Source organism: Musca domestica, unplaced genomic scaffold, assembly GCF_030504385.1.
Source record: "Musca domestica strain aabys unplaced genomic scaffold, Musca_domestica.polishedcontigs.V.1.1 2, whole genome shotgun sequence".
Classification (NCBI taxonomy): Eukaryota; Metazoa; Arthropoda; class Insecta; order Diptera; family Muscidae; genus Musca; species Musca domestica.
The window spans coordinates 3,341,655-3,460,966 of NW_026712249.1; the positions used below are offsets into that span (position 1 = coordinate 3,341,655).

At 37.5% G+C, this 119,312-nt stretch overlaps 2 protein-coding genes across 15 annotated transcripts; both read left to right on the forward strand.

The window, feature by feature from the left end:
- The first annotated feature begins 8,215 nt into the window (after positions 1–8,215).
- Positions 8,216–90,400, forward strand: LOC101891667 (smoothelin-like protein 1). Of its 14 annotated transcripts, none has more exons than XM_059121651.1 (17): positions 8,216–8,281; positions 34,059–34,407; positions 34,471–36,948; positions 37,009–37,305; positions 38,134–49,281; positions 54,818–55,035; positions 55,116–55,353; positions 55,782–56,039; positions 56,099–56,289; positions 73,430–73,543; positions 73,724–73,799; positions 75,680–76,114; positions 84,908–84,997; positions 85,193–85,289; positions 87,041–87,206; positions 89,186–89,337; positions 89,408–90,400. In XM_059121651.1, the coding sequence occupies exons 1-17, from the start codon at positions 8,225–8,227 to the stop codon at positions 89,529–89,531; spliced, it is 16,488 nt and encodes a 5,495-aa protein (XP_058977634.1). In that variant the 5' UTR covers positions 8,216–8,224; the 3' UTR covers positions 89,532–90,400. The 14 variants fall into 14 exon arrangements, 12 of the variants coding, with proteins under 12 accessions (XP_058977634.1, XP_058977633.1, XP_058977642.1 ...); XM_059121650.1 differs by lacking the exon at positions 8,216–8,281 and adding an exon at positions 21,294–21,593; XM_059121659.1 differs by lacking the exon at positions 8,216–8,281 and adding an exon at positions 21,294–21,593 and having other exon boundaries at positions 47,656–49,281.
- A 4,669-nt stretch (positions 90,401–95,069) lies between these two features.
- Positions 95,070–102,401, forward strand: LOC101891194 (amyloid protein-binding protein 2). The gene is made up of 7 exons (XM_005188450.4): positions 95,070–95,507; positions 98,664–99,235; positions 99,300–99,527; positions 99,622–99,723; positions 99,831–100,507; positions 100,573–100,730; positions 100,796–102,401. The coding sequence occupies exons 1-7, from the start codon at positions 95,358–95,360 to the stop codon at positions 100,892–100,894; spliced, it is 1,986 nt and encodes a 661-aa protein (XP_005188507.1). The 5' UTR covers positions 95,070–95,357; the 3' UTR covers positions 100,895–102,401.
- The last annotated feature ends 16,911 nt before the right edge of the window (positions 102,402–119,312 follow it).

Consider the following 119,312-nt stretch of genomic DNA (forward strand, 5'->3'; position numbering starts at 1 on the left):
GAATAAGTTTAGATTTATTCGAATTGATTACCCTTGGCACGAATTATGGCCTTCAAACGGCAAATGAAACCGTCACACGCTGCCTGAATGTTGCTCTGCGGCATTTTGGCCCATTCCCGGCGAAGCGCTTGCTTGAGGTGATCGACACTTTGGTATTTTTTAGTGCCAACCTTGCTTTCCAAAATTCTCCAGACACAATAGTCCAACAAATCCTCCAGGCACAATAGTCCAACGGATTGGTATCCGGAGATTTTGATGACCATTTTGCGCTGGAAATGAAATGTGGAACCTCATTTTGTAACCGTTCTTGGGTGGCACGAGCTGAGTGCGATGGTGCCGAGTCCTGTTGGAATGTTCAAGGTCTGCGGCCAAAATGTTTGCGTGCCCAAGTCTTTAATACACCCTTCAGAATATTTTCGCGACAATATATTAGGCATTTATTCTGATAACACGGTCTATTAATACGAGTGGGGAGCGACCATCGGCTGTCATGGCGGCCCATACCATCACTATCAGCTGACCTCTTTGTTTGTTTACAAACTGCGGGTTTCGATCAAGTCGCTTCTTCACTTTCCGAAACCATTTCTGCTGTTATATAAGATTTATTCACATTTAAAAGCTGGAGTGCTTAAACGATAGCCACTTGTGGCTTTCCAGCCAAATATAAAGAAATCACACTATCACGCTTGAATTCCATCACAAATAACTTTTTTCTGGAAAATTCTCACCAAAATGCTTTTGTACTCTTGTAAATATTATAATGAGCTGTCACTGGAATAAATTTAACAGCTGTCGGACGAGTGGCTTAGAAATGACACCAGTTGGTTGCAGTTTTATGTATAATTTAAAAAAAGGAGGATATTTCGATTTTAGGTCGGCCCGTCTGCAAGCTAGAACTCTCAAAGCTTGTGTACGACTTGCTCTAAGATGTGCAAACTGTAAATTTTAAGCGAATTTCACGTTACTGGTGGGATCTCCCACAAAAACGCATCAATTTTCCACCATGAACGAAGCCTTGTTCTCCTTAGTTTTTTTGTTAACTTAACCTTTGCAAAGCGATGGAAATTTCCATCATATCAATTATTGTACAAAATGTATGTCCTGCTTTAAAAATCTATCTTGAAGTTGACAATCCGCTATTCCGCTATTGCAATCGCATGCAATAAATTTATAATTTCGTCTTTAATTTATTTATTTTATTTGTTTGAGCTTTTCTTGCTCAAAAAGTGAAAAAGGAGTGGAAAAAAGGTTTACAAAATGTATTTATGTTATTATTAAAGCTGATTTGAATAATATAGCATTTAGTGCTACAGGATAGATTTTTGCTCGTAATGTAAAAAAAAATATTATTTCTCCTTTAATTTAAAACATGATTTACATCGTCAAACTTAATTTCCCCAACAAAGAAAAGTCAAGAAATATATAAAAAAAAATAGGATTTCCATTTATGCGGCACAGAGCAAGGACATTTCTTAGGTATCAGTTTACATTAACAAAAAAATGTATTCAACTAACCATTGCAATGATGCTTCAATGACAATGACGTCAATGCAAGTGTCCATCCTTGAACCCGGTCAATATGTTAACCATGACAAAAACATACGCTATCAAGGCTTTCCTTGGAAATTTAATTTATTCGGAAATAACAAATGATTACGCAAGATTTCACCATTTTGAAATGTCGAATTTACGCAAAAAATACATTTTATTCGAAATGTATTCCTAGAAATTAAAATTCGTGACAGGTAAACTAACCTGGTTTTGACCAAATTTGAAAATTTTGGAAGATGGCCCTGCAAATACGAGCATGTAGCCGCGTGCCACCGCTATTGGTGGCATCATATCAAACAGCATCAGCCAAATACATCATGCGTAAACAATAAAACTGCAATGTTTATTGTTTGTCCCAAGACAGGCACATCGATCTGTACATTAAGTTGGGGGCGGCCTGTAATTCTGCTCAATTAACTTTAATAACTGGTTATAGCTGAAAAACTGATTTATAGTGATTTTTTTATAACCCCACCTTGGAAAGTTGGGAATGTTAACTTTGTCATTCCGTTTGTAACATCCCTAAATATTCGTCGTAGACCCCATATATATTTTATATATAAATATATTCGAAATCAGCATAAAATTCGAAGTCGATTTAATGATGTCCATCTGTCTTGCTGTTGAAATCACATTATTTGACGTAGAGCTTCGAAATTTGGCAGGACAATTTCTATTGTGTCTAGGATGGTTGGTATTAAATGAGAAACATCGGTCCACGTTTTGGTATAGTCCTCATATACCGGTACCTTCCGATATTCGGTATTTGGATGATTTTTGCCACATTTTTGCACGGATTTTGTCCATAAAACAGTGTGAGATGAAAAAACTGCGACCAACTTCAGACTGCCGTCATTTCTAAGCAACAGGTCCGACAGTTGTTAAAATTATTCCAGTGATAGCTCATTATATAGTTTACAAGCGTCCAAAAGCATTTTGGTGAGAATTTTCCAGAAAAAAAGTTATTCGTGATGGAGTTCAAGCGTGATAGTGTGATTTCTTTATAATTGGCTGGAAAACCACAAGTGGCTATCGTTAGAGCACTCCAGCATTTAAATGTGAATAAATCTTTTGTGTCTCGTACCATCGCTCGTTACCGTAATACTGGTAGCGTAGCCCGACGTCAAGGAAGTGGACGGAAAAAACAGCAACATCAGCAAAAATGGTTCGAAAAGTCGCAGTGGCCGAAAAATGGCTCGTGAGCTAAACATATCGCAATATTCCATTCGGCAAATATTGAAAAATGAGCCCGGGATAAAGCCATTGAAATTTAAAACAGCGCAAGAACTTACACCGCTACAGAAAGAAAATAGACTCAAAAGAGCTAAAGAATTGCTTCGCTTGGCCGAAAGTGGTGGACAGCCGAATTTGGTTTTCTCCGATAAGAAAACATTCGTTGTGCAGCAGTTTGATCGTGTTTACTTGGTGATGGGGTGAGCCGCCATAACAGTTGATGGTCGAATATTATCGCGAAAATATTCAGGAGGGTGTATTAAAGCCTTGGGCACGCAAACATTTTCGTCGAAGACCTTGGCCATTCCCACAGTACTCAGCACCATCGCACGCAACACGCGCTACCCAATGAGGTTTATCGCTTCATTTCCAGCACACAAATCTCCGGATACCAAACCGTTGTCTGGAATAATTTGGAAAGCAAGGTTTGCACTAAAAAATACCCAAGTGTCGATCACCTCAAGCAAGCACTTCGCCGGGAATGGGCCAAAATACTGCAGAGCCGTTGACCAATTCGAACAAATCTAAACTTGCTCTAAAATTTTATGCTATTTTCGACATTTTTTGCTTTCATTCAATAACATTTAAAAAAAATGTAAAAATTATGGCGTTTGACTTTGTTGCAGTTTTTTATCTTACCCTGTATTTATTATTTGTACACTTCTTTCCATTGAGAAAATTTTAATGGAAAACATATTGGAGACTTTATACAGATTAAAATAAATTGAAATTGTATCCTGCGCCTATAGAACAGGTGGCAAATTTTTCTGGGGCAGTAGTAGTTGACGTGTAATGGGTTTACAATGTCATATTTTTCCAAGTAGCCATGTGAACAACGACGAGATTATAAACCCACCTTAATACCTATTAGTATAAACGGTAAAACAAGTTTAGACAGTTTTCCGAATAAAATACTAAATTGAACAACAAAAAAAGTAAATAATTTGCAAAACAGCATACTGTGTGCCTGTGTAAACCATATTGTTTATGCGCATAACAACAACAGCAACAACATACAACGAATGATACATTTTGAAGGTTATATAATTGACAATAATAAAACATATAGTTTTTGCTGCAACCGATCCTAGGCGAACTGAAACATCGCCAGCTTGATGCTATCTACCCCGATTGCCAAAGCATTGATGAATTCGCAACGACTCCCAGAGACCGAGCCTAAATGCTTTTACAAGTGCAACTGTAACAACAGTTTATCGCGTTTTCTCGATAGTGCCGGTTGTGTCTTAAAGAAAATTAATAGCCTCCTCTCCAAAGTGGCGTTTCCACATTGTGTTCTGAGTGAAAAAAAATAAATAAATAAAAGTTAAAAACACACAAAAGTTGTAAAATTTTGTTCTTAACAAATAAATAATTTCAAGCATTCGCATCGTCCGCATGCTTTGGGCTGTGAAATAAGCAATTTTTTGACTTTGCAACAAATTCATCAGCGTGCTACTCCGATTACCACCACAAACCGCAGTTCATTCAAATTTTCACAGCCGTTTTTGTAGGGAAAATTACAAACAGTGAAAACAAATTGAAAAGACGTTGAACAGAATCGTCCACCAAAAACCACCGCCATTTCTGATTGACAATAAACACAGTTTATCGAACGCTTTCCCCCAACCGAACCGAATCACCCGAGAGCAAGCGACCAGCAAAGGTTTGATATTACAATTTAAGTTATTTCCTGCAATTTGGATCGGGTTAAGGAAATCATCGTAATTAATTAAAAAAAAAAAAATAAATAATAATAATAGGCAAAATATTTGATTGTTAATATATTGTTCGAAATTACGTGGAATGACTTAAATAGCAGTGTATATTTTATATAGCAAAAAAACTGCCAAGAATACAAAAAATATAAATAAGTAAATAAATAAATAAAATAAATAAATAAAAAATAAGAAAAAAAATTAAAAATATAACATTTTTTTAGTAAATACATGGTCTGTTCCTAAAACATTTTTTTTTTGCATTTTTAACACATTTTGCTTAAAAATTTTAAAAAGGGATTCTAATGTTTTGTACGGTGACACAGGATATAATACACTCCCTACACTTCCACATTGTATAGTGTATAGGTTGTGTAAACTGGCGAAGCATTGACACATTTAGAAACATTGAAACAGTCATTACTAAAATACTATACAGGGTGAGATAAAAAAACTGTAACAAAGTCAAACGCCATAATTTTTATTTTTTTTTAAATTTTATTGATTAAAAACAAAAAATTTCGGAAATAGCGTCAAAATTCAGAATAAGTTTAGAGTTGTTCGAATCGGTCACCTTTGGCACGAATTAACAGCCAATGAAATCGTTACATGCAGCCCGAATGTTACTCTGCGGTATTTCGGCCCATTTCCTGCGAAGCGCTTGCTTGAGGTGATCGACACTTTGGTATTTTTTAGTGCCAACCTTGCTTTCCTAAATACTCCAGACACAATAGTCCAACGGATTGGTATCCAGCTTTGGTGGCCATTGTGCGCTGGAAATGAAGGGAGGAACCTCATTTTGTAACCATTCTTGGGTGGCGCGTCCTGAGTGCGATGGTGCTGAGTCCTGTTGGAAAGTCCAACGTCTGCGGCCAAAATGTTTGCTTGCTCAAGGCTTTAATACACCCTCTAGAATATTTTCGCGATAATATTCGGCATTTATTCTGATGCCACGGTCGATTAAAACGAGTGGCGGCCCACACCATCACCATGTCCGGGTGCAGCTGACTGACTGACTCATTTTTCAATATTTGCCGATAGGAATATTGCGATATGTTCAGCTCACGAGCCACATCACAGTAGACTATATAGGGACTGCGGTCAGAAACGAATTGGACAGTATTGGCCAACTGCTTCGGAAACTCCCCCATAAAGGGTCAACAGTGCAAATAATCATAACTCAAGGCTGGAGGTGTACATCTGTTGGCACAACCGACTGATACTACTTTACTTGTTGCCACAATTTTCATACCAGCAGACTGTTTGTTACAAATTTGGCCCTTCTTCTTTGCACTTAGTACTATGGGTGACTTTTTAACTTCAAAAACATAGGACTTTTACCATACAACAACCACATATTCAAAATATGAATGTTAACAATCATATAACCACTCTTTTTGATACTTGCTGCACAGAAAGAGAAAGGATAATCCGATTTGCTCCAACTCTGCAAATCCTAATATTTGCATCAAAGCTAGATCAAGACGCTCAAAGAAAGCGAAATGAGCATCCAACTCTTTTCAAGTGTCACACTTACAAACATTTTTGCCAACACAAAATCTGTTGTGAGGACGATATACATCTGCGAACACCTTCTTCAACACTTCAACACTATTATCTGTCATAACTTACGAAACCAGTCAGCGAATCTTTACAAGTTGCTATATCTTAATATATCTCTCAATCAGAAACCTGGAGTGAAAATGAAATTTATGATTTCGCATAAAATCGGATATAAATGTTCGATTTTCTTGTGATTTTGCCCATACCATTATTTAGATCCATATTAGATGGAGTATGAAAATGGAATGCTTTGGTCGACTATTTCGACAATCAGCTAACGGTACTCGATAGTTCCTACCATGGTACAATTTTTTTCTAAGTGTGTTTTAAAAATAAAAACATAATATTTTGAAAATCAATGATTGGAAGAAACTTAAATTGCGGGGCACGCATTATTATCCAGATTTGCCATGGAATTGAAAAATTTAACACTTAGGATCATATTCTTGAGAGAACATCCAGGTATTTCATTCATTTTTCTCGCTATTTGACTCATTTTAAAAATGAACAAAAAATATCAAATAAATATCAAATAATAAAAATTGTTCCCCATAATTTTGAATAATTCTGACAGAAAGCGTGGCTATGCCCGCTGACAGGGGTGTATTTCTGTACTTTTACGAAGCTGTTCTACCTCCTTATTGTACCATGGTTCCTACTAAGAAAAGTTTCAACTAAAAATTTTTCAAACTCTCATTGACTTAACTGTCAAGATTACTCTTTTTACTCGGGACTCTTGGGTTATTGAACAACATTTTGTAATAGTTTGTAGAAATTAGTTAGTCAAAGATGTTAGATTTAAAGTTTGAAAATATGTATTGACATATGTAAGCTCTATGAAACGGCTTTCTTTTATCTGCAACAATGTTGTAATTGTTCACTCAAATGTAAATCCTCCTCGGAGACACTTCGAATATGAATGGCATGACTTTTGTGATAGCTGACCATTTGTCAGTTTCATTGTCATATTTCTGCGATGTGATTCGATAGATGTCAACACTCCCTGATTTCCCGATCACCTCGAACGGAACAAATAGTTCCGACAGAGAGAGAGAGAAAAAAAAAACAGTAACAAAATGACAAACTTGCCCTGAATCAAAGTAATGTCAGTCGGTCAGTCAGTCATGTCGTCAAGCAACAGCACCAGTCAATCAGTTGACACAATTTATGTAATTTTTGTTTTAGGTTGTGCTTTTCGTAGCAACTAATGAAGGACGAGTAATGTCAGCGGTGTGTGATGTGTGCGTCAGCGCCTCTGGCTGCATGTGGCTGTGTGAGTGTGCGTGTCAAAGCGTTTGTGAAGTTTGTAATTTATGGACACATTGGTGGCACAAACTCAAGATGATGAATGTTGATGATACGAAATGCGACAATTGAATTTCAATCTCCCTGTCTTCCCCCAATTCCTGCAATTCACTACAAATTATACACCAAGCAGCTTCTGGCTGGCTGGCTGACACTTAAGCTGCTGCGCATGCGCATAAAACACAGGTTATGATCGTTTTGGTCATGGGGGTTTGAAGAATATTTCCTTTTTTGGAAAACCAGTGAAAACATGTTACACACAAAAATTGTAAATCTTTTTATTGAGGCCTGTTTATTTTGTTTTATAATTTTATTTTTTTATTTCTTTTTTTGTATTTTTATTTGTCGCTGTTGTTGTTGTATTAGCTTCGTTCCCATTTACGCAGCGCCAATGAAAATGCACTGCAATCCAAGTTGAAAATAAAGCTGCACAATTACATCATCATGATTTCATCGCTCGAACGGCCACAATGTCAATTTTCAATTTGAATTGAAATTTAAATCTAGAGTTGTGTTGAAAATATTGAGTGAAATATTTAATGTTCGAAGTCGAAGTCCCTGTGTAATAAAGTAGTGATTGATAAGGCAAACGGTTTATTTGGAAAGAGATTACAAAAAGCCAGCCGTTAAGGATTTAGGAAATGGAAAAAAATGTTATTTTTTTAATAAACAATTTTCATTGCAAGTTAGTAGTGATAGTTTGAGGTTTTACAAGGAAACACCTCTCATTACCCCATCATTGTTAAGGGAAAATAAAAAAGAATTTTTAAAAATTGAGCCATTGTCTTTATTTGTTTAACTTCATTTGTGATATAAAATCTAAACTTAAATTTTTTATTTCCTTGCAGTTGGTAAATATGGAGTTGGACACGGATCTAAGTAAAATACAAAGTGAGGAATTGCTAAGAAAAATGGTGAGTAAATTAATCGCTACATTTTTGATTTTAATGAATTCCGTAAAATCTAAAAATTTCGATAAAAGGTAGCATATCTCTAAGTAACAAGTAACAGCTTTGGCCGTACTTTTTTACCCTGCACCATTGGGAAGGAACTCGAAAATTTTCAAAAAAAAAAAAAAATCCGTCGAGAAATACCCCTCAAATAAAAACCTTTAGGTTTGGCTATACGATGATGTAATGCTGGATAAGAAATTTTTTGTCAAATAAGTAATTCGAAACAATTCCAGTGAATATCATCAAAATACCTAATAAAGGGAGGTACCGTTGTATGCATAGACAATTTTCCGTCATAAGTTGTAGTACCCATTACGAACCTCAAATACGAAATTTGACGCAATTCCAGTGAATAATGTCGCGAAAATCCTGGAAATACCGGATATCTCGGGGTAGTGTTAGTGGGTGCTTTACTAAAACGTAGACATATATAGACAATTCTCTTCCAGGGGGTAAAGTACTCAGAGGGAACTTGTGTGGATTTTCAAACTATTCCATTAAAATTAAAAAAATTGGCTTAAATCATGAAAATACCGAGTATCGGGGGCACCATTATATGGTGGACTTATATAAAAATCGTTTTCAGGGGATAAAGTACTTGCAAAGAACTCTTGTGTAGAATTTCAGAGATTTCCACTAAAAATGTGGCTAAAATCATCAAAATACCGAATATCGGGGGTACCGTTATGTGGATGCTACATGATATCGTGGACCGATGAAGCCCATTATCGAACTTGAACTGCCTGCAGACAAAAGACTGATCGGTGCAAAATTTTAGCTTCCGATTTTTATTCGTTTTGACTGTAGCGTGATTACAATAGATATATAGATAGATAAATATATATATATATATATATATATATATATATATATATATATATATATATATATATATATATATATATATATATATATATATATATATATATATATATATATATATATATATATATAAATTATTTTGATGAGTTACTATGATGAGTTACTCCATACTATGCATGGTGGAGGGTATAAAAAGGGTTTTAAGTTCGGCCAGGCCAAACCTTTTTATATCATCTTCCATAATGTTTATTTAATTATAAACAAAATAATTAAAAGAGAAGAATGTGCTAATTTAGAATATCAATCAATCAATATTTATTGTAGCAGAAACCACATAAATACCGAAAATTGGGAGGATATACCTAAGTGTGTGGCCAATTTAAAATTCCAATCAGCCTACATATAGTACAAACCTTTGTGCCCAATTTTAAAGCTTTAGATTAAATAATGTGGACTCTATCGTGATTTCATGATGTTATTCTGATCAGAAATATATATGTTTTTTGGGGTCTCCGACGAATATTTATGTGATTTAACAATTAAGAAAAGTTATTACATTTTCAAAATTTTGAACTTTTGCTTGGCTTTATGTAATTTACTATTTTTCAAAATCTTATTCATTTGTGAGGGAAGTAACAGAACGAATGCTTCGATGGGGTGTTGTATAGCATTTTTTAGAATTATTTATGATATATTTATTGAAAGTATCAATAATACTTTGGATCTTTTGTGAGAGAGGTAACGAAATAAATTGGGCGATTTATGCAATGTGTTACATCGGCACCGAGTATGCTTGTCCGACTAAAAAGCAGATGGTCACAAGTTCAAGACTGCCTTGGCAAACGAAGAAAGCAAATAATAAAATACGATGAGTTGTTAACAGTTGTAAAACTTGTAAAAATCCTTTGTGGTCAATGTTGGAATGAAATTCGTTAAGAATTTGAAAAGGGTTTTCTTTTCGTACTCCCTTTCTCTGACCTATTGCAGTCAGAAGACCTTTTGAAATGTGGAATTTTGAACTTAACTTCCACTCGTTGAGGTCCATTAATTCATTGTCTGTAATTTAGTTTTGAAAAGAAATCGACGTTTATAATGTTACATTTAACATTCATTTTTCCATACCTACCCCAATACAAGTGGCGCCCAAGATATTAAACTAACCAGGATATTTTACTTGTTCTTGTCTATCCATATACGACATAAAGTTGAATTTTCAAATACTGAAAGAAAACAACAACATTAATTTTGGATTATTATGTAAATATTCACAATTTTTGGATTAACTTTGATTGTAACCCTCGTAAAATACACAAATCGATAAAAAAAATCAAGAAAATACAGTTATTAAATTATATTAATGACATTGTTGCAATGACAAATATGAAGTATATGCATACATACATGTATACGAACATATATTAAATATCCAAGAACAATGATAACAGCATCTTCCTGACGTAATATCAAAGTAGGAGAGTTGTTGTTTGAGTTGTCTGAAGGTGGGTAGGAAGCTGGGCTAGGTATCAATTGAAAACAATTGAAATCAATTACCTTCACGCACACGTCCAATTCAATTTCAATTTGAATGTCGCTTGAACTTGAATAATTTACGGTTGTTTAACAATTAGAGAATAGCCAGAGAATTCAAGCAAGAAAAGCGACAACAACAACCACTAGCAACTATTTACCCCCTATAAATCTCTATTGATTCATCTTTATACACATACATACCTACATCTCAGATGACATGCAAATGTATGTCACGCGTTCGCCATCAATTGAGATTTGAGATGAGGCATCAAGGGGTTGGCCACCATCACCAACAGCAGCAGCAGCATCATCTTTATCACCATCGTCGTCGTCAAGATCATTGCTGAGATTCCCAGCAATTTGCCAGACAGTTAAAGTGAAGCGACTCATTAGAGTGGCCCACGCTTTGGAATGAACAGCATTGCCAACAACAACTGCCACAACAAATCAAACTGCGTTTAGGGCGGCAGACAATCTGCCGTTAAATCGTTCCATGCCGCTCGCAAATGGTTATGAATTCTCCTGCATTTATGGAACAAATCGATGATCATTCATTGATCGCCATTAATCTCCATAAATGGAATCTGGCATAAACAAATGTGTAGCGTTTCTTGTTTTTTTATTGCGGCAGGCAGGCAGACAGACAGACTTTTCTTTTGAAAAGTTGATGACTATATTTCATTTGATTAAAATAAGGCAGTTTTTAATACCCTACGCCAGTGATGGAGGGTAAGAGTTATCAAGTGAAATAATATCGCTAAAAATGGGCAACAAGATTTTGGAGGGTGGAAAAGCTCAATGGGCGATGGTAGAATTTGGTAAAGCATTAAGACTTAAAAAGTGAAGTTTGCATATGTTAATAGGGCTCTGATTTTAGATTTCTTAGAGATTTCCAATTACAGGGTGAAATGAAAAAACTGCAAAAAAGTCAAACGCGATCTTTTTAATTTTTTTTTTTAAATTTTATTGAATGAAAGCAAAATATGTCGGATATAGCATCAATAATTAGAATAAGTTTAGATTTGTTCGAATTAGTCACCATTGGCACGGATTATGGCCTTCAAACGGCCAATGAAACCGTCACACGCTGCTCGAATGTTGTTCTGCGGTATTTTGGCCTATTTCCGGCGAAGCGCTTGCTTGAGGTGATCGACACTTTGGTATTTTGTGGTGCAAACCTTGCTTTCCAAAATAATCCAGATGCAATAGTCCAACGGATTGGTATCCGGAGATATTGGTAACCATTGTGCGCTGGAAATGAAGCGAGGAACCTAATTTTGTAACCATTCTTGGATATGCGGCCAAAATATTTGCGTGGCCAAGCCTGAATACACCCTCCAGAATATTTTCGCAATAATATTCGGCATTTATTCTGATGCCACGGTCGATTAATACGAGCAGAGAACGACCAATGGCTGTTATGGTGGCCCACACCATCACCATGGCCGGCGCTTGAGTTCTGGTGGCCAACTGAAGGTCCACATTTTCAGCTGACTTCTTTGACAAGTAAACACGATCATTTTGTTTGTTTACAAACTACTGGACAACGAGTGTTTTCTCATCAGAGAAAACCAAATTCGGCAGTTCACCACTTTCGGCCAAGCGAATCAACTCTTTAGCTCTTTTGAGTCTATTTTCTTTCTGTTGCGGGGTAAGTTTTAGCACTTTTTTGAATTTCCATAGCTTTGCCCCGAGCTCATTTTTCAATATTTGCCGAATGGAATATTGTTCAGCTCACGAGCCATTTTTTGGCCACTGCGATGCGGGTTTCGATCAAGTCGCTTCTTTACTTTTCGAATCATTTCTGCTGATGTTGCTGTTTTTTTCCGTCCGCTTCCTTGACGTCGGGCTACGTTACTGGTATCACAGTAACGAGCGATGGTACGAGACACAAAAGATTTATCCACATTTAAATGCTGGAGTGCTCTAACGATAGCCACTTGTGGTTTTCCAGCCAAATAAAAAGAAATCAAACAATCACGCTTGAATTCCATCACGAAATTTTTTTCTGGAAAATTCTCACCAAAATGCTTTTGTACGCTTGTTAACAATATAATGAGCTCTCACTGCAATAATTTTAACTGCTGTCGGACGAGTGGCAACCAACTTAGTGGCAGCAGTCTGAAGTTGGTTGCAGTTTTTTCACCTCACCCTGTAGATTATGTTGGCACAAATAAAATACCAATACACCTACTCGAGCGAATAAATATTGATTCCATCCAATGAGAATTTTGTAATGTAGGGGATTCAATGTTCGTATCGACTGATTCCAACTTTCTCTTGATATATAAAACATCTTTTTTATCAATTTTATTTGGAGTTCTTAAGAATTTCTTAACATGTTTAAATGTTTTTGTCCAAAAAAAAAAAAAAAAAAAACGATTTCATTTAAATTAGTTATTGGAACAACCAACCTCCGCTTGTGCTGCATACAAATATAGTCAATCTTGCATTTATCCATAATTCATTTAACAATAAGAAATCCAATTCAATTCAATTTTTAAATCTACCAATTGAAGTCATTGTGTGATGTTAATAAATTTTAAAAAAAAATCTGATGGGCTTCCTAATAAAACTGAGAGAACATCATCAGCATCACCAGCTGATTAAATAGCAAATCTCTCAAAAGTGCTTGGATCACAACTCAGAAAAACAACAATGACGTAATTATTCATGAGCCGCTAACAATTTTTATAATTTATGAGTCATGGCTTCAGGTTTATCGTCTATTCGGAATGGGTTGAAAACAAAAGGTTTCACTTTTAAGCTGTAGTTTGATTACAAGTCAATGAAGAGACGTAACAAGGAAATAAGTTTGGAATACGCGTATGAAAAAAGTTTTATCAATATTTTCCATTGAACATTTTTTTTTTTGAGTCAACAATTCAAACTTATGTTTTATAATTGAAATTCGGTACAACTATAGTTATGCATATCTCTATTAGAACCAACTGCAATCACGCAATATCGCTCATGTTCATTTTATTCTCAATAAATCCAATGTCACGTACGGTCTTATTACCGTGTACCATAACCAGGACAAACATAACTTTCCTTCACCTTGAGACCGCAGAACTGAATGCAGATTTAAAAATTAAATTTAAATGATAAATGTGTTCACGCCACAAAATAAATAAATGATTTTGTTTATTTTGTTAAGCATTTTTTGGTGTTTCAATTAATATTAATTAAATTAAGCGAATATGACATAATGTGAATTGAAATCGTATTACGTATCACGGTATGTCGGAGAGAAATCATTGCAGAAGTGTTTGTTATTTTTTTTGGCAGATGATTTAAGAACGTTTAATAGGAATTATTAAATTCATTAAAGTTTGTCTTCTTCATGGACTCTAAATTTAGCTATTCATTTGTTTAAATATATTTACCTTGTGAAGGTCATTCAGTGTGCAAATATTTAAGACATTTTTGAATAATTGAGTTTTTTTTTTCTAAGGATATGAAAGATTGAATATTGTTGGCATTGATTTGTTGGCACACCATAGTGATTTTGTTAAAACGAAGTTTATTAATTAGAGAGAGAGCGAGAAACAAAGCAATGTCTACCAAAAAGTAAGACAGGGATATTCATGGTTTCGGTGGCTCTTTTCCTGCCTTTATCTATTTTTTCTATCGTCTTGTTCCAATGACAATCCCTGGTGTAATTCAGGGGCATAAATAGAATTAGGCCAACAACTATCCAACTCCGTCCTCTAACAATATATCTATATTACTACAAATCTCCTGACAGAATAAATCCAGGATACCATCAACAACTATCTCGCTCTCTTGAAGTTTAATTTACTTTCATAAATCTGCAGCTATATCTCCCTAAGTCTGCAGTATTATTCTTGCAACGTGAACACCGGATGTCAAATTGGAGAAAACATTGGGCGCCAATTTTAACTATCTTTATCTCTTCGGTAAATACACTGGTTCTATTTGGGGCAATGAAAAGAGAACGTATATACGATGCCCTGTGATTTAGAATTTGACTTTTCTGAAAAAAGAAAATAAATTTTTAGACATTATTGATTTATCCAACTGACTCTTTGGATGTGGGTAAAGCAACATTCATTGGAATATACAGGGTGAGATGAAAAAAACTGCAATTAACTTCAGACTGCTGTCATTTCTAAGCCACTCGTCCAACAGCTGTTAATATTATTCCTGTGACAGCTCATTATATTGTTTACAAGCGTACAAAAGCATTTTGGTGAGAAGTTTCCGGAAAAAAAGTTATTCGTGATGGAATTAAGCGTGATAGTGTTATTTCTTTATATTTGGCTGAAAAATCCATGATTGACTATCGTTAGAGCACTCCAGCATTTAAATATGAATAAATCTTTTGTGTCTCTTATCATCGCTCCTTGCCGTGATACTGGTAGCTTAGCCCGTCGTCAAGGACGGAAGAAAACAGCAACATCAGCAGAAATGGTACGAAAAGTAAAGAAGCGACTTGATAGAAATCCGCGTCGCAGTGGCCCCGTTCAGAAAGGAAATATACTCAAAAGTGGTGAACTGCCGAATTTGGCTTTCTCCGATGACAAAACATTCGTTGTCCAGGAGTTTGTAAACAAACAAAATGATCGTGTTTACTTGCCAAAGAGGTCAGCTGAAAATGTGCACCTTCAGCTAGCCACCAGAACTCAAGCGCCGGCCATGGTGATGGTGTGGACCGCCATAACAGCCGATGGTCGCTCTCCGCTCGTATCGTATAAATGTCGAATATTATCATGCAAATATTCATTGGACACGTAAACATTTTGGCAAAAGACCTTGGACATTCGGTTACAAAATGAGGTTCCTAGCTTCATTTCCAGCGCACAATGGCCACCAAAATCGCCGGATACCAATCCGTTGGAATATTGTGTCTGAAGTATTTTGGAAAGCAAGATCGGCACTAAAAAACACCAAAGTGTGCAAGTGCTTCGCCGGGAATGGGCCAAAATACCGCAGATCAACATTTGGGCAGCGTGTAACGGTTTCATTGGCCGTTTGAAGGTCATAATTTGTGCCAAAGGTGACCAATCTAAACTTATTCTAAAATTTGTTGCTATTTGCGACACTTTTTGCTTTCAGTCAATAAAATTTAAAAAAATGTAATGACTTTGTTGCAGTTTTATTTTTCTCACCCTGTATATATATGAAACTTACTTCCCAACCTTGATTCTCATACCAAATTTCAAGTTTTTTGCTCCTTCTGTTCGCATAATTGAAGTTTAGTACAATTTTAGAATTTTTCTTAACCTTAAAGTTCGAATATCGATTTGGTACATCTATCCTGTATTCTATTATTGCCTCTCATTTTAAATGTCAGAATTCTAGAACATTCCATTTGTCCAATGCAAAGTATTCAATTTTTAGTGCTTTTCGTACCCCTTTAGTACGAATTTCCAAAAACTCAACCTTATTACACGCCCACGCACCAAAACTGAGCCACGTGCACAATTTCCAGAAGGAACTACAAATTAAAAAAAAATCAATACGAAGAGGTGGACATGATAAAGTAATTTTCTGCCATTGGCTGTAGTGCCGATTGCGAATTTCAAATACGACATTTAAAACAATTCCGGTGAATAATGTCGCTAATATCATCAAAATACCGAAAAAACGTACCGCTATATGTGGGGTATGCAAACACGTGGACCTACATAGACAATTTTCTGTCATAGGTTATAGTACTTATTATGAACGTCGGACAAACAGACGGACATCGATAAATCAAGAGTATTTTGAGGAGTTAAAAAACTTAATAACAAAGTAAATATACCCTCCATAAAATGGACGAGGGTATAAAAAGGCGAAATGTATGGCGGAATGTCCTTTAATACACAATTTCAAACCCAAACTCCTATACCAATATCCTGAAGCCCTAATACACTCAGAATTTACTATGGACCCTTTGATTATTGCATGAAATTTTATGATTTTTCAATTTTCAAATCTTTACACTTTACAATTTTGCTAACTTTTTGTTGGGAAGGTGGTGTGAGCCGATGCTTCTAAACTAATTGAATTAACAATTAACATTTCCGATCGAAATGATTTATGTCCAGTAATCCAATCAAAATGGTCATTATGGCAGGTATCTGAAAACATCCACACCTAAAGCGTCATTTTCAAAGTAGATGCAAAATAAGTCAGAGTTTATCTCATCAAAAAAAGTAATTTTCGGAATAAAAAATTAAAAGATTAATCTGCGTCAACTTTTTCACTGGATAATTTCTACACGAGCAGACAATAGATTTCTTAAACCTTCAAAGTATTTGAGAACAATCTATTCTGCAAAGAATGCTCGGAGAATGGGTATTTGATGACACGAAGACCCGCTAAAAATCGAAATAAATAATTTGAGTCATTATCGATTGACGAGACTACAGCTCGACTTGATTTACTACTCGACTGGCTGGATGGCTGGCGGTGGTTTGTTTGGTTGGTTGGCAGTGATGCTGTCATACCTAGTGGCCAAGTGACGTCATTCAATGCGAAGAATAACAGCAGCAGCAGCGGCACACAAGTGAAAACAACTGCAATTTATTTGTGATTACGGTTGGGGATTTGGACTGTCTGTCCGTCTGTCTGTTCGACTTCTTGTTTATGGACTGGACGAGACTGTCACATAAAAACAACAAAAACAGTGCCAACAAAGCTGGCTGTTGGTTTTTATGGCCGGTGTAGATCACACTTTTTGGCCATGATGTCCATTCAAGCCGTGATATGCGACATGTCATACAACACCGGCACATGTCATTGTGTGCGTGCGTGGGAATTGTTTATGTGTATGACGGCTGTTGGGGCTTTGGATGATTTGTAAGCTGGTGCTGCTGCCTTCACGACGAGCATTAGGTTTCTCAGAGAGTAGCTCTTTGTCGTGTGCCTTCTTGCAGCTCCAAAGAAATTGCCAAGTGAATGAGAATTACAAACAATTAACAATGAATGCTAATTCCTCTATTGTAGGAAATTTGACCTATACACATTAACACGAAAATATATCCCGCGGAGGAGGGGAAGAGGTGAAGCTTTTGCATTGATTGTCACAACTCTAAGCCGTAAATCGTATCAGCAGTCAGTCTTAGATTATGAATAATGGCCCGAAGTGCATTCGATGACATGGCGTAGACCAACCAAACAAACACCCGCTTTTTCCAGACGACTGGTTCGTGTTGTCTGTCGCTTTGTTTAAATCACTTGTCTTGTGGACAGGCGTTTGGGTGGCGTTTGGTTTGGTTGTTTGTTAATTGTTCCACTATTGGCGACCGATAGTTAGAATTCAATGGAAAAACATGTCACCGCGGCAGAAACACGGTGTTGATGAGTTAACTCACCCGAAACCCAGTGTAGGCGATTTTGCCAATACAAAACAGAATCTAAAGCAACAAATTAAGCAGACAAACACGCTTAGCATGTGTGAGCGTGTGTTTGTGCGTCCATGCATATATGGTATATCCCGATATCGGAACAATGACGTGGTGCACAAATTTACATGGAACATTCATCTGTGTTAGCCGGTGAGTCTGTGAATCACTTGGAGAGCATCATCTTTGTAAATGTTCTTAGTCGGATGATGATATTTCATTTTCTAAAACTATTCCTAATAATGGAAATTCAATACTTGGATGTGTTTTTTGTCTTTCAGAGAGTCTTAAGTTGTGTTTCTGTGAAAGCTAATGATGTGATAAACATCACAGTGGGCTGAAAATGAATATTATTTCAATAAACAAGTGGCATTTGTCAAAATTTTCTAAATTTGATAAAGGGTGTTAGAAATGATTGTGGCGATTGCATCATTATACAGTTTACATATTTTTTGCACAGGTCTCGATTTTTGTGCGTCGTTCATTTAGCTTTTAATACAGTCGTTCCTTTGAGCTTAATTGTTCTTAGAAGCTTTATCACTACTTAAAGATAAATCGTCCTTTTTCGTTCTTCCGATCCGTTTGTTCGAGTGACACAAATTCAAAACCAGAACCCAGATTTGTTCGATTTTACTCGAGATTGAAAAATACCTGATGGCGGGTGTACTCCTGCTTGTAAAATAAGAATAGCTGTCAAAATGTTCTGAGAACGAAATCGAGTAGAATGAATAAAAAAATATTTGTAGAATTTGGCGAAAACACTCTTCAACGATTCATGTGAGTTCAGCAAATACAAATACAATAGCGACATTACAAAATTTTAAAGATAATTGTACAAGAGACGAATTTATTTTGCAAGTTATGATAAAGGTATTTGAAATTGTGACTCTTTGTGGGTCAGAAGGGGTTGGCAGATATGTATCATCTTCACAACAAACCTTGTGTTAGCAAAAATGTTAGAATTTGTGAAATTTGAAGAGAGATGGATGCTTATTTCGCTTTCTTTAAGCGTTTTGTTTTTCGAAATCTTGAACCCTATGTGGGGGGAGGTACTAGAAGGTCAGATCTCTACAGTCTTTATAACAGATCTTGTGTTGATGGAAATATTGAGATGTGCCAAGTTTGAATGGAATCCCGTGTTAATTTCGCGTTTTATGAGTAATCAAAATTTAAAATATCCATGAAATTTTAAATTTTGATTACTAGGAGTTGACCGATATTTTCCATCTTCACTCCAGACCTTGGATTAATAAAAAATGTTGTAATGTGTGTAATTTGAAGACAATCGGATATACATCACATTTTATAAGAGTTATGGTTATTCAAAATGTTGACCCTTTGTGGGGGAGGTACTTGATGGAGTGATAATGTCCATTTTCGCACCTGACTTGGTACTGATGCAAATATTAGGATTTGCAATGTTTTCTCTTTCTCTGCAGTTTATTATTAAGCCATTTTTAATATTGTCCTGATTTTTTTATTTTCCACAATTTTTTGATGTTATTTTTTTAATGATGTAATTTTTAAAAATTACTATTCGTACGAAGTCCACACATTTTTTATTCTCTGGAAGGTTATGTTAAACTTTTCAATTTTAGTTATCCATGGGTAAAATTTTAACAATTTAACTATTTTGAAAGTTTCAAATCTACTTTCCCTGCTTAAAATTTCTACTTCAATCCATAATTTTTTCGGATTGGCCGTAATTTTCATTTTGAATTTGATAAGAATTTTTTGTAAAGATTGAATCCAATTCGAAGTCTTTAAATTTCCAGGATTAGTGATAAGGAAACTGACATATGACTTTCCCCATTCGTCCAAAGGCTATTAGTTTGTTAGGGGCGAATTTGCAGAAAATTTCAAATTTTCACACCAACGTTGACCTTTATACAAAATATTCGATTTACATATTTTGTTGAAACCACATTAATAGTTAATTTTGTGATAGACGATGTTCGGAATGGCAAAACAGTTGGAATTATTTCGTACGTTTTCATAGCTTTAGTAGTTCACCTCATGGTACAACAAAAAGGTGTTCTACCTTACCTGAGCTGCCCGACTCTTTGCCCAAATCAATGATTGGAGGAAACTTAAATTGCGGGACGCGCATTAATGATATTAACCAGATTTACCATGGAAATAAAAGATTGAAAACTTAGGATCATATTTTTCAGAGAACATCCAGGTATCTAATTCATCTTTCGCGCTATTTGACTCATTTTAAAAATAAACAAATAATATTAAATAAAAAAAAAACAACTTGTTGCATAGAATTTTGAGTAATTCTGACAGGAAGCGGGCATAGCCTCAGGGATGTATTTCTCTAGTATTACGAAGCTGTTCTACCTTCTTATTGTACCATGGTTGGTACTAATCAGTACATTTCGCACTCTTATGATATGAAATTGCAACAACATAACTTTTAGTCTCGAGGGGTTCATCCAGGACTATTGGTACAAAACTTTGTACAATTTAGCACATTACGAAACCTTATAGTAAGAAAACCAAAAGTAATTGTGGTTCTTTGGAGATAAGATCGAATTTTGAATATCAGTGAGTCAGAAAATAATATGCAAGCAACTCTTTCGTTATAGGGAAGATTTTGTTCGAAGGTCAGTTCCTTTTCTGTTTTTTTTTTCGAATATTCACTAAGAAATACAAACCAAATTGTGTGTGTGCCTTGGAGCATGCGGCAGAATACTGATCCATTATTCAATGACAATTAAATAATAACATACTATGCTCTGGTAATTTAACTCCATATTCGGAATTCGAAATCTTATCTGTGCAAAAACAAAAGAAACAAAACTAATTTCAAAATATTTGCTAACATTTCAAGAATGTTATCATTTATTGAGGGTGGGCTAATCGATTTCTTCTGGCACATTCCCCACTGTGCAATGCCGGGGCGATATTGTGAATTGATATTTGAAAACTGAGAGACTTTTAGGTGATTCCAAATACAAAGCCAAATGACACAGCTAAACAAACAAACATCGACGGAGGCAACGGCGACGACGACGACGACTTTTGCAAAATTGTATTCTATTATTTTCTTCGTTTTTGTTTTTTTTTTTTCGTTTTCATTCAATCTCTCAACTTTAATAAACTAATAAAAACAAGTGTTGTGGGCTAACTGAATGGCGAGAATGAAAATGGCAATAAAACTGAAATTAAATAAAGACAACAAATGAAAACAAAAAAACAATAACAATAAGCAACACACACTCACACGCCAAAAAAGCAGAACCCGAAACAAACTACCTTTTTTCGAAAACATGTTTGTATCGATCGATCGAATCGGATGTGTTGTTGTCGTTGTTGTTGCTGCTGTCGTACGTCTGTATGTCTGTCAGTGTTGTTGTCGCCGACATACGTATACGGTCACATCTCCTATCGAAGCGACAACAACAGCTCCATCAGCTCCAACACCAACCAGCCAGCCAACGTACTGCAATCGGCCAGCTAGCCCGTCAGCCAGCCAAAGCCACCAACCACCGACATTCAGTTCTGTTAATGCGGGGTTTTCTAATTTCAGTGTGATTTTGGTGCTCGATCGAAACGTACGTCTTTCTTAAGCTTCTTCTTGATTAACAACAACTAAACGCGAAACGCTCAAAGCCAAAAATTTAAAAAAAAAAAAGATTTAAAAACAAAAAGAAATAATTAAACGAAACAAACGAAACATTTTGAAGCTGTGATTTTAATTTTGGCAAAACCTAAAGAAGCTAGTCTTCTGCTAAACTGTGCAAAGCAAAATACAGGGGAGAGAAAGAATAAGAAACACAAAGTCTTAATTCGAATCGGTGTAAAAGGAATACTGAATTCGAAAAGAAAACTATTTTGGAGTGACCGTTACGAGTGATTGTTTGAATTTAGGTTAGTAAAGAGTGCAAATGGTTTGAGTGAACGAAAGTATTAATTTAAAGCGTTTTAAAGAACGGTTGGAAATTTTTTTTTAATTAATTTTATATTGAAAAAGCAACAGCAAGAAACATTATGTTAATTAGTGTAATTTAAGACCTGTATTCTAGGATTTTTTTTATTTCCATGTCGAATACAACTCTGAAAGAGAGGCAATTTTGAATCAAAGAAAAAAAATCCATAAAAAGTGTCTGATTTAAAGACATAAAATATTAAGGACTTTTTAATACAATTAAAAAAATAATTCAAAATAAATTACTCACGTTTTGTATTTTTGATTTATCAGAACATTTCCTTATCAGATATTTATTCAATTTATTGATAGATTAACAGTTTTTAGCCCTAAAAATAGTAACATTCGTTTTTAGAATTTGTTAACAAAATATAGTTTTTATTAACTGTTTGTGTCTTTCCGTTAAAACGTTTACATTGTTTATAAACGTAACAAGGACTTTTTCCATTAAAACTTTTTTTTATTTATAGATGGTCAAAAATGTACATAATAAACGATTTCACTGGTTTCCTTGTCTCTTTGAAACCAAATATACGGTTTGGACTAATCGTAAGCAAGGCAAGGATTTCTTAAAAAGGCTATGGGGTTTCAAAGTTGTAAAAGAAGATGTGCCATAACGGTCTTCTCCTTTTGCATCGCTACCTCAATTGGTTAAAATGACGATAAAAGATTTGACGATAAAAGATTCCTGACTAAAAATTTTTCCAAATAGTTTAAAATAAGTGCATAGCACGAACTAAAGCTAGGTTGTTAGAATTCCGTACTAGAAGGTAAAAAACATTTCTAAAAAATGTGTTTTGGAGCTAATGTTTTTCATTAAAATTAGCGTTAGCCAAGAGTTTTTTTTTTTAAATTGTTCATTAAAATATACTAACCACTTAAAACGACATTAAGTTCAGGGGATTCAAATCGTCCTGAGAATCCATAAGATTTGAAAGTTTGTTATATGGGGGATATATATATATATACTTTTAATATTTTGAGAGCCGCCTATTTTGTTTCAAAATACTGAAAACCAAGAGGTACGTTTATAGGGGGTCTATACCAAAAAGTGAACTTACATTGATTGTTTTATGCGAGGTCTAAATTTACACACCCAGAACCAGATATGTTAAAAAACTGTCAATTTGATAGAGTGCTGGGACAAAAACTTCTAAGATACCGAAAATTAGTGGCACTGTTATTAGGGGGCTATAGCAGAAAGAGAACATATATTTATTTAATCCAGGAGCCTGCAGTTCACCAATTTCGGCCAAACGAAGCAACTCTTTAGCTCCTTTGGGTCGATTTTCTTTCTGATGCGGTGAAAGTTCTTGCACTTTTTGGAATTTCAATGGCCTTACCCCGAGGTCATTTTTCAATATTTGCCAAATGTTCAGCTCACGAGCCATTTTTCGCCACTGCGATCAAGTTGCTTCTTTACTTTTCGAACCATTTCTGCTGATGTTGCTGTTTTCCTCCGTCCACTTCCTTGACGTCGGGCTACGCTACCAGTATCAGTATCACGATAACGAGCGATTCCTTGACGTCGGGCTACGCTACCAGTTTCAGTATCACGGTAACGAGCGATGGTACGAGACACAAAAGATTTATTCAATGCTGGAGTGCTCTAACGATAGCCAGAGATTTATTCAATGCTGGAGTGCTCTAACGATAGCCACTTGTGGTGTTCCAGCCAAATATAAAGAAATCACACTATCACGCTTGAATTCCATCACGAATAACTTTTTTTCTGGAAAATTCTCACCAAAATGCTTTTGTAGGCTTGCAAAAAATATAATAAGCTGTCACTGGAATAGTTTTAACAGCTGTCGGACGAGTAGCGTAGAAATGACAGCAGTCTGAAGTTGGTTGCAGTTTTTTCATCTCGTTCTGCATACATTCTGTGTGTATGTGCTGCCACAGTATGGACCTATAAAAGAAAAATTTTGTACTTAGTTGGTAGCTTTATTCTTCCTTCTGTTATTATGCCAAGGTATCCGCAAGACGTGGTACTAGTTGTTACTCCATCAAATTTGTTTAGTTAAAAGTTTTTAAGGATCATAGCCATTTCCGTCCCTCAAATTCATGTAGAAATGTTTTTTCTTGGTACGGAAACGACTTTTTTGTACAAATGCATGTACTCTATCCTTTTTTAAAAGTAAAATTTGTTACTTTTTGACGTATAGGACAGTGAAGTCCCTAAAAGACCGGCAAATGGTAAAATTGTTGATACAAATTTCAAAAGAGGCATAAATACGTGGGTGGGATTTTTTGTGAGTCAAACATAACTGATAATGCATTATCAATTCTACCCAGTCTTATGCCTAACGCAGTCAAAGTTGCTCTGTACTAGTTTTATTATTTCATCCCCAACTTTGATTGGTTTCTGCACAACCGTAAGAACGACCTGGACGTCATTTTTCCTGGAACTAAGAGTGTTTTAGAATTGAACTTCGGACATCGGCTTGGCTTTTTCTAGACATACATTGTATTCCCCGAGTTTCTTTCCTAGCCACCTCATGCTTCCCTTTAAAAGTTAAATTTTGCATACAATTTAACTGTGCCATTGATCTGTGACAATTTTCTCATGGGCGTTTTTGGCTCACATTTTATTCACTGAACTGTTGCGAAATACGTACCGACATATGGACATACTTTTTTATGCAGGTAAATTTATTAACAAACACCTTGTAAATTTGCATTTTACCGGCAGATTAATGTTTGCACGACACCCACAGCTACTGGAGGCATATTGTTGTTGTTGTTGGTTATTGTAATGTTGAGTTCTTAGACAAATACGAATTGGTCCAGCCAACTAAGTAGCTGGTGTCAGGTTTTTCATTGATGAAAAACGTAGTGTAAACGATACAAAATAGTTAAGTGTTTTAAAAAGCATGTCGCCTTTTTTATTACTCATCCAAATTTATTTAATTTGAATAAACCTCAATTATATTTTAGAACAAATTCTTAAAATAGTCTTTATTGCAGATTGAATAAAACACAATAGCTATAAAATAGTGTGGATACTATGCCACAATTGACTCTTAGAAAAAAAAGAGTTCTCGTGGTTTTACAATTAATAATATGTCTATTTGGATTTAAATTGCCCTTTAATTAATGAGCGATTTTGGTTTTTAGCACAACTATGTGTGGCTGAAATATTAAAAGATATTTTGTATTTTGAAAATTTTGACAATATTAAACATGAAAATAATTCAAAAATAAAATAAAAAAAGCCATGTATAACAGTTAATAAACACCAGACCTATTGCAACTTGAAAATTAATCGAAAGGGCAAAAAGATAATTTTAGTAAAATGTTCATTTATACTTTGAAATGTTGTTGTTTTTTTTTTTGTTATTTTTGCAATATTGCTTTTAATACTTTCACTTTGAAACGCAAATCAACAGCAATAATATTTCAGATTTATTAAAATAGTGGGTGTTGTGTACGCCGCCATCAAGCGGATTATAATTTATTTGTCTTGGCCAATACCTGAAGTTGAGATTTGCTTTTTTAAAACCAAGACAACGAATGTGAAAAAATTTAACTGCCATACAAACAACTTGATTATTCTATTTCCGCTGAGAGTAATCGAAAAAAATCGGATAGGTATTTGGGTGTTCCTACGTAATCAGACTTGAATTGAGTCGGGTCATTCAATCGCATTAAATCGCACATGATAATTTACCAAATTTGATTTCTCTTAGTTTCCACAAAACCTCAACAAATCAGCGTCAAAGACACTTTTAAATTCTTAATTTGAAAAAATTTGAATTGGGAACAAGGCAATATTGATGTTTCAAAACGGTTGATATAAAGTAATGAGACACTAAGAAAATTACAATCCTCTCTTCTATAGTCGTTTAGTTTTTTGCTCATCACTACAATACATTTGGGATGAGCAAATTTCTCTTAAGAAGCTCATTTCTCTCAAATATTTCAAAGAGAGTGTGATTTCTTTATTTTTGCAATAACTAGACAAAATAAAGCAATCAAAGCGTAAGTTAAGAACAAAACAAGTAAAAAAAAAACATTAAATTCGGCCAGGCTGAACTTTAAATACCCTCCACCTTTGGGTAAAGAAAACATTTTTATATAAAAGTATCTGATTTTAAAATGGTTCTACTTTAAAATAAAAATACCAATAAGACCATTTGAATAATGCTGGTAGACCGTTATGTGGGGGCCATACCAAAACGGGAATCTCTATAGAAAATTTAATACTTCAAGGATTGTCATCTACCAAATCTTCTTTAATACCAAATTTGAAACTATTTAGTGGGTAAATGTGACTAGGATTATCAAAATGCCGAATATCGATGGGTATGGTTTTATGTGCACTATGGGAAAATGTGGATCTAAGTATTTAATGTTCTGCCACTAGACCTAGAAACCGTTATGAACTACAAATACAAATTTTTAGACAAATCCGTGGAAATATCTTACAAAAATCATGATAATACCGAACATCAGGAAGTTCCCCTACATGGGGGCTACATAAAAACGTGGACCTATATATACAATGTTCCGCCACCGGAGCTAGAACCCATTATGACCAACAAATATCAATTTTTAGACAAATCCGTGAAAAAATGTGCCAAAAATTATCAAAATACTGAATACCGGAAGGTACCCTTATATGGGGCCATAAAAAACGTGGACCTATACATACAATGTTTCGTCATCAGAGCTAGAATAGATTATGAACTACAAATACCAACTTTTAGACAATTCCGTGAAAAAATGTGCCAAAAATCATCATAATACCGAATATCGTTAAGTATCGTGGTATGGGGGCTATACAAAAACGTAAACTTTTCCATACAATGTTTCGCCATCAGAGCTAGAATCCATTATGAAATACAAATACCAATTTTTACATAATTCTGTGCAAAAATGTGGCAAAAACCATCAAAATACCGAATATCGGGAGGTACTGTTATATGTCGGCTATATCAAAACGTGGACCGATATATCTCATTGTCAATACCAAACATTCTAGACACAATAAAATTGTTCTGCCAAATTTTGAAGCTCTACGTCAAATTATGTGGGTTGTAAACATCAACGTCTTTGGGAGCCACAGCAAATTGGCCAATAACATTTTATTCTTTGGCTAAAGCCAGCATTCAGGTTAACTCAATTGTAAATCACTTAAATATGTTCTCTACGTAAATTTCCATGACAGAACGATTTAAATCAATAACTAATTACTAAATTATTTATGGGCGAACAATATTGTTTGCATGTTCAAAATTAATTTTCATTTCACTTTGAATTGCCAATTATTGGAGTGTCAAAACGGATGGTGGTGGTCCTTTTATGGCATTGTGTTATCTCGATGAACAACAGCAAAACATCGCCCACGAATCAAATCAGGCGTTTAATGTACGCCATGATCATCATCATCATCAATTTCACTTAGCGGGCGGCGGGCGTACTTAGGTCACTTTGCCAAGAAAACAATATTGAGAGCAAGCTCAAACTGGCAATTAACAATCCATCTTGTGAATGAACTATTTTCTATTTTGAGTGCTAAACTAAAGCGTTTCACCGCTATCAAGTGATGACGTGATCTAAGCGTTTGTGATGTTGCTGTGCTGCTGCTGCTGCAGCATTTGTTTGCTGTTATTACGTGTTTCAGTTAATAATCGTCTGTTAGGAAAGTGAACTGTGGACTTGTTACTAATGAATGATGATACTAGCAAAATGTTAAATCGTGCCATTCAATTTTAGTGCACAAAGCTTCAGTTTCTCTCTCTCTCTCTCTCTCTTTTAAAAATTTAATAATAAATAATATTCAAATTTATTATTGACGTTTTTAGATGTTTGCAACTTTTTTAAGAGAATGGATGACAGTTTTGTATTCTATAAGGTCAATGTCGTTTTTGGTCCTCTTTTTGATGATATCTTCCGCATTTGTATACGTTTTAACCAGTGCAGGGCACGTAGTCTATTTATTTTTGTCTGAGTAGAGAAAATAGCTCAATTCCGACTTCGGACAAAATATTTTTCAAATCGATGTTCCATCCAATAATTTAAAAAGAGCTTCGAATATTACCATGGACGCTATAAATAATCCTAACATTTTGATGCAGGACGGTTTTCGGTATTTTCCATGTTACAGCCACAATTTTCAAATTGTCTTATAAGAAAATAAAAAATAAGCCGAATGTTAAGGTTTCGGATATATTTCCTATCGGAAACCAAGCCCCAATAGCTTTCACGCACACACACACAAATTTCAAAGTAGACTTCACTTCCTCAATGATCATCGTGTTTAAAATCTAAAAAAAAACATAACTTGCAACATCGTGTGTTTTGTTTTTCACTCTCCCTTTATTTTCTCACGAACAACTCGCTGGCAAACTCTGATATAAACTCTACCTGCAGGTCCACTTTTTGAAATTTCGTAGGTTTCGGCAACTTCAATTACGAAAAAATCCGGTGAATAATGTAGCAAAAATCATCAAAAATACCGAATATAGGGTGGTACCCTTATGTTGGGGCTATACGAAGACCTGGACCTACATAGACAATTTTCGGTCACAGGCTGTGTTACCTATTAGGAACTTCAAGCACTTCAATTGAATACTCTACCTTAAATCGTCAAAATACCGAATATAGGAAGGTCCTGATATATGGGGCATGGCATATACCTGGACCTGCATATACAATTTTCTGAAATAGACTGTAGTTCCTATTACGTAGCCTAAATGCGAAATTTGGAATAAATTCGGCGAACAATGTCGCTAAAATCATAAAAATACCGAATATTCGGAGCTTCTGTTATATGGATGCTATATAAGACGTGGGCCTGCATATGCAATTTTTTGTCATTGGCTGTAATGGCTCCGGTGAATAATGCCTCTGAAATCGTTAAAATATCGAAAATCGGGGGTACCGTTGTATGCGAGCTATACGACATGGTGGACCTATGTAGACATTTCACTTACAGGTGGTAAAGTGCTTAGAAAAAACTTCTAGTATGGATTTTTAGACAATTCCATTGAAAAATGTAGCTAAAATCATCAAAATACCGAATATAGAGAGAGGTACCGGATATACGATATCGTGATATGAGTATATAGTATCACAATAACGTATATATACTATATACACAATACTCTTCCAGGGGGTAAAGTATCAGAAGGAACTCCTTTTGTGGATTTTCAGACGATTCCGTTATATGGGGCCTATACGATATCGTGGACCGATATAGCCCATCTTTGAAGTAGATCTACTTGACAGACAATATCTTAATTCGTTTTGACTTTAGCGTGATTGCAACAGACGTCTGTCGGACAGAGGAATAATCGTCTTAAATTTTACGCTGATCAAGAATATATATACTTTGTTAGGTCAAAAATTATTATTTCGATGAGTTACAAAAGGAATCACGAACCTACTATGTATGGTGGAGTGTATAATAAATCAATTTAACTACATTGCTAATTGTAAATCCTAGTTGAGTTCCTGAGAAAAAGGGTATTCAAAATTTTCTTGTTCATTTCCAATAACATTAAATTTTTTTGGTTTCTAAAAACAATTAGTTCCATGCACCACCAGCCACTTTATAGTGATCTTCATTTGTGTGCATGTGTGTATAACAGGTGTTTGCTACACGTATGCATGTGTGTGTGTGCGTGAGAGTAAATAACACACACAACACATCCCCGCAACCTTTAATGAGTTTGCAACCTTTACGAGTTTTACTTTCCGCTTACCTAGCTAAGAGCAATCAAATTTAAGTGCAATTAAATATTTATTGTTGTTATTGTTGTGTGTGTGTTTTTTTGTTTTTTGTTAAAAAATCATAGAAATTATTAAAACAACAGCCAAAAATTAAAAACATGGAATGACCTCGAAATGTCACGAAACTAATAGCGGGTAATTTTTAGAATATCAAGGATATGGACTAATGACGTAGTCCGGCTAATGATTCTGGCTATACGCCGGACAGACAATGCAGCAATGGCAGAGGTAATATAATACAATTATCTAGTGTGAGAGATGGACAAGTTTTATGAAAACCACCCACCCGCCAGCCAGCTAGCATAAAATGTGTTAAGTGCTGTTTGGCGCGGGGGCAAGGTGATGTGAAAATTATTAAATTACCGAAAAAAGCCAAATAATAAAATCTAATTCACCGGATTCGTGCTTAAATCATCTGGTTTTGTTGTTCTCTAAAACGTAGCCACACTAAGCTCACAAACACACCGGCTTACTCGCTCCTCCTAAATTTAAGCATTGCGTCATTTGACAAATTGATTTTGTTTTGGCAAAGATTAACACACAAAAAAGCAGAAACAGAAACACAAAACCAAAAACATGTCTTTTCGATGGGGAGGAGAAGAAGAAGGAGGAGGAGGTGGATGGAAAGGTTTCACGACTTGATTTGGCAAAAATAAAAGAAATAAAAAATATTCTTTGCCATCGAAACAACCTTTATGGCTGGTTGTCTGATGAAAGAAAGTAAAAATTAGATGATGGGATGGTCGGTGCAGATGATGATGACAACATCTCATCCACAAAACCTGTTGCTCTACGTGCGAAATATTTGTTGTACCTACCTTTCGCAAAAAAATATAAAGTCACAATTCTTTTTTGAAACGCTTGCTTAAGTTTCCTGGATAATTATCAAACATCAACTATTTATTCATATGCAAATGTTAATCGCCGATTACTCAAATAAATAAAACAATAACATTCTAAAATTGATGGTCAAAGAAAATTAAGACTTGTTTTTTGAGTGATCGTCAACGACGACGACGCGTTCCAGCGGGACCTATGTCATGATTTCAATATTTTCATAATTAAATTTTAAAGAATATTTATTACGGTCTTAAAGAATGTGTGTAGTAAAAATATTATCAAGTCATAAAGAATAAACTCAAATGCACATCAAAGTAATATGGAATTCGGACAAGAACATCATTTGAGTTTCCTGCGATATTTTGGGTACGTAGTTCAGATGCGGATAAATTGGAATAAATGGAAGAAAAAAAGTTGGTAAATTAGATTTTGCTAGGAATCGTATTGTTTTTTTAATCATATAAATAGTGAAACCCTGTAGGGAATTTTGGGAAACGTTTTCACAGCATTTCTTCAAAACGCAGGAAAGAGTAAATTATTTAGTAGTTTGGTCATTATGCTGATATTGCAGACACGTATGGTCCCACCTTCTAAAAATATACCTTTTTTATGGAAAATTGAGAATACTTTATCTAAAAATACATACAGGGGATGTCACAATAAAACAATTATCTGAAACATTTACAGTTCATAGTAAAAAGTATTTTAAAGATAAAGATGAGCATCTAACAAGTTTTTGCGAATAATTAACCAAAATGTAAACCAGAAGGAATGAGCCGGTGTATACTGTATTCACATCAGATTTCAGGTTACCAAGCTTAAAAAAATTGCTGCCTTGTTGCGCAAATTGTAAGAGATATAAATATTGAAAATTGCGATCTTTGTGGAAGAGATAACAAAAGGGGTGGGCCGACAAATATCATCAGCACACCAGATCTTGTGTTAATACAAATATTGGGATGTGTGAAATGTGAAGGGATTCGGATGCTTACTACCATTTGTGGGGGAAGTCCCAGAATGAGTGGACCGATATATACCATGTTCAGGTCAGGTCTTATGTTAGAAGAAATATTATAATGTGTCCACAAAAATGGATGTTTTTTTCTTGTTTTATAAGGAAAATAATATTCTGTGAAAAATTTTACCTTTTGTGGGGAAGGTACCAGAAGAAGTGCACCGATATACCCATCTCCGAACTCGATCTAAGTTTGATAATAATATTACCATGTATCAAGTTTGGACCAAACCCGACGCTCCCTTCAAGAGTTATCGTGGGCACATGACAGACAGACGGACATCGATCCCAAATGTCCCGAAACGGAGACCTTGGTTCGTTATTTTGACTAGGCAAATTGTGACCGTATAAAATAATATATACCCCATATGGCTGACGGTATAAACATCACACTTCCTAATTCGAATAGAGAGTGATACTCGCTCGAATTTGAGCGGGAGCACTTTTGGGTATAAAAGAAATTTATTTTATTTTCGATGACAAATAATAGAATAAGAGAGTGAGTATTTTGTTCGTTTTCCAAATCGGTAACGAAAAAACCGACAGGGCTAAATTGTCTTAAAATTTTACGTTGATCAGAGTATATATAACTTTGTTAGGTATAAAATTATTATTTCGATGAATTACAAGCAGAATGACGAACTTAATATACTCTCCATACTATGTATGGTGGAGGGTATACAAATTAGGAATGACATCAAAAGTAGTCCTCTTGATAGAGCTGGTAAATTGATTTAGAACCTAACTAGATGTCCTTCTTAAGTTTTAAGCTGAATATGGATTATATTCGATATCAGTATTCAATTATTATTCCAATTATTAGAAAAAAAAGAAATTCAGCTATTTTATACAGTAGTTGCATTTCCTCTACCCAACATTTCAAAAGGTGATTTTAGAAACTTCTTCGGGTTCAAAAGGTCAGTCTTTAAAAAAGTAAATGCAAAAAAATTCATTATAAAGCTTAATCTTTTGGAATTTGCTATTTTTATTGAGCATTCCTCAATAATCGACAATAAACTAAACAAATTCAGCACTATGCTAATCTAGCATTATTGCGCTAAAATAAAACCGAGTATTGATTAAATCAACAACCATTCTCCCGCACTAAATCGTAGATTTTCCCACACAAATACTTCCATGAATCATGGGGTCGTTCATTGATAACATCGCGCAGAAATGCTCAGCCCAAGTCTCATTTACACATTTTGACACGTTTTTTATTGTTATTTTTGTCGATAAGACACCGAAAGTAAATAAATAAATGATATCAAAATTATTTTTACAAAGATGTGCAAATCATTGGTTATTTATAAAAATTTCGTTTTTGTCATGAAATGCCACACAACAATGTAAAAATAATAACAATAATGATTGATTTGACAAATCATTACACTTGGCGGAATTTAAATAGGTTTGAAGTTACGGCAGTTATAAAGGACAAAGGGGTTAAAAAGGGGTTTTGTGAATGTTAATATTTGCAAGTTTTTATAAGAAAGTTTGTTCAAAATAAATATAACATATATAATAAAATATAAATTTAAAAACAATAATATTTTGTCAATTTCATATTTGATTCGCTTGCTAAAAACAGCAAATATCGCACTGTTCATATCTACATTTCGCACAGTGTCGCGTAGTTGCTCGAATGTAAATAATCAGTTAAAGTCAAAAGATCTACATTTGTTTTTTACCACTTGAGTGTTAAAAGTTAATAAACAAAAACATTTATGACAACTGTTTTTGTTTTTTTTTTTTTTTTTTTGGAGAGTGAGAGTTGAAAAGTAATTTGAAATGATATCACCGTTTTAAAATATTGCATGTCAAAAGTCGTAAAGAGAGTGGGGACAGAAGAGAGAAAGAGAGAGTAAACAGAAATCTATTATCTTCATTACCGGCAAATACCGTAAATGTATGTACCTTGTTTTGAAAATGTCGTAGTAGAAATATTTGTGGGGGGAGGAGGGGAGTATAGTAATAAGAAAAAAATAAAAATTATTCCCAAAAATTTTCAAATTCTGTGTTATATTTTTAAAATAATTAGAAGTCAACAATAAAGAGCTAGCCGGCATGCATATGGATCACGGACAAGTCGAATACAAAAGCTCTGGTATGGATTCGGTCCAATATTACTCATGGTATAAACATGTTATTTTGATGAGCCATTAGCCTATGGCCTAGTATATTTGAAAGAAAATATAAATTAGAACCACGGTTTGACATGATCACCGTATAGTGAGTCCGCCCGATTTCAAAAACAGTTATAAAATTGTACTAGGAAAAACACATTCACATAAAAAAGTTAGGGTCCAGGTTTCGAAATTGCATTTTTCAAGATCCAAGACAGACCTTGTTTTTATTTGAAATGGCTGCTGCTTCAGTGATTTGTTTTTAAATATATTTTCAATAATCCACAGTTTTGAATAAAGTATTGATAATATTTTAATAAAAATTCAAATACTAAAATTTAATCTGTCATTTCCCCCTCTCCCATTGCAGTGGCAGCAATCCGAAGATATTAACCGTAAAAAGGAAATCCGTTCGCAGCTGTACAAGTTACGCGAGTCCCGACTACGAGATCTCTATCAGTTCGATATAATGGCGGATAATAATGTTGCTGGCTTCGGCAAGGACCCTCTGGCGCCCAGTCATGGCGAGTCCTTTGGCGATCAGAGTTTCCAGAGTTTGAAGTCAAAGGAAATTCGCGATTCGATGAGTCCATCTGAGCTGAAGTTTCAATCGATGGCATTGAATAATCCCAGCAGCACGGGATGGAATGTTCAATCATCGTCGGAGGTTACCCCCGATGGTAGAGGTTTTCGTGCCGAAACCATTGCCACGACTGATGGTGAGTATTGAAATTTTGCAATGAAGAAACAAAATTCTAACTCCAATTCCGATTTCTATGCAGGTGTGGAGCACATCAATGGCGGTACTGCTGAATTCAAAGGACGCAACGAACAACGTTCCATGGCCATGCAGGAGGGTGACGACAAGAATTTCGTAAAGAAAGCTTCGGAAAGTTCCAACACCCATTTGCAAGAGAAGGTTGTCATCGGCGATGAAAACTCCGGACGCACTGAAATCCGTACCAGTTCATCGACATCCACCTCTTCGTCCAAGGTCTTCCAATCGTCCTCGACCACGGAATATGAAAATGACCATCCCGTTGATTATCATCAACCCAAATACTTGATGGATTCCGCTCCCCAACGCATGCAAGAGCCTCAACAATATCAACAGCGCCCCAGCCAAGCCGAACCACGCTATGAACCACGTTATGAACCACAATACTACGACGACCACCAACAACAACAATACACCAATCAACAAACCGAACAATACCAACGCAATCGCCAGGAGACCAACACTTCGCAGAATGTCCAAACGAACGAGACGCGCGAGCAGAATAAACGCTATGTCGACATGGATAAGGCTTCGCCGGAATATCAACAGCATGTCCAATACTTGATGTCCCAACCGGGTGAGATTATCTCAAACACCGTGGAATATCCGAAGCCGAATGTGAAAATGATTACGACAGTGAAGCGCCTGCCCGACGGCACCATTGTGCGCAACAAGCGTTACGAGACCGAAGAGACAACACCAACTCCAGCACCATCCCAGACCAATACCACCACTCGTCAGACAGTGACCAACACGAACAACACCCAGAGACGTGACTCCCAACCTACCTATCAACAGCCAAAAAACTACCAGGGCCAACCACCTTCTGAACGTTTGAGGCGTCCCAGTGACGATGTTGTCGACAATGCCGAGACAGTACGTCGTCACACAACCACAAACGATGATACCGTGGAGACCAAGTACTCCACCACGAAAACATCCAATCGTAAATTCTCCACTGAAACCACTTCGGAGACCATTCACGAATACGATGATGGCTATCAGGTACCAAGTGGTGGTCCACGTCCCAAACCGGTAACAAATGATTTCAGCACCCATGGTTTCCCCTCGGTAAGGCCAAATAAACCAACCCAGGAATTTGCCAATCATAGACCACAGGCAATGCACCCCAGCCAGGCCAGTCCTTCACAGAAAATGACCTCTCCGCCGCCCAGGGAAGCTCTTATTCCAGTGCGCAGCGAATATGAACCCACTGTTACCGAGAGACGCATTCCCACCGAAGATGGCGAGGTTATAGTCGTCAGCTCCGAAAAGAAGCGTAGTGTGAAGCACCACACCAACTCGGAACGCATCATCGAAACTGATATTCGTACCACCGATGACAATCGTTATGAACAGATCTCGGACGTCAGCACCTCGAAGACGAATCAAGATTTTTCCACTCATGGATTTCCTTCGGTAAGGGAACCCCAGCAGGGGCAACCGCCTAGTAGAACCAGTCCTGACTACTCTACTCAAGGATTTCCATCGGTAAGGGGACCCCAATCTCAACCCAATGCTCATCCTGATTATAGGCCACAGCCATCGGGCCCCATGCAGCCCACTGGCAGCGTAACAAAAACCATTCAAACCCCTGATGGTGAGGTGATCGTCACTTCCCAAAAGTCCCACACCACAAAATACAACACCAATTCAGAACGCATTATTGAAACCGAAGTGTTGGGGGACGATGGTCGTCCAGTGCGCCGCATACCAGTCGATGTGGAATATGTCAGTGATAAATACACGGTAACTACTCCCGGAGATCAAGTGCCTCAGAAAGGATTCCCCTCGGTACGTTCACCAACCAAGCCCGTGGCCGATTATTCCACGCCTCATGGCTTCCCTTCGACAAGATATAGTCATCAGAAACCATCGACTCCTGATTACTCCACCCAAGGATTCCCTTCCACCAGGGACACCCACAAACCGTCCACACCAGATTATTCCACCCAGGGTTTCCCCTCCACCAGAGATGGCCCACAGCCCAGCAGTACTCCTGAAAGGCAATATGTGTCACCGGTAAAGACGCCAACCTCTTCTTCGAAGCCATCTCCCACCGTCGAAGCTACGGAGCGCATCATACGCAAGGAGAAAGAAGTTGATTCCGCCCATCGGGCATTCGCCGCCTCATTGCGCAGTTCATCGCCTGTGGATCAAACCAGGCGTGACAGCTACAGCACCGATGGACCACGTCACACGCCTCGCTCTAGTGTCTCGTCCACGAAACCGTTTAGACGCGATATGCGTGAGGGTTCCCATGACAGTGAGACCAGTCGCATTAGCACTACCACTGTTACGCGTCAGACCCCACCGAGATCGGTTGGTGGCAAGACTGTGGTGGTTACTGAACGCGTGACCTCCTCGTCCTCGCCTCGTGGTACCAAATCCCCATCGCCCGGGAAGAATGTCACCACCACCACCACTACAACAACCCGAACGGTGACCAACAAAGCGCCCGTCAAAGATGTGCCGAAATCAGGTACGCATTCCTAAGCCTAAGCATATGTGAAAGTAAATGGAAACATCATGTGTTCTCCAGATAACCACAACCACCACCAGCATACTACTACTACCTCCACCACCAACAACAAGAACAAAAACAACAATCAGAAAAATACCACCTTCTCTTCCCCCTCTGCAAATGAAACTCTATCCTATCCCATTAACCCCGATTCTTCACTAACCATTACCAAAAAGACCGTAGGCGACAGTCAGGCGACCAAAAGCCACCAGCTGCCACTACTGAGCGAGGTTATAGAGGAGCCATGCATTAAGAAATCCTATTCTCTGCTTGGTCCATGTAACCGTCCCCCCAAGACCGCCGCCAGTGAACAGGGTAAGAAGAGATGAATGTGGATGGGGAATTTTTGAAAGCAAAAACAACAACAAATTAAAAATCACTTGGCCTCTGGGAAGCAAAAAAGAAACTTCTGGCAGACCCATCCAAATTACCACCCACCCTGTCTCTGTCCACCCATTTTTCACTTTAATGTTCCTTTTCTTCCCCTGAACCCCCCACTCTAATCGTTGTCCCTATCTTTGATTTGCAAGGTGGCGTAGAGACATAACCGCATGGTCTTGGCACCTAACCTCAAATTCACTTCACACGTGGTTGCGATAAGTTGGACGAAAACAACACATGGCATGGGAACCCCTCAAAATTTAATGGAATTTGACTCATGAATCTCACAACAGATTTGGACAATCGCATGAACACACCACAGCCTAATTCGACTAGTTTAAGGTCCAACTAACTTCACATACCCTCTATGCCTGCTAACTTATTTATATGTGTATCCAGCCAATAACAATAACAACCACAACTACAACAACAATCTAATCACATAATCACAATGTAGAATTTGAGAGAAAATGTAGTGACTAATTGTTGAAATGAAAAAATAAAATCAAATAAATATCCAATTTATTAACCATAGCATCTAAGCGTAGCCGTAGTAGTAGTACTTGTTGTAATAATAAACTATCTATGAATGTTTATGATTCTGAATGTATGTATGTATTTGTATGTAGAATGTAATTAAACAAAAATTATACTAAAAATGGAATACTTAAATAAACTTTACAATAAAACACTGAAAAAAAAAAAAAACAAACCAAAACCAAACAAAAGGTGACGATTATAATTGAGTAATTTCCGAAACAGAACCATCACCCCGATCATCACCAGCACCAAGTAGTAGAAGTAGTCCATATCCATCCAGTAAAAGTAAAACTCCCCTGGGTGAAGACGATCAGAAACCGCCAAAGTCACACACCTCACGGCCATTCATGCCAACATCATCTCCATCATCTAGATCACCCCAGACAGATCACGACCGATCACCAATTGGCTACCAAGATGTACGAAATTCAAGAGATCAGCAGCACCCACACCCAGACAGGCCCAGGCCTCATGACAATGATGAGCCCAAAGCTGTCACTAGGGAAGACACCTTCGAACAAGTCGACATTGATAGGGATACCAGCACAGTGGTGGCGGTGTCACAACGTAAACCATCGCGTGATACTCCCACTCGCCACCAGCCGGACGACGAAGTCTTCATTAGCGAAGAAGATCACGTCTACGAAGACATTGATTCGGCAGTAACACGCAATGTCAAGACCACAACCAAACAACTGATTACCCATGAAAAACAACCGGGTCGTACACCCCAAAGTGGAGTACGTCCGGTGGGTGAAACAAAACGTCCAGCACGACGCAATGAACCTGAAAAGACCACACCGCTAGCACCCAAGTCCCAACAGAGCCCTAGGACCACACCATCGACGCCCACACAAAGCCCTCGTAAATCTCTGAGCACAAGCCAACCAAGCAAGACGCCATCGCCCACCAAGCCCTCAGACAAGGCACCCAAACAGCCCGGAAGCTCAAAGCAACCTTCGGGCGATACTCGCAAACCAAGTAAACCGGAAATTTTGAAACAAACCGAAGTGATTAAATCGAAAACTACGAAATATACCGAAGACTATAGGCAACAGTCTCCCGAACCTAAAAAGAAACCAGAACCACGACCAAGTGGTAAGAGTCCCCAAGAGATCAAGAAACATGATGAACCCAAACCGAATAGCAAGAGCCCTGGACGGGTATATCCTTTGGAAGATGCAAATGAGCCAAAATATACATCGCCTGATTACGAATATCCCTCGGAGGATGAGGAGCAACAGAGGAAGCCAAGCTCGAAGAGTCCTGCTCGGGAATATCCACAATCAAGACCGGTTGGCAAAAGTCCCCAACGGGAAGATAAGCCAAGAAACGAATATCCTGGCGGCAGATATCCCCCAGGAGATCAGACAAACCCCAAGCAACAAGAACAACCGGGAAAACCAATTAGTAAGAGTCCTGAACGTAGATATCCCGCTGAGAAACCACAATCTAGACCAGATGATAAGAGTTCCAAACCAGGTTACCAACAACCATTGCAAAAACCTGGTAAACCTGAACATCCTTACGACACAGAGGAAGAGGTAGAGCGGGTTACAAGTGAATTTACCATTAAAACTACGAACAAAAATTTAAAGACTCGTCAGGATATTGAATTTGTGATTGAGGATAAACCACAATCAAGACCTGTAGGCAAAAGTCCCCAAAGGGAATATCCTGATGAGAAATCTCCATCAGGTGATGCAACAAAACCCCAGCAACAGAAACCGGGAAAACCAATTAGTAAGAGTCCTGAGCGTAGATATGCTGATGATAAACCGAAATCGAGACCAGATGACAAGAATTCCAAACCAGGTCACAAACAACCATCCCAAGAGTCTGGTAAACCCGGGCATCCTTACGACACCGACGAGGAGCGTGTCACCAGTGAGTTTACCATTATAACTACCAACAAAAATGTGAGGACTCATCAGGATATAGAATTTGTGGATGAAGACAAACCACAATCAAGACCTACTAGCAAAAGTCCTCAAAGGAAATATCCTCACGAAGATAAGCCAAGAAATGAATATCCTGATGAGAGATATCCCTCAGAGGATAAGACAAAACCCTTGCAAAAGCAACCGGGAAAACCATCTCATGCCGATGATAAAACAAAATCGAGACCAGATGACAAGAGTTCCAAACCAGGTCACAAACAACCATCCCAAGAGCATGGTAAACCCGGACATCCTTACGACACTGACGAAGAGCGTGTCACAAGTGAGTTTACCATTATAACTACCAACAAAAATGTGAAGACTCGTCAGGATATAGAATTTACAAATGAAGATAAACCACAGTCAAGACCAAGTAGCAAAAGTCCTCACAGAGAATATTCTGTATCTCCTGATCGTCAATATCCCTCAGGGGACAGAACAAAGCCCAAACAGCAACCAGGCAAACCTTCTGATAGGAGTCCTCAGCGCACATATCCCAATGAGAAACCAGATGATAAAAGTCCCACGCCAGACTATCCTGGCGATGGAAGCTTTAAACAACCATCCCAAAAACCTGGTAAACCGCAACATCCATATGACACCGAAGAAGAAGTGGAGCGTGTCACAAGTGAGTTCACCGTAAAAACAACGAATCAAAATGTCAAGACGCTTGAGGATATAGAGTTTGTGGTTGAAAGTAAACCGCACTCAAGACCAAGTAGTAAGAGTCCTCAAAGGGAATCTCCTGATCGTCCGTATCCTTCGGATGATAAAACAAAACCCATGACATCTGGCAAACCTTCCGATAAGAGTCCTCAGCGTACATATCCTTACGATAAACCTCAATCTACTCCAAGTGGCAAGAGTCCCAAATCTGGTAAACCTCGTCCATGGGAAGATGCACCCTTGGAACCAGAGCATCCTTACGATGTGGATGAAGAAGAACGCATCACAATGGAGATGACTATTAAAACAACCAACAAAAATGTCAAGACCCGTCAAGATTTTGATATTCACGATGAAAATGAAGAACAATTGATTTTAACTGGCAAACGTCCTCAAAAGAGATACCCATATGGAGATAGCGATAAACCCCGAGAAGAATCTCCGAATCGAGAATATCCATTGAGGGACAAAGTGAAACCTGGTGAACCAAGCAGGAAGAGTCCTAAACGTACACATCCTCACGATGAACTACAATTCGAACAAAGTGACAAGAGTCTCAAACCAGACTATCCAAAGAAAACACAACCGGGAGACAAATCACCCTTGGAACCCGAATATCCTTCAGATACAGAAGAAGAGGAGCGTCACACAAGTGAGGTTACCGTAACAAAAACAAGCAAAACTCGTAAAGATATTGACATTCTCGTTGAGGATGAGACTACTTTAAGGACTCGAAAGCAGACCAAGGAACCCAAAGGACAACAGCCGGATACTGAAGAAGAGGATGACGAAGAACCCAAATTCAATGACAAAAAACCAACTTCAAGAACTCCACAATCTGCCAAAACTAAATATCCGGAACAACCTGATGAGCCTACATCCAAGACTCCCAAATCTACCCGACCAAGTCTATACGAAACCACGGCTGAAAAATATATTCGTAACGATGATATCACCACCGTTACCCAAAAGAACGTTACGACAACTATCCATGACAAATTCATGGATGCGGAACGAAAATATCCCACAGAGGAACCGCAAAAACCAGAGGATACCAAGGAACCAAAAGCTCCAAGATCAGAAACTGAAAGCACCGAACCTAAGAAACCGCTGTTGAATAAAGATGACAAAGATTTCCCCTCCAAGTCTCCAGAATATCCAGCTGAGAAAAAACCCACTCCCAAGAGTACCAGGCCTAGCCTATATGAAACTACAGCCGAAAAATATATACGAAACGATGATAACCGAAATGTTACACAAAAAACGACCACAACCACTATTCATGAGCAGTTCATTGAGGCGGAACAGAGTCCACGGAAACCCAAAGATTTTGAGCCAAAGGCTTCTGAACCCTTCTCCAAAGCACCACAGCAGCCAAAAGATAACGACAAAGAACCTAAAGCAAAGGATAGTCCACAGGGTAAACCAGAACCAGAAGACCAAAAACCTAAGGTGTTTGAGGCCAAATTGGCCGATTATCCCGATAGGCCACAAGAAAGCTATCCTAAGGATAAGGAACCTTCATCTCATTATCCAGAACAGCCGGATGATTCTAAGACCGTAGGTTACCCAGGAGACAAAAAACCATTCTCCAAGCTTCCAAAAGAAGCCGAACCTAAGGACAATGAACCTATCAGAAAACCAACTACCAAGACCACTCAGACTACCACCCATGAAAAGTTCATTGAACCTCAAACTACTCCAGCTGAGCGACCAGATGGTGCCTTCATTTCCAAGGCTCCCGAAGAACCGGCCCAGTACCCCAGCTACATTAAGAAAGGCACAACTCGCCGAGATACATTTGAGGATCGTTGCCGCCAAATTTTAGGTATGGAAAGTTATGGTGACACACCTGGAGCCTACAAAAAACGTCCCTCCAAGGATGTGGAATTAGAGGAAGAGGAAGATGACAAAGTAACGCAAAAAGAAACTGTTCAGAAAACCACTTTTGAAGTAAAAATTGAGGATTGTGATGATGAGGACGACGAACCTCTGTCCATAAATAGTGTCAAGAAGACATTGGTTACAAAGAAGGTTCCTGAAACTAAGCCGCAAACCAAGCCCAGGGACATGAAACCCTATGAAGATGATAAACCAGAGACCACAAGTGAATCGGAGCCCGAAGTGACATATCCTGACGATGAAGAGACACTTGAGGTGACAACAACCGAGACGGAGTTCATTGATGTCACAAAGAAATCCCCCACTGAAACCAAGAAACATCCCAAGGGGCCTAAGGAATACACAACCACAACAGAAGAAATCTATGTGACGGAAGTAAAGAAACACCAGCCAGACACTACAAGTGATTCGGAGCCTGAAACCAGGGAAACATTTAAAGAAACCATTGATGTAACCAAGAAACGCTCCGAAAAGACACAGGTTGATGTTGGCAAGGAACCCACATCAAGATCACCAACCAGACCCAAATCACCCACATATGATACCAGGAAGCCTTCTTCTAGATCTCCCCAAAGATATCCTGAAGATATAACATACCAAACGGAGGAGTTGACCAAAGAATCTCATATCGACATTAAAAAGAAAGTCACTTCCCAGTCACCAACAAGACCAAAATCTCCAACCCATGAGACAAAGAAGCCTTCTGGCAGATCACCTCAGAGAACGCCCAAGGACAATAGCTACGAGCAAGTTGTGGTGACTACCGAAACCACCACAAGAAAACCAACTTCTAGATCTCCCATGAGAACGGTTTCACCAACAGACGAACAGAAGAAGCCGAGATCACCATCCACATCGCCACAAAGAAGACCGAAAGGTCCCACCTACGAGACAACAGAGGTGATCAATGAACGCACAGAAACTTCACGGAAACCCGGCTCCAAATCACCTACGAGACCTACCTATGGGGAAAAGAAACCTTCCTCTACGTCACCGCAAAGAACTCCCTCCTCGACGTCCCCTCAAAGAACTCCCAAGATCTACACTTCTGAGACAGAGGAGGTGATTATCGAAACCACAACTAGGAAATCTGGATCGCCTGTGAGACCAGTTTCGCCATTCAGCAAGAAACCAACTTCCAGATCGCCCACAACTTCTCCACAACGTACTACCAAGGGTTCGACATATGAGACAGTGGAGGTGGATAAGGAGATCACAAAGAAACCTAGCTCCAGACCAAAGTCCCCCACCTACGACACTCACAAGAAGCCAACCTCAGAATCACCCTCAAGAGGTCCCAAATCAGCTGCTCTTAAACCTTCCAAATCGCCCGAAAGACCAATCCTAACCGAGGACTCCGAGTACGAAAGTGTGATTGTTACCAAACAAACTGACATTTCCAAGAAAACAACATCCCGATCACCCACGAGAGTGAGCGAGCTCACTCCTGAAACTCCCAAGAAACCTAGTTCCAGGCCAAAATCGCCAACATACGAGACACAGAAGAAACCAATTTCTCAATCACCGACGAGAGGACCCAAGGCGGCACCACATAAACCATCTAAATCTCCCGAGAGAGCAACTTTAACCGAGGACTCTCAGTACGAGACTGTGGTTGTCAGCAAACAAACTGATATTACCAAGAAAACAACGTCTAGATCACCTACCAGAATGGCAGAGCCAAAGCCATCAACCGTCGATTCTCGCAAAAAGCCAACTTCTCAATCACCTTCAAGAGGCCCCAAGACCACTCCATCCAAAACCTCCAAATCACCTGACCGAGCAACCCTAACTGAGGATTCCGAATACGAAACTGTGGTTGTCACTGAACAAACTGACGTTACCAAGAGAGTGACCTCCAAATCACCCACAAGATTTACAGAACCCAGACCTGAACGCCAACCGTCAAAACCCACAGATACCTTCACAAGGCCCACCGCAAAGAAGCCTCAAGTTAAGACCAATGTGAATGAGGAATTCATCACCAGCGAAAAAGTCTTGGTGACGAAGGTCAAAAAAGATTACCCCGAAACGACAAGTGAATCGGAACCAGAAAGACCTCAACCTCATGAGGTTTCCACCAAAACAATCGAAATCACCAAGAAGCGCAACGAATCCTCACCCACACGAAGACCGGAGGGGTCGTCTCCCGTCTACGGTTCGCCAAAGGATAGATCTTACGAAACCATTGAGGTGACCAACAAGAGAATTGAAACCACCAAAAAACCTAGCTCTAAATCACCCACAAGACCCATAACCGATAGGGAACCCTCTAGCAGAGTAACAAAGAAAACCAGCACTCCAACCAAGCCGATTGCAAAACCCACAATGGAATCACCCAAGCAAGGGCCAAAAACGAAGCCCCGTGGACCGACAAAATCGAACATAACTGAAGAATTTATAACAACTGAAAAGGTCTATGTCACGGGCATTGAAAAAGATTACCCTGAGACAACAAGCGATTCCGAAATGGAGCCCCAAGAAACGTACGTGGAAACCATCGAAGTTACCAACAAGAAGAAGGCCGATAAAAATATTGAAATCACCAAGAAATCCGTCAACAAAACACCTACCAAGCCGTCTTCGGAGGCTCCAAAGAAAACGCCGGTCAAGTCGACGCCATCCAAGGACACCAAGGTTGTGACGGAAACCATTAAGGACCGCTTGAGATCTTCGGTGCGAAAGGATAAACCTTCGCCCAAGAAACCCGATCAGGTTGATGCTGTTTCTTCGCCTGAAACCAGCCCCAACCGCCTAACAGAACGCCGCAGGTCCAGCAATATTTCGGTCAATACCGAAATCATCATCGAACATACCGAACACACTGCGGAAACGGCAACAACAAAGAAAACTAAAGACTCAGTCTACAAGGAAATCATCGATTCTACAACACTGCCGGAAAAGCTGACTAGGAAAATGCCTGTAACCGAACGCAAGGAATCGGCTCCGGTCCATAGGGTAACACGCAAGGACAAGGACACCAAAATGTCACGTTCCACAAGTGAGAATCTAATCAAGGTCCAAAAGAAACCTGAAGATGATAAGCCAAGGATTCTTACACCAACAGCGGACAAGAAACCAACACCCAAACCGACTGCCGATCATCGGCGCCCAAATAAATGCTTTGCCACTAAAACCATAAATCTCAGTGCCACCGATCGCCTGATGAGCAGCGAGGATATGGAGAATGTGATCATCGACATCCAACATGCCAAGAGTTCAAGGGAACCCTCCCCCGATAAAATTGTACCAACACCGGTACCAGCTCATTTGGACACCGGCAAGCCGCGATATCCCGATGTCGTCCAGGAACCAGAAGACGAACCCAAACGCAAACCGGTCATAAAGAATATTCCCATTTTCGAGGAGGAGAACAACAGCTATGTGGGTTGCCACATCAGCGAAGCTAGCCACAGAACCTTTGAGGATGATGACGACAGCTTGTGCACTCCCCTGGTGGAGGCCCCCTCCAGCCTGGACTATCCCTCGATTTCCGAAACATCATATCCCACAACAACTGTGGTCACTGACGATGAGTGCCTGCTGAGCGTGCACGATAAGGTCAGTCGCTTCCAAAACATTGCGGAAGAAGTCAAGAAACCCAAAACTTCCAGCCCCTTCCACAGGGAATTCGATGACAAGACACGTGTGCCCGACAACGATGAGTGCCTGCTGAGCGTCGACGAAAAGGTCGATAAGTTCATAAAGAGTGCCGAAAGTCTGACCACAAAACAGACAACAATTACCACGGCACGTGACTCGAAACCCAAAGAATTCCCCGGGTTCAACGACGACGAGGATGACCTAGAAGTCACCGAGTGCCCATTTACAACAGTTAAATTGGCTCCAAGTGAACCACAAAAGTCACCCGAGCTGGTCAGACACATATCCCGACACATTTCACGTCAGAGTGATTTGGGCGAGCCGGCCACGGAACAACAGCACACCCATCGCAATGAGACGACGATGCATGAGGAATTTTTAAGCAGCCAAACCACTGCTGAGGAATTTGTGACTCATCGTCGTGACCAGACGACATCAGCTGTAAAGCAACAACCGCGTCGTCCAGTTGATCGTCATGATGATGACCGTGATGATGAGGTTTATGATGAAGTGCATGTAAACGGCGATGATGATGATGAAGAGTTAATACCCCACACGGCAATGCACACCGTACGCTTGGAGGAACGACGTCAGAAAGACATTTTAGCCAGACCATCTGTCTTTGATAACAGCAAGCCTCGCGGAGGCAGCACAAAGCCAACGCCAACTCCAACCAAACCAACGACTGCCACAACTCCATCCACGGCCAGCAGAATCAACAAAACTCAGCCCAGGTATGTGTCACCGGCAACCAAAGATTCGGAGAAATCCAGGCAATCTACACCACAACAACAACGGCCACAGGTAAAACCAAAGCAATCGCCAAAGGTAACTGCTACGGCCACCACAACAATCACCAGTCACACCACCACGACGACGAGTGCGGCTAATAAACGCCAGCCGCATACACAATCGCCCCAGCAACGACGCACACATCCAGACTCTGATTCCGATTACCGGGTTGGCAGTCACAACAAAAACGAAACGCCAGTTAAAAGTAGCACAACAATCGGCAAACAAAAACCCAAACAACAGCCAGTCTACGGCAGCATTAACGGGCCCAAAAAATCTCCACATTCACCGCAGCCGGTCGTCGGCATCAGCGTCACCGTCAAAAAGTCCCCAATGCACACAGCCGAACAACAAAGACGAAGCACCACCACAACGACCAACACCAGCAAGAATGTGAAACGAAGCCACGTCGAAGTCGATGAATACGAACACGAACACGACGACGACAGCGACAACGTCGACTATGTTGAGGAATTTCAGGTAGTTGAAGAGGTTGTGCCCAACGACGACAGTGAGACAGAACTGATCATTAACTCTGACACAACAGTTCGGTCAACGAACAGCCACCAGACGAAAGAAGAAACAGTCAAGACAAAACGAGCCACCGCAAACAACGTCCGTCGAGAGCCATCAACTGCAAGTCCTACTTCGAAATCTCCCGCAACTCGACCGAAAATGAAAGAAACGACCCCAGGTTCACCACTGTCGACACCAAGTAGAAGCACCAAAGATCACCACTCCGTAGATCTAACCGAGAAAAGCACTTTACACAAACACAGCACCACAAATAAATCCCCCAGCACAACCACCACCACCACTGAACCAAATGAATCATTTTTAGAGAACCGTCCGCCCATCAAGAAAACACCAGGACAGACACCGTACAGGCCGAAGACCATGATAACGCCAACGGAATCGGTGGCCGCTCGCCGGAGTCTGTTCGAGAATCACAACAACCAGGCGACGAAACCATTGGCCAGAAGACCAACACCGACATCGACCAGCAGCAGTCCCAGCTCGGGCAGGAGACCATCGTATATGGATCACACCAAGAGTTCGTTGGAACACATACGACGTGATTCGTTGGAAATAAACAAAACGAATTACACTCGTCGTCCCTCGGCAAATGATGATGATGCTCCGGATCGCAATAGCCAGGTAAAGTTTGATGTGCCGCAGAAGCCCCGCTCCGATGTTCTGGACACAGACGATTCGGAATACAACATTGAGGAGATCTTTGATTTGGTGATATTGGAGAAATTACTGGAAACGGTGACATCCTATGAAGTGCGAAGACGTATTCGGGCCCAGATTCGTTTGGTCAAGAAGAATATGAGCAATGCGGAATACACCACAGTCACCACCACTTCAAAGAGGGACAATAAAACAAAGCCAACCAGCGCCCAGGTCATTAGCAAAAAAGAAGAGAAACAACAACAACACTATTATTACAAAGAGGAACATCAACGGAAAGAGAGACACTCATCCACTCACACTTCGCCCGAGCGTGTGCGTACCACCCAAGTAACCAAGGTCACCACGCGTCGCACTGAAAGTCCTGACTCGAAATACTCAAGTCCCAGTGAAGGACGCAGTGTTAGTCCCCAGAGTCGACTCTCCCAGACCAGGGTGTGCAGCCGGACACACGAACGCAGTCCCAGTCCCTCCAGTGTGGCAACCGAAATCAAGGTGAAGGAAGTGAAAAAGAAACAATACGAAAATGTCGAACATGTGGAAGAGATCTACAGGGAATCGTCACCGAAAATAAGAAAACCCAAAGCCTACTATCCCATCGATGATGACGAGGAGGAGGTAGACACTTTGTCCAGGCCGGTGAAGAAAACGGATGTCTCTGAGGAGTACGACAGTGCCGAGTTGCATGAGGAGCGTACCTTTAAAAAGGAAACCACACACAGACGTTCGTCACGGAAATCCATATCTCCACAATCCTCACCGGAAAGACAAAAGGCTTCGTCGCCTCGTGCTGGTTCGCCAGAGGGTAAGAAACCTCTAACATCTAGAGTTTCACCCAAAAGTCCGGAGCGCAAAACCATAATTACCGAGCAACAACAGCAGCAAACTTTGATGACCACCAAACAGCAACCGAAACGTACCCCTGTCTCTGCTCCTCTTAAATCTAAACCTGAACCAAAAGCTCCCGTCTGGGCTGATCGTAAGAACATCTTAAAATCTCCTTCAGCCACTCCAAAGAAGCCATCCGCCGTTGCACCCGACTCCAGAATATCTTCCAGTGTCAGTCGCACCATGAAATCCAGCACACAGCAACAAAAGGTGAGCAGCAGTACGAAATCGTCGTATGTCGAAGATGATTGCATCACCTCCAGCTACGGCATTGGTCCAACCGATGAAAATGGTCTGCCACTCTTTGGCATCAGGGCGCTGAAAATGAAGAAGCCACAACAACAACAACAGCCTGCAAGTGAGCCGATCTGTGAAACAACAGAAGGTAAGTTGATTTGTTAAATGCAACACCAACAACAACAAAAACAATGTAATTTTGAAAATAAAGTGAGTTGAAAAAAAAAAAAAACAAAATAAAACAAAACAAAAAAATAATGATAATCCAAACAGTGACTCAGGGAATGCAGGAGAAGCGACTGTTTGGCAATATCTCTTCATGTGGGGTTGAAGAAATCTTTGGGAATTTTGTGTTGCTTTAGTCATGAGTGTAAAGCGAGTTGACGAGCGATAATTTTAAGTTCAGATAAAAACATTTTTTGGAATAAGTTTAATCGCAGGGCATTAAAGAAACTGCATTTAAAACCGCTACTTCCTACTGGTGACAAATATTCGAACTCAACATCGAAATACAAAACTTTTTTTGGGGAACAACATTTAAACTAAAAAAATGCAATTCGATACTACAACATTTTTAAATGTAATTTGAGATATGTATTTGAAATTCGCAACATTGCAATTGCAATCCGAGAATTGCTTCTGTAGTTCGTAACATTTCAATTGTAACTCTTTCATTTGTAATTCGAATTACTCAATTTGAAATTCGAAAAAATTACAAAAAAAAAATATATATTTTAATTTTTTTTTTGTTGTTGAATGTTGCTTGTGGATCTGTCAAAACATTAATTGATGACTTTAGAAAAGTAGCCGAGAAGATCTTTAATCTGTGACAGAATCAGAAATAGTCCCTGACCTTCGTTATCTGTCAAAAATAATAAATAGGTGTGAATACTTTTCTTACAGGACAGGGGACTTCTCTCTGAGAGAGTATAAAAGTTTTATTCTCTTTTGAAAGGAAACTGTGAAAAGTATAAAGATAGAAAGCCTGTAAAAATTTGACAGCAATCAGCTGATTAGTCTAAACAAAATAAATTTGCCCGCCAGAAAAAGAAACAAAGCAGGCAAAACAAATTATTAAAAAAAAAAAAAAAATAGGGTTGCAAATTTAAAAAAAAAAAAATACAGTTAATTTCCGGCCGGACCGAAGTTTTTATACCCTCCACCAATTTGAAAATTCAAAAAAGGAAAATCCGTCGAAAAATACCGCTCAAATGAAAACCGTTATATGAAGACTATACGAAGATGTGGTCCTGCATAAGTAATTTTTGTCATAGGCTGCAGTAACGGTTCCGAACTTCAAATACGAAATTTGATGCAATTCCTGTGAATAATGTCGCAAAAATCATGAAAATATCGAATATCTGGGGGTTTCGTTATATCGGCGCTATTCTAAAACGTTAACCAATGTCGACAATTCTCTTCCAGGGAATAAAGTACTCACAAAGAAATCCTTGTGTGGATTTAAAAGACAATTCCATTGAAAAATTTGGCTGAAATCATTAAAATACTAAATATCGGGAGGTGCCGTTATATGGGGGATATTCGATATTGTGGACCTATATAGACAATTCTCTTCTAGGGAATAAAGTACTCAGAAAGAGCGGATTTTCAGACAATTCAATTGAATAATGTGGCTAAAATCATAAAAATACCGAATATCGGGGAGTACCGTTATATGGGTGCTAAACGATATCGTGGACCGATATAGCCCATCTTCGAACTTGACCTGCCTACAGACAAATGACAGATCTATGCAAAATTTTAGCTTCCTATCCTGTTTCGTTTTGACTCTAGCGTGGTTACAATAGACAGGCAGACGGACAGGGATAAATCGTCTTAGAATGTTACGCAGATCAAGAATATATATACATACGTTTAATGGGTCTAAAATTATTATTTCGCTGAATTACGAACGGAATGACAAACTTAATGTACCCTCCATACTATGTATGGTGGAGGATATAAAAAAAAGAAAATGGTTTACACAAAATCAAATTATCGGATACTCAAAAAGAGAGAAGAGTGGCAAGTAATTGCATAGCAAAATTTGTCCAGCGAGAGTTTTTCAAAACCTCACTATAAAAATTTTTCTCGCTCTCTTTAGTAGAATTTTTTGTTAACGACTTCAAAAATTGTTACGAACTTCAGGGTAAACAGAGAGACCTAATATGCTTATTTCCGAATGAAGCTAGATTTAATTTAAAAGATGTCGATATCATCAATTGTTTGAAACATCAAATTCTTGATCAGCGTAAAATCCTTATTCAAATTGGAAACAATACACCTTAAAATGTTGGAAGAGCCTCAAGTAGAGTTCAATTTTAAATATTTTGAAGTTCTGGCCACATTTTCATAAGAGTGTATAGAAAATTATTATTTCCTAGAAGACCACGCACCACTACCACGCAACCACATTTCCCTTATAAAGGGCATTTCCAAACGAAATGCCTCAGTTTGAGTTTCAGTAGAATACTATTTTTATACCCTCCACCATAGTATGGAGGGTATATTAAGTTTGTCATTCCGTTTGTAACACTTCGAAGTATACATTTTCGACCCCACAAAGTATATATATATATATACTTTATCAGCATAAAATTCTATGTCGATTTAACAATGGCCGTCCGTGTGTCCTTCTGTGGAAATCAATCTAGCTTCCGAACGAATTGAAGTAGGTTGATAAAATTGTATTCAAATGTATGTTGTGTCTGCAGGACTTTTGGTATTGAAAATGAGCTACATAGGTTCACGTTATAGGTATAGCCCCCATATGACTGTACCTCCATATATTCTATATTTGATTGATTTTGGCGACATTGATTACCGGAATTGTTTCAAAGTTCATTATGATAGTTCATAATAGGTACTACAGCCTGTGACAGAAAATTGGCTATGCAGGTCTACGTCTTCGTACAGAACCAAATTTTCGGTACCTCCCGATATTCGTATTTTGACGTTTTTAGCGATATTATTCACCGGAATTTTGTATTTGAAATTCGTAATGGATACTACAGCTAAGGACAGAAAATTATCTGTGTAGGTCCACGTTTAGTTATAGCACTATATTCTGTATTTTGATGATTTTAACGACCGGTATTGTTTCAAAATTGGTATTCGAAGTTCGTAATGGAAGTTCAAAATTATCTGTGTAGGTCCAATATAATTATACCTCCCTATATTCGGTATTTTGATAATTTTACTTACATTAATCACCTATTTTTTAAGTTTCGCATTTGAATATTGTAATGTCTTATGCCAAAAGTTGTCTATGCAGGTCCACGTCGTCGTATAGACCCTAATATAACGGCAACATTCGGTATTTTTAAGATTTTAAGAGAATTTTTTTATTTTTGGAAATTGACAATTCAAGGTTATTCAAAGTTCGGCCCGGCCGAGCTTACAGCTTTTCTACTTGTTTCCTCTTCATTTGCCGAGGTTAAGGTCGAACTTACAAAATTTGTACCTAGATGGGGATACCCTGTGCCGTCGTTGAATAACCCACTATTTTCAATCTACTGGTACTGGAAAAGGTTGACATTGTATTTTAATTGGTAATTCGGATCATGTAACATTATCCATTATCGTTTTGAAATCGATTGTAGTGATTTACCGATTTATCTTGATTTACTGAAAGAATAAAGAATCGATCACGACAGTTTCGGTACTCTATGAGGAAAGAATCTGCATAATTTGTACCTATAGAAGATACCTATGGTCCCATTTGTTCCCGTTTGCATTTCCCATACAAATACACCAAACCGTGCATCTCTTTAGGGTAGGGCAAACAAAAAACAATATGCACAGCCTACTAATGGCGTTGGGTAATAAATTCATTCATACCCAACACCATCCATCATTAACCCCTCACCCTCAAAGTATTTCGTATTGTCTTGGAGGAATTCATGTTGACGTCCGATGCATTTTGAAGTTTCAAAGAAAATTCCAAACGAAATTACAAGAGAAAAAAGATAAATTACGATAAGACGTTTTACTTTACACGGTTGACCGCTTATTCGTGCCCCCTCTCTGCCTTTGGAATATTTAAAAAAATGTTGTACATTCCCATGACGATTTCATTTCTTTTTTCTATTGTTGTGGTTGTCGTTTGAATTACTTAATTATTCTGTAATAATCTAAGTAAACGTTTTTTGTTTTCGATTTGATGACCTTTGAAGAAAAAGATAAAAGAATGATAAGATAAGAAAAGAAAAGCCAGGGAATTATTCAACAACCAAATGCAGTGGGGTAAAATGAATTATGAATAGGAGTTTATTCGCTGTGGCATTTAGCAGCTTCTAATGAACATTAAAAAGCTGATGTTTTTTGTTCGAGCTGTTCCGCAAAGAGCAAGAATGTTCCAGTTTTGCCATCATTTTACTAGAAAACTCTTTACGTAGCATAAGATCTAGTAAAAAGTTGCAGGGAGATTTAAGAATTGTAATTCAACCAAATTGATGGAGTACAACTATTATTTTGAAAAATTGCCATCAAGACTTGAAATTTTGAAGAGTTTTTCGTTCCGGCCAAAAATATTCTTTCACAAAGACCTTGGAAAAATCATAATAAGAAAGAAGAAAATTCTTAAAAGTCAATGATTTTTCCTATGAGTTTCTGAAAAGGATAAAATTTTTTTTGATGAAATTTTAAAAATAATCCTAAAAATTCAATGATTATTAATCCAGAAACACATTGGAAAAACTTCTCTCGATTTATGACCTTTTTACTTTCCACCATACATAGTATGGAGGGTATACCAGGGTGAGATAAAAAACTGCAACAAAGTTACACGCAATAATTTTTACATTTTTTTTCAATTTTATAGAATGAAAGCAAAAAATGTCGGAAATAACATAAAATTTTCGAATGAGTTTAGATTTGTTCGAATTGGTCACCTTTGGCACGAATTATGGCCTTCAAACGGCCAATGAAACCGTCACACGCTGCTCGAATGTTGCTCTGCGGTATTTTGGCCCATTCCCGGCAAAGAGTTTGCTTGAGGTGATCGACACTTTGGTATTTTTAAGTGCAATGGTGGACTGGTGCAATGGAATGTCCAAGGTCTGCGGCCAAAATTTTTGCGTGCCCAAGGCTTTAATACACCCTCCAGAATATTTTCGCAATAATATTCGGCATTTATTCTGATGCCACGGTCGATTAATACGAGCGAAGAGCAACCATCGGCTGTTATGACGACACACACCATCACCACGGCCGGCGATTGAGTTCTGGTGGCCAACCGAAGGGTTTTTCAGCTGACCTCTTTGACAAGTAAACACGATCATTTGGTTTGTTTACAAACTGTTGGACAACGAATGATTCCTCATCGGAGAAAACCAAATTCGGCAGTTGAGCACTTTCGGCCAAGCGAAGCAATTCCTTAGCCCTTTTGAGTCTCCTTTCTTCCCGTTGCGGTATAAGTTCTTGCACTTTTTGGAATTTCAATGGCTTTACCCCGAGCCCATTTTTCAATATTTGCCGAATGGAATATTGCAATATGTTCAGCTCACGAGGCATTTTTCGGCCTCTGCGACGCGGGTTTCGATGAAGTCGCTTCTTCCTCGTATGATCGATCCCTGATAACGTCCTACAACATATCTTGTAATTATAATACATTTATATTATTGCATTATTAACTTTTGTCTATTCTCACTTCAATTAATTTCATTTCATTTCGAATTCCATAGAAGTCACTGGATACGTTGTCGAAGAGAAGTACTATTCGGATAATAAATCCAAACCAATTGTGGAACGCAAAGAAATCATTTATTCCACCAATCCTGAAGAGCTGCAGGCCATCAAGGAAAAGGTCAGAGAGACAGCAACAACGACAACAACATTGAAATCCCTCAAGCATGACAAATTGGAGTCGGATGATGAATCACCGTTCAGAGATAATTCAACGGTGAGTATTATTCCAAAGTCTTTGATTCTTTTCTTTTGAATTCCATTGAAAATGTTCTCCCCTCCCACCCTCCTTTTTAGTATAAAACAAAAACCATAACGTCGGTGCGTTCAAGTCCAGAGGAATTTCTAGAGTCATCAACAACGAAATATGTCCGTCGTGGTTCGGTCAAGGAAATGAGTGAAAAATTCTTACAAAAAGAATCCGCATCAATGGTATCGGAAAAGACAAATAATTACCCAAAAGCCGGCCTGATACTGCGCACAAATTCACGCAAACAAAGCCGAGACAACGATGATATGGATGGTGAGAATAATGGTGAGTTTGTATTAGGTAAACCTATATAGTCGACTTTTTCGATCTTCTTAAAACAAATATTCGATTTTTAATTGCTATACATAAGACTCTCAAAGGGTGTAGATTTGGTCCAAACTTGGTACATCCTATGATTATAATCAAACTTAGATCAAGTTCGGAAATGTATTATTTCACTCCTTCTGTTACCTCCCCCACAAAAAGTTGAAATTTAAAAAAAAAAATACTTTACTGCACAAAAAGAGAAAATATAATACGATTTTGCTCCAACTTTGCAAATCCTAATATTTGCGTCAGTGCTAGGTCAGGTGCGAAAATAGACCATATCGGCCGAATCGAAGACCATTTGAAGCTCAGATTAGGCTTTCAGAAACAATTTTAGAATTAATTCCGATAACATTTGATTATTATTTCATGTTTTCTCATTTCAGAATATTACGAAAGCCGAACCTCATACAGGGACACCGATGAAGAGGACGAATGTCGAATGGTAGCAGGTGGTGAGAGAGAATACATTGTAGAGAGCGAAAGTGAAACGGAGTCGATAAAAAACACACAACGCGAATTTAAGAAAATCACTTCAACAAAATCATCATCGTCGTCGCGATCGTTTTTAAACACGAAGGGTGAAGAAAAAATCATCACCGGTGTCGATGATGTTTTAGATCGAATGAGAAATGCGGATAATGGTAAGACGAAAGGAAGACTTTTGGGGATCATATTTTTTTAATTTCTAATTATTGTTTAGTTGTTGAGGAAGGTGACACAGCCGAGGATCAGGAGGCCAGGGCTTTGTTGAACAAATTCTTGGGTGCTAGCATTATTATGAAAGGCGTCGAATCGACAATACCCACAATACCGACCGTTAATCGAGAAACGAAAATTATTACAACGACAACTACTGGTGTAGGCAGTGGAAGACAACCAGCCAAACACGAGGTAAGTTCAGCAGGGATAAGTTGGTGATTTTGAAGGATATTAGTCAGAAATAATATTCAAAAACTTTTTTAAAAAAATCATATCAAATATTCAGAATTTATACTTTAAGTGATCTGTAACATACAAAACCTTTACGCCAAGTATATAATTTAGTATTTAGTACTTTTGCGATTTTTTAATAGGAAAAAAATTGCAACCGAAATATTTTTGGCAAATAGTTGGAAATTGCAATTTTGGGCTACATCAGATTTACGGGTGGTATGATCTCTAGGGAAATTATTCAAGTTATTTTCTTTGGTAACATTTAAGCATACATACATTCCATAATAAGATGTGCCTGCACTTCGGGCCATCTTTGAGAAGACCTTCGGGCCTTCTATGAGAAGACCTTCGGGCCTTCTATGAGAAGACCTTCAAGCCTTCTATGAAAAGAACTTCGGGCCTTCCATAAGAAGACCATGAGGAGACCTTCTGGCCTTCTATGAGAAGACCTTCTGGCCTTCTATGAGAAGACCTTCTGGCCTTCTATGAGAAGACCTTCTGGCCTTCTATGAGAAGACCTTCTGGCCTTCTATGAGAAGACCTTCTGGCCTTCTATGAGAAGAACTTCTGGCCTTCTATGAGAAGACCTTCTGGCCTACTATGAGAAGAGCTTCTAGTCTTCTATTAGAATACCTTCTGGCCTTCTATGAGAAGACCTTCGGGCCTTCCATGAGAAGACCTTCTGGCCGTTTTTGAGAAGACCTGATAGCCTTCCATGAGAAGACCTTCCTGCCTTGCATGAGAAGACCTTATGGCCTTCTATTAGAAGTTCTTCCGGTCTTCTATTAGAAGATCCATTGCAACCCTTAAAAAACGAATAAATGTGTTTTTGATATCGAGTAGTTCAACCGGTTCAATCAGCTTGTTGACTATGTAAAAGCGTTATGAGAGCTATCTGGGTAAAAAGACAAAGCCAACAATCCGTTATAATACAAAACTGCAAAAAAGTCAAACGCCATAATTTTTATTATTTTTAAATTTTATTGAATGAAAGCTAAAAATGTCGGAATTAGCATCAAATTTTAGAATAAATTTAGATTTGTTCGAATTGGTCACCTTTGGCACGAATTATGGCCTTCAAACGGCCAATGAAACCGTCACACGCTGCCCGAATGTTGCTCTGCGGTTTTTTGCCCATTTTAGTGCCAACTTTGCTTTCCAAAATACTCCAGACACAATAGTCCAACGGATTGGTATCCGAAGATATTGGTGGCCATTGTGCGCTGGAAATGAAGCGAGGAACCTCATTTTGTAACCTATCTTGGGTGGCGCGTGATGAGTGCGATGGTGCTGAGTCCTGTTGGAATGTCCAAGGACTGCGTCCAAAATGTTTGCTTGCCCAAGTCTTTAATACACCCTCAAGAATATTTTCGCGATAATAATCCCCATTTATTCTGATACCACGGTCGATTAATACGAGCGGAGAGCGACCATCGACTGTTATAGCCACACCATCACCATGGCCGTCGCATGAGTTCTGATGGCCAACCGAAAGAGCACATTTACAGCTGACCTCTTCGGAGAAAACCAAATTCGGCAGTTTACCACTTTCGGACAAGCGAAGCAACTCTTTAGCTCTTTTGAGTCTATTTTCTTTCTGTTGCGGTGTAAGTTCTTGCATTTTTTGGAATTTCAATGGCTTTACCCCGAGCTCATTTTTATTGCCGAATAATATTGCGATATGTTCAGCTCACTAGCCATTTTTCGGCCACTGCGTCGCGGGTTTCGATCAAGTCGCTTCTTTACTTTTCTAACCATTTCTGCTGATGTTGCTGTTTTCTTCCGTCCACTTCCTTGACGTCGGGCTACGTTACCAGTATCACGGTAACGAGCGATGGTACGAGACACAAAAGATTTATTTACATTTAAATGCTGGAGTGCTCTAACGATAGTCACTTGCGGTTTCCAGCCAAATATAAAGAAATCACTCTATCACGCTTGAATTCCATCACGAATGACTTTTTTTCTGGAAAATTCTCACCAAAATGCTTCTGTACGCTTGTAAACAATATAATGAGCTGTCAGTGGTATAATTTTAACAGCTGTCAGACGAGTGGCTTGGAAATGACAGCAGCCTGAAGTTGGTTGCAGTTTTTTGATCTTACCCTATGATAAAAGATGTTAAGTCTAGCTAAGGTTAACCCTCTCCCTCTTCTCAAAAATGAGTACCCCTCACTATGTGCAAAATCATATTGTTCACAAAATTGATCCAGGAATGCATTTTCCCACACACTTTTACTCAGCTGAAGTATTTTTTCAGCGAAGATTTTTATGAATTTCGATGTCAACACTCTCTCTCTCTAAAAAATCTTCAATGAAAACTAAAAAAACCAAAACAAAACAAATATATAAGTACAATGAAATGTGTGTGTATGTATCTTCGACAATCGAACGACCAAGAATCATTCTGCACTATTGACTAATAATAGTACCAAGTTGTTTCGTACTCGAATGGTACTAATTAATGAATGCTGCTGTTGCTGCTCAAGGATCTTGAGAAGAACACCCAAGGTGATTGCCAAGAGATTGACCAACATATGTTTGATCTCCAACTACTCAGAGAACTGAATTGGAGATCTCTTTCTCTAGTTTCTGCTCTATGAGAGTATGTTGGCCAATTCATTTCTTCTCTTCCTCCTCCTCCTTCTCTTCCTTTGGCGGATATTTTCGAATGCTGTGGATGCGGTGAATGGTTTAGTCATCTTTCGCCCGAAAAAGTCGAAATGAAATTCAAATTCAGTACACACCTAGACGCTCAATAGATCACTTGTCTTTTCTTCCTCCCATTCACAGAGCAGAGCACTGCGGTGAACGACGACCACGATACGATTTTTCTCTAGAGCACGGACGAAAACGGTTCCACAAAAAAAATATAAACATTTTGAAGTAAAAAATAAAAAAAAAAAAAACAGAAATCAGAGCAAACGCACACACCAACTATACGACGGATTTACTTATAGATGGATGGATGAATATATACAAACATATACCCACTTGTGTGTATGCAGATATATGTATGTGCGCCTTGCTAGTCTCGATGATACGTGTGTGAAATAATTCCAAATAGAAAAATTCTGAAAAAATATTTAAAACAGAAAGTTTTTATATAATCAACCTTCCTAACTGCCGCACTAAAATAACGGTTGTTTGTCAAAAGAAAAAAAAAAAAAAACAAAAAAGTGAAGTGAAGGAATAAGAACCAAAGAGGAGAAAAAAGGAAGTGTAATTAACAACATTACAAAGTGTACTCAAAACTACAGCTGCATAACCATTATTTTTTTACATCCCAACCCAGTTACTTGTTGGTACTCCCCAGTTTTCATTTGAATATCAAGCTATTTGATAATTAAGTGTAAGTGAAAAAAAAACATTTTGATTTCATTGAAAATTTAAAAATATTCAAAATTGTATTCCAAGAACATGTGTACAATATTAAAAATTTCCAAAAGCAAAAAAAAAAAAAAAAAAAACCGATTATATACACAAAAAAAACGACAACACGAAATGTTCTTTCGGTTTCCTTGACTATATTTGGTAAAGTTTTCAAGAATTGTGAAAAATACTACGTAGCCCCTCAGCCAAAAGCAAAAACAAAAAGCACAGACATTTGTGGTCCATCCGCAACCTATAGATACAATCACTGTATACGTAAAATGTTCGTTCGCCATCATCATCACCATCATCGTGTGTTCAGCGGCAACAGCAGCTACCAGTGTTGCCCTGCCGACAAATGCAGACTCTTTTACGATATTGGTCGAAATTTTCCAATTTCTCCCAAATAGTCCATAAATATTTTCAGATTTTGAAATTTAGTTTTAATTGGCGAAAATCAGTAGGAAAAGTCAAAAGACGGGCGGGGCCGACTATTTGATACCCTACACCAATATCCATAATTCGTAGAGCTCCCGTGACAAAAGAATTTCTTTGAAGTAGTCCATACCACCAATCAACATTTGGCTTTGGAGCAGTTATAATTTTAATTCAGAGGGAACTAATATATATAGGAGGCATATCCAATTCTGAATCGATTCTCACTAAATTTGGGACGGAGACATTTTAATCTTTTATACCAAATAACATAGCTAGATAGTGCATGAGCAGAATTATATTAAAAAAATATATGTCGGAACCGAGTTCCACAAAATGGAAACGTACGTCCCGAAATTCATTTGGGCTCCATTTGGGCTGATATTAGAAATTATTTGCACAATAAATGTGGATTAAGGATATCTCGATCAAATTTAGCAAAGGCACTTCTGAGCTCTATAAGATATCTGGCACCAAATATCATTGTTGTAGAATGGATATGTGTCGAATGTGAGTGACTTAAACACCAAATCGGATGAAACATATTTGTGGGAGCTATAGCTATATCTGAACTGATTTTCTCCAAATTTGATGTACCTGCCTCTAGACTGAATTCGGTCGGATGTGCAAAAATTCAGGTCATTTGGACTTATATTGGCCATTTGGTGCACAATTAATCCGAAATCGGTTGAAGATACAGGGTGAGATAAAAAAACTGCAACAAAATCAAACGACATAATTTTTACATTTTTTTAAATTGTATTGAATGAAAGCAAAAAATTTCGAAAATAGCATAAAATTTTAGATTTGTTCGAATTGGTAACAGTTGGCACGAATTATGGCCTTCAAACGGCCAATGAAACCGCCACACGCTGCCCGAATGTTTCTCTGCGATATTTTGGCCCATTCCCGGCCAAGCGCTTGCTAGATGTGATCGACACCTTGGTATTTTTTACTGCCAACTTTGCTTTCCAAAATACTCCAGACCCAATAGACCAACGGATTGGTATCCGGAGATTTTGGTGGTCATTGTGCGCTGGAATTGAAGCTAGGAACCTCATTTTGTAACCATCGCACTGGTGCTGAGTCCTGTTGGAATGCCCAAGACTTTAATACACCCTCCAGAATATTTTCGCGATAATATTCGGCATTTATTCTGATGTCACGGTCGATTAATACGAGCGGAGAGCGACCATCGGCTCTTATGGCGGCCCAAACCCATTACAATGGCCGGCGCTTGAGTTCTGGTGGCCAACCGAAGGTGCACATTTTCAACTGACCTCTTTGGCAAGTAAACACGTTCATTTTGTTTGTTTACAAACTGCTGGACAACGAATGTTTTCTTATCGGAGAAAATCAAATTCGGCAGTTCACCACTTTCGGACAAGCAAAGCAAGTCTTAGCTCTTTTCTAAGTCTATTTTCTTTCTGGTGCGGTGTAAGTTCTTGCACTTTTTTAATTTCAATGGCTTTGCCCCGAGCTCATTTTCCAATATTTGTGAATGGAATATTGCGATTTGTTCAGCTTACAAGCCATTTTTCGGCCACTGCGACGCGGGTTTCGATCAAGTCGTTTCTTTACTTTTCGAACCATTTCTGCTGATGTTGCTGTTTTCTTCCGTCCACTTCCTTGACGTCGAGCTACGCTACCAGTATCACGGTAACGAGCGATGGTACGAGACACAAAAGATTTATTCACATGCAAAAATTGTAAGTCGTTGTAAAAAAATCAATTTTGACCTACGCATGGATAATAAAACTGACAGCAAATATGTAAAACACATTCCGTCTGTAAAGTCCTCGGATGCATTTTTTTACCGTGGTTTCTTGATTCTTTCGTTTCTTGATTCGATTCGTTTTTTGATTCTTTTAGATATTTACCTATGTTTAAGAAAATATTCGTCAGTATTTAAAAAAAATACAGGGATTTCTTTCTGTCGTTGAAATTGTTCAACAATTCTTTTGCTGCTCTAAATCCGTATTATCCACTTTTGGGACTTGTTTTTGGTACGAAAACAAATTATGAAAATATAAAAAATGGCAATCATGGTTCGACCACTCTTGTATTTGAACCAAATGTGCCATCCATCCGTCCATCCCACGATGACTATTCATCCATCTATTTGAGATTTATGTCGACTATTACACCTGACATTTTTCATTCTTGCGATTTGTTCCTCTTCCTTCTTCTGCATTTCGGTTTCATTGTTTCATTTAATTTACATCTTTGACGATAACAGCAGTAGAGATAACAAAATTTACGCCAAATCAAAATAAAACTAAAATCACACAAATTAAACAAATCGAATAAGAAAAATAAATAATAGAAAAAAATAATAAAATAAAACACGAAAAACAAACAGCAAAAACAAAAAACACACAAACGACTGGCCACGAAAATAGAACATTCGTTCACTATTTTTAACAAATCCGTTGGATAGCGAAGAACAACAAATTTAATGTTTTGTTTGAAATCGAAATTTCCGAAAAAAAGACGCACACACAATGTTAAAGAGAGAGGCAGAGGGAGGCAGTGCGGACGAAAAGGGGAAACCACTACACATACTTCCCAGAGCGGTAAATCGCTCTAAATTTATGTGCATGGTTTCACCACCTAAATGAAAAAAATATGTTCCGTTTTGCATAATGGGTCGAAGTTGCAGACACATTTGTCATTTGTCCAATAAGATATTGGTTCCAAATAAATTATCACCTGATTTTGGGTATGAATCGGTAAGCATGCAACATCTTTCAATTTGGAGTTCTATTAAACAAGTTAAAAAGTCTCAGTCGGTTTTGCCGACAGATGTATACCCCGAAATAGGTTCCATACTCATCACAGGTTTATGGTCAAGAGAAATTTCAACATATAGAATCGCTGATCTGTTTCGCAAGTTATGACAAATATAAGAATTGAAAATTGTCATACTTTGTGGTGAGGTATCGAAGGGGTTGGCAGATATATATCATCTTCACTTTAGATCTTGTGTAGCAAAAATCTTGGTATGTGTGCATCATGAAGAGAGTTGGATGCTTCTTTCACTTTCTTTGAGAGTTTTGTTTTTCAAAATCTTGAACCCTATGTGGGGTAGGTACCAGAATATAAGATCCGATCTCTATAATCTCTATAACAGGTCTTGAGTTGATGGAGATATTGAGATGTATGAAGTCTGACTGGATCCGGATATAAGCTTCGTGGGTATTCAAAATGTGGACCCTTTGTGGGGAGATACCAGATGGAGTGAACCGATATATCCCATCTACACAGCAGATCTTGTATTAAGAGAAATAATGGGATGTGTAAAATATGAAGGGAATCGGATGCTTATTTCGGATTTTACAATCGTTTGGTTATTAAAAACTTAGACATTTTGTGTGGGAAGTACCAGAAGAAATTTTGCGATCTATACCGTCATTATAACAGATTCTGTGTTGATACAAATATTCAGATGTGGCAAGTCTAAATGAAATGGATATTCAAAATTTCAAACTTTTGTGAGGGAGGTACTAAAAGAAGTGGAACGATATATTCCGTCTTACTACCAGATCTTGGGTTCATAAAAATAGCAGGATGTGTGAAATTTGAATACAATCGGACTTTTACGTCATATTTTATAAGAGTTGTAACTATTAAAAATGTTGATCTATTGTGGGGGAAGTACTTAATAGAGTGGACCGATATTGTCCATTTCCGCACCGGACCTAGTACTGACGCAAATATTAGGATTTGCAAAGTTGGAGCAAAATTGGATTATCGTTTCTCTTTCTGTGCAGAAATATATTCTTTGAAAATTTCGTCCTTTTGTGGGGGAGGTACCAGAAGGAGTGGACCGATATTGCGAACTCGTTCTAAGTTTGACAAAAATATTACGATGTATCAAGTTTGGACCAAATCGGATATTCCCTTCGAGATTTATCGTGCGCACCAAACAGACATACAGACGGACGGACATCGCTAGATCGACTCCAAATGTCCTGAAACGGATTTGGCCAAAGAGACCTAGGGTCTAAAACCGTGATTTCGACTTTGTACGTTTTGACCGTATCAAATGATATGGCTGAGGGTATAAAAAATGTAGGTAAAGAATGGACAACTTCAAGTCAATTCTGGTGCCTTAAAATTACTACCATTAGGAAAAGTTTGGAATAAATTCGGTACTTTATTCGCTTAGTATGACATTTTTACGGAGTGCCCAAAATAAGTTACCTTCGAGTGAGTGATATCAACATGAAATGAAGACAATTGAAGAAGTTAGTAAGTTGAAGTTGAAGTTAGCAAACTCTCAATAGAAATTTTCTCCCTAATGCAAGCCACACACGATACAATCGTTGTTACAACTTAGAGGGTAGCAAAGTTGTACGCTTCGGCCACAGACGATACAACTTTGTGTAAAACCTCTTTGCACAACTTCACTTTTCGTAGACTTTATTCGAATTAAGGTGGCACCGGAAAAAAATTCATGTGCTATAATTGGCTCAATAGCCTTTATTTCGTATTAATTTTTGAAATTCCATTTTACTATTATTTTTATTATTATTTTAATTATTTATAAATTAAAATTCCATTTTATAAATTGAAATTCCTTTTTATATATACATTAATATCACACATTTGATTGGATTTCGTGTTGTTTTGATGTGCGAAACAATGGTCTTGCCTCTTCAAAAATAATCACAAAATAATATTGTATGCGACATGCCCACTAACGTTACAATCGGTTGGTACAACATGTCAAAATTTTTTTTTTGATTTTTCGTACAACCGGGCCACAAACGATACAATCTTGAATACAACCTCTCCAAGTTGTACAACCAGTTGCTTCGTGTGTGGCTTGCATAAGAATTATTCTGTTTGATTGAATATCAGCTGTTTTGCAGTCTTTAAATTTTTTTTTCGAAAAAATTTAATTTTTTAATAATTTTCAGTTAATATGCATTTAACATTGGATTATATTAAATCCTCGAAATATTCATGTCAGACCCAAAAAAGTATATATATTCTTGATCAGCGAAAAATTCTAAGTCGATGTAGCGATGCCATTCCGTATTTTATAATCACGCTATCTTTTGAACGAATTGAGATGGAGGCTACAATTTTGCACACATGTCTATTTTGGCCATAGGCAGGTTAAGTTCGTAAACGCGTCGTGTCTGTCCACATGTTCGCATAACCCATATATAACGGTACTCCTCAATATTAGGTATTTTGATGATTTTAACGACACTACAAACCGGAATTATTTCAAACTCCGTATTTGAAGCTCTTAATGGGCACTACAGCCTCTGACAAACAATTGTGTATACAGATACAAGAAAAAAGTGTCATAAGATAAAACTAATAATTTTTTTAACTTGACATGCCCTCGTAACGTAATGGGTTAATATTTTGACCTATAAACAGTCACGAATGTCAGAAATTGCTTACTCATTACATGGTAATGGGAGATTTTGCTGCTTTCTGAGTCAATAGAAATTCATCTTCTAAACTTCCACAAAAATTATGTTCATGTCAAAGGCTTTTTGTGAGCAAATCAATGCTCAAATAAGGAACTCTAATAGAACAAAGAGGTAAATTTCATTTTGTTTTACTTTAGTGTAAAAATCTGGACTTCACATCATATAGGGTAAGTGTACCAGTAGTCGGCACTTCTAGGATTTTCGCGTTTTTCTGAGTGGAACTTTTCAATTATTACAAAGTTAATTTATTCAGATTCGAAATTTTGTATAGTTTTTGCAATAAATAAAGTTTTAATAACTTTTTATTAAATTTCATGAATTTGTAGTTTTATTAAAACAATGCTTTTTTCCCAGTAGTCGGCACCACTTGCCAATTGTCGGTATGTCATGTTCCAACAGTCGGCATACCAATTTTTTTGTAAGAATAATTAATAATAATAATGAATTAATTCATTAAAATATAATATTTTTGTTTAGTTAAACTGATTCGACGTCTTCATTGTACTTTTCTTAAGAATATGGATTGTTGAGGACCTTCACAGACAAAAATTTAATTTTTATTAGAATAAATCATCTTTTCTTAGCGAAATTGTACACAAAGATAGCGGACAATATATTTGAAGTAAACAAAATATATTTAGTTATGTTATGTTTTATATAAATAGACAAATAATAGTTAAAAACTAATAGAAAACAAATAAAATGATTATATCACGGAAACACACTTTTTCCATTATTCTATTGTTGAGGTTCCTCGATCTGTAAAAGATTGGACGCTGCTTAATGAGTGCTGCAATTACTTCAATCACAGTATAAGTTAAAATGGGACCTATTGATCTACTTTGTTGCATAAAGTTATTGGTAATAGATTTTTTTTAACAATTCTTCAGAATATACCAGAAAGGTCGGGTACATCTCGTTCGACATATACACACGCACAAGAAATCACCCATATGTGCCAAATTTTCAGCTTTCCATTGATTGGATTTATGCCAGTACTTAAGGTGAAAAAAAACATGAGTTTTTCCTACGACAACATCTTACCTACGAAAATCGTCCCATGCGTTCTTGCGTTTTCTTCTCTTCCTCTTCTCTATAATTTGAAATTATTAATTTTTGTAAATATTCCCATTTTTTCAATATCGTTTTTTTTTTGTTTCTTGTTCATTTCTTTCGGTACACCATCATCGCCCTAAAATAAAACCAAACTCTTCCATTAACAAAAATTTGGCCGAAAGCCAATAGCTTATCATGCGCCGTCTTCTGCTTCTTTGTTTATCTTTAATTATTAAATGAAAAATACTATATTTTATATATCATCGAATAAAATAAATTCCCTTGAATTGTTTTCTACGTCATTTCGGAGGATTTTTAACCACCAATTCGACATCAGACCATTGTGTCGAATGGCCAGCTAGATAATGCATCTTGGCCAAAATAGAAAATGAAACGGAACAAGAAGCTCACACAGAAATAACTTCAAAAAATATTTCTAATACTTTGATTGCTTGCCTCTAGAGCTTTGTGGCGAAAAAAATCTGTTCGTAAAAATACCAAAAACTCGCCGCCAAATAAAAAACGGAACAACTAAAAATGCATTTTTGGTGTTCGTTTTTTGACGTTTCGGAGAAGCCCTAAATAGTTTTCTAAATTTAAACTTGCAATGATTACAAATTTAATCTAAATTTTGTGAGTTTAGTTTCGAGTGAGTACACACTTGACTGCGTATGCACTTGCGCTGCACAGTGTACTCACCGCATGGGATGGATGGGGGGTATGGGCAGGCAGCAGCATGCATTCCTAGATGTTTTTGCGTGCACGCACTAAATGTACCTATTTTCAGATGGATGCTGCATGTATCCAATTTATGTGAGAATATTGTAGATATGCACATGCATATGTATGCATGTATGTATATTTCATATGCTCTGTATCTGTGCGTACTTAAATAAACATTAACACACGTGCAATCACAGATACAGGTAGTGGTGGTATTGAAGAAAATATTTCACAAATTCAACAGAACCAGCAGCAAAAAAATTCTCACCGAAAATATTCGTCTTCTAAAAATATCATTTGGAAAGAATTGTTGCTACTGGTAGACGATATAAATAAATACATACATATTTCTAAAAAAGAAAAAAAAAACGGATGAAAGTTGAAAATGTATATCATACATCGGAAAATATTATTAGTTAACGTTGATTGACATACGAATAAATAGTATCACTCTTATTAGGATTATAATTATGTCAATGTTTCAATAATACAGAGTGAGATAAGAAAAAACGCCATAATTTTTACATTTTTACGGTCAATGAAACCGTCACACGCACCCCGAATGTTGCTCTGCGGTATTTTGGCCCATTCCCGGCGAAGCGCTTGCTTGAGGTGATCGACACTTTGGTATTTTCTAGTGCCAACCTTGCTCTCCAAAATACTCCAGACAAAATAGTCCAACGAATTGGTATCCAGAGATTTTGGTGGTCATTGTGCGCTGGAAATGAAGCGAGGAACCTCATTTCGTAACCATTCTTGGGTGGCGCGTGCTGAGTCCTGTTGGAATGTACACGGTCTGCGGCCAAAATGTTTGCGTACTCAAGGCTTTAATGCACCCTCCATAATATTTTCGCGATAATATTCGCCATTTATTCTGATGCCACGGTCGATTAATACGAGCGGAGAGCGACCATCGGCTGTTATGGCGGCCCACACCATCACCATGGCCGGCGCTTAAGTTCTGGTGGCCAACCGTAGGAGCACATTTTTAGCTGACCTCTTTGGCAAGCAAGCACTATTATTTTGTTTGTTTACAAACTGCTGGACAATGAATGTTTCCTCATCGGAGAAAACCAAATTCGGTAGTTCACCATCTTCGCCCAAGCGAAGCAACTCTTTAGCTCTTTTGAGTCTATTTTCATTCTGTTGCGGTGTATGTTCTTGCATTTTTTTGAATTTCAATGCCTTTACCTCGAGCTCATTTTTTATTCAATATTTGCCGAATAGAATATTGCGATATGTTCTGTTCAGCTCACGAGCCATTTTTCGGCCACATCAACGCGGGTTTCGATCAAGTAGTTTCTTTACTTTTCGAATTCGAATTTCTGCAGATGTTGCCGTTTTCTTCCGTTCACTTCCTCGACGTCGGGCTACTCTACCAGTATCACGGTAACGAGCGATGGTACGAGACACAAGAGATTTATTCACATTTAAATGCTGGAGTGCTCTAACGATAGCCACTTATGGCTTTCCAGCCAAATATAAAGAGACACTATCACGCTTGAATTCCATCACGAAAAACTTTTTTCTGGAAAATTCTTACCAAAATGCTTTTGTACGCATGTAACCAAAATAATGAGCTGTCACTGGAATAATTTTAAAAGCTGTCGGATGAGTGGCTTAGAAATGACAGCAGTCAGAAGTTGGTTGCAGTTTTTTCATCTCACCTGTATACTGGGAAATATTTTCCCAAAATTCTTTTTTATTTGAAAGCCCAATCTTCCCGATTAATAATCGAAAATAATTTCATTCAAAATTCAAAAGCTGGCCAGGCAGAAGCCTGCACGATTAGTCCAATTTTTAAGCACACTATGGATTGTGTGCAGCTGTATTTTAGCAATGGCTTCACGAATATTGTTCTTTAAAGCGTCGATTTTATCTGGCTGGATAGCGCAACACTTATCTTTGATAGTACCCCATAAATAATAGTCCAACGCTGTCCGACATCAACACTACGGGTGATAATGCGATCTTCAAAAACAGGGCGCAAACCATCGAGTATAGCTTCGGCTGTGTGGCACGTAGCGCCATTCTGTAGAAACCAAACGTTGCCTCCTCAATTTTTATGAACAAAAATTCGTTCATAATGGACCGATAACATAAGAGCTACTCCCTGCCCATTTCGAAGAAAAATGTCCATACGGAGCTGACGGTATTTTCCTTCTTCCAAAATACGTACGTAATTTTCGCACACCTTCTGCACCATTGCCAATATTTTCAAAATAATGTCGCAATATTTCTCAGCGTTGTTCAAGCGCATACCCGACCATATTCGCTCAGTGGAAGCATAAGCTATTTATCTCTCAAATCAGACATTAGCTAAATATTATCATTCTCAAAATAAGCACTAGTTTAAAAAGAAAAAGGTGTATGGCGGACCCTTTATTTCTCCTGAAGGACATCGACTCACAGTCGATGAATTTTAAATACACATTACAAGTTTGACTTAAATATACTTGACACAAATTACTATAATTCTAAGCTTTCCTATTTAATACTCCAAGGGATGTTACAGTATCGCTACATCTGTTCATTCTGATGACAGTGCGGTTTGTATGTTAAGGTCGTCGTAAGTATTCTTTGCTGATAAGCCTTCTGCTACGATACACAAGCCGTGATAAGGACCCAATTGAGGGTGATGTCCAGTAGCAACAGCAATTTTTGGAAAGCCTCAGAGTACAAACGTTGCATCTCCTTAAACCAGGGGTTGAACAACGAGTGGTAGATCGAGTTCGTCTTCAATTCAAAATTGACATCATTTTTCAACTGGACCTTTAAGAAAATTTGCCACCCAGAGTTTCCAAAAATAAGAAAAATATAAGTCTTTCTATGAGTCAATATCTAAATACCCACTTTATCCACCAAAAAGCCAACTAATTATATATTTATCCCATTTGCTCCATCGTTTCCTCCAAATCATCATTCATTCCCTTTGCCCTTAATGTCACTTGGGTCATTTACCTGTTTATTGTGAAAATTAGCATTTTCTTCACACCAAGGTGGTTTCGATTTAATTTTTTTTTTGTCTATTTATTTTCAAATAAATTTTGAAAATATTTGCAATTTATTAATTTCACACCCACTCTAAACAACCCAACTCAGCCCCGCCATAAATCCCAATCCAATGAATGGATGGCCTATTACAAATGAAAACATTCAATTTTTCACAATTTTCAAAACTATTTCCCAATAAGGCCAGACGATTTAGACATTGTAGAAATACATGAGGATTCGTGTGTGTGTGTGTGTGTGTGCGTGTGTGTATTTCAGAATGGCATGTATTGGTGGGCGAGTTCTTAAAATAGCCTTTCGTCTTGAAAAGTGACGTCGTCGACATTCTCTGTGTAAAATAATAATAGTGGTTGTTGGGGAGAATAGGAAATGTTCAAATCATGCCAAATTTTTGAAAATTTTCAACTATCATTAGAAAAAAACCAAAACATTTTCACTCGACAATCGATCAAGAGACGACGACTACGACGACGGATGGCTGGCTGGCTGGCTGGCTGGTTGGCTGAGTGGCTGGCTTGCTTATTGACCACATAGCGTTTACAAATTGTGGCATGTTGTGTCGTTGGCGGTCTAGTGCCACCGTTGATGATCGTGGCCAACCAAGAGGTGTAAATTTAAAATTAAACGGATTTCAATGCGTCAAATTAGTTTTGTTTTCGTTTCATTTTTTGTTTTTCTGGTTTACCGTCATTGCATTTTCTTTTTCATTTTTTGTTTTTATTCTCAACAACAGCATGGGACGGTGGATGAGTGATTAATTGTTGGCCGATAGGCTAATGTGTTTTCTTTTTCTTCGTTTCGTTTGATTTCTTTCCGGTTCCTTAATTTTTGGTGATGGGGTATTTTAATTGTTTTGTGTTTTTGTTTTTATTGTTGTCTTTGTTTTCTTTCTTTCTTCTCAATGGACAATTAATTTCCATTAAATATTGGTCGTAGAATGCAGTTGCCATTACCTTTTTTGTGCCAGTCATGTTTTTTAACACCACCAACGTGGGCTGCCATATCCATGGCGTGGTATAACAACATCTGTACGTACATAGCTACACACAAACGTCGCAATTTCCCTTTTTTCGTTTTTTTTTTTTCTGTTTTTGCACTTGTGCAAATATTTTCAATCCATAAATACGTCGCAAATTGGACGAGGAACAAAAACAAATGCGATTTTAATGAAAATCTCGTTCGGCTATTCATCATTATTAATCCTCACAATGTTGAGATGTTCGGCAATGGAAAATGTTAAGAAATTTTAAGAATTTCATATATACTGTAGGCAAATGGGTAAATGTATTGAATATGGCCTTTTATGGTCATCAAAGATTTCGAACTAATAACTCGAAGCCAAAGGTGTTTGTTAATGTTCTACTCTTGAGAAAATCTTATCCTCTTCTGCTCGTTAGTTTTTTTGGTTGGTTTTTCATGGGGAACTAAAAAAATATAACGACTTTTATATAACCTGCAAAGCTTCGAAATAAGTTTGATGTTATTTGATTGACTTTAATTTAAAATAAAGTATACTGCAGTGGCGCCCAACAGTAATCACCACTCACAAAAAAAATTGTTTCTAAGGAAAAATAAACCAATTGTATAACATATGAGGATCGTTAGTGGAGCATGAAGCATCTTTTGCAGATTTCATGACAAATTTTCCTGTATTTTTCTTGAAACGAACCAGTAAAGAAAGGTCGAAAGTTGGCCGGCCGAATTTATGATACAAATAAAAGTTTATATATCGAATTTATGTAAAGTCAATCATACCAGCTGTGATCCTTTTTGAATGCGTATTATGGCTTTATAGCAGTTATCATTATAAACCGAGAAGAACTAATCAATTACACTTAATTTGACGGAGGCATTTGTATCTCTCGACTTTAAGATCAAAAGTATATCGAAGCTATAGCTATACCTGAACCGATTTTCACCAAAATGCAATCGAAACCCGCGTCTTAGTGGTCGAAAAATGGCTCGTGAGTTGAACATATCGCAATATTCCATTCGGCAAATATTGAAAAATGAGCTCGGGATAAAGCCATTGAAATTCCAAAAAGTGCAAGAATTTACACCGCAACAGAAAGTAAATAGAATCAAAAGAGCTAAAGGGTTGCTTTGCTTGGCCGAAGAAAGTGGTGAACTGCCGAATTTGGTTTTCTCCGATGAGACAACATTCGTTGTCCAGCAGTTTGTGAACAAACAAATTTATCGTGTTTACTTGCCAAAGAGGTCAGCTGAAAATTTGCACCTTCGGTTGGCCACCAGAACTCAAGCACCGATGGTCGATGGTCGCTCTCCGCTCGTATTAATCGAGCGTGGCATCAGAATAAATGCCAAATGTTATCGCGAAAATATCCTGGAAGCTGTATTAAACCCTTGGACACGCAAACATTTTGGTCACAGACCTTGGACATTCCAACAGGACTTGGCACCATCGCACTTAGCACGCGTTACTACATGAGGTTCCTCGCTTCATTTCCAGCGCACAATGGCCACCAAAATCTCTGGATACCAATCCGTTGGACTTTTGTGTCTGGAGTATTTTGGAAAGCAAGGTTGGCACTAAAAATTATCAAAGTGTCGGTCACCTCAAGCAAGCGCTTCACCGGAAATTGGCCAAAATACCGCAGAGCAACATTCGAGCAGCATGTGACGGTTTCATTGGCCGTTTGAAAGCCATTATTCGTGCTAAAGGTGACCAATTCGAACAAATCCAAACTTATTCTAATTCGTGATGCTGTTTCCGATATTTGTTGCTTTTATTCAATAACATTTAAAAAACAAAAATAAAAATTATGGCGTTTTCATTTGTTGCAGTTTTTTTTTTATCTCACCCTGTACTTCCTTTCAAAAAGAGCAAATTTCCCAATAAAAATGTTTAAACTCAGTCAAAATTTGCTATCGTTTACTGGATTTTTTTGTACAAATTGTGAAAACTTATTGAGTTATAAAAAACAATTATTACCAAATCCGATTATTGCTATTTATACACACAGCTTTTAAGTAATTTATAAAATGTTTCTTACCACTTTCTTTTTTTCTCTTCCAATTTTCAGGTAAAAACTACACGTGTAACGAAATCCATTAAGTCGGGAAGCTCTTCTTCACCAGTTATAGAGACAACTTGTGATATCGAGGAGATCTGGGACGAGGAAATCCTAAAACAATTGGTAAGTTGTGAAAGAAAAATATTCACACATTTCAAATCATGACTCATCAAGTATGTAATTATCTCTGAAGACTCTTAACTTCAATAACGAATGATTTACAGTTTTCCATTGTTTTTTTCTCTTTGATTAATTATTGTTCATTCTGTATTTCTTTTTTCTTTAACCCTTGACATTTTCCAGTTGGAACAAGCTAAAACATACGAAGAACGCCGTAAAATACGATCACGTTTGAGGGAACTTATGGCTGACCGTGCAGGTATTTTATTAATTTCCTTATATTTATACTCTATAATTAACAAATTAAGCAGGTGATGTTGCTCAAATGAAAAAAATATTCTTCTTTGGAATTCACGACCGGAAAGTGATATAAAAGAAAAAACTAAATTTTTGGAAAATAGGGGATATTTGAATTATTTCATTTCCTTTTTTGTCAAAATTTTCAATTTTTCTTTTATGCAAGTTTCTGGACCTGAGTCTCGGTTTGAATGTGGTAATCGAAATTTAGTTTAGATTTTGCAAAGTTTCTCTTTGACAAACTATATATGATTACCGGTGAAATATCGTCATATGAAATGAAAAACAATTTCCAACACTTGTTCCCGAACTCAATCAAATCTCTTGAGGTAATCCTCAATTTCAATTTCTCTATATTTATTACTTTTGTTTTGCTATTTTTCATTTCACACGACGACATTCCACTTCAAGTTTCAAAATCCTGCAACAACAAAATGTGCCTTTTATTTCAAGCAAAATTTTAGGTTGATATTGACAACAAAATGGTGATGGTATTAGAAATTGGTTGTTCCTTTTTCAGGCGAAATATTCTAATTTTTGATTATTTGGTATCCATTAAAAATTTGCTACCAAATCCCCTTTCTTAAAATGTGCGGTGTTGTATTTTTTACGATTCTTAAAGAAATGAAGGGCACATCTTCCTCGTCGATTCAAAAAATTAAAATTCTCGTTAAAACACCTGGAAAAAGTCGAATGATGTTTATCGATTATGTGTCCCACTTAACGCTACCCCGCATCCGTTCATCCGACGACAAAGTGAAATCAATTCTTTAACATGTGGATTTCTCTGTATATTTGCTCTATTCTAGATATTAATTGATTTTCGAAATCCAATTGATTTGGCATCGGCGAAATCAGTGAGAGAAAGAGAAGAGAGAGAGACAGAGAGAGAGAGAGAGCAGTACAGAGAAACCAGCATTGAGATAAACAAACAAAGAAAAAAAAAACAATTGTTAAATTTGGCCATAGGTTGTACCCCCCCAACACTCACTCACCCACAAAATATTTCCATTGTTCTGCACACAGGCATATTTCCCCACGACTATGCGTGTGTGTGTGCGAGGACACGCGTGAGCAAAGGTGTGCGTGCGTGTGTCGAAAAACAATAGCCAGAATAGCGAAAAGATGTAAGCATCATCATTCAAAATAATTTTTATTTTCCTGTTTCGTTGTCACTTTTTGGATATGTTTCGATCACTGTCCTCCTCTCTATTCCAGAGAAACTAGAAAACCAAAAACAAAAATCAATTCCAAAATCAATCAATCAAACAACCATGTGTGTGTGTGCCGTTTCTATCTATCATTCTATCGTTCGTTCGTAATAATTCGTTAGTCCATTGTTTCGATCACCAAACCACCCACCACAAGTGCCACCCACCACCACTACCAACAACAACAACACCACCACCGCCACAACTACTACCGACCAACACCATCATCGCCATCGTCGTCACCGACCAAAATGTGAATTTCACATTGAATTGAATTTTTGAAAATCATTTCAAAAACATTCATCGTTGCGTCCATCGTCCCCAGACGAAGAGAATGAGAGCAAGGAAGTGATCGAGAGCAAGAGTGAGAGAGCGAGAATCGAGACCAAGAACATCGCAGACAGGCCTCGCTGATGGCCTTTACAGTTCTCAAAGCAAATCAGATATCCCACCATTCGCTCACAATACCACCACCACCTCCAAAGCGATCTCCCCAAGATCTTTCTCATCATGCTCCTTCCTCTCTATTATTTTTTCTTTGTTGTTGTTGTTGTGTTATTGTTTTCGTTTGTTATTTTCGCCTTAACAAAATTTTATTTTAATCGTTGGCTCATAAATTTCCTATATTTAGAAAAGAACAGTTGCCAGCAGACAGGCAAAGAAGAAGGAGAATCTGCTGCTGTTGCTGTTGTAGCCGCTGGAAAACGCGTCGAAGAACTAAAATCGCCTGTTCAGAGGAGTGAAAGCAGTGCCAGCAGTGAATACGAAATAATTGAAGAGGAAGTCACCTGCACGGAATCCGAATCGGAAGAGGTTAAGGAAACCGCAGAGACTACTGCACCCCAAAAGGAGGAAGAATTGAAGCAATCCTCGCAAGAAGAGGAAAAAGAAGATACAACTTCTGCACCACCAGACGTGGTGCCCACCGAACCCCCAAGTACTGAAGAACAGTCCCAAAAACAAGAAGAACAACAAGAAAAAGAGGAGGAGAAAACAGTAGAAGAAACAAAGGAATCTGACACTACAGACTCCGCCAAAGAAACCACCGACAGCTGCGCTGAAAAGGGTGAGTCGCCTGCCATGCCCACGCAGCAAGGCTCCATGCATCAGCAACAAAACAAAATGATGCAAGTCCACCAGGCAAATAATCACAAGCTGGCCAGCCAACATAGCAGCAGTCCAGCAGCATCCTCTAAACTAAGTAGTGATCGTAGTCAAATGCACGCGCCCTCGAATAACAAACAAAGCTCCTCTGCGTATCTGGCCAACGGCCAATACGCCAAGAATCCAACAGTGACTGTGACAGCAGGCAACACAACAGTTAGGGATCTAGGCAGTAGTAGCTCGCTAGGAGCATTAGGTAGTAGTAACAACAACAATAGTGGCAGTAGTAGTAGTATTAGTAGCTCCCAAAGACAAGTAGATCGACTAGGTGTGCCTCAAAAGGAGGACTCGGGCACAGAGAGTGGTGAAGATTTGCGTTTCATTGCGGCCGGTCTGCGTGATCAGCTGCAGATGAAAAGTGATTCGAATATCATTGATGACGTCACCTGCGCCCTAAGCCGTTTGGAGGCGTCGCTCAAGGAAGGCAAAGACATCTCGGTGGATACGGAAAAACGTAAAGCCCTTTTGGCCTTGGTTGGGCGGTTGCAAGCGGGTCTTACATCGCCGGAAAAATTGGCTGAAATCGCTGCAGCCATGTCAGAACTGGATGGCAATGATCCTATCTACGGCGAAACATCGTCTCCGGAAGCAGATGCTCACCGTTCCAACAGACAAAGATTTGCCAAACGTCGCAATCGCATTGATCGCCACACTGTGGGCGTTAGCCGTGAGGAACTGGCCGATGCCAGACGCTATATGGAGGACATGTTGATAATGGAGAATATATGTCAAGCCACAACGCCCGAGGCAGCAAATAGTAATTCCCCTCCGCAGTGGTTCCCGCTGGAGAAGAATGCTTCTACCGGCTCTATACTAATGCACAACAACAGCGGCTCGTCGTTGGCCATGAGGCAAAATAATTTCCTCAATGAGAATTACGTGCAGAGTGCGGCGACGAATAACTCGCTGCTTCCCAACCCTCAATCGGCGGGAAAACGTAGACCAGTATCTGGCGATTTTTCCGTCAGTTTTGGTTTACCTTCCACCACATACCAGGACAACTCGAACACAGCTCAGATGCAGACGTCCTATGTGGAGGAACGCAATGCCGAAAATGCTTCGTCCGATTCAAACTCAAAATTTGCCCGGTTTACGAATAAAAAGCAGCTAATGAAGCGGGCCAACACCATAGACATTGCCAAAACGAAGCGTTTTAATTCCGACTTGGATACAGATTCGGATGCTGAAGATCGGTCACAAACAATTGGACTCAAGCGCACGGTACACCCCACCGTCAAGAAAAGAGTTTCGAATGTGGTGCCTCCGTTTGAGCCGAAGACCGAAAATGATCGCAAATTCCTTGCGTTCATCAACAAACAAAGTGATAAGCCGGGACTGGGTTGGACCAACTCACGTTCCGTTTCAAATTGGACAACCAAATTCGGGTCGTTGAAACATACCTTTGAGGCTGGAGGTAGTGGCACAGTTACAGCGGCCAAACCTCCACAAATTCCCTCACACATCCACCCCAGACCAGCAGTACAGCAGCAGCAGCACCACGTGCCAAAGCAGCCTCAAGCACCGGTGCAAAATTATATGAGCACAAATCAACAAATTGCTCAACGTTTGCAGCAGGAAGCGCAGCGTCAGGCCGAGGAACGGCGCATAAAATTGGAATACGAACGCATGGAGGCTGAGCGGCGAGAACGTGAGAAATTAGAGTTGCTTCGTCAACAACAGCAAAGGGAACGAATGGAAAGAGAACGCCTGGAGAGAGAATACTATGAACGAGAAATTAGGGAGCGCAACCAAAGAGCCGCTCAACAGAGTGCCAGTGTGAATGTTCCCAAGCCCATACCCATCAATGAGTTCAAACATGCACCTCAGTCTGTGTTCAGACCCATCGATAATGGCGATAGCCAGCAGAGGGGTATTTACAAACCAATACCACAGCTACCCGCCGGTCCACACAGTTGGCAAGCCCCCCTCTCTGCGGCGCCCAACAGCCGATCACACGAACCTTTGTCGCCCAGCAGTTATGCTCCACACACGAGACCCGACAATTCGTTCATAACCACCCCGCCACCATCCTCCAAGTCACCCATAGGCTTACCTTGGGCATCAAAGCCCACTGTGGATTCTAGTAGCTTTAAGAGTAAAGCCAATAAATTTGAAGAGCGTTCCAAATACGACAACTACAACAATGGGGCCATGCTCCAGCGGCATCACTCCCTGCGATCATCTAACATGAATGTGATGCCAAATGATGACTTTAAGAAACGACCATCGTTGCCAAACACCAGTGATCCCTTCGGTGTACAGCGCAACTTCCACAGTGATTATCCAGCCAATCCTCCCCTGTCGTATGCCACGACAAATCCTCCACTCTCATATGGAGGATCGGCTGTACCTGAACCCCCACCACCAACAAACATCTCCTTCGTTTATAATAATCACACTTCGAAGCCAACTTATTTGAGTTATCCTTGTTTGCCCACCGCTGTCATGGAATCCGGTAACTATGCCCGTTCCCGCGAGGACTCACTTACCAATCCCCAGGCTGTGCCATTAGTATTGACCAGTGCCAATCCATCGTACTGCCCACCACAACAACCCCAACCTGCTGCCAGGGAATATATGTCTTCATCCACCTTAGATGTGATGAGTCCACCGAACAGTACCCTGACAAGTCCCAGTATTCCTGCAATGCAGCAACAGCCGCTGACCGATTACACAGATGATGACTTGGAATCGGAAAATCTCACAGAGTATAGGGCCGTCAGCAAGGTCATGGCTAAACCGCAATCACAGACAGCTGTGACCGTGGGCAGACGCACCGGTCATGTTAGTGACGACGAGGTCTATGGCAAGAACTCGAAAGCGGCCAAGAGTCTACTTTCGACGATGAAGAGCATTGGCAGCAAAACCAATGGCGAGAGTAAACAACGTCCACCGGTTTTACAAACAACCAAACGTCCCGAGCCGGTAACCTCTCCCCAGACGTGCCTTTCACCCGATGGTCGTGCATACCAAGCACCCATGGTAGATCCCATCTTTCCAGATCTAACCAACTTCGAACCAAATCGTAAGCCGCTCTACGAGGGCAGCACAAAAAAACCTCAGGCAACACCAACTCCCTATGGTCAGCCCAGGAACCAACCAACAATGTACAAGAGTCTGGAAAACATAGCTAAGCGTGTTCCACCGCCACAGCAATCGCCTGTTGCAAATCAAAACCATGCCCCAACATATGTCCCCAGACAATGCCCATCCCCGACACCCTATGTCAGTGAGACGCAGACTTCATACGTCGTCACATATCCCATCGACGACACCACCGATGATGAAGATCAAAGCAGATACTCGTCGTACAGCCGCAGTAGTGATGCTGTTCCCATGCGCAGATCAAGGAACACCAGCGAAACATCTACCCTTAGTTCCACGACCACGGCTCCGATGGTCTATAGCAACCATGTGCCCTCGCCGAATACCAGTTGGACGACAAATCCCATTAATGAGCCCACCATAGTTGCCACATCGGGTCAAAGTTTCTATGAACCAGCTCAAGTACAAGGCTATGCAACGAGCCAATCAAACGCTCCAACCACCTTATCAAAGGCATCGCCATCCTATCAGACCCCTAAGATGTCAACACAATATCAGCCATCTTCACCGGCAGCCTATACCAATTCGATGCCAGCTCCCTACCCGGCAACGACGACGACAACGCAATATCAGTCCACTTCGCAGGTATCACAGCCTTCTCCTACGAAAACAAATTATACCAGTCCTCCGCAGTATCCAACCTCATACCCCAGCAGTCAACAAACCAACCATTATGAGGTCTCGCAACCGCAGATACAACAACAGCTTCCCGCTCAAGTACCCACTAACCAAACAAAAACTCCAGTCATGCAAACCAGTCAACCGGTTGTAGCGCCGCAAAAAACGTCATCGGCAACCCCAGCCAAGTCCAAGAAAACCGTGACTTCATCAGCCTCCAAACAAACGCAGGAGAAGGTCAGTATCAAAACCTCTTTGGCCAACATGAGAAAGTCGGTAAGTGAAGACTATCAGGACGTGAAAAGTGTGACAACAGCAACCAGAAAGTCGAGCATCAGCAAGGACACTGCCAGCAACAAAGTGGAGCAAAAGAAAATCGAAAGCCAAACAGCTACAACCGATGTTCGCCGCAAAAGTTTAGGCAGTACTGTGGAATATCAAAAAACCGAAGAACGCCATACCACTGCCATGGCTACAAAACAGACCGTGCAGCCAGAGCAACAAATTTACAAATCCTCCGCCCCGCCAGATACGCCTGACATTGTAAAATCATCTCTGCCCAAAGATGAAAATCAGCCGATTCTTAAAAAATTCGGTCCACCCCAGAGACATCATTACACTCCAAATTCGTACCAAAGTCCCCTAGGCAAAGGCGATACAACTACAGCGACCACGGCGTCCAAAACAGAGCACCACGCGAAAAGTGTCAAAGTAACGGCCACCAAATCAATTCTCAAGACATCGGCCACAACGAAAGCGCCCACCGTCATTGAAAAGCCCGCTTCCCCCGAACCCGAGGAGGAATACATACCCCGCAATATTGTCTACAATAACATTCACGCCTTCACAGCAATGTCGGCACGACGTCCCGACGAGAACCGATCTCACTTTGAGCCCGTCATCCGACCGAACAAACTCAGTAAGTCCGATTCTTGGAATCAAATTGTCAACCTGCAAAATCAAGCATCCGCACAGAAATTCGTACCATCACCCACAAATGAACTGAGACGTACCAAGTCTGGCCACACCCTGAGCATACCGAAAATGTATGAGGCCGGCTTGGATAAGACCGAAGTTACCGAAAAGCAAAGAACCGTTGCCGCCTATTTCTCGGGTCAGAAGTCACCCGTGCACCACGAACAGACGGTGGTCGAGCAAACCAAGAAGTCCACCATAAATCGCACCAAGACCAGCGAGAAAATATCGGCCAGTCGCAAGTCGATGGGCTCCCACCACACGGTCAGTCAGGGCGGTGGCTTGACACGCAGTGCCACCATGCCACACATAGCCAATTTGCGTTTGCTGGACGAAAGCAATGTTGAGGATGCTTTCGAACAGCTGATGATGGGTTCATAGTTCATTGTCATCGCCGTTTGTTGTTTCTGCCATTTCTGCCGGCTTTCTGGCATGCCCTCTCAACATCTCAAGCTTAATCTCTGAAGAAACTGAAAAGAAAGAAACCAGAACCATCACCACCACCAACCAGCCATCATTCCAAAGTGATTACGTTGAAATCACCTCCTGATGTTGCCCCATTGCCACCATCTCTAACAGGCCGGCAATCCCAACTCCCCCACCACCTACTCCCCAGGCATACATTGTATAGTTAGTTATAGTTTTGTTCCTCCCCCCACCAAGTTTTCTTTTTTCTTGAATTTCGTTATTGTTTAACGTTTTTTCTTCATCATAAATTTGCGACGATGACGACGACAACAACTACCCTGACAAAGACAGTGAGACACTGACTGGCAAGAAGTGATTTATTTTTCCACCACCAAAGAAAAGAAGTTGAGGGACTTCATGTTGTTTATTTTGTACAAAAAGAAAAAGAAACAAACAAACAAATGATTTCAAATGAGAAACGTCTTCCGCAAACCAAATAAAATCGAACAAACACCACAGCTGTTTAATTACCGTTAAATTTACTGTCACTCCCAACACTCCCAATTACCATCAACCACCAGCCACAACACTTCCTTTTGCACCAATCGAAACTCGTTGACATTTGATCGATAACTCGTTATCAATCGCTGGCACTGACTACAATCCTCGCCGCGTTGTTATGGATGAGCAGACAGACATCAACAACAGATCGCTCGAAAAAAAAAACAACGACGATAACCACATGTGTTGTTCGCCCCCTAAAAGTTTCCAACAAAAAAACAAAATACTTGTGAGTCTACCACCAATGAAAATTAAAAAAAAAAACACATCCACGCCCAAAAGTGCCTTAAATTGTGTAATTGTCCTTCGCGCGCTATTCTTCAAATTAATATTTTCGAGCATGAAAGAATCCTGTCGATTTCGACAACAGTGTTTCAATCGTTTGCTTGTTTCAAACCAGTCGAATGCCCGTAACAAACCAATTCGTTATCGCTTTAATTTCATTTTTTTTTTTTGGTTCCATGATTCTTCTTTAACATTTGTTAACTCTTCAACTGTTGTGTACTATGTGTGGACCCCATGGAAAGATAGATATGTCAAATTCGATTTGTATATACATATATAAAAAATTCTAACCTTTATCGAAAGAAAAAAAAACAGAAATTCGAAAAGTTCATGCCAAAAAACCAAAACACATTTTTGATCGAAAAGAAGAGTTCTGATGGCTTTAATTCGATTTGTTGTGTAATGTAAACGTAGATCCGATTTGGTGAATATCAGAGTAGCTTTTTATATAAAAATGTTTTGCAGTGTTTAATTTTGAGTTAAAAGTCCTTTGGAAAATGCATTTAGAAATACATCTTTAGCTATTCAGCTGTAGATAAGATGTTATTGCAAAAGCTTTTTCCTGTTTTAGTAGGCAGTTACAATTGAAAAACCCTAAAAAGATAAATAAAAAAAATATTTTTTTACGCAGCTACTGAAGATAATTGTCGATAACTTGTTATTGGAACGTTTTTTTTCCTCGGTGGGCAATGAAATTATTGCCGTTTTTACTTGTTTTCTATACATGCAAGGCATTACTCTCAGAGCGAATTGCAAATATTGCTCTCTCATTTTATTAACTATGTTCCGAAGTCTGCAATTTCCATAATTCTTCACTAGAAACCCTCTTTTTATCCAACCAGCAACAAGTTAAACTTGTAAAAAATGTTAGAGAAAATGGTCCAATTCATATTAACGGAAACAATAGGGTCTGTTTCAGAACCTGCAATAATATACTAGTTTTGCAATTTGATATTATTGACTCATATACTCGCCGATGTCGATATTTTACAGGGTGAGACAAAAAAATGCAACCCAGTCTAACGCCATAAATAGCATCAAATTTTAGAATAAGTTTAGAATTGGGCACCTTTGGCACGAATTATGGCTTTCAAACGGCCAATGAAACCGTCACACTCTGTCCGAATGTTACTTTGCAGTATTTTGGCCCATTCCCGCCGAAGCGCTTGCGCCAACCTTGCTTTAAAAAATACTCCAGATACAATAGTCCAACGGATTGATTTCCGGAGATTTTGGTGGCCATTTAGTAACCATTCTTGGGTGGAGCGTGCTGAGTCCTGTTTGCGTACCCAAGGCTTTAATTCACCCTCCAGATTATTTTCGCGATAATATTCGGCATTTATTCTGATGCCACGATCGATTAATACGAGCGGAGAGCGACCATCGGCCGGCGCTTGAGTTCTGGTGGCCAACCGCTATCACGCTTTAATTCCATCACGAACAACTTTTTTTCTGGAAAATTCTCACCAAAATGCTTTTGTACGCTTGTAAAAAATATAACGAGCCGTCACTGGAATAATTTTAACAGCTGTCGGACGTGTGGCTTACAAATGACAGCAGTCTAAAGTTGGTTGCAGTTTATTCATCTCACCCTGTATTTCAATAATCGACTATGGGACACCCCAATATATTGGAATTGATAAATATCTAGTCCTTGTGTATTTTAGGTGAACATTCCAAAGGACATTATCTAACAGGATTCCATTTACCAAAATCTGCATACATACACAACAATAAGAAAAGCCTTCGAACTACAAAAAAGTAATGCTTTTGCGTTTTAATAACTAGAATATATTAGAGAGCTTCAAACCAACCAAGAAAAAAAAAACAAATAATTAACCAAATAAAATAAACCACATGATGTCCCTCCTTCTGTTGTTGTAAAACCGTTTGTACATATGAAAAAAAAATGAATCCTTCAACAAAACCCACCATTAGCCAACAAAACTGCCAAGCTGCCGCCAGCGCAACCAATAAAACCATGATCCCGACGACAATTTGTAAATATTTTCCAAACAACCTGACCTGATTTGACATGAAATTTAACTTCGATCGGCTAAAACAAGCTTTCGCATGAGTTACAATTTATGATTGCCTTTGATTGGGGCTGTTTTCAGAACCCTGTGAGATGTTTTTATTTGTGTTTATTTTGATCTTCGTTTTTTTGTTTCGCATGATGAGTGAGTATACAGTCGTATCAGGTTATAAAGAATGCAATCATTTTAAAAATTAAAAAAATATATTTCTTTTTTGAAAATCGTCTAAAAAATCAATATTCCATTGAAAAAAAAAAAAAAACAAAAAAAATTGTTTGCTTTTGAATCGTTTTACAGAATTAACCGACACGTGTGGGTGTAAAAAAAGAGTTCTTTCTAAACCTGATCGACTGGGATACGTCCCCCGAAAGTGCTACGTTTCCGAAGTAGTGGCTTATATTTTTTTTCTAACCCCACTGTTTTTGCAAATATCTAGATACATAAAAAATGCCAACGATTTTTTTTCACAGTCTGTAAATATTTTTATTTGTAGATTTGATTCAGTGTTTTGAATGTGTTTTATTTATTTATTTATTTTTTTTTTTTTTGGAAATTCTCTACTATTTGTACATTATGCATGATATTATTTGTTTTATTATTTTTATATGTCATTATCGGGCCTACATTCCCGCCAACAACACTTTCTATTTCTTTCCTTTTTCTTCATTACTGAAACATGGCATATCTTCTCCATATCTTCTTAACAGATGCAAAACCACAACAGTCTTGCACATCGACAACCGAAAAAACCGAAACGAAGGGTAAAGATGGAGCTGTTGTAACCACAACTACTAAAGGTAAGTGAAATAATCATTGATCCTCTACTCCTGTCATTGACATCATTTGACAACTGTTTGACATTTGAGGAAGGCTAGTTGAATTAGAGAAGGACTTATGGGCTTTAAGATGGCGAATCTTAAGATTGAGCTGGCATGCGAATATTGTGTTGTTATCTAATTTTAAACTGGTTTTTCTTTCTCTTCTTTTTCCAGTTACAACTCGTACTGTGAGTGGAACAGGCCCTAAACCCGTTTCACCATTTGCCAAATTCAAGCAATTGGATAGACAAAATTCTCAACAATCAACAAAGTAAGTATAACGATTTTGTTTCCACTCTACGTAGTCTGAAATTCTCATTCACAAATATAGTAGATATCAATTTTGCTGTACAGTATGGACAAAGCGATTCGATTTATATGGGGGCCAGGTGTAGCGACCTTTATTTCGACTCAATCCCTAGATTCTCTGTGACAGATTTTGTGTAGAATCTTTGGATTAAATTTTACAGTTGGGGTCTAATTTTTTTTTTATCAGATTCCTACTAAAATTTAGGTTTCCAGCAGGAACTGAAAACTAAGAAAGATATCAAAATATCTCTTTAACATATGCACCTGTTAAAGCTTGTTTTTAAAGCGTATATATCTTTTAGTTACGATCCTAGTTTCATATTCAAAGAAAAGTTTATAATCTTCCCAAAATAAAATTTATTTTCTGTAACGATTTGTACTCCGTGAGAAGACCCAATGACGAATATTTTGCTTGGTTTTAGTGGTACAATCTAAGAAGTTTTCAATTCCCAGATCTAATGTCGATTTTCTACTTTTTGCATTTTTATTTATTTGATGTTTATTTATGAAAAGACACTAGCATAGTCATTTCACAGTTTGGCTCTATCCTCCCATCCTATTGAACATACAACCTGAATTAAATGATGTCATTCCCAATTACCTTTTTATACCCTCAGCCATATGGGTAGAGAGGGTATATAACATTTGATACGGCCAAAACGTGCCTAATCGAAATAACGGTCTCTTGGGACGAAATCAGTTTCAGGACATTTGGAGTCGATCTAGCGATGTCCGTCCGTCTGACTGGTGCGCACTATAACTCTCGAAGGAATTAACCGATTTCGTACAAACTTAGTACATCATAATATTATTATCAAATTTAGATCGAGCTCGGAGATGGGCAATATCGGTTCACTCTTTCTGGTACCTCCCCCACAAAAGGTCGAAGTTTTCAAAGAAAATATTTTACTGCTCAGAAAGAGAAAGGATAATCCGATTTTGCTTAAACTTTGCACATCCTAATATTTGTATCAGTGTCCATTCCATGATTAATACCGATTAATACCTTTTACCTTGTTACAAAAGCAAATTAATCTTTCAGACCTGAGTTTGATTTTCTAGACTAGATCTATGTCCATACTGTATTCAAAATTGATATAAAACCACATATAATAATAATAAAAAAAGATATATTTGTAGATTCATTGCATTATTCATTCCTATACAGGTGGTTGGTAATATTAATTTTAATTTATTTTCATTTAAAACAATAAACAAATGTAGAGTAGAAAACATCACATGTTGAAATATAAAAAAAGATATATCCAAACACATTTCACATCTACACCTGAAACACAAATAATACACCGAAATAAAACTATAATATATATACCCATACATATTTACACAAAAATTATTAAAACAACAATCAATGCAGTAGATAGATCTGCGGCCACTTTCTCTACTTTCCTCTTTTTTACTTCTGTTTTCTTTTACTTTACAAGACAACTTGTTTCTAATCTCAGAAAGCCAAAAATTCTGCAGTAGCAAATCTACACGATTTCAAATAAATAAAAAAAAAACATTTGTAGACGATTTGTTTAACCCCCTTCTCTTTGCTAAACAAACAAAAAAGAGTCAACAAACCAACAGAACCACCAATCAATAAGTTGAGTTAACAAAATTTTCGTTTTAGTTGTTGTAATTACAAAAAAAAAATTAAAAAAAAACTAAAAATTAATTTCGAATAAACCTAAATCATTTGTTGTTCAGATCTCCAACAACACCCACAACACCCGGTGGAGGCCCTGCAGCCTCACCCTCTGCTACCGGTAATGCACCGATATTCAGATTTACCGATCCTTCATTAAATGCCCGTGCCGCCACTGCTAAGGAGCAGCTTCTACAGTGGTGTCAATTGAAAACAAAGGAATACGAGGTATAATAAACAAAGAACAATTGTTTTAAAATCTTTTAAATTTGTTTTGATGAGTGAGAGTTGGAACAAAAGCAACTCACCACCCAATACAGCTCTCTCTCTCACTCTCTCTATTCATGCAAATGAGTGTTGTGTTCTCCCTTTTTAATTTCTTCTAATTTTTTTTATTTTCCTAAAATTTCAATTGACATTTAATTTAATTTTCGATATAATTGTGCAGTTTAATACTTAATACTTATCTATTCGCAAATCTATCTGCTCAGTAACAAAAAATGTCCACTGCCGCCAACGCTTACTTTCAACCTATTTACATTAAATTACAAGAATCTCAAAACAATGCTTCAAATAACAAAACAACAGCAGCAGCTTTTTGTAATAAATCTGTAAAATATTGGTACAAAGCTTACTGTTTCTTATGCTATATTTATTTATTTATTTACTATTTGCATGCCTAACAGCCGACGAGAATCTGGTGACCTAGTCAAATTTTTGGCCTTATTGAGTGTATTCAAATGGAAAAATACAAATTGTGAAGAATATTTTATATAAAAAAGTAATAATAGTTAAAGAAAAAATATTATAATGTAATATTATGTAATATTATAATGTAATAATTTGAATCAGCAACCACGACCTGTACTTTTTTACAAGACATGTCCAATTTTTAAATATACAGGGTGAGATGAAAAAACTGCAACTGCGTGATTGTGTGATTTCTTTATATTTGGCTGGAAAACCGCAACTGACTATCGTTAGAGCACTCCGTGAATGTGAATAAATCTTTTGTGTCTCGTACCATCGTTCCTTACCGTGGTACTGGTAGCGTAGCCCGACGTCAAGGAAGTGGACGGAAGAAAACAACAACATCAGCAGAAATGGTTCGAAAAGTAAAGAAGCGACTTGATCGAAACCCGTGTCGCAGTGGCCGAAAAATGGTTCGTGAGCTGAACAGAACATATCGCAATATTCCATTGAAATTCCAAAAAGTGCAAGAACTTACACCGCAACAGAAAGGAAATAGACTCAAAAGAGCTAAAGAGATGCTTCGCTTGGCCCAATGTGGTGAACTGCCGAATTTGGTTTTCTTCGATGAGAAAATATTCGTTGTCCAGCAGTTTGTAAACAAACAAAATGATCGTGTTTACTTGCCAAAGAGGTCAGCTGAAAATGTGCACCTTCGGTTGACCACCAGAACTCAAGCGCCGGCCATGGTGATTGTGTGGGCAGCCATAACAGCCGATGGTTGCTCTCTGCTCGTATTAATCGATCGTGGCATCAGAATAAATGCCGAATATTATCGCGAGAATATTCTGAAAGGGAATATTAAAGCCTTGGGCATGCAAACATTTTGGCCGCAGACCTTGGACATTCCAACAGGACTCAGCACAATCGCATTCAGCACGCGCCGCCCAAGAATTGTTACAATATTAGATTCCTCGCTTCATTTTCAGCGCACAATGCCCACCAAAATCTCCGGAATGAGCCAAAATACCGCAGAGCAACATTCGGGCAGCGTGTGATGGTTTTATTGGCCGTTTGAAGGCCATAATTCGAACAAATCTAAACTTATTCTAAAATTTGATGCTACTTCCGAAAGTTTTTATTTTCATTCAATAGAATTAAAAAAAATGTAAAAATTATGGCGTTAGACTTTGTTGCAGTTTTTTTAGCTCATCCTGTATGTTTTGCATTCGTCTTTAATTTGTAAACTGTACACTGTCCGTCTTCTTCGAAAAACCCTTATACTAGAGCGCACAACAGGCCTATACTGGCCTATGCTCTAAAAGGGCATGCGGCGAATTGTGTCGCCTCTCTTTTCAACCTAACCTAATATTTATTTGATTAAATGCATAGTCCACAAATAATATTTGAATACACTCAATAATATATATTTACAAGCCTCAGTTAATCATAACATCTCACTATAAATATTTATAATTTTTTGACTAATTTTTATTTTTCACAATTTGTTTTTATAGAATGTCCAAATAACCAACTTTAGTTCGTCCTGGGTCGATGGTTTAGCATTTTGTGCCCTGATACATCATTTCTTGCCAGATGCCTTCGATTATAGTAAACTAACTCCACAAAATAGAAGAGAAAATTTCGAATTAGCTTTCACAGTGGCAGAGTAAGTATCCGTTATTTCTCAATATATATTTTCCAGCAACAACAACAATAACATTGTGTTACTATTGCAGCGAGAAAGCCGGCATAGCCCCCCTATTAGATGTTGAAGATATGGTTGTGATGAAACGACCCGACTGGAAATGTGTCTTTGTCTATGTGCAAAGCATCTATCGCCGTTTTCGAAATTGCCAATAATTTTCAGCACACGTGCTCACTCACTCACTTACTCAATTGAAAAACAAAAACCTCAACAAAAAACTATTTCTTTTTTCATCTTTTACTAATAAATAATTTTTGTTTCACAAGCCTTTAACCCAGCCACGTACAGGGTTAAAGTCCACACTTTTTAATGTTTGTATCAGGTCAAGTGATGAATAGAGTAGTGTTCAGTACTTTGTATTTGTTTGTTAAAAAAAATATGTATGTCCTTCCCAATGTGTAATGCACTCGTATAATTTGCTGTTATTTGTATTTTATTTTTACCAATTATGAAAAAAAAAAACGAATATTCAACAGGCAATATTTCTATGGAAATGATCAACTTGTAGTGCCTCTGTTGGTATTCACAATCACCAATACATTTCAGGTGATATATTGTTTTTATTTTTATACATACATACATGAATATCGATTATTCATAAAGTTTTGTTTTCTTTTAGATACTCATAATATTGTAATTAATTCTATAAATATATAAAACAGAAATCAATATCTATGTATTTCTACTCACTTTTATTATTTTCTATTACTAACATTTGAAAACTGTGCGCCACATCAAGCCACATCAATTCAAATATTTTGTTATCAATCAACTTTGAAAATACATTTGATTCGATTTGATTTTATTTCTGCTTTTGTTGAACATGAATCTTCAAATGAACTCGTATTTTTAAGCATCCAATATGTAACGAATGTTTTCTTTTTGTTAAACTGAAATCAGGTCAGCCCATTTAGAAAGCAACAGCTCAATTTTCTTATTTTTATTATTATGTATTTTATAAACGATATATTGAACTAATGTTTTGAATTATAAGAATGAGAATGAATAAAATATTAACATTCAATGGAAACTGTGTTTTAATTTATGCTACTAGAAGTTGGTCCAGATGTAACGTATGAACTCAGTACATTTGCATGAGTTCGTTAGAAGTTTCAATAGATCCGAAGTGTTAAACATATTAAAAATGCATAAAATAGACTATACCAAACACAATTGGATCTTTAGCTAAGGTAAAACTAAAAACCAAATATGCCTTACAATTCAAATGATTGTGTTTCGTAGTTATTTGACACTTAAGGTTGAGATAAAACAAGTAAAAAAGCTGTAAGTTCGGCCGGCCCACCATTTGGAACGAATTTGACAATTCTCAAAATCAATAAAATCCGTTAAAAAATCTGTTAAAATCTTAAAAATGCCGAATGTAGCTGTTATATTAGGGTCCATGGACATGGACCTGTATAGGTAGCATTTGTCATAATTCAAATGCAAAACTTAAAAAAAACCGGTAACAATGTAGCTAAAATCATCAAAATACCGAATATCGGGAAGTACCGTTATATGGGGGCTATACGAAGACGAGGACCGACACAGCCAATTTTCTGTCTTAGGCTGTAGTATCTATTACGAACTTCAAATACCAAATTTTAAACAATTCCGGTTAATAACGTCACTAAAATAATCAAAATACCGAAAATAGGGAGGTACCGTTATATGGGGGCTATACCAAAACGTGGACCTTCATGGCCGATTTTCAATACCAAAAGTCCTGCAGACATAACATATTTGAGTAAAATTGTATCAATCTACTTCAATTCGTTCTGAAGCTAGAGTGATTGCCACAGGCGGATAGACGGATGGACATCGCTAAATGGACATAGAATTTTATGTTGCTCAAGAATATATATACTTTGTGGGGTCTAAAATGTATATTTCGAGATGTTACAAACTTAATATACCCTCCATACTATGGGGGTGGGTATAAAAACTGCAACAAAGTCAAACACCATATTTTTTACATTTTTTTAATTTATATATAGTATTGTCCAACGGATTGGTATCCGGAGATTTTGTAACCATACTTGTGTGGCGCGTACTGAGTCCTGTTGGAATGTCCAAGGTTTGTGGCCAAAATGTTTGCGTTCCAGAGAATGTTCGCGATAATATTCGGCATTTATTCTGGTACCACGGTCGATTAATACGAGCCGAGAAATACCACCGGCTGTTATGTCGGCCCACACCATCACCATGGCCAGCGCTTGAGTTCTGGTGGCCAACCGAAGGTGCACACTTTCAGCTGACCTCTTGGACAAGTAAACACAAAAATTCGGCAGTTCACCACTTTAGGGCAAGCGAAGCAACTATTTAGCTCTTTTGAGTCTATTTTCTTTTTCTTGCGGTGTAAGTTCTTGCACTTTTTAGAATTTCAATGGCTTTACCCCGAGCTCATTTTTCAATATTTGCCGAATGGAATATTGCGATATGTTCAGCCCAAGAGTCATTTTTCAACCACTGCGACGCGCGTTTCGATCAAGTCGTTTCTTTACTTTTCCGACCATTTCTGCTGGTGTTTTGTTTTCTTCCGTCCACTTCCTTGGCGTCGGGCTTAGCTACCAGTATCACGGTAACGAACAATGGTACGAGACACAAACGATTTATTCACATTTAGATGCTGGAGTGCTCTAACGATAGCCACTGTTTGGTTTACCAGCCAACAACTTTTTTCTGGAAAATTCTCACTAAAATGCTTTTCTATACTAGTAAACAATATAATGAGCTGTCACTGGAATAATTTTAACATGTGTCGGACAAGTGGCTTAGAAATGACAGCAGTCTGAAGTTGGATGCAGTTTTTTCATGTCATCCTGTACACCAAATTGACTATACAACACAAATTGAATCAAATTGATTGTGTAATACAGAAAACCAAATAGGCTTTCAAATTCAAATAATTGTGTTTTGTAGTTCTTTGGTACTACCATGAACAATTAAATGTTCGAAAAATGAAAGCATATCCAAACGCGTTCCCATAAGGGACTACATACTTTGACTAGATGATAATTTCTAATAGCCTTCAAATCAGAAATCACAGCTAGAGAAAATTCCAAAGTGGTTATTGAAATGAATACATAACATTTTTGGGAAAGATAAATGAATTGGGAAGCTTATTAAGCTACCACATGCGATATGACCAATACGACAACTTTAACCAGTATTAAATGTATTAAAGCAATTGGAGACGACAATAAAAGTAAATCCGCTATTTTGAGAAAAACTTTTTTTTCGTGTACCTATAATTCTTATATGCAAGCCATAAATTAGCTTTCAAGAAATGAAGAATTAAGTTATGTCAGTGGTACAACAGCATAGCAGAAAATGCGAACCGATAGTCGTTCTCTGAACAAGAACAAATAGTATCAGTCGGTTTTGCCGACAGATGTATACCCAGCCTTAAGGTTTGATTATTGTTGACTCTTTATGGAGGATTTCCGAAGCAGATGGCCAATATTATTCAATTCGATTAATTACATATTCATATCAGATTGCAGGCTAAGAGAAATATTTAGGTATAGCAAATTGGAAGTTTGAAATTTGAAAAGAGTTTGATGTTTTTCTCGAGTTTTATGAGCATTTTGTTCTTCAAAATTTTGAACCCTTTGTGGGGTAAGTACCAGAAGGAGCGCACCAATATATCCTATTTTCACAGTAGATCTTCTTTTGTTATTTCGGATTTTATAATAGTTCTTGCTATTCGAAACTTTGACCCTTTGTGGGGGAGGTACCATCAATCAATATCAATCTCTACCATATTTTTAATAACAGATCTTGTGTTGATAGATATATTGAAATGTGTCTGAATGGAATCGGATGTTAATTTCGCGTTTTATGAGTATCATAGATATTCAAAATTTTGCCCCTTCGTAGGGGAGGAACCATAAGAAATAATCCGATCTCTACCATCTTTATAAAAGATCTTGTGTTGTTGGAAATATTGGGTTTTGTCAAGTCTGAATGTAATCGGATGTTAATTTCCCGATAAATTTTCAAAATGTTGATCCTTTTGTAACAACTCTTGAGTTGATTGAAACACTTAGATGTACCAAGTGTGAATGGAACGCATGATAATTTCACATTTTATGGGCTTCATGGATATTCAAAATTTTGACCCCTTTGTGGGGGAGGTACCAGAAGGAGTGGACCAATATATTCCATCTTCACACCAGACCTTGGGTTAATAAAAATATTGGGGTGTGTGTAATTTGACAATTGGTCTCCTACATCACATTTTATAAAAAAATATAATTATTCAAAATGTTAACCCTTTGTGGGCGAGGTACTTGATGGAGTGGACTGATATTGTACTAGAACTGATGCAAATATTACGATTTGCCAAGTTGGAGCATAATCAGCATAATTATCCTTTCTCTTTCAAACATTGAACTTTTATGGGGGAGGGTCTGGGGTCTAAAACTGTTATTTTGATTAGGCACGTTTTGACCGTATATATACCCTCCCTATCCATATGGCTGAGCGTATAACAAGGTATAAGTTTGGTACTGGTAATTACTTTACTTGATGTCCTTAGGTAATGTTTATTAGGAGTATAAGTTTGAGGGCCAAAAATATGTCACAGCAATGAGCACCACAAGAAACACAAGCAAACTCGTGAGGATATTTCAAAATTATTACTTTTAGATTGTGCTAATCCAGATAGTATTTTTTATATCTTTTTTTCTTCCAAGTATTTATCATTTTATATGTAACAAACACACAAAAATCGACAAGTTTAAACAGCAATTTTTCGAAAAATATATATACGATAATGTGGATATATCGGATAGATCCTGCCTGCAGACAAAAGACTGATCTTATTAGCTTCCTATCTTTCCTATCTTATTTATATTTTGATTCTAGCGTGATTACCCCAGATAGACTTTGTGGTATAAAAACCGTTAAAGGGTAAATATATATATATAATAAATGTATATATTATATATAATAGACCTAATATACCATTCATGGAGTCAGACTCAGACCGATATATCCCCATCTTCACAGCAGATCTTGCATTACCATCAGGATCCGGGAGGGACCTGAAGGAATGGTCCGATCTCCACCATCTTACAAATGACGCCACTTTATATCCTTGCCACTTTACGCACTTTATATCCGTGGTTGTCCAAGGTGTATGCATAGCAAAGCAATTAGAATTATTTACTTACCTATTTTTTAAATAGTCCTGTCTAACAAATTTGTTCAATACAATTCCTTGGTTGTTTTATTGGTTTTATCCCTCCTTAATCTTATTGGTCTTATTGGTGTTCAGAGTTGGTTGATTGTCGTCTCTGCTTCAAGCGCGCGCTTTCGTTTGTTTGGTTGGTTGTTCGTTGCGAGCGTAGAAAACAAAAATGAAAAACGTCCCAACGAAACGAATATGAAGGCCACAAAGGAATACCCGTCTGTTGTTTACGAATGAGTGTAATGCATAACGCCCGAGTACTGTTGTTTACAAATGAGACGTGAGAAAAATTGAACATCTTCACTAAAGAGCGCGGGACTAGTTGCTACAATCAAATATTTGGAGTTACCATACTCGTATATTCAGCGCTGTTCATTAAGGTATTAAAAATAATAATCGACATCGATATTTCTTTAAAAGGCAAATTATCGATTTGTAGATCCCATCGATATTTCTTTGAAAAGACTATTTATCGATTTGTAGATCCCTAACAAGAAAAAAACGACAGTTCACAAACGAAACAAAGACGGCGGAGACGCTCTTTCTTTTCTATATTTTCAGTGAAAAGTTAAGGTTGAAAGTTTGTGGAATTCTCATTTGGAAAAAGAAGAATACAAGTTTTTTTGAATTAATTAAAATTACGTGTGGTGGCAGACAAAATCGGAAGAGAAAAGTGAAAGAATTGCAAATACCTGAGACAGTCTCTTTTTGTGTTTCGTTGGTCCATTGATTTGTGTTTTTCTTGTGTCGTGTTGTGCTTCCCCACCAAAATCCCAATCCAACCATGGAGAATGTTGGGGCGAAACGTGAAACTCTTTACGACCGCTGTCTTTGCTGTTTTGTCTCCAAGCTCAACTACAAATCCCAGTCGTTGGCCGCAGTCCTGCAGCTCCGTTACCTGCCTCCCAGTGTGCTAATCGACATTTATGTTTTGGTAAGACATTTTATCCATTAACAAACATACATCTCAAGGTTAAATTTACCAATTTGTCGATATGTTGCGACGTTGTCGTGTACATACAAACAATAACAAGAACAACAACAATTGAAGACCATTTTTGGCAAAAAAGTATTTCCCATTTACATATTGAAGGATGGATGAATTGCTGGTTATATGGTAAGGGTCATATGGGAGAGACCGAACGACTGGGTGCATGTGTGTGTGCTTTAGCAGTTCTGTACGTGACAATAGGTATTTATTGTTGCGAACGAACGGAACACACAGGTACACAGGTGATCCCAAAAATAAACAAAACAAGTTTGTTTAGATTTGCATTGTCTTAAAGATAATCTACCTTTTTTCTGTTTTCTTGCAGAATCATTCATTGCCCTTCGTATTGCATAATATCTTCTGAATCTCATAGCTAACGAACAATATTAACAATAAGAAAAACGCCCTTCAACTTTCTAACAAAACAGCAAGACAATTTGCAGTAATGATCAGAATCACATGACAAAAGAATCGGAATCGGTGCCCCATCTGTAGCATAGCATAAGTTCTTAATTGATATGTAATTAGGATGAAAAGATGCCATTGTGTATTGCGTGCCATTATTTATTGCCTTCTTCCATTTGTTGAAGAATCTTTTTATCAGTTGATTTAAATGCCATTGATCCGTCGTCCAGCACAGTTCAGTGGCATTCATCTTCATCATGTCTTTATAAACTTATTATTGTTATGACGACTGCATGTGCAAAAACTGTAAAGCAGAAGCAACAAATAGCTTTGCCAGTTATATCTATAGAAGAATGGCTGATGTTCTCTATCGAACAACAGGCTGGGCGCAACAGACAGTGGACTTATGGGTCGCCACAGAGCTTGTCCAAAAGTCAACGTCTTCTTCTTATGTCTTGTCTTTTAAACATTTATTAAATTAATTTGCTTTTAGTTCTTATTTTGTATTGCGATAGGTCAAGGTATGCATATGTATTGTTGCATTCATTCAGTCAGTTATCATTGGCCACAAAGCTTTATCAATTTGTTTATTTTCAAATTGTAGCGGTAAAAATGTAGATTGAGTAGCGACTAGTAAACAAATGGATGAAAGCCATAACATTTAAGTGCTTTAAAGAATGAAAGCAGGTGGTACAATTGTAGGCGTAACGCAATGGTGATCAATTAAATGTCTGATCACTCATGCCAATGTTATTTTTATAATTGTTAAAGTATTTCCATCCTCTCTTAAACGCTAGGAAAACAAAACAATTTTCTGCCCAATTAAACTGATCAACTCTTTATTTATTTGTACTAAAATAAATAATGACAAATATCGATCTAAAATATTTATTTTTGTACCTGAAATATATTAACCAGCTTGTTTGTCAAAACACATTGAGACTGGGAAATTTTGTCTTTTACTATCTACTATCTCTTCATATCCCAATGATAATGATAAAAAGATAACAAATATATGTTAGCAATTATTTACTCTGCTACATTCATATTAAAAGAACGTGTTTGCCTACAATGATTACAACAATGTATTAATCGACTATTGATTTAATGGATAATGTTAACGGTTTGCATGTACAGGATGAGATAATAAAACAGCAACAAAGTCAAACGCCAGAATTTTTAAGTTTTTTTTTTAGAAGTTTAGATTTGTTCCAATTGGTCACCTTTGGCAAGAATTTTGGCCTTCAAACGGCCAATGAAACCATCACACGCTGCCCGAATGTTGCTCTGCGGTACTTTGGCGCATTTCCTGCGAAGCGCTTGCTTAAGGTCATCGACACTTTGGTATTTTTGTAGTTCCAAACTTGCTTTCCAAAAACTTCAGACACAATAGTCCAACGGATTGATTTTGGTGATTTTGGTGGACATTGTGCATTGTGCCATTGTGCTGGAAATGAAGCGAGGGACCTCATTTTGTAACCAACCTTGGGTGGCGTGTGCTGAGTGCGATGGTGCTGAGTCCTGTTGGAAAATCCAAGGTCTGCGACCAAAATGTTTGCGTGGCCAAGGCTTTAATTCACCCTCCAGAATATTTTCGAGATAATATTCGGTATTTGTTCTGATACCACGGCTGTTATGGCGGCCCACACCATCACCATGGCCGGCGCTTGAGTTCTGGTGGCCAACCGAAGGTGCACATTTTCAGCTGACCTCGGCAGTTCACCACTTTCGGCCAAGCGAACAACTCTTTTGCTCTTGAGTCTATTTTCGTTCTGTTGCGGTGTAAGTTTTTGCACTTTTTGGAATTTCAATGGCTCATTTTTCAATATTTGCCGAATGAAATATTGCGATATATTCAGCTCACGAACCATTTCCGGCCACTGCGACGCGGGTTTCGATCAAGTCGCTTCTTTACTTTTCTAACCATTTCTGCTAATGTTGCTGTTTTCTTCCGTCCACTTCCTTGACCTCGGGCTTCGCTACCAGTATCACGGTAAAGAGCTATGGTACGAGACACAAAAGATTTATTCACATTTAAATACTGGAGGGATCTAAAAATAGCCACTTGTGGTTTTCCAGCCAAATATAAAGAGATCACACTATCACGCTTCCACCACGAATAACTTTTTTTCTGGAAAATTCTCACCAAAATGCTTTTGTACGCTTGTAAACAATATAATGACCTGTCACTGGAATAATTTTAACAGCTGTCGGTTAAGTGGCTTAGAAATGACAGCAGTCTGATGTTGGTTGCAGTTTTTTCATCTCACCCTTCTCTCTGTACTTGTACTTTACACCAATTGACATAAATATATAGATTGGACGAAATAGGTCAAGATTATTAAAATAAAATACCACAAATTTGCTACGACTCGAGCAAACTGAACAAAGAAATGTTGTTTGAAGAACAGCACAATGCAGGTATTTTTCCTTAAACAACTTTAAACTAACATCGGATTGTAATAGCTTTTTTGATGGATAATATAACATTGAAAGGAATGGCTCTGACATTGCAGTACTTGGAATATGATTGTCTTCGCATCAAAATATACATTCAATATTAGTTTTTCAATACTTTTAAATAGTTTCGATAAAGGTCATTTAAAGACTGTTTCAGCTTTTTGTTTGTCAAACTTTTTGCTTCATTAAATCAAATGATAGTGTAATCACCTATAAACCTTACAATTTTTGCAGATGTCCCAACGTGAAGATTTGAAGCACATGCTTTTCGAGCAGATGGCCGATTTGCAAATATTTGAACGTCTGCTGCGCTTCGATCCGGCACGTCAGAAATTATTTCTTTGTCTAGCCACATTAATAAGTAGAGGGAAACAGTTGGCCAAGGAATTGGAACAAACATTTATTCAACGATATGCGCCGCCCTCACCATCTCCAAGTTCAAGGTCTCATATGACGCAAACCACCAAGACTGCTTCCAAATTAGCCAAGTTGGCCAAAGCAAAACTAACTGTATCAACTTCCACACCGTCAACCTCAGCTCTATTGTCTCCGCCTCATACGGACGATGATTCCGTAGACGAGGAAGCCATCATACAAGCTGCTGACTCTTTGGCACTCTCATCCAATGAACATGAATACAATTTCGGACTGGATGTAATTGATTTTGGTTTACGTTTGGGCTCATTTCTCTCCGAAGCCGGCTGGCTGTCAGAAAGTATAGCCATTCTGCAGGTTGTTGCTAGCCGCCTAAGAAAAATGGAACCAACAAAGAAAATACAAATTATTTATTTGGACTGTTTACAAAGGTATTTCAACCCAAGAATACATATCAACTAATGTATATTTCTAATCTAATATATCTCTATACAGACTATTACATTCGGAATCCTGCTCAAGTAATTTCAAATCAGCTGAACGCACATTTGATATAATGATGGAATTACTTAAGGAAATCGATCAAGATGAAATACCCAAGCCGTTGTTGGCAAATACAAACACACAAATATCCGAAATGTATTTTGCACGCAATGAATACGATGACAGTCATATGTGGAGCGTTGTAGCCATGCGAAATTTGGAAGAAACGACGCCAGAGCGGTAAATAGCTAAACATACACACGCACACTAAAATTATCTTGTAAAGTCTCTCGAAAATTTCACTCTAATTGACATTTATTATTTGTTCATCTAGAATTGCCATTGATGTTCTGAGACAGGCGGCCAAAGCTTGTGTGGTGAAACGTGATTATCAACGGGCAAATATTTTAATTTGTCAAGCCAAAAGTAGGGCGAAGTAAGTCTGTAATACAAGATGCTCTTTGTGACATTTATCAATTCAAATGAATGGAAAACCCCTCGTCAGAATTATAATTGCTATTGTATTTTCATTTTGTTTTACAGAAAAACATTTGGTTCTAATCATCAAAAGTATGCCGACACATTACTGGACTATGGTTTCTTTTTGCTAAATGTCGACTCGCCCTATCAGAGTGTAAATGTTTACAAAGAAGCATTGGATATCAAACGCTGTGTCTTTGGCAATCGCAATTTCCATGTAGCAATGGCCCATGAAGATTTGTCCTATGCCTATTATGTCCACGAGTACAGCACTGGCAATTTCACCTGTGCCCGTGACCACATTGAGAAATCAGTAGATATTTTAAAACATTTGGTGCCACAGAATCACTTAAAGTTGGCCTCAGCAAAGAGAGTTAAAGCACTGTTGCTGGAAGAGATAGCGCTGGATAAGATGGCGGAGGGTGTTGACGATGAGGGATTGCTGAAACAGTCCGAAGAGTTGCACAAGTTCGCTTTGCAATTATCCCTTGAAGTATTCGGCGAAGAAAATGTGCAGACTGCAAAACTATATGGCAATTTGGGAAGGCTTTATCAAACCATGAATCGGTTTGAGGAGGCCGAGCGGATGCATCAAAAAGCCATTAAAATAAAAACTGATTTATTGGGACCTTATGATTATGAAGTTGGTCTTTCCATTGGACATCTGGCGTCGTTGTATAATTATCAAATGAAGAAATATAGAGAAGCAGAGGAACTGTATTTACGCAGCATTGAAATCAGTGAGTAGTACAAGGGAACCCCAGACGATTTGAAACTATGTTACAAATGTGTTGCAATTTTTTAGGTTTACGCTTATTTGGTCGTTCATATTCTGGCCTGGAATATGATTATTTGGGACTGTGTCATGTCTACGAGACATTGCGAGAGTACGAAAAGTATCTGCAATATGCACATATTTTGGAAAATTGGCAAATTTTACGTGGTCAAAATTTAACAATGAATGTGGGTATACAATACCTTTTGCAATTTCAAAATAACTCATTTCCACTTTTGTCCACTTTTTTTAGAAAACAATTTATCCTGCTATTAATGAAGACTGTTCCCTGGAGGAGATTAAGCAACAATTTTTTAATATGTGCAACCACAACTTAACACCCTGCAATTAAGAAAAGGAGTAGCTGTTATGTGTGCTGTTGTAACAACATTACTGTGTCTACTTAATATATTAGGGATTTTACATATACATACACATATAGTACATAAATATTATTATTATTATTATTATTACAATTGATAGAGACAAAAATGTAAATTAAGAATCTCATGCAATATGTATTTTTGTATTTTTTCGTTCTTTGTTTCCTTCGTTCCATTTGTTTGTTTTCGGTTTTGTTAACAACAAAATAGCCAACCAACACAAGTGAAGAATAAGCATAATAATTTAGTGATTACTAATTAACAATGATGATGCATATCGTGAATTTTAATACTTGATTTTAATGCAAACACACACACATACAACCATATATATGTATATCCAAGTCTGGTGTATGATTGGATTACAAATGCACTAGTTATTTACCATTGTCGCTTAATTATTCGTATTATAATTGTGTTATTGCCTATCCGACTGCGCCTATTTAGGAGCACAGCAATGTTCTCATTAATTCTCAAGTCGAAAAGGCACTCTTCATTGATTCCAAACTGTCGTATCGTGCAAAATGTAAAATATTTATATAAATACTTATTTCATGTACAAATAAGTAAATATTATGTCAACTACAACAACAACAAAAAAAGAAATTATGGAAATTGCCAGACAATGATTCAATAGTTTGCAATGTGGAATCTCAAAAATTCATTGGTGTATTGAAGTTTTCACAATAACTACCTTCCTTCCTTCCTTCCCCCGCAGCCAATAAGGTGTGTACCTACAATATTTACAACAATAGTGAGTATATTAACAGATTTAAGACTGCTCTGTATACAGTTTTTCTTTTTATTTTGTATTATGTTTTTTTTTTATATATATAACAAAGATCCCAGTTCATAGTTGAGGAGGTAGACAAGTATGAATCTCATTCATTGTGTACGTCAGTATTTCATTCAAAACAGTTTTAAAATGATGTGTCCGCCATACTATTATTATTATTAAACACTTGTTGCATAGCTGTAAATTGTGTTCTCTTAACATTGCCACAATACAACATTTTGTTTTGCATCGAATTGAATGAAGACTTAAGTATTTTGTAGAACAAAAGAATAACTAGAGTGCTGTTAAACTGCGTTTATATTCGAATTTTCGTTTGCATATTTTTTTAGTTTTTCTTTTTTTTTTAATCATACACAAAAACTAAACTTATGATGTAGTGTTTTATATGAAATTAACTATATGGGTTTGTAGGTAAATTACTATTTTAAAAAATTACACATATGTATATCGAATATTTGCAAAAAGACAACAAAAAAACGAAAAGGACATAACGTACTATAAGAAATGTATGTGTGTATATATATATATATATGTGACTATATAGTAAAGTAGATAAGCGTATTAATTGCTTTGGATTATTTACTTAGACGTTTTTTATTATATTGTGTTTTTTTCTTTCTTTTTTATTTTGATACATTGTTTTTAATTACATATATACATATGCATATTAATGTCACAAATGTTGTTTTATTTATTGTATCGCAAGATGGAGATTGGTTTTTTTATTTTGGTATGAAAAACTGTGTGAAACTGTCCTGTTTTTGAATTCACCCTGTTGATATATGATAGTGAAAGAGAGAAAATTCTGACAATTTAATAGTAACAATTGGTTTGAAATGACCCTAACAGATTCTGGCGAAATATTTTATAAACAATAGAAAAGAAATTGAGTGCCACTTTTTACGCAATTTGTTATTAAAATACAAATTAAATGTTCAACACACATAATAAAAATTATCTGATTTTATATATACGCAATGAAATTGACAGTGCTTTAGCAGCTTCAATTTTCAATTCATTGGTAGTTGTTTTTTATTCCTGTTAAACGTTATTAAAAGTTTAAGATATATGGTTATCTCATGCTTACATATGCAATAACATTTTTTGTCATAATATTTCATTGCCAACATCCAACTTCCATAATTAAAAATGAATTGTTTCTCCTTTGGAATGTACGCCCACCATGCGTTTGGTGGCAAAATTGGTAATATTGTTTATGGTTTAAAATTGGCGTCTCTCCACTTTGAGAACACTTAGATTAAAACATGTATACAGGGTGAGATGAAAAAACTGCAAACAAATTCAGACTACTGTCATTTCTAAGCCATTCGCCCGACAGCTATTAAAATTAATCTAGTGACAGCTCATTATATTGTTTACAAGCGCACAAAAGCATTTTGGTGAGAAATGTTATTCGTGATAGTGTGATTTCTTTGAACTTGGCTGGAAAACCACAAGTGGCTATCGTTAGATCACCCCAGCATTTAAATGTGAGTAATTTTTTTGTGTCTCGTACCATCGCTCTTTACCGTGATACCTACCAGTAGCGTAGCCCGACGTCAAGGAAGTGGACGGAAGAAAACGGCAACATCAGTAGAAATGGTTCGAAAAATAAAGAAGCGACTTGATCAAAACCCACGTCGCAGTGGCCGAGAAATGGCTCATGAGCTGAACATATCGCAGTATTCCATTCGGCAAATATTGACAAATCATCTCGGGGTAAAGCCATTGAAATTCCAAAAAGTGTAAGAACTTACACCGCAACAGAAATAAAATAGACTCAAAAGAGCTAAAGAGTTGCTTCGCTTGCCTTGGAAAGTGTTGAACGGCCGAATTTGGTTTTCTCCGATGAGAAAACATTCGTTATCCAGCAGTTTGTAAACAAACAAAATTATCGTGTTTACTTGCCAAAGAGGTCAGCTGAAATGATGCACCTTCGGTTGGCCACCAGAGCTCAAGCACCGGCCACGCTGATAGTGTGGGCCGCCATAACAACCGATGGTTGCTCTCCGCTCTCTCTCATATTAATCGACCGTGGTATCAGAATAAATGCCGAATATTATTGCGAAAATATTCTGGAGGGTGTATTAAAGATATGCTGTGTTTGATGGCACCAAATATCGTTTTTGTGGAGTGTATTTACAGGTGTGAGGCACCTGAAGAGATTAGAATGAAACATAGAAATTCGGATGATAGATTTCCTCCAAATTCGACACACTTTCTTCCAGACAAAATTCGGTCATATCAAAACCCATTCTATTAACTATCTGGGGCACAACAAACTTAAAACGGATAAAGATATATATGGAAGCTATATCCAATTCTTTGCTCGTATGTGCCAAATTCCATGATATTTGGACTTATATTACACATTTGGTGAACAATAAAAAAACGAATCGAATCAAAAGGAACTATGGGTCAATCTCGCTTCCTTCTCCATGTTTCAAACAAATGTACAAAGACGTAATACCATGACCACAGCGTGCAGTTGGATATAAAAAGGGTAGCCATTTCCGATTCGGGAAATAAGATTACCTCTCTATCTCTGTTATGTTAATGTAACAGTGTCTACATTTCGATTGCATTTTCCTTGCAAAAAATAATTGTATGGTAGAGTTTTGTGGGATCATGAGAATCCAGCAATGAGATGACTATCATTAAGTGATCTATTACAGCTAGATGTAGCTAATAAATTTCGATAAGGTCCTCAATCTTTATAGTGAACTTTAATATAAATTAGCTATACGGTCAAAATAAAAACGTCCATCTCTGGTTGTCCAAGCAAGCAAAGTCACGTCGTCATCGGCGTTCATAAAACATTAACGCCGACAGAGAAATGCAGACGCCACTGACAAATACGCATAATTAATCGGTAAAAGAATATAAGGAGATGCATTATCACTTCCGAAAGTTGATATGTGAAAAATATTTAAAAATGTCTTCAAATATATTTTAATATTCAAATATTTATAGTATGGTGTCACGTAAAGGCTGTTATGATATGTATTTTTAACCAATTCAACTAATTTAGATAATTTTTCATTTAAAATGTTGAATTCCTAAAATTTTTTGACAGTTTTTTTTACCACCAGCTTTGTTGATGCGGTTACCTGAATCATAGTATCATATATACTTCTCTTGGAATTGAGAAGTATATATTGGAATTGAATGTTCAAACTTGTGAACTATTATTTTTATACCCTCTACCATACTATGGAGGGTATATTAACTTTGTCATTCCGTTTGTAACCAACAAAGTATATATATTCTTGATCAGCGTAAAATTCTAAGTCGACTTAGGGATGTCCGTCTGTCCGTTGTAATCACGCTATCTTTCGAACGAATTGAGAAAGAAGGCAAAAATTTTGCACACATGGTTATTTTTCAGTAGGCAGGTTAAGTTCGTATCGCCCCCATAAAACAATACCTCCCGATATTCGGTATTTTGATGATTTTTGCGACATTTTTTACCGGAATTATTTCAAATTTCGTAATGAAAGATCTAAATGGGTATTACAACCTATGACAAAAAATTTCGTATATTGAATGTATCTACTTTGTAGGGTCTCTTATGAATATTCGAGGAGTTACAAACGGAAGGACAAAGCTAATATACCTTCCACAGAATGGTGGAGGGTATAAAAACACCTGCAGGATTTATGATATGTCACAAAATATACCACACAATACAAGTGAGAATACATGAAACGTTTTTCGGCTGGCTTCTTGGTAGAGGAAGAAAGGAGTTTTAGTTTGACTTCGTTCGATTTTGGACCTAGGCGCCTTTGTTCTTTTACGAAGAAGCCAGCCGATGACTTAATCCAGTCAAAAAAGCTCTTAAGGTGCAAGTACATAAAAAGCTTGAAGTCATGGCTGGGCATATTTATGTCAAATTATAATGAAAAACGACGGCAGGATTTAAGTGCGGCTTTGTAATCCCTTTAAGAAATGTCAAAGTATGCCTAGCCATGACTTCAAGCTTCTTATGTACTTACACCCTTAATGTATTCTCACCTTAAGAGCAATAACTGTGAAATGTTGCATATAAAACCTGGTCGTAAGGAAAGGTATCACAAGACGAAATTCATACTTTAAGTTTATGAAAAATATTAAAAGGTACCAAATGGAACATTATTTCGAGCATGGCGTCACAATTGGTGTAGTTTTAATAGCAGGAAAATTCTAAGCTTCAAATAATTCTGACAGAAAGCTTTTTAACCTTCTAATTGTACCATAGATGTAATTCCCATGCACAAAAAAGAAAACATGATCAAATCACACAATCGGTGCTAGAGAAAGTCAACAATGAAGTTAATTAAAGATATGATCAATGGCCATGATAGTCCAACTAAGGTGTGAATGGAATCTAGTACCGCGTGCAATCATTTCTGATTGTAATCTTTATTTCAAGTACTTCAACGGGGTAGGGCTTCATCATTTTTGATTCTGTGAGTTTCTCCCAGCGGATGGAGATAAATCCGCTGTTTAAAATATGACTTTGGTCCGATCATATCGCTTTTTGTTTTAATGTTAACCCACGGGTAGTCTTCTGTAATGCTTTCGATTTCATTTGTACGATCGTTACGAAAGACAATCGTGCCTAACAGATCAAACACATGCTAAGCCAGTCGCTAATGGCGAGCTGCAGTCTTACGAAATGTTTTGGTTCTTACATACGATGATGGTGGTGGTGGTGGTCAATGGGATCTTTTTCTGCTTGCTTAGAGGCACCACTTGATCTATCCATCACTTTTCATTTCAAGCTTTAAAAACCAAAACCATTAGCTACAACAACAAGAACAACGACACAACCACGCCACCAAGAAAGATGTGAGTTGTTTTGGAGACGACTGGTTTAACGTAACGTGTACGCCGCACCAGCAACAACATTTTGCTTGTCATAATTCAACGCAATATTGTCATATCTATGCCAACGAACGAACGAATGAACCGACGGCCAACAAAAGCCGTAAAGCTGCATGAGCACTTATTGTCGCCAAAAGAAAAAAGAAACACCAACAACCTATAGAGCCAGAGTCGCGGCAGTGCAGTCCGGAACTATGAAAGGGAAATGAAAACGCACCGAAATTTCACTGTTTTAAATATTTTTGGCTGTAAACAAATGTTTGGAGACGGGTTTATGCGATATTCACACACACACACACCAATGTCTACTGGTGGGGGACCACCCGAGTGAGCTTGCCAAAGCGCTCACTTTTAATATTTAGAGACTCGTTTATGCGCTTGCTGAGTGGACTTTACGCAGTCGCGCATGCTCAGGTGATAAGTGGTTATTCACAGCACCATCACAGATTTCAGTGAAAAGACGTGCTGAGAATTTAAATTTAATTATTTGTTCATCTATTCAAACATAACTAATACTCGGGCATTGGATTTGATTGACACACGGATGGACACACATTCACATGGTCGCCACACACACACATCCACACATATTTCTACTAATATATATCAATTAATATAGTTTAATACTACATGGAGATGCCGCTCACATGGAGATCCACAGAAGAGTACAAGGTACTGTGTTTTCAGAGCGTCAAAAAGTGAGCATATAGTATTGGATTAGTTTTTTAAGTGAAATAGTGGAATTGAACTTTATTTTTTCATCGTGAATGGGTTATCTTTTAAAAATGCAGAAAAGCTTTTCATAGTGAATTGCGAGAAGTTATATTTCTATAAAATTTAGATAAGATTTGAATAATTTAAATGTCGTTCTATATCTTTATCCTCATATAAGCCTCATGTTATCCCTTATTTTGTGTTAATATTGCATGTTTGATCAGCGCTGAACTCGTTCAGGTACTTCCTTAGAAATGCCTACAGGAAAAGTCACAGTTTGGTGCGGTTTATGGTCTTAATCGCACTTCTTCAAAAATGTTGGGAATCGTAAGGTAACAGTGAATGGTGAGCGCTATCGTGAGATGATTGCTCAAAAATGCATGAGATTGACTTGCATGACATGTTATTTCAACAATAGGATGCCACATGCCAGCAGGCTATATGAAAGGCGAGTTCGGTGAATATTTTATTTCACGTTCGGAAAAGAATGGACGCCTAAATCGTACATCTTTAGACTTTTTTGTTAATTCAAATAACGATTTCATGCATTTTTTCCTGAATTTTATGTGGTTTTATAGGTTCTATTTTTGGACATTTAGATTGCCGTGACGTGGCGCCCAACGCAGGGATACATGAACCTTGCGTATTGAGATATGCCCTTAGAAGGATATATTATGGTATAAGTAAACACGACTTCGAAACCAAATTAATTGAAATTTTCAATTATTATAATTGTTTAATTAAATATTTTTCTGTGTCATCATGTATGGGACATTTTTTATACTCCCAGCCATATGGCTAGGGAGGGTATATGGTATATAACGTGCCTCAACTGCAACCAACTTCAGACTGCAGTCATTTCTAAGCCACTCGTTTGCAGTGACAGCTCATTATATTGTTTACAAGCCTAAAAAAGCATTTTGGTGAGAATTTTCCAAAAAAAAGTTATTCGTGATTGAATTCAAGCATGATAGTGTTTCTGATTTCTTTATATTTAGCTGGAAAACCATCGTTAGAGCGCTCCAGCATTTAAATGTGAATAAATCTTTTGTGTCTCGTACCATCGCTCGTTATCGTGATAGTGGTAGCGTAGCCAGACGTCAAGGAAGTGGACGGAAGACGGAAGAAAACAGCAACATCAGCAGAAATGGTTCGAAAAGTAAAGTAGCGACTTGATCGAAACCCGCTTCGCAGTGGACGAAAAATGGCTCGTGAGCTGAACATATCGCAATATTCCATTCGGCAAATATTGACAAATCAGCTCGGGGTAAAGCCATTGAAATTCCGAAAAGTGCAAGAACTTACACCGCAACAGAAAGAAATTACACTCAAAAGAGCTAAAGAGTTGCTTCGCTTGGCCGAAGGTGATGAACTGCCGAATTTGGTTTTCTCCGATGAGAAAACATTCGTTGTCCAGCAATTTGTAAACAAACAAAATGATCGTTTTTACTTGCCAAAGAGGTCAGCTGAAAATGTGCACCTTCGGTTGGACACCAGGACTCAAGCGCCGACCATGGTGAAGGTGTTGGCCGCAATAAAAGCCGCTCTCCGTTTGTATATTATCGCGAAAATATTCTGGAGGGTGTATTAAAGCCTTTGGCACACAAACATTTTGGCCGCAGACCTTGGACCAAAACACCGCAGAGCAACATTTGGGCAGCGTGTGACGATTTCATTGGCCGTTTGAAGGCCATAATTCGTGCCAAAAGTGACCAATTCGAACAAATATAAACATATTCTAAAATTTGATGCTATTTCCGACATTTTTTGCTTTCATTCAATAAAATTTTAAACAAATTTGTAAAAATTATGGCGTTTGACTTTGTTGCGGTTGTTTTTATCTCACCCTGTATATTACTCTCAGAAAGAGAAAGGATAGAATTTCCATCTTTGCAAATCCAAATATTTGCTCCAGTGCTACTCACTCATTTTTCCACATTTTCCAAACATTTTCACATACCTCATGATGTATAGGAAGTAGTCGATATAGTCCAAATCTGACACGTTGTAATATTTATATCAGACTTATGTTAGATACCAATTGGACGATATTGACCAACTACTTCGGGTCCTCTCCTATAAAGGCTTTTAACCCTTTGAATAATCATAACTTAAAATATACTTTTTAATTTGTTCTATTGCATTGCAGCATTTAAAGTTCGTAAATCTCTTACAGTGGTTGATATGTGTAACATTTTAGGTTTGAATGGCTTCACTATTTTCCCTCATGCCTTGGAACGACATCAGCTAATTTGAATTTTTTTGATCTTGAAACACTGTGCATAGTGACCAAACATTTTCCAGTTTTACGTGTGTGCGCACATTTCCATTTGTTTCGTTGTTGTTGTTGCTGTAGTTGCAGTGCTGATGATATTCGGAGCACGTTTTTACTATGTTTCGGTCGTAAGTCGGTCTCAAACTTAACACACACTCACATATGCTGCTGCTCCCAAAAAATAAAAACTTGCAACAACAATAATCGCATGAAAAGAGCGACTTTTTGTAGATCAAGTTTCTCTTTCACTTACCAGCCAATATCAACGGCAACAACAACAACGTCAACAATAAACCATCACAGCAAACAAACGGCCGTAATGTGTTCGCAATAACAAGAAGCTGCTTTTATGCTTTCAGTTGGAGGGGGTCTCCAGTGTTTTGAGCCAACTTGGACGCAATCAGTAGTGTGTAGTTATATTGAGCGAAACGTCGCGCGGAACACCGCTTAAAGATTTAAAAAAACAAATAAACGAACAAAATATTTACCAATTTTAAATTTAAAAAAATATATATTAATAAAAAAGTAAGATCTAATGGAAAAATAATGGAAAAAGAATTAGAAGTACTAAAAAGTATTAGAAATTTTTGAGAAAAATGTTGATTCATTGGAAATGTGTTCATTAATTCCATAACAACAACTAATCGAATAAAGACCGGTTGAAAAACCATAACAAACAAGGGATAGTGATATGAAAATTTCGCCAAGGAGAATTTAAATTTAATTTAAACAAATGATATATAAAACAAAATATGCGAAGCGTATCAAGTATATAATAAATTTATATTATATAAGTATAAAACAAATTAAAATTTCAAAATAAATAACTATATTTTGAGCCTGAAACGTTTTCATTTAAAAGTAAAAGTTATTGACATTGAAAACTAAAAATTAACAAGTTCCAAACAGTAGGTATTAAAACAACTATTATTTGAAGATCATTGATTTCTGTAAAAAAAAACAATAATAAAAAAATATACCAACATTAAACTTATGTTTCCAAGCCATCGAAGTGTAACGCCAGTCATCCGTTTTCCCCATTGATTTTGAAGTGCATATCCAAACTGCGGCTAATAGTGTCTTAAATTCGTGATCGAAACAAAAAGCAACTAATAATTGCATGGATACTCATTATTTGTTTATTGATCTCCAAAAAGTGCATTGTTTTGTCTTGTTATTGTGTGTTTAAACTGCTATTAGTTTTTTTTTTTGTTTGCTTGGCCGCGTTTCACTTTTTTTGTGAAAATTAAATTGTTTGAAATGTTTTGAAGAAAACCGAAAAAAAAAAAAACAAATTTTGCATTCAAAACATACACATGTACAGTGGGGTTCAAATGAATGCAAATTATTAAAAGAAAGTTAAATTGAAACACAAATTTGTGGACAAATAAAATATAGATTATATAATTACACCATGCAACAGTTATACAGGGTGAGATAAAAACTCTGCAACAAAGTCAAACGCCATAATTTTTACTTTTTGTTTAAATTTTATTGAATGAAAGCAAAAAATGTCGGAAAAAGCATCAACGTTTAGATTTGGCCAACTGTGGCACTAACTGTGGCCTTCAAACGGCAAATGAAACCGTCACACGCTGCCCGAATGTTGTTCTGCGGTAGTTTCGCCCATTCCCGGTGAAGCGCTTGCTTGAGGTGATCGACACTTTGATATTTTTAGTGCCAACCATGCTTTCCAAAATATTCCAGATACAATAGTCCAACGCATTGGTATCCGGAGATTTTGGTGGCCATTGTAGGCTGGAAATGAAGCGAGGAACCTCATTTTGTAACCATTCTTGGGTGCCTAAAATGTTTGCGTGCCCAAGGCTTTAGTACACCCTCCAGAATATTTTCGTGATAATATTCGGCATTTATTCTGATGCACGGTCGATTAATACGAGCGCAGAGTGACCATCTGCTGTTATGGCGGCCCACACCATCACCATGGCCAGCGCTAGAGTTTTGGTGGCCAACCGAAGGTGCACATTTTCAGCTGACCTCTTTGGCAAGTAAACACGATCATTTTGTTTGTTTCTTTACAAACTGCTGGACAACGAATGTTTTCTCATCGGAGAAAAACATCTTCAGCAGTTCACCACTTTCGGCCAAGCTCATTTGAGTTTATTTTCTTTCTGTTGCGGTGTAAGTTCTTTCTTTTTTTTTTTTGGAATTCAAATTTTTTGGAATTGCCGAATGGAATATTGCGATATGTTCAGCTCACGAGCCATTTTTCGGGCACTGGGAAGCGAGTTTCTATTAAGTCGCTACTTTACTTTTCGAAATATTTCTGTTGATGTTGCTGTTTTCTTCCGTCTACTTCCTTGACGTCGGGCTACGCTATAATATAATAATATAATAACGAATAACTTTTTTCTGGAAAATTCTCACCAAAATGCTTTTGGACGCTTGTAAACAATATAATGAGCTGACAGTGGAATATTTTTAACAGCTGTCGGACGTGTGGCTTAGAAATGACAGCAGTCTGAAGTTGGTTGCAATTTTTTCATCTCAACCTGTAGATATTTTGACGCCCATCTTTTAAGTTTTAATGGACAATTGTCTGCACGTGTTCGTTTTACACAGGTTTGGCTTTCCTGCTACACACTTACACTTACATATACCAACATTAATAAAAAAAATGATTATAGCTTCAATAAAAATTGTTATAAACTTTAACATCTGTTAAGTTTTTAGTACCTCGTTTAGTTATAAATCTTAAGGGTAGTTAAACAATGAGCTGAACTAGGTTAAACTTATAACTATGATTTAAAATTCCATTGGAAATACCTATAACCTTTAATTATGCGTTGACGATGAGAAGAATTTACTATGCGCGTGTTCGTATGTAAACATGCTTGTCTATGTTTTCGTAAGCATTCGACCTTCAGAATTGCGTGAGTTAGCGTTTTTAGCGTTGTAATACAAAATTGGGGTCATTTCGGCCATATGTTATTAAATATAACCTTTTAATGCTATTCATCTACAACATTAGCCCCTGAGATACGTCAGATTTAAATGATCTTAAATTGAATAGTTTTGAGCATCCTTCGGAATTCGAAAATTGTGTAAATACATGGTCGGTTGTTCTTACCAAAAATGTATTAAGGTGAGGGTACATAAGCAGCTTGGCATCATGGCTAGGCATTTTAATGTCATTTGAGTGCGACTCTGGCATCTCTTTATGATATGTCACAAAATATACCTTGCGAATACTTCAAGCTGTTTATGTACTCTCGCCTTTAAAGTTCCTATGGGATTTTATAAAAAAAATATTAATCATTACAATTGAATCAACAGTAATTTTGACCGAATTTTTGCACAAGTCTTATGATACTTTTAACTATGTACTAACCTTGGCCATAACGAAAGGAAATATCATTTATTAAAAAAAATAAATAAAAAATAAATAAAAGCCGTAGATATACCATTTTATTTAAAATAACATTAAATTATATATTTTTTTTCTGAGAATTTCTAGGTAATACTTTTTTTTGACACATTCTTATTGTTTGCTATTGTGATTCATGGTTGTTGTTAGTATTTTTTTCTTATTTTTGGCAAAAAGCAATCCGCCACAATTCAATGGCGGACTTTAACGTGAAATGAAGCTTCATTCCCCACAGCTCAACAAGTCGAACAATGCAGTTCTTTTCACTTACAATCCGGACCATCCGGCGATTGTAGTCAGCACCACCACCAGCAGCAACAACTTTAATATTTACTGTGAAAATTAATAATAAGATGGTCGTTTTTAATGACGAACGTTCCACTCCTCCATAGAGTGAATAACGTCAGACGAACGTAAATAAACGAACGGACGGACTTTAGGCATAAGGCCAAGTTTATGGCTTATTTTTCCAGACTCATTAGCGATCAGCCAGCTCATGCTGTGAAAAGTAACCATGAAACGACTGTTGTAGCTCATCACATTGTTGTTGGTGTTATTTGCTGTTTAAATCTTATTATCTCCGGACTACATGGACGGATGGTTCGTTCATTGGATGAATGAATGCAAGAAAGATCATGATGTTGTATTTGAGAGGTTTTTCTTGTAATTGCTTCTTCTTCTACTTTTGTTTTTCTTCAGAAAAGCACAAACCATTGAAAAAGGTTGTGAAAGTTGTGTGAAATATTGCACAGTGGTTCGTGATGGACAAACAAAGCAAAGGCAATGAATTAAAGCGATTTAGAAATTAAAACCCTGTTTGTGGTTGGGATATTTCAAGTAAGTATTCATTGTGGTCCTTTTAGAGAAAACCCAAACCCTAGAAGAATATCAAGTTCTAGGACCAAAAAATGAAGTTTTTAATCGAAAACCATCCACAGTTAGAACAGAAGAAGAGGAAAATTTTTATTTTTAATATATATTTTTTTAATATCATGCAATTTAGTTCGGTAACCAAAAAGTCCAGTAAAAGAGTGAGAGAGTGAAGAGAGACATTTTAGCAGTTGATTTACTGAGAGTTAAAAACTTTTTATTGGGGAAACTTTCTCAGTAAGAAAAATTCAGTATCACAGCCAATTGAAAGTTAGCTACCTGTGGTCGATGTTAAAATATCTAAATGTTTCAGCCAATAATTCACTATTGTGTTCTCAGTATTTGGAAAATATCCTAGCAGAGAACTATCTATATATATATCCAAGTTTTGATATTGACCCCTTATAATTGTAATATTTGGTATTTTGAAGATTTGTGTTACTCTTTTTACCGGAATTGTTTCAAATTTGGTATTTGGAGTTCGAAATGGGTAGTACCTCCTATGACAGAAAATTTAATACACAGTTTCACATCTCCTTATACCCCCATATTACGGTATCTCCTAATATTCCGTATTGTGATGATTTCCACTACTGGAAAATGTAGAATTATCTCAAACTTAGTTTTTGGAGATCGTCACCCTCTCTGGTAGATACTTGGCTGTATAGTTCCATGTTTCGTATAGCCCCGTATAAATGTAATTCCTAACATTCGGAATTTTTAGAGTTATAGCGGCATTTTCAACGACATTTTTTAACATTCTGCAAATTGCTTCCAAATGGAATAATCAGCATAAAATTCTAAGTCGATTTAACGATGTCCGTCTATCTGTTCGTTTGTTGAAATCACGCTAAGAAGATTTTATAGATGACAATTCTTGAAGTATAAAATTGTCAATAGAGGTTCCCGTTTTGGTACGAGTATGGTCCCAATACTACTGGTATTTGTAGTTTAAAATGGAACACGTTTGACATCAGATACTTTTTTATAAAAATGTTTTCTTTACTCAAAGTTGGAGGATATTAAAACCTTGGCCCGGCCGATTTTAATGTTTTTTTACTTGTTTACTTGTTAGTTCTTAGTTTTGTTCCAGAATCTGCATTATTTTCGATCCCGTACACGATCAGGTCTTCTTTAACCACTGTCTGACATTTTCTCTCTCATAAAGACAAGTCGCCATTGCCTGTTTGCTGTTATGGTTTTAGTTACTGGTAATGTCACTCTTATTTTCTTTAAGCAATTGTTAATTTTAAAGTTGTTGTTAATTTTGTTGTTTTTGTTAGATTTAGTGATAGGGTGCTTTGCCACAAGTCTGACAGACACGCGTAAATCAAATACTAATCTGAAGAAGAAGAAAGGCCATAAAAAAACAAACAACTAAAATCTCTCCCGGGCAACACACATTCGTACTTTCTTAAAGAAAAGTTTACATTTTTTTTGTGAGTAGCAATTTAATGACAGCGGCTCCACTAATCTCTGTTTGTTTTCAGCATGAATCTGTCTGTGTGTGTGACGACGACAGTGACGCGTGCAAGTGATTTTTGTTAACGAAAGTAATCTCTTGACAGCAGCTGAGCGAACTGACCTATGTCAAAACGGAATAAATGTTTCGAACCGGACTTTGGCGCAAAATCTTTGAAACTTGTATTTGAATCGATTCTCTTCTCGTTTTCAATTCTCTTAACTTTGTATTGGCATGTTTTGGTTATTTTTTTCTGTAGTCTTTAGCCTTGAAACACTTTACTCGGGCTTTGGTTGATTCGCAGAAATATTTACTTGTATCGAAATAATTCAAGTTTATGTTCCCTGACACATAAAGGGGGTAATGTACATTAACACATTCATACATATGTACACATTTAAAATGTGCACAACAACGAGTTAATTTGGACCTTAGGTCAAACTAATGATAAGCCAGGTTCAAATTCCAGAGGAAAATAAAATGTAATCGTTTTCATCTTAAAATGTCAACGAATTAAAGTCCAAAATTTTATAGAACATAATAGTGTCTGGTGGACCGTAAGTTGAATATTAATTCTCCTGTCTACGAGTTTTTAGAGAGAACTTTATTAAATCCAGTTACTATGAGAGTTAAATAACTCATCATTATCAAATTAATGTACAATGAAGATTGATTATTGGGCTAGTTTGGCATTCCCTTTGTAACTTCAAAAAAAACTTATTAGTTCAAAAAGGTGTCGCAAAAGTAAACTTCCGATGTTTTTTGGCTGTAATTTAAAATAGAATGAAAAACTTTGATTTTTTTGTAGATTATTTTTATTTGGTCTTTCGACTTTATGTAAAAAATAACTAAAAGACCAAATAAAAATAGTCTACAAAAATAATCAAAGTTTTTCATTCTATTTTAAATTGCAGCCAAAAAATGGCCGCCGCCAGTTTATTGTCATTTAAGCCCTTTTTACGGCATTCCTCTTACTTTGACCAAAACTTCTGGCGATAAGTCCTCACATTCTTGACGGATATTATCTTTAAGAGGTGAAAGAATCTGAGGCTTTATGACATAAACCCGCGACTTCAAAAAGCTCCACAAAAAGAAGTGTGGAGCTGTCAAATGAGGCCATTGCAAATCTCCAAAACAGGACAACGGGTTCCAAGACCGTCGACTGCTACCCATTTACGTGGCACGTCGTCTGGTCGATGTCAACGGCTCTTCCATGACATCCTCGGCTACAGCAGCAATATTCTCTGCAGAAAGGATACTCCGGGGTCCACCACGCCGGCAGCATCTTTTGTCGAAGTACCGACCGATTATTGATCAAATAAAAAGTCAACAATATTCCGCGTTCTGGAGCAGTGTAGAGTAATATTATTTATCATCGTGTATTTCGAATATTCGAATTTCAAAACAGAACTGACATTAGGGGCCAATCGTTAAATTTATAGTATTTTCTGATATGAGGATTACTTTTGCGTTGCCATGTATATAACTCCTCCAACGGTTCTATAATAGTTCAAATATGTTCTGTATCAAATGATATATCCATACAGCTGATGGTATAATTACTTAAGTTAACTTTTTGAAATGCCAATATCGATGCTGATTGTTCCATTGTCTAAAGGTTTTTGGAGTCGTTCTTACCCATTCTTCTTTGTGTGATTATTTTCAGTCATTCTTTTTGAGCTACCGGTTGAAACGAAGCATATAAAAATAAAATTATAAACCAAAACTGTGTTTGTAAACTATACCGCTTTTTAGTACATTGATCTCGGAATGAGGTCATTAGCTCGAATTAACTTTTGTTTCAGTCTGAATTAATTAAAAACAGAATGGTGACGTTAATCTGAGATAATTTGGCATTTCCTATTTTATTAATTCTCAGAGAACTAGAGTGAGAGCAGGTAAACGATGGTATGGGAGAGTAGTGGGAGAGTAAGCGGGGAAATAGAATCAGAATGTATTTGAAAAATGTGATCTCACACGGCATTGAAGTATTGGACTACAAACTTTGTATTAGCTGATTGCACAAAAGTTCCAAGTTGAGTCTTTTTGAGAAATTAGTTTTATGTTTTTAACCACACGCTGGACAAAGTGACCCATAATCCTTAACTAATTCCCTAGTATAAATAACAATTGTTTCTACAACATTGGTTTTGCTAATTAAAATCTGGCACATCGTGTCTACATTTCTTGTACCTTGACACAAATCTTCAATGGCCAGCTAAACAAACTGCAACGGAGTGGTGTTAATTTATAAACAACAGCAAAAATGGAACTCTATTTATTCAACACGGTCAACATCAATGGCACTGAATCTACAGACCTCAAAACCTGCTTCCAATTTGGACCAAAAAAAATGTTACGAAAACCCTTGTTTTTTTTTTAAATATAAACACAAACAGCATCAGTCTGTCAAACAAAATAATGACAACAACAATTACTGTAGCCCACAGACATACATAAATGGTGGCTCAGCAAAAAATTATGATTTTTTACAACATGTCAAACACGACGAAAATTAAGCCAAAATATTGCGTAAATTTAAAAAAATATATGACAGCTGAGTATGGGAGGCTTTTCATGCTTTAGGCGTCACGTATTGGCATTATGAATTAAGCAATGTATGTAAGTGTGTTCATACACATACATACAAGTGCTTATAAAAGAGTAGAGGAATTGAGTGGTACTGACTTGCGGATTATTACAATCCTGTTGAAACGTCCGCAGTCGTAGATCGATGGTTTTTCTTAGAAATTTAATTTAAAATAAAAAAGCGGGTATGGAAACATTGGAAAATAAGTCGCCCATTTGACTTATTTTCAAAGTTACGCATAATTTTGTAAATATGTAAAAACAGTAAGAACTATTCGGTAACGTGTAGTAAGAGAAGTTTCTCTCTCATATTAGGTATGTCTGGTTACTTTTCCTGCAGGATTGATTTAAGTAATCAGCTGATTTGTTAAAATGTCCGCCATGGACAGAAATGAAGCACACATCATATAAACATGAGCCAAAAAAAACCATACATAGTATGGAGGGTATATTAAGTTCGTCATTCTGTCTGTAACTGATCGATGTATATATATTCTTGGTCAGATCTTAGAATTTTACTAAGACGATTAAGTTCCGTTCCTCCGTCCGTCTGTTGTAATCAAGCTAGAGTCAAAACTAATAAAGATAGTAAGCTAAAATTTTACACAAATCAGTCTTTTGTCTGCAGTTCAAGTTCGAAGATGGGTTTTATCGGTATACGATATCGTATAGCCCCATATACAAAAATTTGGCTACAATCATCAAAATAACGAATACCCCCCGATATATAGCCAATTTTTTTTATGAAATTGTCTGAAAATACACAAAGGAGTACCTTCTGAGTACTTTATCCCCTGGAAGTGTATTGTCTATATAGGTCCACGATATCGTATATTCCCCATATAACGGTGCCTCTCAATATTCGATATTTTGATGATTTTAGACTAGAAGTTCTTTCTAAGCTCTTTACCCCCTGGAAGAGAAACGCCTGTATAGGTCCACGATATCGTATAGCCCACATACAACGGTACCTCACGATTTCCGATGTTTGGACAATTTTTAAGGATTTTATTCACTGCAGTTATTTAAAGTTCGTAATGGGAACAAAAGTATGCCAGAAAATTGTCTATTCAGGTCCAAGTCTTCGTATAGGTCCCATATATCAGTGCTCCCCTGTATTTTGAAGATTTTATTTACATTTGTTTATTCGAGTTTGAATATTGTAATGGCTTACGACAGAAGTTGCCTATACAGGTCCACGTCTTCGTATAGACAACGGTTATATTCGGTATCTTTAAAATTTTAACAGAACGGACTTTATTTAAAAAAAAAAATAGAAAAATATGGCAAAATACCTCAAAATACTGAATATCCTGAGGTACCATTTTGTAGGGCTATACGAAAACGTTGACCTGTACATTCTATGTTCTGCCACAGCAGATAGAGCCCATTTCGAACTAGAAATACCAAATTTTGGACAATTCTTT

Excerpts from the sequence above, each read along its gene's own strand:
- LOC101891667 (XM_059121650.1), top strand. The coding sequence starts at position 21,309 with ATGTTTGTATCGATCGATCGAATCGGATGTGTTGTTGTCGTTGTTGTT. Across the intron at positions 21,594-34,058 it reads TTTTGGTGCTCGATCGAAAC|TGGCAGCAATCCGAAGATAT; the intron begins GTACGTCTTTCT and ends CTCCCATTGCAG. Across the intron at positions 85,290-87,040 it reads AATTCTCAACAATCAACAAA|ATCTCCAACAACACCCACAA; the intron begins GTAAGTATAACG and ends TTTGTTGTTCAG.
- LOC101891194 (XM_005188450.4), top strand. The coding sequence starts at position 95,358 with ATGGAGAATGTTGGGGCGAAACGTGAAACTCTTTACGACCGCTGTCTT. Across the intron at positions 95,508-98,663 it reads TAATCGACATTTATGTTTTG|ATGTCCCAACGTGAAGATTT; the intron begins GTAAGACATTTT and ends CAATTTTTGCAG. Across the intron at positions 100,508-100,572 it reads TTTACGCAGCATTGAAATCA|GTTTACGCTTATTTGGTCGT; the intron begins GTGAGTAGTACA and ends GCAATTTTTTAG.